Below are 144,179 nucleotides of genomic sequence, written 5' to 3' on the forward strand. Positions count from 1 at the left end.
GGTGCGGCTCCTTCATGTATTACCTCGACTGTACCTCCCCAGCACCCTATACCATGCACTCCAAGACCACCAAAAGCAGCAGGGCGCCCTGCTTCATGCACCCCAAGAGCACCAGGGGCAGCAAGGTGCCCAAAGCCCGCAACACACCTAGTACCACGATGGAGAGCGATCAGAGTGGCTCCCTTACCTCAAGAGGAGACCTTTGATCCGGTTCAGCAGACAAACGCCATCTAGACTCCAAAGGTAGATGTTGCTGCAGCCCCAGACACTACAGTTCCACATCAGGAGGTGCCTTTAGATGCACTAGTACCAGCCGTAGTCACTAGGCCTCACTTTTAGCATCCATGTTGGGGTCACTTCCACTACCAAATTAGGTAGTTTCCATTGATTTTTTGACAAACACACTCCTTCTCCAAGAGCACAAGTTCCTATGCCAAGAAGAAGTAAACTCCTACTAAGGTATAATTTTGGATCTAGTGCTTTTTCCCATTGTTATTGCACATCGTGCCTTGATACCCATTTGAGCTTAGTAGATTACCAATAGGGAGCCACACATTTCCAGTGCCACAACATGACTGTACCTAGTTCTTAGAGGCAATGAACTTGGAAGTAGTAACAAACCCATGTGCATTGCAACGTTCTTGTGTCACCACTCATAACTTCTCTAGATTTTCTCAGAAGCTTCTCTAGAATTCAAAAATGGGCATGAGTGGTGGATAGGGGGTGGGACCAAGTTGGGCAAGGCATTTGGGGGGGCAGATGGAGAGGGTGCCATGTGGCAAGCCCTTCGCTCCACTTAATGAGTTGTTTCTCCCTTTTCTTAAAACGTCATTTTTGGGAGCTTTGTGAAGGTGACACGCGAGAGAGGGAGAGAAAGAGAGAGAGAGAGAGAGAGAGAGAGAGAGAGAGAGAGAGAGAGAGAGAGAGAGAGAACAACGTCAATATATATAGTATATATGTTATTCTTTGGGGCCTCTCAAATTGGGGACCTTCTTGTTGTCCTCCTCATCAATATTTTAATACAATCAGTATCATGTAGTAGAGTCATGATACCAAAATTCATGTACATGAATGAGGAGACTGCAGAGCAGCCAAAACTTCATTAGTGAAAATGAATTGATAGGCCTCACCTCAACACTTCACCTCGATAGGCCTCATCTCAACACTTCAACTCACTAGTGATCTCTACTACATACTATTAATGGAGATGAGAGGATTCAAGAAGAGCTGTTGTTGAGACATAAGTCGAGAAGAGAAAGGCGGTCCCTCTTCAAGAGAAGGTGTTGAGACACATATTGGATGCTCATTAGAGAGAGGGGGAGAAGTAGCTAGCTAGTCTATGGATGCATGAGAGGCTTACGCTTGCATGACACCAAGAGTTACCGTAGCGACATCTTCTCAAGTAGAGATTCGAGTATCAATACCATGCTAGGGATGACTTTTGGATGCAGAACATGCTGTAAAAACTTATTCTCCATCATGTACAGTGGCATGGCAAGGAGGGTGTGAAGCAACATTAAAATCCTCATAAAATACCATAGATAGACCCATTGATATTTCTTCATCACCCACTGAGACTCTATTGGGGTTGCCATCACTTTAGCTTTGTGAGGAGTCTTGGACATTGGTTTTGCATGAAAAGGATCCACTCATTGCATCCCCAAAGGGAGTGATAGGAACCTCATCTTTCATTCGAGGCCTATTGGCACTTCCTACTAAATCCTAGCTAAGGGAGTAATCCTCACAGTCCAACCACTCCTGCTTGATCTCATACACGACATTCAAACTAGCTTCATACAGAGCAAGAGCATTAGCAATAACATCTCATTTTTGCAAGCAGTTGAATGGGGCAAGGAGAGCCATCAATCCTTGGCCATTCTCCTTCTTGACTTTGAGAAGGCCTATGATAGGGATGGACCTTCTTGGAAGGAACTCTAAAATACATGGTCTTATTTGAGCATTGGCTCTTACAAGTTTCTTTTTAGAGCCAGGTTATTGCTCAAGGTAGTGGATGGATCCATTGATCTATCTACCATGGCTATCAACTTGCCCTGGTGTAGGTGATGAATTACTTCGTCCGCTCATAGACACTAGGCTTCATCTTCTCGTGAGCAAGAATGATGAGGGACTTCTTGCAACCAAAAACTGGTGGATGATGCAACTCTATTCCTAGATACCTCCTTATGGAACTTGCAATTCTTTAGAGTGAATTGCCTTAGAGAAGGTGTACTCATTGATTGGCACAAATCAAATGGATTTTCAGCCAATAATGTAGACACAACATAATTGAGGGATAAGCTTGGATTTAGACGGATAGAGAGGGGCACCACTACTAGACATCTCGGATGCTAGGTAGGCATGGGTGTCACCCCATACTTAGTTTGATCTACCCTTGAAGGACCAATCAAGAGGAAGTCATTCTATTGATCCCTTGACTTGGTCTTCAGCACGCTTGTGTTAAATCAAGTTTTATTGGTTTTTACTTGTTTGGTACATCACTTCTTCCTCGTGCCTCTCAGCTACTTGTATTGGCCAACTCAAGGGATGACCATTTTTTGAGTGAAATCTTCCTAGTGTTCAAGGGAAGGAAAAAAAAACTTCCAACTATGTAAAAATATGGCAAAAAGGGATCGGAAGAAAACATAGTTTCACTTAGAAGTATGCAAAGTATTATAGGAATGCCTATTTTATGTAAAAATCTTTACATAAATCTTGGGGATGGTGAATAAAATAATGAAATGGCTTGTGAAGAAACCCACATGTAGAGTATATTTCTCTATGAAAATTCCCTTACATCCTTATAACTTTATTTAATAGGGGTGACATTGAAAACCCTCTCTCAACCTATCTTCATGGAAGGGTTTCTCCAAAGAAACCTCATTGAAGCAAGCCATCCAAGGTAGTTTCACTAGCGAAACCCCTTTGAAGTAGGTCTTCTAAGGTAGTTTTTCTGGTAAAACTACCTCAGACAATGAGCACACATATGGGGTTATACTTTGCAGAATCTTGCATATGTATTTTTAAATCTTGAATGTATTTTATGCAAGTAGATATATAAGCCCAAGTTAATACTTATTTATAGTAATTTCAACTTCTTTAGAAACATATCCATAAACGTCTTGTCATTTATGCTATAAAAACACTAGAAAGCTCTTGTTACATTCGGAGAAGTTTCGACTCAAAAAGGACCTCTTATATCAAGGGCTTAAAAATGTGGATTAATGTGTAGTTCAATCAAGGGCTTTAAAATGTGGATTAATTGTGAGCATTAGAAACATGGAGGACTTTTCCTTTGTCTTGATTCGTGGAGAAACATGGTCCCACTGACACCGACTCCAAAACAACCCAATTTATATGGTAAATCACATGTTTTGAAATTGGATCAATATGATCCATTGGATGATACATGATCTAACGGCCATGGTAAGCTATTTTAATGCAAGTGACTGTCTACGCGAGCAAGGCATAGAAACCATTAGATAAAGAGAAGATCTAATGGTTGAGGAATGGTGTGTGCCATTAGATCGCGCATGTAGATCATATGGTGGGAATTCGACGCTACATGTGGACCATCGATCGAAGTTCCATCCGAGAGTTGTGAGCCGTTTCTAGGTAGTCCACTGCCATGGCGCCGCACGTCGCAACCCACCTAAAGGCCACTCTTGCCACATTTAAAGTGGCGCCTCTCCACCCTTATATCAATGCTTTGATCTAAGGGCTCTTATCAGAAACTCCTTGCGAGCCCTTCGATGAAAAATGATCTAAGGGCCTCCATTCACGCGCATCTTTGATGCATTTGTTCCCTTGGATCAAATCTTTTCTTCCATCTCGACCGTCCAAACAATGCCAAATGAGTTATGACACCCAAAAATCGTAAGAATCTCTCATTTAACACATTCACCACCCTTATTTTAATTTTCCCCCTCAAATTAAGAAGATTACCCTTTTTCCCTAATATTCCCTTAATCCTCTCCTTATGAGGTCCTTTTTGAGTCCAAAATTCTCCTAATGTATTGATATAAAAGTGTTTAATAAGTAATTATATATGTATAATGTTATTACATTGAGAGAGATTGTGAGGGATTTTTCTTAAGAAATTATTTTTCAACACTCTTTTAAGGTAATAACAGGGGTACAAAGGATGTCTATAAACAAGAAAAGTTAAGTTATGTGAAAGTGAATGAGTGACTAATCTTTATATTTTTATAATCAATGGATCTAGTTCTAGTGAAAATAAAAGTGTTAAAATCACGTTTCCGAAAAAAATACCATTTTAAAATCTCTTGAAAAACACGCTCGGATAAACTTGTTCATAGGTTTTCGCTCGTATAAATGACGCATTCGCAAACTCAAAAGGTTGATATGAAACTATCTTAGGACTAGATTTGATAGTAGACATGATACAAGGGCCATAGTGGCTTGTAACACTTTCATCTTGCCTTTGAATGAGGAAGGCCTCAACATCATAGATTCTCACATCATTGCAAAGCCTTGCTAGGCAAGCTGGTTTTTCCAAGCAATGAGGTTTGGCGGGGGGGGAATCACTTTGCTATCTCAGATATACATTCCCTATAGAGATGGTGATTAAGCACAAGATGCATATAAGACTCTCCTCGTCTCCTCTTTTGGTAGCGATCACCAAAACGTGGTGACTCCTCAAGTCATCTCTCACAAAAGCTCCTCCCTTGACCGAAGATGAGAGAGACAAAACACCCATCACGTGGAACAGCCTCTTTGTTGATGACTTAAAACATTTATTGTGGTATTCGTCAGTGGTCCAGATGGAAAGGGACCCACCTGTACTATGAGCACTTGGAGAGCCTTTATGGAGATTCCCTTGCCTAAGTGTCACACCGTCACTCAAGACTTGCAAGACACCCATAGACTCACTTTGTAGATTTACACACACTTATACCCCTTGACTGGCATTAGGGAGATGATCACACTAAAGGTGCACAATTCACTGGCTAGGCATCTTCCCCGGCACAAGGGTTCCTCTACAGGTCATTTGCATCCTCTACGATTGAAGAGGAGAGACATATCTATTTGAGGTTGCAATGGGTTGGAGACTAGTAAGACTGACATAGAAGGAGCCGATTGAGCATGCTACTCTATACGCGATTAGAAAGGTCGGCTTTGACAAGGGTTGGTGGTGGGTAGATGCCCTCGCCCACCATTCTTTGTCATGGGTCATCCTTGCTGCCTTTGGCTTTATGGTGGATGCCCACTCCAGCACGTACTATTGGTTCCTAGAGACCGGACTAGTAGCTCCCACTATCCTTCTACTACAATTATCAAACGAGGCCAGCTTCACAACCTACATTGGACACCCACCCAGAGAGCACATGGAGAGACCTTTGGCATCACCCCTGCCTATGCACACTATTTTTTATGACTTCTTTGAAGATCCTACCAGGTGAGACTATTTTTTGTTGTCTCTTCCAGCATGGTGGATTCATAGTCAACACACGGAGAAAGAATCTTGGAGTAGAACCCTAATGCCTTGCATTGCTAGCACCTGTTCAACATTGCATTTGGGGATGCAGAGAGGCCCAAGCGGTCTAGCAAGGCATTACACACTTGCTTGCAGGATGGGAAGAGACTCATGTTATGTCATTGGGGATATATGGCTTGGCTCACACAATCAAGCCCTCAAATCTTCTTTGAGGGAGCAAATTCAAATGGATCCATTCTCATTGCCAGAGGGTTGCCTTAGCTCATCACTCTAGGCATAGTTTGCACAAACATGAGTCTCCTTCTATAGACTTGGCTTGGGAGAACATGGCCAGTCTTTTGGCATGACACATTTTGGAGATCTAGGTGCACAGAGACCTTAGTCAGGGCTAAATCTTTGCCTCATAGCCACTTTTAGTGATCTAATAGGACATTATACACACCCTCAGTGCTACTTCATGCAGGATTCTCACGCTCCATCCACGTGGTGAGGTAATTGCACTCAAGTTGCAGTTTTAGCATGAGCAACTTGAATTCATTCAGTTGAACCTATCAATTTTGACAGGATAAATATAAAATTTAAACTCTGTCCCTCTTTAATTGCCAAGGTTTTTTACCACCACCGTCTTCCACAAGATCCTAACCAGTCCAGCCATTGATTCATCCCACTACATATTTTCCCTTTGCTACAGCAAGGAAAAAGCCTTCAACTTACGTCAGGGACCCCGTGCCTGAAATCAAATGTGGCCAAGCTATAAGTCTTGCTTTCAAAGGAAATAATATCTTGCAGTCCACAGGAATGTGATACTTGAGCTCTTACAATGTGAGATTATTTTCTGTTCTGGGTTGTAGTCCAACTCATCATGGGCATTTTCTTGGACAGGATTTCTGTCTGGGTGGCTTTTTTCCTGTCTAAATTAAACATACCATGATCCTTTTTCTAGACGTAGCATGGTTAAATTTAACAAAAAGTAACAGACCATATATATGCATCCAGGATCCAGAAGATGGAGCAGTAAGGAGAACAGTAGACTTGAAGTTTAGCATTTGAACAAAACAGCAGCTTATATAGTTCACAATTGTGCCATAAACATCAGATGTCGAGTGTTCTGCATGGTTATCAATTTGAAACGATCACATAGGCATGCATGCAATGTTTTTCTCTGGAAAAAAAACAAGTTTTGTATGTATGTAGTCCATATGAGTATCCCTCTTTTGAATCTCTTTGGAATGTATCTCTTTAGTTACATGAGTGCGTTAAATACTTCATCAGCTCTAGCAGGATGCTCGTGCGATTTGTGTTGGCCAGTATGTCATAACTGGAAATTTGAGAACATAGTGCCTATTGCTTGGATGTGGGCATGGGCTTAGTCTAATACGGTAGAAAGGTCCATAGAGCTCACCATCAAGAAGGACATCAAAGGGCTTGGAAGCATCTAGTGCCTCTACTAATAACCAATTTGATCGGAATGGACTGACCCAATTTGTTATATCATCAAGCACCCTGACCTTTTTCACTGTTCCTTCCAACTCCATGAAGCAAACATCAAGAAAATGACTACAAGGATCACACCCAAGACGCGTCTCGCAAGGCTTTGGGACGTTTATGGCTTGTATTGCCACAAATGAACATGATTTTTTTTGCTCTTCTCCTTCTTTTCCTGTCCAATCAATCGGCCGATAGAATACCAATGCCCGAAGAGAGTAGTTTGATGCCAAAGTCTCCAAAGAATCTTCATCAAGGGAGGGAAGTGGTCTCCTGGGTATACACTGCTGATGAGAGGCTTTTCTCTCATCAGACATTGATACAGAGGCAGCTGGAAGACCCAGCTCTGCCCTTATAAGGAAGGGTATTGTGCAGTGATAATTTTGTGTCCCATCATTGTACCATCCTTCGCAATTGTATATGCTTAACTTAAGAAGGCAAGTTCCTTCAAGAATGTAATTTTCAATTTGTTTTGTGAGAAGCTTGCTTGGGGTTGCATTAGATTTGTATTTATTTTTTGGGATATCATTACCAGGTCGAGTTTCTGAGCTGTCATTTTCCGAATGAAAGGCTGTTAATAATTCATTGTCTCTAGATTGACCTATATGAGGAATCATGGGGAGTCGATCAACAAGTACTCTGTAAATAGTGGTATCATACCACAAGTCTCTTTGAGCTATGTAAGTAGCAAGGGTATTATTTTGTCCTAAAGGTAGTAAATAAAAGAGCATGTCTATTGAATGGCAAGAGCCTGATGATGTTATACCTCCTGCAAGGTGCCCAGAATAGGTCAGACCAACATATCCAGCCAGGATATAATGTAATGTACCATCTCCTCCTCCTATTACCAGTCTCACAACTTCCTTCACTATTAGAGTTGATTCAGAGTTCTTCCCCCCCTTATCTACAGGACTGTTTCCAATAATGTCCATCAGAAGCTCCTCAGCACCTGTGCGAGAGTAACGGGCTAGCATTGGTCCTGGTCGAGCATGAGCCTCAATTACTTTCATAGAAACTGGCCTCCATTTAGGCTCTACTGTCACAATCACAAAGTTGAAGGGCTGGATCCTGCAAATTAGATGAAAGAGAAAAGATGAGGTAAACACAACACTAAAAATGAGACATGAAAAGCAGATGACCACCAGAAAATTTCAAAAGCAATCACCTTGAAAGATTGTCAAAAACATACCTGCTTGCAGAAAGCTTTGTGCAAGGTAGCTCTCTCTTAGGTATTGCATCGGGCAGCTGCCTTGATTCCTTAGCTTGCTCAAGATCTTGCCAAATGCTCAGCATTCCTTTTCTTCGGATCTCAATAGCATCCTTCACTTGCCTCACCTGACTTGCATCATCCATCACCTCTAGTAAAGCATCATAAAGGATTGATATAGTGGAAGCTGGTAGCTGACATAACCAGGAATCTAACCCAGCTTGAGCTTCAAGCTCGAGTTTTTCTTCTCCAGAACTTCCAAGCATCCTCAGGATCAAAAGCAATTTAATTGTTAGGACCTCTTCTGAACTTTCCTTATTAGCACTGCTGCACTGAAGTAGAGATTGAAGTGGGTCACTTCCAGGGCAGGTAACATTCAGCACAATGTAAACATTTCCTCTACGCTCTGAACTCCTTTTTCCTCTTGACCGTTTGGGAGATAGGCGTACATCACTTATCGCAAACCTGTGCCTTAAAGCAAATCCTAAGCAAATCATATCAGCTTAATGAGATTCGATCACTTTCATGCAAACGTGAAATTTAAACAAAAGAGCAAATTAAAAAAGTATGAGAATATATAGAGAATATGTGGTCTTCATCATTGTTGTGGATTGTTGAGATATCAATGAAAGGCTAGGATAAGGTTCTTTTGTAATCTATTAATAAAGATAAAAATGAAGTTAAAAATAAATGAAAGAATCAGAATCAAGCATTATATTATATGCAAGATAGAGGTGGTCTTTCACCAATCCGGAATTCAGGACTGCCTTCTCGCCCTTCACAAGGGTAGATGCCCAGGCTCAGATGGGTTGACACATTCCTTTTTTTATTGCTTTTTGGGACATGGGGAGCGTTTGGGCTATGGTCCTATGCTTGATTCACAAAGAGCCTCATTCAACTTATCCTAGAGGGAGGTTGAAGAAATTTGATCTCCCAATGGAGGGCCATCACTCCCTTCGGAACATTTGATAATATTTTGGCCAAAGCTATCAGTCTATGTTTGCAGCCCATTCTTCTAGATCTTACTCATGATACACAGACAAGCTTTGTGCATGACAATAGCATTTTTGATAATATCTTCTCTTTTTGGGAGGCATCACACTAGGCTATGTAGACCGGGCCAGCGCCTCGCCATTCTACATTTGGATTTAGAGAAAGCTTATGACAAAGTAGATTGGGGGTTTTTGGAGGGTATCCTTCTACGCTTTGGATTTTCATATGATTGGATCGGAGCGGTTGATGGAACAGCAATGGAAACATGAAGAGTACCAATGAAGGAAGAAAAAGAAGTATTATTCATGAGTAGAATTGCCCTTTTGTAGGCAATCAATACAATGCATGTGCCCAAGGAAGAGCACCTTCAAATCCACAAATTTCTCCACTGATCTCTCAATCAGACCCATGAATCTCTCAATCACACCTAATAGAACCTTCTACCACCTAACTTGGTCACACTAACCACCATGTGGTGACATACAAACTCACACTGAACTTGTACCCCTTCGTACAACCCCCATTACATCAATTTGTCCCAACATACCCCCCCACAAATTGATGACTTCATGACTCACTCTGGTTATGTCTCTTGGTTTACAACTGGGAGAATGGACAAATTACAATGACTATACATGGGAAATTCCCATAGGTCTGACAAGGAAATAACTCACACATAAGACTAACAATCATTTAAGGGGACATCCCATGGCCGAGAATCCTTATTGACCACACAAACTTAGAAGATAAATGGTCATCACCCTCACCACCACTTCGTGTATAATTGGTCTTGTAGCTTGGTCTTCTCATTTTTCCATTCAGTTCTCTCCTTCTCCCATTCTTCTTTCTTGGCTTTCTCCTTTCTCCATTCCTCTTGTACCTTCCCACCTTGTTTCCGAATCTCAGCCAGTGTTTTGTCCACATGTGCTTTCTCAGCTAATAGGGCCACATTGGTGGCCTCCAAGCTGTCTATTTTTTCTATCAACATGAGGCAGATTTTATTGAGGCATGTGAGTACTTCTGTAGTGCCTTTGTGAGCTGTCCCTGTAGAGAGGGCTGCCATGGCTGTCTCCAAAGCTAGTTTGCCCCATGTGTCTTCTACTCCCGCTCTTGTAGGCAAGGTGCTTCAATCAAATAGTGCTTTTCTGCCCGTCCTTCACATCCCCATCCCTGTCCCCAGTCTCATTGTAATGTGGCCGGGGCCTTCTTTCCCTTGTTTTTTTGCAGCTTGAGGTCGAGGTGTGGAGGCGCAACGAATGGCGTTGAGGGCATGGGAGCTGTCCGAGGGCTGGCGAAGTGGGCTGAGGGCTGAGGTCTAGTGGTGATGGCAAGGGCTAGCGGGGTGAACTGAGGGGATAGCGGGGTGGAGAGGCAAGCTAAGGCGGAGAGGTAGAGCAAGGCGGGGAGGCAAGGCGAAGGGGGGGACAACAAGAGATGGCGCAATGGCGCAGGCTAGAAAATCATTCATATTGGACTCCTCACACATGCAAGGGTCGACATGGCTCCTCATCTTTTGATGGAGTGACACAAAGAGGAGACATCTGATTAATTTTTGGTCACTTGTTGTGTGGGCATCATCTTCTTGAGGGTGGTTGATACTTCACATGCCAAACTTCACACCACCAAAGAGTGGATATGGGGTCATATTAAGGCAGCCATCAAGGAGGTTGATGTGGACAATGTGGTGTAAGTCATCACTGACAATGGTTGCAATTGCAGGAGAATGGGAAGTCTCCTTGAGGAGAAGTATCCCAAGATAGTATGGACTCCTTGTGCTTCACAATCTCTTGACTTGATGATTGGGGATATTGGAAAGCTGCCTCGGGTGTCTGTCTAGTCAAAAAAGCAATGGAGCTAGTGACTTACATCACTCGTAAGCCAATTGCACTGGCCCTATTTAGAAGGGAGTGCAAGTGGGAGGTTGTGAGACCCTTGAAGACACGCTTTGGCTACATTTTCCTAGTCTTAGCAGGTATGAAGTTTGAATAATGAATTATCATTCAAATTCAATTTATCAAATGATTGAGTTGTTTAAATTTGTTGATAATTGTCTCTTGAAATTTTCTTCTTCACCAAGGGCTCACAAAGGGCTTGATTTCTTATGCTGGCTAAGACCAAAGATAGCCTTCGTCGAATGATGACTAGTTCAGATTGGCTGGATTGGAATTGCCTATTGGATAGAATATAGAGGGGATTGTCTTCGACAATCAATTTTGCCAGGAAGTTCTTTGCACTCAAATGTCCATAGAGCCCTTGTACTTTGTGCTTTGACACTTCGATCACAAGGGTTGTACTATGGGCTTGCTATATGAGTTCATGTTGAAGCTTCGAAAAGTTGCTGGAGGATTGCTCTATCCTCGAGCGGAGGAGGCAAATACTAAAATTACAAGTCTTGTAACTTGCACTTAATACTAACTTCTAAGCCATGATTTCTCTAGCTCCCCCTCCATACTATTCTAGCTCCCCCTTCGCCTAGCCTAGCTCCCCCGCCTAGCCCCTCCGCCCACGCTACACGGCTACCCACACGACGACGCCTCTGTTGCAGCTGTTGCTGTTGCTGCTGCTGCCCCGCTTGACGTTGCTGCTGCTGCTACCCCGGGTGACGCTACTGCTTTGCTCCGCTCATGTCTTTCTGAATTAATCCCACTTGCTTCTTCAAACGTGTAGTGCAAAGAGTCTTAGAACTAGCAGGTTTGAATAAGACTTGTAGACAGCCAGCTTAGATTCGACTAATCAAGCGGCAGAATTGTCATGGAAATCAAGCATGTCAAGCAAGGAGTCTAGTGGAAGAAAAGGGAAAGTGGAAAAGTGGAAACACAAGTGCCAGGGTCGGAACTCTGATACCAATGTAGAAAAGAGGTAGGGACAGATTGGATAAAGGAGAACAAGAGAGTGGAAGGAAGAGAGAATGAGGGGGAGAAGGAAGAAGAAGGAAAAGGAGAGAGGGTTGAAGAGGTGGGCAGGAGCTGGAGAGAGGGGGAGAGAGAGAGATTGGGGAGGAGAGAGAGAGAGTAGGCTGCAAGTAGGAGGAAGGAGGGAGAGTAATTAGGATTAGATGTCGCATCAAAAGTGTACAATGAGTGGTGGAAGGCTGGAAGAGGGAGAGGACGGAGAGTGGGAAATTTGAATTTGAGGGAGAGGAAGAAGAGCAGAAAATTTGAAAACTTTTAGAGTTTTGTTGCCTATATATTGACTCTCACCCCTACCATAACTCAAAGAAGACTCTCCTCCTTCCCCTCCGCCTCCCCCTCCCTTCCCCTTTGCCTTCCTCTTCTCCTTCCTTCCCCTTCACTTTCCTCTCCCTCTCTTTTCCCCTCCCATCTCCCTCTCCCTTCTCCCTCCCCTCTCCTTCCCCTCATCTCCCTCTCCCATCTCCCTCCCCTCCTTCCCTTTGCTTTCCTCTTTCCCTCTCCTCTCCTTTCTTCCTGTTCCCCCTTTTCCTCCAAGGGGACTTATATAGTCCCTCCATTTTTCTCACTAACTCTAGCTAAAGGGCCACTATTTAAGTAGCCCTTTCCCCTCCTTCATTACAAGGTCCCTACACAAGAAGCACAAATACACGTGCCCAGAGGTACACTCCATGAAGTATGCATCCCAAGAGGCATGTACAAAGAATGGGCTACCACTATGCCTTTCATTGAAGATGACAAATAAAGGAGCTTACCAGGAGCTTTACGTTCAAGCATAATTGCACCAAATGTTTCAATGGCATGATGACCAACTGGGTTGGGCCAACACATAAGCCCCCTCACAGGAGTGTCAAGCTGAGAAAGCATTATTTCATCAAGAAAGTCCTGCAATAAGATACACTTAGAATTAAGGAGAGTCAAATGACTCACTTCCATACATTGGATCATAGTTTCTTGTGAAAGAATAAAAAATTTCTGTTGGGTGTTAAAAACGACCGTCTTTGGAATTAAAATCCATTCAAATTGTACACACAAATACCTAACGCATGATGCATGGTGTATACCATGTGCTACTTTCAAAAAATTTAAGCTACCTCGTGCTTCGGAAAAACAAATCAAAAGAAAAAACAAAAACTATTTCGATGCAACTAATGAGACTATATTATGAGGTTTTATGACATATGCAATTGTTAAGAGAAGTTTTCGAGCCTGGCCACTTCAAGGAGCACCCATTCCTACTCTATATTCAAGAACACAAATTGGAGGCTTGTGATTGCTCAAAGTCAAGTAAAGTTCTTTCAGGTCGCACTTTTTGGTCTCCTGCTTTGGGCACTAGGGGGGCAACATGCATTTCAGTTTCACATTCCATTTTTCCCCTTGTGGTCGGGCACGGTATCATTTTACTCTCTGGAGGACGATGGATCATTTTGTTGATTTGGGGGCGCACGGATTGTCTCCTCAACCTTTACGTCCCCAATAATAGAGGGGAATGTTTCCTCTCTAGAAAGAGATTCTATCTTGGGCCCTTATGGCAGATTAATGGATTATTTTAGGGGACTTCAACATGGTGATGTTGCCTTCAAACAAAAAGTGGAGAAGGGAAGGTGACATTCTCTCTTTAGAGAGCGCAAGTTGGGATGCCTTCCTATTCTAGTTCACTGGCAAAGAACGTTTGGGCAAATGATGCTTTTCACACTCTGCCTCATTCATTCCTCTTCTCGTGGCCTGCATATGCTCATCAATGCATAGATTGGCAGATTGTATGTTGATGATTGGGCATTAGGTTCGGTATGCATTGCATCACAGGTTTCCACTTTAGACCACTTTCCGGTGGTTCTTTTGATCTCTAAGCCTTATGTGAGGCACCGCTATGCCAGTATCCGGATTTCAGATGCCTTGTATGCAAAAGAGGGCCTCATAGAGGATGTATTGCAAGTTTTTGTATCTCATTTGTAGGGTGGAGATTTGGTGTTAGTGCTTTCTACCACACTATTGCCAGCATTAGGAGACATGAGATTCTCAGATGGGAGATGGGCCTATGTTGGAAGTTAGCAGCCCTACACAGGCAAGGGCAGAAAAGGAATATAGATGTTTGGATTCAGGAGCACGTTGCTGAGCAAGGGCTCATCAGCAAGTCTTGCTAGATCAAAGAGCAGAGTATGCATTTCATGCATAGGTTTCCTTTTGGATTCAAATGGGAGGAAGAGTCAATAAACATTTTTTCTCTACTCTTGGCCTGAGACATGGTAGAGCAAGTGTTTTACAGCTTATTGACTTAGACATGGTTTTGCACATAGATCTTAATGCCATCATGCATATAATTATAGATTTTTATGCCTCCCTTCTATTAGCAAATCCTGACACACTTGCCAAAAATGACGCCTAACATAAATTTTGGTAGTGTATTCCTGTATTGGTGGAACCATACATGAGAGTCCCACTTGACGCACCATTCACCAACACGGCATTTAGGACTGCACTTCTTACCCTCTACAGGGGCAAAGGCCCGGGTCCAAACGGGCTGACAACTTCCTTTTTTATGCTTTTGGGCGTGATATGATTGGGGACCAAGTTCCCTCAACTCTGCTGGGCATTTACCTGATTCATTCTACAAAGGGTCTCATTCATCTAATTCCAAAGAAAGGTTGCAGAAATTTCATTTCCCAATAGAGGTGCATCACTTGTTTGGGATTCTTTTGTAAGATTTTGGCCGAAGCTATTTGCAACACATTCTTCTAGATCTAATTCATGATACGAAGGTGGGATTTGTGCATGTGGCAGAAGCATTTTTGATAGTATCTTCTCTTTTTGGGAGGCTTTTCATTGGGCCATGCAGATTGCCTAGTGCCTTGCCATTCTACTCCTAGATTTTGAAAAAGCTTATGACAATGTAGATAGGGGTCTTTTGGAAGTACCCTTCTACCCTTTAGATCCGTAGTTGCTTGGATTAGAGGGGTTTCCTCTTTGTACATATCATCCCGTGCTAATCAAGGAAGAAAAGGGAGAGAGGTTTTAGATCTCTCATTCATTTCGCCAAGGATGCCCTCTTGCCCCTTTCTTGTATTTATTTCTGCCTGAAGCAATGAGCATATTTTTGCGAGACTTTCCCTGAGACAAGATAAGTACTTAGTTGATCAGCAAGGACTTGGCATTAGGCACCTACGATAATTCCAAGGTGAGGGAGCCTCATAACCTAGCCATGTAGCAATCAATAAAGTAGACGAGGTCAATTGGAAAGCATCGAGAAACAAGTATGCCAAATAAGATTGGATTAAGAGCATCATAAGATGGAGAGAAACAACTATGCTGAATAAGATTGGAGAAGCATCGAGAAACAAGTATGCCAAATAAGATTGGATCAAGAGCATCATAATATGGAGAGAAAGGTCCCTTGGCAAAGGACCTAGCCTAGACCATATGGTGGAGTGGTTGTCATACACTCCAAGTTGCCGTGTCTAAAGACTGATCATGAACCTCCACCACTCCATGTAAATGAGACACTATTCCGCCAAGCATGCAACTACCTAGAGAACAAGGCTCACTATCAATCCTAACCATCATCAATAAGGAGCAATATGCTACCAAGAAGAATATAAGCACTACAATTGGAGCCATGATAAGTAAATTGCTGTGTAGCTGGCCAAAACCACCCCCCAAGAGGCCAACCTAATCAAGGGGATGTAGGAATCAAGCCAAAGAGAAGGAGAGGAACTAAACATATCAAGGAGACAGTGAAGAAGGATTTGTTTATCTTACAAGAGAATGAATGGGGGTATTATTATACATACACGGAGATGAAGACCCAACAAACACACAAGGAGAGCATAGACAAGAGTCTTGATAGATCTTCTGAGAGAGAGAAGGGACAAGGGACAAAGCTAGTGAAGGGAGAAGAAAAACAGAGGGAAATATGCAAAAGACTTGGATTGCTTTGGACAGAGTGAGGCTAGAAGCCGAGAGCTCATCATTAAACCTATCGTCAAACTCCAGTTTCTTTACGATTGTAGTTGATTCCATAATCCATTTTCTTGAAGTCTAACCATAGGAAATTTTTGTCTTATCTTGCTTCACAAAGATCTAGTCATCCCCCCCCCTCCCCTCGCCTCCCCCCTTTATATGCAACACTTTTCTACTATGTTTTGTGAGACTAAATTTTGCCACAAAAGATTAAGTCCACCCTAATACTTCAAGCCCACAAGTTGCTCAAGGATGACAACATTGAGTTTAAATCCCTACATCATTGCTCAAGGACAACATCATTGACTCTTAAATCCCAACAATACCCTGCAGAAAAACTCTGCGCTTTTTCCTCGGAGGTGAACTAAAATATGTTAAAAATTTTAGGAGTCACAAAAGATAATGCTTGGCAAAGAGACTGACCAGCCCAAGGACCCTCTTATGCTTTCACTCCCGCCCTCATTGAAGTGAGCTTGGCAAGAACTACCTTTCCTTGAGACAAGACTCCAAAAAAATCACCATGAACATAGATGGAGGCATTGACCTCAATATCATGCCTAGAACCACTACGTACAAGCTTGAAATGCCTATCTTATAAGAAAGGAACATATAAGATTTTGAAGAGCTTGGCCTTTGAGACTAGTGCTCTGGATTAAATAACCTACCGCACAGGGGGGCAGCCTTGGTCAACCCACTTCCTAAACATAATTTGGCGATCATGATGGAGCAATGCTTGGCCAACCCAATTTCCCAGCATAATTTTGTGATCATAACATGATTTTTCTTTGTGAGGAGGTCACAAGGGAAAGGAATGTTGATGCATTTGTTGTGTTGCAAGGTCTTTGTTTTGAGAAATCCTTTGAAGCGTGCTAGCACGCCTATCAGAATGGATATCAAGTCCAATGAAAGATAATGTCCTTTTGACTCAGGACCTAATTGAAAGAATAGGAATGTTACCTTGCAAAACTAGCAGTAAAGCAGTAAAATGTATCATAGGAAACTAGAAGTAAAACAGCAAAAACAAGGGATATAAATAGGTTTTGACAGGTTTATGCATGACGAAACAGTAAGCTCTTGTCTACAACCTATGCTAAGTTGCTAGAGCTATCAACATGGTGGAGGCCCCGGTCAACCAAGAGCAAATACCATGGTCAAATCTGTAAGACATATACCTTTGTAAGACTAGCATATATCCAATCGTACAAATTTAGATTTTTTGATGTTCTAAAGTCCCAAAATACTCAGGGGGGTGGTACAAGTCCAGCACCTTCTCCTCGGCCTCGATAGGGGGGTGGTATAGGTCCGGCACTTGCTCCTCGACCTCGACAGGGCGGTCTGCCTCAAGGTGGTGGTACAGCTCCTACTCACCAGAGTACTACTCATCGACTGAGCACTCCTTTGGTACAGCCGCCTTTTGCCTCCGGTGCCTCACGACCTTCAGGGGCACCCGCCGCATACCAGTGGGTTCCGGTTCGTGTGCAGATTCCACCTTCAATTCACGAGGATGCACTAGTGGACTCTGCTTCAGCTCGGGCTGTGCTAGACACTCTCCCCGAGGTAGGAGAGGTCTCCGCGGTCGTGCAGACACAAGGTCATCTTGAGCAGTCTTCACTTCCTCCCTTGGATAGGGGGAAGGGGATGGTTTACACTATTGATCCTCTTCCCTCAGAAGAGATCCTTCGCACTCCGGTGTCTGACCTAATTCACAGGAACTCATTTTCAGCTCTGGCAGATGCTTCAGATTTCCCATAGGAGGAGCAGAAACGGCCTTCAAATGTTGGATTCAGGAGTGCCTTGTTGTGCAGCAAGGACTCATCAATAGACATTGCTTGATCAGAGAGCAGAGTATGCCTTTCATGCACGGGAGTCCTTTTGGATTCAGTTTGGTGGCAAAGTCAATAAACACTTTTTCTCTACTCTTGGCCCTAGACATAGTAGAGAGAGTGTATCCCAGCTTATTGACTCAAATGGGGTTTTACAGATAGATCCAGATGACGTCATGCGCATAGATTCATATTTTTATGCCGCCCTTCTTACTGTAGATCCTGACACACAAGATAGAGAGGATGCTAGATAGGTTATTTGGCAGAGCATCCCTTTGTTGGTGAAACCGGATATGCATGTTTTGCTCGATGCACCTTTCACCAACACAAGAGTTCAGGACTGCACTTTTAGCCCTTCACAAGGGTAAGTGCCCAGGTTTGGATGGCCTCATCCCTTCTTTCTTCATTGCATTTTGGGATATAATTGGAGACTACATTACATCGGCCTTGCAGGGCATTTGGGACTCGGGCGAGATGACCGGGTCGCTTACAGAGGGTCTCATCCACCTTATCCCAAAAGGAGGTTGCAGAAATTTAGTGTCCCAGTGGAGGCCTATCACACTTTTAGGGGCATGTTACAAGATTCTAGCCAAAGCAATCAGCCTTCGATTGCAGCCCCTTCTCCCAGATCTTATTCATGACACTCAAACGGGATTTGTGCATGGCAAAAGCATTTTTTATAACATTTTCTCCTTTTGGGAAGCTTCAGAGTGGGCCATGCAGAGCGGCCCTAGCCATCCTACTCTTGGATTTTGAGGAAAGCTCATGATAGAGTAGATTGGGGTTTTTTGGAGGGCACCCTTCTACATTTTGGCTTTACAGATGCTTGGATCAAAGGTGTTTCCTCTTTGTACAGATCAGCTTTTGGCCAGATATTTATTGGTGGGGCAAGAAGTGAGAGATTTCAGATTTCCAGATCAGTCCGTCAGGGATGCCCCCTCGCTTCTTTTCTTTTTTTGTTTGTGGCTGAAGCTATGAGTATCTATATTAGATCTCGAGCTGACATCTTTGGGCTGAGACTTCCCATCAGAAGGGAAGAGGAGCTACTTGACAGTGAGTTGGCAGATGACATAGCAGTTTACTTGGATGCCACACCACAAACGCTCACTTCTTTCAGGACAACATTGGATTTATTTTACTTGGCGGTGGGGGCACAGATAAATTGGCATAAATCCAATGGCTTTTGGATCAGTGACGAGAACACTCCAGATTGGGGGCTTGACATAGGATTCACTTGGGTTTAGAGGGGTGTGCCTGACTCCAGTCAGGTATTTGGGCTGCCAGTTGGATATTTCTTCCACGCAGTAGCTTGCTCCCGTGTTGGAGAGCATCAAGAGGAAGCTCCTTTTTGGGAGCTCAGCCAAGCTGGATCTTGCGTCTAGAGTTGTGGTGGTCAACCAGGTCCTCTTGGCCATGGCCTGGTTTGTTTGTTCATGCTCGTGCCGTTCTAGGGATTGCATCATTCAGCTCAGGAGACCGATCAAAAATTTTATTTGGAGTGGGCTTGATGGCACAGCAGATGCGTTAGCCAGGGTGGCTTGGGAGACCCTCATCCTTCCTACACAGGAAAGGGGTCTGAATATTATTGATCCAGATGTACAATACTTTGTAAGATGGTGGTGCGCAGACTTATGCCAGGGCAGGAGCCGTGGAAGGCATTTTTTATTAGCAGCATACAGACGTGCACATCTTTTTTAGGAGGAGATTGGATGGGCAGCATTAGGTGGATTTTCACCGCAACACACCTTAGGTCTCCTTTATCCCCTCTCATGGTTGCCATCCTGAAAGCATGGGTTGCTTCAGTGAACACTTCCTCGGAGATTCTGGCTAGCATTTCCTCTTGGCACATCTGAAGAGCCAGATGTACAGAGGCCTTGGATGGCACCCAGATACACCCTTCATAGGTGTTCACGGGTATTTGAACTGACAAGGTTCATACTTTGATAGCCATTTGGGCTAGCATGTAGGGCCCTTCACGGGCAGCCTCTTCTAGGAGGACTGTATTCCTACGAGTTTGGAGGGGTTCTCTCTTTTTCTCGGAGGGTTCTATAGGATTGAGATGGCACTATCAGCCCCAATCCTTTCTTTTTGGCTTTTGAGCTTTTCATGCATTGCATGGTGTATCCCATATGGAGCTTGCTCTAACGGTTTTCTTTAATACTTAATAGAAGTCTCTTTTTGCAAAAAAAAAAAAGAGGAGGAAGAAACCTCTCTGTTAAGAAACGAGGCAGACTTGGAATCTTCAGCACGAAAGACAATGACAAGATCCTACCTTGTCCACCATTGAGTGGTCTCAATGTATGATAAGAGAGACTATGGTGGGGTTGGAGGACACAACAAAGAAAGATATGGAGGATAAGAGAAATAAAAGATTGAACGAGAGGTCGAAGGACAATGATTTCTAGTTTCCTGAGCAATTCAAGCTACTATAGAGCAAAACAAGAGTGTACTAAGTGATGACTAGAAAACAAACAAAGTTATTGAAAGAAGAATCCACCCACCACATGCCCAACCATGATAAACATTAAATCTTTGGTGAAGGTGAAGAAGTTTCATGTGGACTCTGATTGATTATTTTCGTTGGTGGAACATCTATTTCAGTTTTACCCCACATGATTTTGTAGAAGTGTTGGAATCTAAAACCCAATAAAAAAGTTAAGTTTCTTTGTTATTGCAATGGATGCTAGGCCACCTTAAAAAGATACACAAAATCTCTGAGGTGAAAGAGGAAGACCTTGCAAAAGAAGTGGAGGTCGTGGTTGCACATCTATGCTTCATCATTTCCATAACTACGTGTGATAAGCCGCCCACTCTTCACGTGCCAATCAATGATGCCACCCCTACTGTGTTGGCATTTGTGGAAGACACCCATTGTCAATATAATGCCAAAACCCACCATGATTAAGCTTGGATTGACAGTTTATTGATTATGCTAGTCACGGTGGGGGATGTGGTAGGAAAAAAAAGTGTAAGGCCATTCAAACCCTTTTTTATGTGTGCCTCTCATAATTGGTGGAGTCATCTTCCTTGCCAATTTGTTTGCAGGGCATGATTAATAATGAACTTCATGTTGCTAGATTTCCTAACCGCTAGTTTGTTCAATCGGTTCACAATTGTAAAAGAATAGCTTGACGTTGTGTCGAAGGCCGGGGCTCATACTCTTTTGTAAGTATTATTTGAGAGCAAAGGCCATTGATGCAAAAAGCATCCTAATTGATTGAACTACCACATGCAAACTGATCTGCTCCTATGCATGGAAGGAAAATGGACAGAAGCACTCATAAAAGGTTGTAACACACCATGTCAAGCAGCCAAAACAAATAGAAACATACACCTAGAAGGCAATGGGGGAGATCAATGAGCACATCATCTTCAAGGCTTCCACAATCCACAAGTCTCATATAGGGATCACTTCCCCAAATTCTAGCACAAACGAGTTTGTACCTTTAGCCTCCTCTCCTCTCACCAAGACTCTCTTTTGTACATTGTCCCCCTCCCCCTTTTCCCCCTCCCTCTCCCATCTTCATCTCCTTGGTCTCATCCCCTCACTGCCCCCATCACTTCCCCATTGGTTGAGTGTATCCTCCTCCAATCCCATTGGTATCTCCGCCCAAATGGAAGCGAGAGTGTCAGCCTCCGTGCATAAATGGCCCCCAAGGACAAAAGAACATTGCGAACACCATATCCGCCATAGGGTAATGCTGGAAATCACCTCCCAGGCTGACCCTGCAGCTGAAGTAGGCAGGGAATCCTGAGCTGGTACAGGTACCAAAAGCAAATCCTGCGGCTCCATGATGCTGGCCTCTGTGGGACCCCGTCTCTGGCGACGCTGCATGAAGAAACCGTGGTCTCCTGGCTCTGACTCAAAGAGAGTAAAGGCTCCAGATCCTCTCCCCCAAAGGGCAGCGCCCCATGTCATCAGAAAGGACTCGAATGTAACATGTGAGAACAACCTGAAGATACCTGTCCAGACCACTCTAGAGCTGGGGCAGCTCCATAAACAATGCTTGCTAGATTCCTCTGCAAGCTGACAACGCATACACAAGGAGGGTCTACCCATCTGCTGAAGCCAAGTACCCATAGGTATGCCCCTATGTATAGTGAGCCAAAGAAAGTAGGAGACTTTCCTGGCTCTACTGATGCCCCAAAAGTGAGTCCAGTAGCTCATCAAGAGCTCTGCAGTAAGTCCCTGTGCGTGCCAATGCTGGGAGGTAGATGGTAGTCAAGGATTTTGGTTCCTCGACCTTAGGCCGATGCAAGTTACCATGGCTTGTCCTAACCACATCCATGACATTGGCTGTCGGAGGTGCTTATATCCCCGTGCATGTATATGGTTTGAGATCCTGGGACTCCGCATGGACAGATTGCTGCCCTTTCAGTATAGCCTTGAGCCCCCTCTATTCCGCTCACTAATCATGAGGCTAACCAACTTATTGGGAGGATCTCATATAGCTACACACACATAGGACTTGGTTAGCCCTAGTGAGCTTCCTGTGAAGCTCAGCTTCTACAGAACTCATTGTTTACGGATATCACATGAGGGCTTCATCGACCTACCAGGATACACACAGATCCATGTTCCCCCTCCTTGAGTATTTCAATCAAGCCCTTCTACGTTTCCTAACACCGACTACACGTTGAGATTGGATAGGCTAAGGGCAAACCTAGAGAGGGCAGCATATGCACCCTATTTGTGATCTATAGGGGATTGAGCTAGAGGAGCAATTTGCTTCCAGATGCCCTGCATACTATGAGATTCGAGGTCATCACCACTCTCTTTTCAAACATGGATTTGGATAGCCCCTTGGTTCACCCGGATCAGAATTGTGTGTGTGTGTGTGTGTGTGTGTGTGTGTGAGGTGTGGGTGTGTGTGTGTGTGTGTGAGAGAGTGGCTGCATCAACAGTTTTAGAACATGGTGAGAGTGGCTGTCCGTTCCCTCCTTTCACATGCTCAGGAGGACATGGATTTCGCCTGGATCAGTTTTGCCCATCGTTTGCAGGCTGTCATTCAAGATTATGGACGGAGTTACATGGGAACCCTCAGGTTTAAGCTGAAATGGGCTCAATCTCACAAGCAACAAATGGATCTAATCAGCTCTCATAGGCAGCTTACCTCCTCTGAACAGGATTCCTGTGCTTATGCGGTTCACATCATTCATCAAAATGATCTTCGCAAATTAAAGAAGTGGCAAATCCGAGCTCGCATGAAACCCCTTTTAGATAAGGGCTGCTCCTCCAAAGCTTTCTTTAAAAGCCTGCATGCGGATAGGCGTAAGGAGGATATTTGCGGAATCAGGCAAGATGATGGCACCTGGACCACATCCAAATCAGAATTGGAATCGAAATGCTCTAGTCATTTCCAACATCTCTTCTCTCCTCAGCCTGATCATTCAATGCAAGTGAATGCAGCTAGGTCTCAATTTCTGATGCATGTTCAGCCCATATTGTCCCCGGAACGGGCTCATGCACTGGAGCAGCCCTTTATGCTTAATGAACTGGATGATGCTCTCAGTCACTTACGTAAAGGCAGCTCTCTTGGTTGGGATGGATTGACTGTAGAATTCTTCTGTGCATTTGCCCAAAAAAAAGGTTGTGTGAGACAATGGCTAATTGGCGACCCATATCTCTCATGCCAGTCATTTACAAACTCATTGCCAAGATGATTGTTCTCAGGGTTCGATTTATCTTGCAAGCAGGACTTCATCCTAGGCAGTATGGGTTTGTTCCCAGAAGACAGATAGTACTGATAATATCTCCAATGCTTTGCTTGCAATTGAGTATGCCAAATATTCTAAACAAGATGTTCTCATTCTGCAAGTCGACATTGCCAAAGCATTTGATACTGTCCATTGGGATTTTATTTCTCAGACTATGCACAAATTGGGATTTGGCCCTCGGCTAGTCCACATTATTTACTGGCTCTATTCTCATGCCACTGCGCAGTGTTTGCTTGGTGGTGGGTTGTCAAGAGCATGGACTATGACCCACTCAGTGAGACAAGGTTGCCCTCTTAGTTCGTTACTATATGCCATTGCTACTCATCCATTATTGTTGCATATGGACCATCTTACAACTACAGGGCAGCTTCATGGCTTGCAAATTCCAGGGGCACAGCCGTTTCTAGCACAGGCATATGCTGATGATTCATATTTCATGCCCAGGAATTCTCAAACTGACCTCTCTCACTTAATGCATACTCTGAATGATTTTGGCATAGCTGCTGGACTGCATATTAACTTTCAGAAATCCAATCTTTTAGCATTGAAAGAAGCTGATTGGCATGCACTTCTCTGGCCTGGCCACATCCTCCCTTCCCACACTCTTGTGAGGCATCTAGGATATCCCATTGGCTGGAATATTACCCCTCAACAACAGCTGAAATGGGTGCTTCAAAAGATCAACAAGAAGCTGGAATACTGGCATTTGTCCACTTGGCCTCTACATGTTCGACTTCTGATAGTCCAGTCTATCATTATGGCATACGTGCAATTTTATTTGCCTCTTCTTCCTTGATCTTTTAAGCATTTGGCTTCATATATGTCCCAGGCTATGGAGATATTTTGGAAAAGCAAATCTCACAAAAAGGCATTGCGACTTCTTCCCATGCAGGCTGTTTGCTTTTCTAAGACTCATGGGGACCTAAATATTCTCAATCTTCAGTTTCATATGCTGGCAAGAAAGAGCACTATGATTGCTGATTTTTTTCAACAAAAACAGCCATGGGCTATTATGTTAGCAGCTATGTGTGGAAACATGACGTCCCATGCATATGGGCATTGAATTACAGATCACTGGGAAGCAGTCATGACCACATTTCAGGGGAAAATTCCTGGCTGTCCTGTCTCTACTGCTTTTATTCATGATTGGAAGAGAATTCTCTCTTATGCTAAATGGATAGGTGCTTCTTCCAATCATGGTAATTCTTTTCGCTTGGAAAGTATCCATTGGAGCAAGGTGTTTGAATCGCCTCTTGCTTTACAGGCGCCTATCAAAGCATATAATCTTATGAAACTGGGCATAAGATTTATCGGAGATGTTGTGGATCAACATGGTTATGTGCTTTCATTCCCACAAGCTTGCAGGACATTCCCCTTGGGTCTGCATCATCGGCCCATTTGGAGAATACTTACAACTATGTTGTAGCCATTTGTTCCTGTGCCTCCACTGTTTGTACAGGACAGATTGCTGGACTGGAATCTGACTTCCTTATCCCCTGCTACCTGTTCACTTTCGATGCATAATCTGGCCTCCTCGATGGTTTACAGATTTCTTCTTCCCCCGCCATGGATTGATAAGCATGCCAACAATCTTTGGAATTTGGATAGGCCTCTATCTTGGTGGCAATCAAAGCCAAATTGCCGTTGAAACAGAGGCTTTTCTTTTGGAGATGTATAGTGGAAGCTTTTTCCATTGGGGTGAAATTGGCAGCATGTCGCATTGCTTCCTCTTCTTGCCCCCGTTGTTCTTACCACCGTGAGACAGTTCCCCATTTGTTATGGTCTTGTCTGCACTCTCGGTTATTGATCACTCGTGTTTCTCACTTGCTGCGGCTTCGGTTTTCCTCTATCAGATTTGGGAAACTATTCTGGATGTTTGGATGCTTCTCATCCCAGATGTCTCCATTCCTCCTTTTCTTTCACTGGACTCGCTTTTGGGTACTCTGGACTATTTGGACATAGAGATTGCACTCTAGGATTGGACAACAGTTTCCTCAGGCATATGTTTTCTTCAGAATGTCCCTCGAGCAATCTTTACAGGATAGCTATGCTGCGAGGGACTTGGATGCGACTAGCCTTGAAGTGTTTTCTGACTGTTTTTGAGTTCTTCCATTAGGCTCTCTTTTGGAGTCTAATATCATGTACATTGATCTCAAGTTAATAATATAGTTACTGGTTTCACAAAAAAAAAGTGTGTGTGTGTGTGTATGTGTGTGTGTGGGCTCCCCATCAAATCAAATGACTGATGTGAGGACTGAATTTCTTCAATATGTTTTTGAGATAGTGGAAATGGATGATGCTCTTACATTCGAGAGACCTTTTACTTACACAGAACTTGATAATGCATTGTCCCATCCCAACAAATACAAGTTCCCTGGCTGGGATGGTCTTACGGTGGAATTTTATATTTCTTTTTGGGATGATTTGAAAGATGTTCTCTTACAAATGATCAATGTTGCCTGGCAAGAAAATCAATTGCCGCACCTTTGGAAGCATGGCATAATCAAACTTGTGCCTAAAAAAAAATATGTGTGATCATATGTCAGATTGGAGGCCTATTACTTTGATGCCTGTAGTTTACAAACTCATTGCCAAAATGATTGTGTATAGGCTTCATGGGATACTGAATGCGGGTCTTCATCCTCATCAGTATGGGTTTGTGCCCCGAAGACAAATCCATGACAATATCTCCAATGCATTGACTGCAATTGAATATGCTAAGTACTCGAATCAAGATGTGCTCATATTGCAGGTAGATATCACTAAGGCATTTGACACTGTTCAATGGGATTTTATCTCTCAAACCATGACAAAGTTGGGCTTTGGTCCCAAGATAGCAAATGCAATTTATTGGCTTTATTCTGGCTCTACCTCTCAGTGCATTCTTGGGAGTCATCTATCTCGGTCATGGACATTGGGTAGATCAGTCAGACAGGGCTGCCCCCTTAGTGCTCTCTTCTATGCCATTGCGACCCATCCCCTCTTGATGTATCTTGATCATCTTACAAACACAGGACAGATGACTGGTCTTAAAATCCCTAGGGCTGCATCTTTTTTGGCACAGGCATATGCTGATGATTCCTTCTTTATGCCACAGAACTCTCCCCGGGAAGTCTGCATGCTTATGACCACATTATCATTGTATGGATTAGCAGCAAGATTGCATGTCAACTTTGACAAATCCAAATTACTTCCCCTGAAACAATGTGACTGGCATTCTATTCTCTGGCCAGGTCAGGTAGTGCATTCTAAAGATGTAGTCAGGCATTTGGGATATCCTATAGGATGGCATATAACCAGGAAGCAGCAGCTACAATGGATCTTCCAAAGACTTCAACATAAATTGGAATATTGCAAAATTTCTACTTGGCCACTTCATGTCAGGCTCAGAATAGTACAATCTATTGTAATGTCTTATGTTCAATTCTTTCCGCCTTTGCTACATTGCTCCTCTAGGGATATTTCAGCCTTTATGTCTCAAGCTATGGAGCTGTTATGGAGGACAAAAACTGCTGTGAAAGCATTGAGACTGCTGAAGATGGAAATGGTGTGCTCTCCTAGGATGCATGGATGTCTTAATGTTCTCAATATCAGATATCATGTACTTGCAAGGAAGGCGACTATGCTCCACACTTTTTTCCATCAACAACAGCCATGGACTTGTATGATAGCATCCATGTGTGTCAACATGAGGACATCTGCTTATGGCCATTGGACTACTGACCATTGGGAGGTTGTCATTGGGAGATTTGTAGGGAAGATTCCTGGCTGCCCTTTCTCTACAGCTCTGATACTTGACTGGAAACAAGTACTTTCTAAGGTCGAATGGGCTCCTGATAATCGCTCGTCGGGGACAAACTCAATGAGGAAAGAAAGTATTCATTGGAGTGCCATCTTTGACATTCCACTTGCTTTACAGGAACCTGTTCGGGCATATAATCTCATGAAACTGGGAATTAGATACATCAATGATGTGGTAGATAATCAGGGCTATGTCTTATCTTTTCCTCAGGCCACTGCCTCTTATGCATTGGGAATGCATCATAGGTTGATATGGAAGAAAACTGCTGATCTCTTGCGTCCTTTTCTACCTATTTCTCCTGTGGCTAACACAGACAGGCTTATGGATTGGCAATTGCACCCCTTTGCTACATGCTCTCATCCTATTCCTCTGCCTGTTTTGACCTCCATCAAAGCCTACAAGCTTCTTCAGCCTGCCCCATGGATTCATCAATATGCTAATACTCTGTGGCATATCAGGCAGCCCCTTTCTTGGTGGCGGAAGAATCTCCGAATATTATGGAGGTGTAAAATGCCTTTAAAACAAAGACTTTTTCTTTGGAGATGCATGACCGGCACATTGTCAGTGGGAATCACACTTGCCAAACGTCACATTGCACCACATGCTTACGGTGTCAGGCTCCATCAGAGACTGTCCCTCATTTGCTTTGGCACTGCCCGTCTTCTCGGAACCTCCTTGGGAAAATTTCAGATCATCTTCGCCTCCGTTTTCCGAGTCATAGATTTGGGAAACTATTTTGGTTATTTGGCAGATTTAGGAGGTCTTTATCTCAATACTCACTATTTCTCTCATGGGTGAGATATTGGGCTCTTTAGACAATCTGGGATGAGCATAATTTGGCATACTTGGGCCGCTAGTTTCACAAGTCATATGAGTCTTTCAGAGCCTCCTTGCGGCAATCTTTATATGATGGCTGCCATGAGGGTGATATACATGCTTCTTGCATAGAGCTTTTCTTTTTATGCTTCTGATCTTTGGGATACTCTCCATTTTGGAGGCTTCCCATTTTATAAAGTTATGAGAATATAAATACAATGCACTGGATTTTACCCAAAAAAAAAAGTGTGTGTGTGTGTGTGTGGCATATGAATGTTATTAGGGAGTATGGAAACTGGCACATGGCTACATGGAGGAATGAGGTCAAATGGGCAAAAAGGACAGCACAACAATTGACTGAATTTTCACATTAAGGCCTCTCTCTGAATTAGAAAATGATTCCCTCTCACAAGCCCGGAAACTGACTGATAATGATCAGAGGAAATTGCACAAATGGCAGATTAGAGCAAGAATGAAGCCCCTCATGGATAAGGGCTGCTCATCAAAAGCCTTCTTCCAGGGCCTGCATGCTACTCGAAAGAAAAACTCATGTCTAAGGGTAAGGAAGCTAGATGGCTCTTGGACGCACTCTTTCTCTGATCTCCAAGATGAATGCCAATATTACTTCCAGAAATTGTTCTCTACCCCTGGCTCCCCATCAAATCAAATGACTGATGCGAGGACTGAATTTCTTCAATATGTTTCTGAGATAGTGGAAATGGATGATGCTCTTACATTTGAGAGACCTTTTACTGACACAGAACTTGATAATGCATTGTCCCATCTCGGCAAATACAAGTCCCCTGGCTGGGATGGTCTTATGGTGGAATTTTCTATTTCTTTTTGGGATGATTTGAAAGATGTTCTCTTACAAAATCAATGTTGCCTGCCAAGAAAATCAATTGCCGCACCTTTGGAAGCATGGCATAATCAAACTTGTGCCTAAAAAAAATCTGTGTGATCATATGTCAGATTGGAGGCCTATTACTTTGATGCCTGTAGTTTACAAACTCATTGCCAAAATGATTGTGTATAGGCTTCATGGGATACTGAATGCGAGCCTTCATCCTCATCAGTATGGGTTTGTGCCCCGAAGACAAATCCATGACAATATCTCCAATGCATTGACTGCAATTGAATATGCTAAGTACTCGAATCAAGATGTGCTCATATTGCAGGTAGATATCACTAAGGCATTTGACATTGTTCAATGGGATTTTATCTCTCAAACCATGACAAAGTTGGGCTTTGGTCCCAAGATAGCAAATGCAATTTATTGGCTTTATTCTGGCTCTACCTCTCAGTGCATTCTTGGGAGTCATCTATCTCGGTCATGGACATTGGGTAGATCAGTCAGACAGGGCTGCCCCCTTAGTGCTCTCTTCTATGCCATTGCGACCCATCCCCTCTTGATGTATCTTGATCATCTTACAAACACAGGACAGATGACTGGTCTTAAAATCCCTAGGGCTGCATCTTTTTTGGCACAGGCATATGCTGATGATTCCTTCTTTATGCCACAGAACTCTCCCGTGAAGTCCGCATGCTTATGACCACATTATCATTGTATGGATTAGCAGCGGGATTGCATGTCAACTTTGACAAATCCAAATTGCTTCCCCTGAAACAATGTGACTGGCATTCTATTCTCTGGCCAGGTCAGGTAGTGCATTCTAAAGATGTAGTCAGGCATTTGGGATATCCTATAGGATGGCATATAACCACGAAGCAGCAGCTAAAATGGATCTTCCAAAGACTTCAACATAAATTGGAATTTTGGAAAATTTCTACTTGGCCAGTTCATGTTAGGCTCAGAATAGTACAATCTATTGTAATGTCTTGTGTTCAGTTCTTTCTGCCTTTGCTACATTGCTCCTCTAGGGATATTTCAGCCTTTATGTCTCAAGCTATGGAGTTGTTATGGAGGACAAAAACTGCTGTGAAAGCATTGAGACTGTTGAAGATGGAAATGGTGTGCTCTCCTAGGATGCATGGATGTCTTAATGTTCTCAATATCAGATATCATGTACTTGCAAGGAAGGCGACTATGCTCCACACTTTTTTCCGTCAACAACGGCCATGGACTTGTATGATAGCATCCATGTGTGTCAACATGAGGACATTTGCTTATGGCCATTGGACTACTGATCATTGGGAGATTTGTAGGGAAGATTCCTGGCTGCCCTTTCTCTACTGCTCTGATACTGGACTGGAAACAAGTACTTTCTAAGGTCAAATGGGCTCCTGATAATCGCTCGGGGACAAACTCAATGAGGAAAGAAAGTATTCATTGGAGTGCCATCTTTGACATTCCACTTGCTTTACAAGAACCTGTTCGGGCATATAATCTCATGAAATTGGGAATTAGATACATCAATGATGTGGTAGATAATCAGGGCTATGTCTTATCTTTTCCTCAGGCCACTGCCTCTTATGCATTGGGAATGCATCATAGGTTGATATGGAAGAAAATTGCTGATCTCTTGCATCCTTTTCTACCTATTCCTCCTATGGCTGACACAGACAGGCTTATGGATTGGCAATTGCACCCCTCTGCTACATGCTCTCATCCTATTCCTCTGCCTGTTTTGACCTCCATCAAAGCCTACAAGCTTCTTCAGCCTGCCCCATGGATTCATCAATATGCTAATACTCTGTGGCATATCAAGCAGCCCCTTTCTTGGTGGCGGAAGAATCTTCGAATATTATGGAGGTGTAAAATGCCTTTAAAACAAAGACTTTTTCTTTGGAGATGCATGACTGGCACATTGTCAGTGGGAATCACACTTGCCAAACGTCACATTGCACCATCCACATGCTTACGGTGTCAGGCTCCATCAGAGACTATCCCTCATTTGCTTTGGCACTACCCGTCTTCTCGGAACCTCCTTGGGAAAATTTCAGATCATCTTCGCCTCCGTTTTCCGAGTCATAGATTTGGGAAACTTTTTTGGTTATTTGGCAGATTTAGGAGGTCTTTATCTCAATACTCACTATTTCTCTCATGGGTGAGATATTGGGCTCTTTGGACAATCTGGGATGAGCATAATTTGGCATACTTGGGCTGCTAGATTTACAAGTCATATGAATCTTTCAGAGCCTCATTGCGGCAATCTTTATATGATGCCTGCCATGAGGGTGATATACATGCTTCTTGCATAGAGCTTTTCTTTTTATGCTTCTAATCTTTGGGATACTCTCCATTTTGGAGACTTCCCATTTTGTAAAGTTATGAGAATATAAATACAATGCACTGGATTTTACCAAAAAAAAAAGTGTGTGTGGCATATGGATCGCCCACTAAAGTGGTGGAGCAAAAGGCTGCGTCTCCTTTGGCATTACAACGTCCCTCTTCGACAACAGCTTTTTCTTTGGCGAGTCCTGCTTGGCATTTTTCCATCTGGCCAGCTACTTGCACACATACATATTGCTCCGGCTGTTTGTCACAGGTGCTTACACCCCACTGAATCTGTGCTACACATTTTTCGGTTCTGTCCACATACTTGCACCTTCATTGCTCTCATCCGACAAAGGCTTCGAGCGAGAGTTCCTACTGCTACTTTTGGCAAGTTTTTCTGGTTGTTTGGTTTTCATCCACCGAGACAGGGTTTTGATTTATTTTTTATATGGGTATGCTACTGGGCACTATGGACTTTATGGATGGACAGAAATCATAGAGTCTTTGGTGATCCCCTTTTTTCATCCTTTATCTTTTTCAAACGATCTCTGCAGCAATCATTCTATGATTGTGTTCAAACTCGTTTGATTGATCAGGATGTGTATACAGCTTATACTGAGATCCAAATGGTGCATGTATTGCCATGGTCTCCCACAAGGGATTATCAGGCTTTAATCCGACATAGATGCTTGGTCTGGGTTGAAGTTATAGATTTCCCACAATGCATGGCCTCACTCTTGCCTAAAATTGCAGCTTCTTTAGGCAAAGTGGTCTGCCCACCACGGCCTAATGGCAATTCAAATCGATTTTGCATTCTTTGGGATACTGATAATCCCACACCGGACTCTTATTCAGTCACGATGAATAATGTAGACATGGGAAGTGGCTTTTACAAATTGAAATGGGGATTATTTGCAGGGGCTTGTTTTGACTACAAAAAATTTGGACACATGGCTTCACAGTGTCCAATGAATCAACATAAAATGCCTCCTGCTGTTTTACCGGTTCAAATGCCTACCAAGGATGCTCCTACTTCTATTGCAAATAAAAACAAAGGCAGTAGACAGCTTTCTGGAATTCAGGATAAAGGCAAAGCTCCAGTGGTTTCAAATGGGAATGTTTCTTCACATTCACCTCCTGCTATTCAACCCTCGACAAAAGGACAGAAACCTCCAATTGATGGATGGCAAAGCCCAAGAAAAGTTATTTCTGCTAGAAGACTTCCACCCCCTCGTACTTGGAATGGTGCGTCTTCCAATGGAAACACCCCAGAGGTCAATACAGGAATTGGGATCACATGGGCTGCAGTGACAGCTAGCAAAACACTCTTCCATGAAGAAGAGATTGCTGCTCTGCTGTCTACTCCTCAAGTGGATATTTCTTCTCAGGGGAGAAACATTAACCCTGAGATAGAAATGCAGGGTTGACATCATGAAATTTGCTGTTGTACATAGTTGTTATATTACTATAAATATCTGTAAATATGACTGCTCATATCAAATGTTTTACACTCAATGTCCAGGGAATGTGTGACAGTAGGAAATGGAAAGTGTGGCTGTACATCAATAGATTTCAGCCTGACATAGTGGCATTACAAGAACATAACCAACATGTCTATGCAGGAAAGACAGGACACTACTGTGGCTATGACATTTTCTATGCTGGAGAGCACTCTTTCTCAGGGGTGGTCATGTGAAGAGACCCGGAACTACCCAAGAGAGATCCTCATCGAGTGGGGTAGGTGAATCTGTGTGTATCCTGGTGGGTCAATGAAACCCTCCGCTGTGATATGTAAGAAGTGATCTCTGTAGAAGCTAAGCTTCACTAGGAGTTCACTCGGTTCCAACAAGGTCCGAAAAGTGTGTAGCTGTAGTAGATCCTCATGGATAACCTGGTTGACCTCGTGTGATAAGAGGGGAGAGAACGGAGCATCCATGCTATACTAGAAGGGAGGTAGTCTATCCATGTGGAGCCCCAGTCGCTCAAACCATCTCTCCGTGCATACCAGCACCTCTGATCTCCTCCTGCTGCAAGTGCCATAGAAGAGGATAAAGCTATCCATGGTAGCCTGCTACGCCCTGAGGTATAATCCCCATATTCCCTAACTCGGTACAGATATGTGATGACCTGAAATGCAGCATCTAGCTGTAAAGGGGGTGACCCAAACTCAGCCTGAATGATCTGGTGAGGAATGGATGACTTACCACGAATCATCCGTGATAGCATGAGAACCTGTAGCCGCTCCACACGAGTCCACTCTGTATCCGACAAGTCTGGCCCCCAACAAGGACTGCCGTACATCCCCGCTGGGCGAGCCAAGGAGTCAAAAAGCAACCCCTTGGTGCGTGGATCCTGAAAGTGTGAGCGGAAGCACTGCCTCTCTAGCCTGGCCAATGAGGCATACCCTCTACTCAAGCGTGCTTGCATCGCGGGTCTCATAGTGAAGCTCGGTCCGGAGAAGATAACCCCAAGATAAGTGTATGATGAAACTATCTCAACAGATGACCCCGCACATGATGGCTCGAGATGTATTGAAGATCATGACCTTGGTTTTACCCAGGTTGACCCAAAGCCTGTGTGAGAAAATGGAGAAAGTAGCTCTGTAGAAAGGTGGGTGCCTACTTTATGTTACCACAAGGCTGCATTTTGCAAAGTGGTCTTATCATTAAGATGTCTTCAATTTTGTTTTTATGAGCCTTTGTAGTTTTTCATTTTACGCTATTGTCCACAGCTTAGATGCCCTTATAGCACCAAAATTATGATGCTTCTTGGAGTTGGACCTGAGTTATAACTCTAAAATATTGTTCATTGGATATCATATAAGAAAATTTGAAAGCAAAGAAAATACTTGATTCTGATTTTGTTTACTAATGACAGACTCACAATCTTCCATCATCAGTTTGTTTATTGTTCCTTATTGCAATAATAGGATACCATATTTCAGAAGGCTTTAAAGTCCATCCAGAAAATTACATGTAAGAAAAGAAAAGGAGGGATTAACATCATAAATACAAAAAGTTCGATTTTCTGCCTACCAGAGAAAGGAAAGCACGTATCATAAATAGAAGGCACATTATTTGAAGCTCATGGGATGGAGTAATAATCGTGGAAGGGTCTTTTTCTATGAGATCTAGACATTTGTGCAACCCTCTATGCACTGCCATATCTTGCCCGTCTAGCTTTCTCTCTTGAAGCCACAGATATACCCAACCTGCACCTGCATAGCATGAAAAATAAGTGTTTAGTGCCAAGCTTTTTCAGAGGATACCTCCCATCATCCTCTTGTCAATCCCTTACATCAAAGAAAGGTACCCATTCTCGCATTTTGCAAATTTTTCATTGGGAGTTGTACATCAAATCTATGAAAGATACCCATTCTCACAGTTTGTAAATTTCCATTGGAAGTTGTACAATCATATCCCTATGAAAAACAATAGAAGGTTAAAGGCTGCCATTATGAGGTCTAGCAAGTGATCAAACCCTTCAGCCTTGCAATCTGGATGGACCAGCCTGCCTTTTAGACCACATGTTGATACAAACCCACTTCAATTTCTGTGTCATTGAAATTCAAATTTGAAATTCCATAGCTTCACATTTTTATGCCGCCCTTCTTACTGCTGATCTTGAGACACGGGATAGAGAGGATGCTAGACAGGTTATTTGGCAGAGCATCCCTTTGTTGGTGAAACCGGACATGCATGTTTTGCTTGATGCACCTTTCACCAACACAGAGTTCAGGACTGCACTTTCAGCCCTTCACAAGGGCAAGTGCCCAGGTTCGGATGGCCTTACCCCCTCTTTTTTCATTGCATTCTAGGATATGATTGGAGACTACATTACTTCAGCCCTGTAGGGTATTTGGAACTTTGGTGAGATGCCCGGGTCGCTTACAGAAGGTCTCATCCACCTTATCCCGAAAGGAGGTTGCAGAAATCTAGTGTCCCAGTGGAGGCCTATCACACTTCTAGGGACTTGTTACAAAATTCTGGCCAAGGCAATCAGCCTCGATTGCAGCCCCTTCTCCCAGATCTTATTCATGACACTCAGACGGGATTTGTGCATGGCAGAAGCATTTCAAATAACATTTTCTCTTTCTGGGAAGCCTCAAAGTGGGCCATGCAGAGCGCCCAGAATCTAGCCATTCTACTTTTGGATTTTGAGAAAGCTTATGACAGAGTAGATTGGGGTTTTTTGGAGGGCACCCTTCTACGTTTTGGCTTTACTGATGCTTGGATCAGAGGTGTTTCCTCCCTGTAAAAATCAGCCCACAGCCAGGTACTTATTGATGGGGTAAGGGGTGAGAGATTTTAGATTTCCAGATCAGTCCGTCAAGGATGCCCCCTTGCTCCTTTCCTTTTTCTGTTCGTGGCCGAAGCTATGAGTATCTATGTTAGATCTCAAGCTGACATCATTGGACTAAGACTTCCCATTAGAAGGGAAGAGGAGTTACTTGACAGTGAGTTAGCAGATGACACAGCAGTTTACTTGGATGCCACTCCACAAACGCTCACTTCTCTCAGGACAGCATTGGATTTATTTTGCTTGGCGGCGGGGACACAGATAAATTGGCATAAATCCAATGGCTTTTGGATTAGTGATGAGGACACTCCAGTTTGGGGGCTTGACATAGGATTCACTTGGGTTCAGAGGGGTGTGCCTGTCACGTATTTGGGCTGCCAGGTCGGCTTGGATATTTCTTCCATGCAGCAGTTTGCTCCCGTGTTGGAGAGCATCAAGAGGAAGCTCCTTTTTTGGAGCTCAGCCAAGCTGGATCTTGCCTCTAGAGTTGTGGTGGTCAACCAGGTCCTCTTGGCCACGGCCTGGTTTGTTTGTTCTTGCTGGTGCTATTCTAGGGACTGCATCACTCAGCTCAGGAGACCGATCAGAAATTTTCTTTGGAGTGGGCTTGATGGCACAGCAGATATCTTAGCCAGGGTGGCTTGGGAGACCCTCATCCTCCCTACACAGGAAGGGGGTCTCAATATTATTGATCCAGATTTACAGTGCAGAGCTTTACTATGCAAGATGGTGGTGCGGGGACTTATGCCAAGCAGGAACAATGGAAGGCCTTTCTTATTAGGAACATACAAAGGTGCACACCTTATTCAGGAGGAGATTGGATGAGTAGTATTAAGTGGATCTTCACCACAGCACACCTCGGATCACCTTTGTCCCCTCTCATGGTTGCCATTCTGAAAGCATGGGCCAGTTTTAGAAGCACTCTTCGGAGGATTCCTCCTTCCTCTCGTGAAGAGATTGATAGGCAACCCATCATGTGGAATGACAGTATTTTAGATGATCATGGTAGACCACTTGGTGCTTCACTCTACATGCAGTGGTCCACGTGGGAGAGGGGACCTGCATCATCTTTGGGGTCTTGGAAAGCTTTCTGCAGGCTTCCAGAGGAGACCAAGTCTCAGTTGACAGGACATCTCAGAGAAAGTGCAAGGAGGATCTTGCAGATTGAGGCAGCCCTTCCAAAGGAGTGGGTAGACACAGATGATATGCCACTCACTTGCTCCACTTGGGCATGTACTTTTACGAGAGGTGGTGTTCCGCTTCAGGTTTTGGCCTTTCGAGATGCATAGGAGGATGCTTTAGTTTTTACTGTGAAGAATGGTGGCAGATTGCTCAGATCCACAGAGGACATCTTGCTTGAGTCTGCTTTTCAGCCTATCAGGGTTGTAGGTCTTTTGGTATAGGGATCAGGTTCAGAGTGGTTCCTTGACCCAGACCCTCGGCTACTCTCCACCGGGTCTTGGAGGCTTTGGCTCTACAGGGGAGTTCCCATTAGGTATTTGCAGTGGGACCCTAGAGAGTGGGAGTGGATTGACGCAGGGCATCAAGAGAAGAGCATCCCCTTCTTCCGTTACATGATCAGTAATGCCAGGAGATTTCAGCTCAGTAGTAGAGGTTGGAGACCTTCCAGAGTTCCTCATTGGGAGACAATTGATATCACTGCGGATCTGCAAAGGTGCTTTTGGAGGAGACTCTGTAAATCCCACAGGAATAGAAAGATCACTCTCTTCTTTTGGCTTTCTATCCATGGTGGGATTGCACTGAACCTTTGGAGATCGAAGTTCGGAGCCGACCCTACTTGCCCTCGTTACCTCTCTGCTTCGGAGACTATTCAGCATTGTTTATGGGATTGCAGACAGGCGAGGATGATTTGGATGGGGATAGCCAGGATTTTCAGTCACTTTGCCCTTTCCCAATTCTTTATGATATGGGGCTCAGTGGCTTGGTTTTCTCTTACAGGGTCTCAGGTATTCTATGAGAGACTTGACTCCTCTCGGGCCTTTTTGGTTCGACGTCATCAGATAGAGTCCTATTTGTTGGATGTGATACCACACCTTCCTTTTACAGATGTACATGCCTCTGTGGATACTTCTTGGGAGATTTTAGCGAGCATAGCATCCTGGCATATCTGGAGAGCCAGATGCACAAAGGCTATGGAGGGTACTCAGGTTCATCCCTCGCACACTTTGGCTAGTATCTGGACAGACACCGTACATACTTTGATGGCCGTATGGATGAGTATACAGGGAGACTCCCGTGCAGCCTCAGCTAGGAGGGAATGGAAGGATTCTCCTTTCTTCTCTGAGACTCCTACAGGGTTGAGGTGGCACTTTCAGCCTCAGCCTTGGTTGTTTTCCACCTCACTTTGAGGGGTTTTTATTTATCCTCATGATTTCATGATGTTGTATTTCCGCTCAGAGCTTGGTCTAGCGAGTTTCTTTCTTACTTAATAGAAGTCTCTTTTTTGTTTTTTTAAAAAAAATTGAAATTCCACCACACCTCTTCCACATTATGGATGCCATCCTGAAAGCTTGAGAAAGCTTTACGAATTCCCTTCAGAGGATCCCTTCCTTCTCATATGAAGAGGATGATGTCATGTGGAATGATTTGATTCTTGATGAGCATGGCAAACCTTAGGTGTTTCTGGTTACATGCAATGGTCTAGATGGGAAAGAGGTCCCACTTCCACTGTGGGCTCTTGGAAGGCTTTCAAAACCTTATTTAAGGAGGAGGAGAATTGAGCAGGTCCTTAGAAAGGGGGGACAGCACAATCGCGTAAGATGGTGGGGTTTTTTTTAAAGGATAGGCATAAGCCTTTTGCTCTTCACCTACGTCCTAGAAACAACCAAACAGCCTTACCTTCCCACTACCGACATAGAAACTCCATCAACCTTTTATCCCTCAATTGTTCTTCATTTCCACCTGAAGTTCTCCCTTCCTAATCTTAAGCTTTCACTCTGAGGTTGCAAACTTCTCTCTCTTGTATGACCTCATGCTTCCACACTCAAATTACAACTTCTCTGGGACCAATCTGCCTGTCCAAGCAAAGCCACCAAAAATTTCACACAAATTTTTTATTTTCCAATACTCGAAATACAGGCACGGGTGAAAGAAGGAAAAGCGAATCAAAACTCCAAAACTGAACCGCCTTTTGATTGCATTCAAAGATCCGTGTACTCAACAAACATCTTTTCCCAAGCCAAGAGGTTGTTTAACATAAACCTCTTTCAACAAGTCTCCATTATGAAAAGCTGTTTTTATATCCAACTGATGAACATTCCAATCACAATGTGTAGCCATAGCAATAACTGATCTGATAGTGGTCATCCTGGAAGTAGGAGCAAATGTCTCGTCATAATCAATGCCCTTCTTCTGAGTAGCCTTTTGCAACCAACCGTGCCTTGTAGCTGTCAATGGACCCATCTGACTTTCTTTTTACTTTGAAAACCCATTTGGTACTGTGACATGAAGTTGGGGGTAATAAACTTCACGCACCTCTTCACTTCCTGCTGCTTTCGAACTGACTGCCAAAGATATTTATCATTGATAATGGGACATTAGAAAGAAGCTTTTATGCCAAGATACCACACCATACTTTCCTCCCTCAGATGAGAATGAAGATGGTAACATCCCAAGTGATGCTGTAATCAAGCATAGTCTCAGCGAGCCGGTCTGCGCCAAAGAGAAGAGCGATACATTGTTGAAAGAAGATCTTGCGGCTCAACATGACATGAACTGATATATATCGAGGAGTTTGAAGGGGCTGATTGGGTCGGATGGGTAGATTCCAAGGAAACATTGCACCTCCTTCATAGACACTTTTATACTTAGCTCAAAACACTCTACAAACTGTCATTAGACACAGAGGCCTATAACTTTCAGTAGAGACATGATATCAGAGATTCAATCACACAAAGAGATGCGCCTTGACATGGGCTTCGCGCTGATATAAGTTTCATTGAAAACAGACAGACGATTGAAGAGATATGGATAGTTTACTGGAAGGGGGTAAAAACTGTCATGAAAACAGACTGTCAGACACAGAGACTCATAACATTTTGCAGCAGTATCTGATTCAAGATCTAAGCACCTAGAGACATGCGACTTAAAGAGAGCTTCCCGCTGATATATGTTTCATAAGAAACAGAGAAGCGGCCAAAAAGTTATGGACAGTTTACTAGACGGGGGTAAAAACTGTCATGAAAACAGACTGTCAGACACATAGAATCCTAACTTTTTGCAGCAGTATCTGATTCAAGATCTGATCACATACAAACATGCATCTTAAAGAGAGCTTCGCGCTGATATAAATTTCATTACAATTGGACTACTGAGCAGAAAGTTATGAGCAAAACACTAACAGGGGGTCAAACTATCATGAAAACTGCCCTCCACCCAAGCTAATTTCGCCTGAGCAGGATGCTCCCTCAAGACTCCACCTTCATCAATGATCCACCCCTCATGGATTTCGCCTAGAAGAGGGTAAGAAGCTTGCATGGTGGCTCGGGAAACAGATGGACCATGTGTGCACAATAAGCAGCCGAATAGAAAGAACTTTTAAGGCTTTGAAAGAAAGAAAAGGGAAGAGACACTCAAGAGAGAGAGAACCTGAAGTGACCTTCGTTACAAATGGAGTGAGAATCCACTCCAACAACACTACAAACACAAGGGAGAAGAAGAGGTTTCATACATACAAGAGGGGGCGGAAGCTCCAAGACTACTCATAGAGAGAGAATAAACTAGAGAGAGATGGACTCAAGAGTCTACATAAGAGAATATCTACAAGAGGGAGAGAAGGCTCATGGAAGAGGCTTGGGGAGACTAGAGCTACAGCAACATGAGGCCTAATGGTGGAAGAGATTGATGAACAAGGGAGAGGAGGGCTCCTTTTATAGAGATTTTGTTACCCTCCTTCACCCATTTACAATTGCTGCGTGTAGATTCCTTTCCCCATCAATCACATAAGCACATATGTCACTATCCATGTCCTTTTTGGCTACTCTTGCCATGTGTCCCATCATAAGATGCTCAAGACTCTTAAAATATTAAGAAAGTCAAGAGTCTCCTCACATGGAGCCCATAGGGACCCTCTCTTTTTCACATGTCCACATCCTCCTTATTCCACATAGGAGTTCTAGAAGGATTCCTTTTGACTTCACACTCCTCCACATGCCTTCCACATGCTTGGTATGTGGCCTCTCTTATATTATTGGAACACATGGACATGAGCCCACCTCTTTATATGACTCACTCTTCCTATTTTCTAAAAAACTCCATAATATTCCATACACGAATAACTCTCACCCCATACCAAGGTATTTATAATTCATACCTATGGTATTTACAATGAGCCATTCCACTCATCCTCTCCATCCCATACAATATCATAGAAAATAGAAATAAGTGAGAGCCGCTAGGCTATCACTTTGATACTCAAACTCTTATCAAACATAGAGAAAAACAATACCAATGCCAAATTAAAAATATCAATTTTTGGCATCACAGTACCTATGACATTCTTTCCTGGTGGCAAATCCACAAGATTCCAAGTCTTATTTTTCTCAATGGACTGCAACTCATCTTGCATGGCATTCATCCAATGCACATTGTCCTTAGCTTCTTCAAAAGTATCAGGCTCTTCCTCATCAAGAAGAGTACCTGCATAAGCTCTTTCAATAGAAAGAGCCCCCTCTTCGTGCCTTGCCGCACTATGAATTCTGCCCGACAAAGGAGCATCAAGCTTACTCTCCCTGAGAGTTTGGAGCAGCCAATTGGGAACAGATTTGGCTGCATGTATTTCTGTAATCTCTTGCTTGACAACATCTTTCACTGCCTATGGAGGAACTAAATCAGCCCGTGGCTGAATCGGGGCATGTGGAACATAAGGAGCTTGCTGCAAATTCTGATTTTCAGCAGGAATGTCAGATGCAGAATCCAAGGCAATGGGTATTAACCCCTCAAAAACAGCATTTGATGTAGAGGAAGCTGGTACATTAAATTCAGCTTGTGTATGTGTTAAATTTTTTGAGAAGATTACATCTCTGCTGACAAAAATCTTGCGTGAAGCAGGATTGTAGAGACGATAACCTTTGCTCTCTGCACTATACCCAACAAATAAGCATTTAAGTGCCTTGTCTGACAGCTTATGTCGAAACTCAACAGGCACATGGGCATATGCAACACATCCAAAGACACAAAAATGTTCCACTGAAGGTTTTCTCCTATGCCAAACTTCATAAGGAGTCTTTGTTTTCTAGGCCCTAGTGGGAAAACATAGTTGCCACACATGAGACCCTCAAGCCAAAACCTGTGAGGCAACTTTTTGCTTGTGAGCATGCATCTATCCATCTCCATAAGAGTTATATTCTTCCCCTTAGCTTTGTTGAGGGGTAAGCCCCATTGTAAGTTGATGTGTGATGCCTTTCTCTTTCAAATAAGCCATAAATTCATGAGACATATACTCCCCCCCTCTATCTGTGCATAGGCATGTTTCATTCTCAACCTTGGCCACAAAGTCTTGAAAATGCTTAAACATATCTGATTTTTTCTTTAAACCATAGACCCGAGTGTAGTTTGAGCAGTCATCAATAAATGTGACATAATAGAGATAACCACCCAATGTAAGAGTCCTCATGGGACCATAGACATCACTATGAACGAGCTGTAATTTTCGAACAGCTCATACTGCACCATCCTTCTTGAAGGGAAACCTGTGCATCTTCCCAAGTATGCACCCTTCACACGCATGAGGGGCAGGTGACTCTAAAGGAGGCAAAGCATCAACCATAGAATGTTTTTGAAGTGTCATCAAGCTGCCATAACTCATATGCCCACATCTAGCATGCCATAACTCCGCATTCTGCATAGCAGCGTGGGAGAAGAAACTGCAAGTGCATCATCTAATCTTTTGTCCTGCACCTTGAGCTTGTTCTCTACCCCTTTCTTGACCTTGTTGAGGAGGAGTGGCAGATGCAACCACATTCTCTGGCCGTGTCTCATTCCCATTGACATAATCCCGTAAGTGTTTGCCAACTAAGATATTGCAAACCATAAAACTGCATAAGGAGTAGTTGGTACCATCCAACTTATCCTCCTGTGTGAGGACTCCAAACACTTCATTGGGATTGTTCTCAGCCATAACTACAAAAGAAAATGCAGCAAATACCAACCAAAATTCCCTTCCTGGGAATTAAGGTGCACAACACAAATCCCTTCCGGGATATTGATGCAAACTGCCCACTGCTCTTACAGCTGCTGCCTGCAAGTTAGTACCCGTATTCTGCGCATCATTCTCTTGGAGCTGCTCTGCTGATTTTATAGTTTCTGTCCTTCTGCTGTCTGCCATGAAGAAGTTCTAGACCTACTCCAGCTCATGAATTACTTATGAAGGTGATCTTTCCATAGTTACACTGGCATTTCTACTCTTTTCCAGCCATGGAGTCTTCCAAATCAACTACCATTTCGTTCGAGAAGTTTTCTTGTAAGAACTTCCCTACATGGCAAACAAATATGCGTCTTGTACTTATGAAAGATGAAGTGTGGCATGTTGTTAGTGGCAAGGAGAAAAAGCCACAATCACACGAGTGGTGTGTGGCTTCCTAGCAAGCCTACTATGAAGCCAGGAGGGGATGTATTGTGGAAGCCTTTCTATTGGCTTTGATGGGTCTCTCTATCAAGCCTGGCCAACTTTCAGGATATTGGTGCATTTCCCAAGACCGATTTGTCGGGTCAAGTAGCCATGCTTCACTTGAGCCTCTGAGCTACTTGGGGTACACAGAGCAGTAGACTCCATCATTGTCATGTTCCGTTCTTAGCTTCATTCCAATAGTCCCTCACCTTTCCTTCATAGGGGGATGTTAGAATATGAAGTCAAAGTGAGTGTATTTGTGTGTCCTAGGTCCCTAGGAATTATTTTATAGTCTAGTGAGTCCTAGACAGTGCCACGTGTCATATGGAAGATTATCCCATATGCATTGTGACTTTCTAGAGTCTAGAGGCTCACACTATATAGTGTTGTACTTGTCTTGAGTCTTTTCATATTAGTCAACATCAAGCTATCTACATGTGAGTATTTTGATTCATTGCTATTGCCTACTTCCATTTGAGTTCATTTCCATTATGCTTGCAATCTTTCCTTTCCGTTCCTAGAGATAGCTTGCTACATGTTCCTTCAGAAAGCACTATAGCAGTTGCACCCTCTAAAGGATTCTCACTGCTAAGCAGGTTTAAGGACAAACATTGCGATGAAATAGCATTTCCTACTATCTTTTATGGACATGCCAGGCAATATATGATTCCACCGTGTACATCATACCAAAGCATAGCACAATGTGAAGCTAACAAATAAGGACAGAAGGTTTGCATTATGCATCAGGCACAATTCACAAGTAGAAGCACATAGGGCTTTGTCCTTTTTTCCAAAAAAGAGACTTCTCTTAAGTATTAAAGAAAACCGTTAGAGCAAGCTCCATACGGGAATACGGGATACACCATGCGATGCATGAAAAGCTCAAGAGCTAAAAAGAAAGGATTGGGGCTGATAGTGCCATCTCAATCCGGTAGCAACCTCGGAGAAAAAGGGAGAACCCCTCCAAACTCGAAGAAATACAGTCCTCCTAGAAGAGGCTGCCTGTGAAGGGCCCTACATGTTAGCCCATATGGCTATCAAAGTGTGAACTGTGTCACTCCAAATACCCGTGAACACCTGTGATGGGTGTATCTGGGTGCCATCCAAGGCCTCTGTGCATCTGTCTCTCCAAATGTGCCAAGAGGAAATGCTAGCCAAAATCTCCCAAGAGGTGTCCACTAAAACATGTGAAGCTCTGAAAGGAAAATGTGGTATCTCCTGAAGAGAGCAGGGCTCTATCAGTTGTTGGCGGATCAAGAGTGCCCAAGAAGAAGGCTCACCCTCATAAAACACATGGGGCCCAGTAAGGGATAACCATGCGACTGAGCCCCAAGTCATGAAGAAAGGGGAAGTATGAAAAATGCTGAGATCCGAGCAACTCCTTTCCAAACAATCCTCGCTTTATTGCAGTGCCAAAGGCAATGTCGCACTCACTCCTCTGCAAAATGATAACGAGGTCAAGTAAGATCAGCCCCAAATCGTGATCTCCACAGGTTCACTGCAATCCCTCCATGAATAGAAAGCCAAAAGAAAAGAGTGATCTTTCTATTTCTGAGGGATTTCCAGAGCCTCCTCCATAAATTCCTATGCAAATCTGCCGTGATAAAGAAGCTATCCCAATGGGGGGCTCTAGAGGGAACCCAACCTCTACTGCTCAGCTGAAATCTCCTGGCATTACCAACCGTGAAATGAAAGAAGGAAATCCCTCTCTCTCGATGCCCATGATCTATCCACTCCCACTCTCCTGGGTCCCACTACAAGCACCTGATAGGTGCACCTCCATATAACCACAACCTCCAGGATCCTAGGGCCAAGAGCAGAGGGTCGGGGTCCAAGTACCACTGCAAACCCGCTCCATGGTCCACAAAACCAGCAATCTTGACAGGCTGAAAGGCAACCTCTAGAAGAATATCATTCGTGGATCTAGAGAGTATACCTCCATCCCCAACGTCAAAGACCAGAGCATATTCCCCGAGACCTCGAAGAGCGATCATCTGTAGAGGAACTGCTATCCTTGAAAAAGCTCCCATCTAAGTGGTGGAAGTAATAGGCGTCTCAACTGTCCATTCCACTGGGATGGTTGCATCTATCTGCTGAATCTTGCGTGCTACCCCTCTGAGGTGACTCACGGAGTGTAGCCTCTGATCCTTAGGTAGCCTGATAAAAGCCTTCCAAGTGCCTACTGTGTAGGCGGGGCCTCTCTCCCATCCAGACCACTGCATATAATGGGAAGTGCCCAGAGGTCTGCCATGCTTATTAAGTATACTATCGTTCCAAATGATCGGCTGCCTATCAATCTCTTCAAGGATAGAGGGCGGAACCCTTCGAAGAGTGTTCCTGAAGCTCCCCCAAGCTTTTAGGATGGCAGTCATGAGAGGAGAGGCAGGAGACCTGAGAGGGGCGGAAGTAAAAATCCAGCGAGGGCCATCTCCTAAGGTAGGTGTGCAAGCCTGAATGCGTCCAAAAAAGAAATCCTTCCAAGGTTCCTGCCCAGGCATGAGTCCCCTCACCACCACCTTACAAAGCAATGCCCTGCACTGCAAGTCCGGGTCAATGATATTAAGGCCCCCTTCCCATGTAGGGAGAATAATGGTCTCCTAGGCCACCCTCGCTACAACATCTGCCGTGCCATCAAGTCCACTCCATAAAAAATTCCTGACTGGTCTAATTAGCTGAGTGATGCAATCCCTAGACCAGCACCAACAAGACCACACAAACCAGGGGGTGGCCAACAGAACCTGGTTCACTACCACAACTCTAGAGGCAAGGTCGAGTTTGGCTGAGCTCCAAAAAAGGAGCTTTTTCCTTATACTTTCTAGTACTGGGGCAAACTACTGTGCTGGAGAGATGCCCAATCCTACCTGTCATCCCAAATATCTGACAGGAACACCCCTCTGAATCCAAGAAAAGCCAATGTCAACTCCCTAGCCTGGAGTGTCCTCATCACTGATCCAAAAGCCAAAGAATTTATGCCAATTAATGTATGCCCCTGCAGCAGAGCAAAAAATATCCAAGGCTGTTCGGAAAGAATCAAGTGACTGCGAAGAGGCCTCGATAAAAATAGCAGTGTCATCAGCCAACTCATAGTCGAGAAGCTCCTGCTCCTTTCTCAAGGGCAATCTCAACCCATAAAGCTCAGCCTGATATCTAAGGAAGATACTCATAGCTTCTGCCACAAAGAGAAAGAGGAAGGGGGCTAAAGGACATCCTTGACGAACTGATCTAGAAATCTAAAACCTGTCACCCCTTACCCCTCCAATCAAAACCTGGCTGTGGGCTGATCTGTAAAGGGAGGCCACCCGTCTAATCCATGCATTTGAAAATCCAAACCGTAGAAGAGTGCCCTCAAGAAAACCCCAATCTACTCTGTCATAGGCTTTCTCAAAGTCCAGGAGTAGAACTGCCAGCCTCTGCCCACTCTGTGGCTTCCCAAAAGGAAAAAATATTATCAAATATGCTCCTGCCATGCACAAAGCCTATCTAAGTATCATGGATGAGGTTTGGAAGAAGGGGCTGCAACCGGATGCTGATTGCCTTGGCCAGGATTTTGTACAGAGTGCCCAAAAGAGTGATGGGTCTCCAATGGGATACAAAATTCCTGTTGCCACCTTTCGGGATAAGGTGTATGAGTCCCTCGGTCAATGAGTCAGGCATCTCACCCGAGTCCCAAATGCCCTGCAGGGCTGAAGTAATATGATCATCTATCATATCCCAAAAGGCTGTAAAAAAAGGAGTAAGACCATCGGAACCAGGGCATTTGCCCTTATGAAGGGCGGGGAAAGCATTCTTGAACTCTGTGTTGGTAAAGCGTGCATCAAGTGAGCATATCATCTCTGGTGTGACCAACATAGGTAAACTCTACCAAATCTCATCTCTAGCCATATCTCTGGCTTATGTGTTAGGATCTGCGGAAAGAAGGGAGGCATAGAAAGTTGACGTATCTGGATGAGACTGCAAAACACTGTCAGAGTCAATAAGCTGCCTAACACTCTCTCTACTATGTCTGGGACCAAGTGTAGAGAAAAAGTGTTTATTGACTCTCCCTCCCATGGGCTTTGTCCTTTAGACCCACATAGTCATGCAAATCACCCTCATCAATGACCTTGACATTAAATACCTTTAACCATATACATGAAGCACAATATATATTATTTACAATTGTTGATCCTCTAAAGGGGAAAAATTGCCGATGGACCCTTCCGAGGTCATGTTACTTTTGCTTGAGCATAACACACTAGGGAGCCTATTCACCTTTGGATCATGTCATTTTCTACGATTGCACAATCTTCAAAGCCAATGACTAGCTCGCATCTATAGATCATGTGGTTAAACAAATACTATCATCAATATGGATACGAATGCGTAAAGGACAGCTAAGAGGATGCGTTGTGCACAAAAGATGCTACAGCTGACACAAACATTGAAAATCTACTACAATCAAATATCCGATATAGGGATTTTGTGTGCTTGTGAACATCCATGGACTATAAGAACAAGCTAAAGAAGAACCTCTTTGCCATGTTGCAACAGCTTGGTGCACCTACATTCTTCATAACACTATCTCCAGCTGAAAGACTCTGGGCACCTTTAATAGAATGCTTACACTACTTGAGAGATCCAAATAACATAAGTACAGAAGAATGAACATCTTTGGAAATTAGAGATTTGATTAGATCCGACCCATTTATGACAGCGTGATACTATGTGCATAGATTCCGAGCTTTAAAGAACCTTCTAGTGAAAGATAAGGGAATAATTGGCAGCGTGGAGAATTACTTCTTTGTGACTGAATTTCAAAAAAGAGAAAGCCAACATGACCATGGCTTACTGTGGATTCATGGAGCGCCTTCACTTCAACATTTGACGAGACGGAAGATATCATCAAGTTCATAGACAAATACATTACAACTGACAGTAGTTCGCTTGATGTGTGTGATATTGAAATCCAAAAGCATAGACACAGAAGAACATGTTTCAAGAAGAAGCGATGCCGATTTGGATTCCCTAGACCACCAATGTGAGAAACGAAGTTGCTCACACCACTAGATAACAATGAAGACAACGAAAGACATGCTACAAATGCAAAGCATGTCCTGGAGACACTACACCAACCTAACATTGATAAGTTAGACTTTATTGGTTTCTTGCATTGCCTAGCACTAACAAAGAAACAACACATACTTGATGTACAATAACACAACCAAGTATATATTGAGAAGGGATCCAAAAGACAAATACACAAACAACTTCAACGCTAAGATATCTAAACTATGGGTTGCTAATACTGACATACAATTCATTTTGAATCGTCATGGGGCAGCAACATATTGTACATCATACATGGCAAACGTGGATAGAGAAACTACAAAAGCTGTCAATGAAGCCTTGAACCAGTCAATCAAATCCAAGGCACCAGCAAATGAAAGAGTTTGAAAAATGGGCAACACAATCATAAACACACAGCACATAAGTTCACAGCAAGCAGTGTACCTCACACTTTTGCTACCACGAACTAGCAGCACCAGAGAATTTACATACGTCTAATCAAGTGTCATGGATGAGCGCACTCTTTTGCTGAAACGTAAAAGAAAACTACAAGAAATGGACCCACAAAGCAAGGATATTTTCTTCGATGACTACATAACTAAGTACCTCAAAAGAACACCGAAACTTGACGACATTTGTCTAGCAGAATATACATCCGAGTTTACCAGCATGGGAAACAAAAGAAAAAGAAGAAAAAAACAGAAAACATTGTGCTTCATATCACTTGGCATGATATGCGCGTTGCTAACAATGAAACAATTGACAAAAACTACAACAACTTTAACAAAACAATAACACCGATTAATGAAAATGAAAGAAGCAACCACAACACTGGCAGCTCTGATACCTCTGTTGATACAAGCCATAGAGGAGAGCAATTCGACTTAGGAACTGAGATGCAAGCCACATCAAAACGTACAAACTTACATACACAAGCTCCCAAAACATATGAGAGGATGTCAAATAAATAATATCACCCCATCACAAAGATTCATTCTTTTCCTATCTAATAATGCTGGAACGGGGAAAACATTCACATTGCTTCTTCTCGTACAAGCGCTTCTATGATACTAATAGCCCTAAAGCATTGCTTATAGCATACACCCGAAAAGCCACATACAATATTGGAGGATGTACTATACACTCAGCTTTACATTTGCCATTGTTCGCATCAACTTATACTGCATTGAACCAGAGAAATTGCAAGCACTATCAACACTATATTCGGGGTTAGAAGTATTAGTCATCAATGAAATTTCCCTGGTAGTGCAGAGTACATTTCTAGCAATAGATATGCGAATGCGCAAAATCAAACACAACCATTTGGAGCCGTTTGGAGGGGTAGATGTTGTGCAATGTGGAGACTTAAGCCAAGCCAGTCCAACTAAAGATAGTTGGATTTTCTCAACAAAGAATTCTGCATTCACATCAACATCACTCTAGAAAGATCACGTTCAATACTATGCTCCTGTTGCAGCTAGCGCATCTACGCGTCGCAGACAGATCACGAATCGCGACTGTTCTCTGAGTTCTTGCGTCCTTTGGTGCATCTACGCGTCGCGGACAGATCGCGATTGTTTTCTTGGGTTCCTGCATCTTCTGGCGCACCTGCGCATCGCGGACAGACTTTTCGGGCTCCTGCAAAAGATCTCGCACCCCTATCCTCTTCCTCTTCTCTCGCACCCCTATCCTCTTCCTCTTCTCCTTCTCTTTCTCTTCTCTTCTCTTCCCTTCCCTTCCCTTCTCTTCTCTTCTCTTCTCCTCTCCTCTCCTCTCTTTTTATTAAGGAGTGGGAATTGAATCCAAGACCTCCCCATTCACAAAAGGAAGACTTACCAATGGGCCAACAAATAGGAAGTGATGAAAGTGTAAAGATATTGCTTATATGGTGAAATCTCATGAACTGTAACTCTCTAACAGTAGGGAGTTTCCTCTTGTTGTAAAAAGCAAAAGTACTTCATTTCATGTGCTCTATTCATATCTGATACTAGATCGTAGATTCTGAACTTTTTCAAGTTCACTCTTTGGATGCACGCCACACGAGGAGGGTGGATATTTATGTCACTTCTTGATGAGTTAAAGGATTTGGTGCTTGGTCCTCCGCTCATTACGGCTACCGATTGACGAGATCTCTTTCTTGATCTTCATGTCGATCTTCAACAACTGATTGTACAATGCATTGTTTAAGGAGACGACGGGTGGGATGATACACCGTGGATGATTCAAGGTGAAGAATTAGTAATACATTGGAAGGACTTTGATTTCAATTCTACTCATTGTGCAGTGATCGAGCTACTTGCTGCATCGGAGGTAATTAAAAGGGTGACATTCTTCGAAGGGTGGGATGCTCCCCAAGCTTGGGAGAGATTTGGCGCATCTGCTTATTAATTCCTGTGGATAAGCCCGTCTTGAATGATTTTTTTTCGATCTCATTACAAAGGTTTCTAGGGCTTGGCTATGGTTGGTAATGTTTCGACCAAGGAATCCCTACCTAATCAACCTTTTGTACCTCATTTTGAGCTTCAAGTTGTAATTTTTTTTAATCTAAAGATAAACTATCAACAAAGGATTGCAAGTTTATTTGGTGTTGAACGTCTTGCTCAAGTATTGAATTCTTCCCACCCTCTCCTTCTACCTATCTTAGACTACCGAGAAACTTGGGATGTCCGGATTTTAGTCTTGGTGTGATGACATCTTGGCTCCTCCAATTTGACGGTGCATACAAACCTTCGACCAAGGTTGCTAGTGTGGGTGTGAAGCTCACTTCACCAGGGGGTGAGGTGTATTATTATAGCAAGTCTGCACCAGTAAGTACTTGCAACCAAACTGAGTACTCGACACTCATTTTGGGGCTACAAAAGGTGCAAGAACATCGCATCAAGCAACTTGAGGTACAAGGAGATTCTCAACTTGTGTGCGAACAAGTTAGTGGAAGGTGCGGAGCGAAGGCTTGGTTCCACGACATCAATAAGCATTGGAACTTTGCCAACAATTTGAAGAGGTAAAAATTCAGCATATCCCTCGAGCTCAAAATATAGTTGTTGATATCTTGGCACGTGAAGCTTGTATTTCAATCACACATGAACCGAGTGGGAGCACCATCCCAACAAAGCCGCAAGCCACGAAGGAGGGTGATCATGTGTAAGGAATGCAAAGGTTGTGGTCATCATGAAACTTGGACATATTTGATACGAGTTTACCGACTTCGGAAGATCATCAGAAAGGTCCTTAAGGACATTGCTCAAAAGAAGGATGCCAGACCGCACACCCCTTGAAGAAATAGCATGGCGATTACAAGAATTGAAAGAAGCTGAAGGTGATGTGCAAGCTCTCCAACTGTTGACATTTGTCATGGCATTCTTGTTTGCCTTGACGAACAACCTCATGCAGCGCCGTGTCTCTAATCCTCGCTTGTAAAGATGGATGCGATATCATGAGGGTTGGTCCTTTTAAGATTATCTACGAGCTATTCTATGCTGAAGATTCTTCATGTGTAGTATTTCACAATACACGAGTCACACCCTACCCTGCCTATGTGTGCTTTGTGGATGTATCTTCACCTAATTTTCAGTTCAAGCTACCTCTTTCCATTGTTTACCAATAGATAAGCCTCATTTCGACTCTCTCTTTTCCATTTTTCAAGCATGGCTGACATTCCCATGTTCTGTGGACGGGTTGAAGAAAATCCAAATAAGTATCTTGTGGCCTTCAAGCGCCGTTGTGTTTCTCTCAACTTTCTTACTAAAGATAGATGACTGTTGGTTCTTCCCACATTTTAAGAGGGTTTGACTCAAGTGTGATATGAGAAGCAGGCCGACGACGTTCGTCAAAGCTAGCCAAGGTTAATAGCAGCAACGATTGAGTATTTCGGCAAAGAAGAGAAGCCAGAGAATGTGTACCTGCAGGTGGCAAACTTGAAGCAGTCAGAAGGTGAGACGACGCGTCGATATGTGGATCGAGCGGCTGTGCTCCTGGACCGTTTAATTGCCACGCAGGAGGACAATGCCATATTTCGAGCTGGAATGACTTAGCATGTGTTGGGCTACCTTGTAGCAGGAGCAAGTGGCAGGAGCAAGTGACGAATTCTGCCTCAAGCTCAAATGGGAGAATCCAGAAACTATGGTGCTAGCACATGATATTGCTCAAAAGTTTGATAAAGTTCAGTCTGACCCCGCTTCAAAGAAGATGATTGTCCCTCCGCACCCCCCTCAATTCTTGCAGCAGGCTAAAGACGCAGAAACTGATAAGTTTTACAGTCGCAAAGACGGAGAACTACGAGCAGAAGATACACAGATTGGAGGCGCAGAAGCAAAGCACCGCACACGGAAGGTGCTACAGAACTAGACCCAGCCCTAGGAGTAACGAATTTTACACCACTAGCAGTGGAGATTTCGATCCTAGCAGCCACACCAATTCTATTAACTAGAAAAGAATTCAATGCATGAGGCTAGACGCTAGGCATGGCGATGCTCGAGGGCCATGGAGGAAAACAGAATGTGAGGGAAGAAGCGTTAACATAGGTGGGGAAAAAAGATTAAGAGGGGTGGGAATGAAGAGAGGGACTATGGCACAAGGGGGAAGGAAGAGGGAGAAGAGGAGCATGTACATGATGGGAGGTGGAATGTAGAGATGGAGACATTAAGGGAAGAGAGTCATGCTTTATTGGAAAGATGGGAGGGGAAATCAAAGTAATAGCTAGGTGGCTTTACAAGAATGAGCATGTTCCATCAAGGAATAGCCCCCTCCTTTTATAGCTAAGAGAGGGGGTCTCTCCCAATAAATGCATCCTCCCACATGCATGGTGTGTGTGGAAGAGTGTCCCATGTGGCTAGGCGGTTACGCACTCTCAATTATGTGTGACAATCCGTTGCCCCATTTTTCCATATACATCAATCCCCATATCCCAAGTCAAGCATTCTATAGTGTGAACAGGATTCTATGGATAGTTGTACCATAGGACATGTACACAGCAAGACCACATCTTTGCAGTATTGCAGTGAAGTTGGAGATCAGTGGATTGCAATGAACCTGTGGAGATCCAAGTTCGGGGCTGACCCTACTTGTCCTCGATGGCACACAGACAGTTGAGTCAGTTCAACATTGCCTCTAGGAGTGCAGACAAGCGAAGACGATCTGGAAGGGTGTTGCTAGGATTCTTTGCATATTTCATAGAGCACCCTTCTTCATGACTTGGGGATCAGTGGCATGATTATCTCTTACTGGCCCTCAGGTGTTTTCCGAGGGACATGACTCAGACTCATCCTTCATTATACGACGACACTATGGAGCCATGTTCTCTCCAGGATGTTCCCTTCACTCCTTTCAGAGCTCCTCATGCCTCGGTAGACATATCTTGGGAGATTCTGACTAGCATTGCAGCTTGGCATTTTTGGAGGGTCCGATGATATGGAGGTGATGGAGGGTTCACAGGTTCACCCTCCCAATCTATGGCCATATGGGCAAGCATGCAGGGATCCTCCAGAGCAGCTACAGCTAGGAGAGATACTTTGTTCGGAGTTTGGAGAGGATCTCCGTTCTTCTCTAAGTCTTCTTCAGGGTTAAGGTGGCATTTTCAGCCTCCACCTTGGATATTTGTTAGCTCCTTTTGAGCTATTTTTTCTCTCATGCATGACATGATGTACTCCCGCATTTGAGCTGAGCTTGCTCTTGCAGCTTTCATTCATACTCAATGAAGTAATAATTTTGAAAAAAAAAATTGGAGATCTATTACATTTTACCACGGATCTCACCACCCTTTGCTTCGAGGGAGGGTTGGTTGGGGTATTTTGGACTCTACAGCGTGAACAAGGTCCTGGCTAGTGTGTTAGTGTGGAAGGGGTTTTGGTTTTGCGACTTGTTTGATATATAGTGTGGTGGCGGGAAAGAGTTCTCCATGAGTTGTCTGGTGGGTGTAAGTGCCTCACACAAACAAAGCTGGCACTCAAAACAAAACAAAAGACAAGGCTACCATTTGCCTATAAATTGAGGCTTGTACTTTGCTATTTACACAATCCAAGTAGTGTTGCTTCCATTTCTCAGTCTAGCTGACGACGCGGACGTGAGCGAGAGCCAGAGCCACGACAGCTGTGCCAGCGGACAGATTCACACATCCGGGTCCATGACATCTCGTCTCTGCTCTCTGCCTGCCCCACCGGGGTTACCGTTGCCCTCATCCACAGGGCCACCCGCCGCCCCCGACGACCGAGCTCGACTAGGCCGCGTGACGTCAAAGGCCAATCATCTATCGCAGGGTTTTTTCCGGCCTCCCATTTGACGGCCCCTCTATGATTGGTCTCTGATGATCACCACCTGCACATATATATTGTATCTCCCCCCTCTGTCCCATTTTTGGTGCCCCCCCCTTCTTTTTTGTATCATCTGGAGGTAGACACATATTACCTCTTTTTTGTAGAAACGGTTGGCTGGCCCATTTTGAGACCGCCACCGTTATGCTCATTGTATCAATTATCTTTAGTCTCATAGACCTTCCGGTCTCCCGAAGACTTTAATAAACTTTCTTTCTTTCTTTCTCTCTCTCTCTCTCCATATGAAGTTAACACTCAAAATGGTGGGCCATGCATAATGACCACAATATTGCTACTTCTTTTAGACTCTGAGAAAGCCTAGACAGACTGGATTGGAGCTATACAGTGTTGGAACTGTCATTGACCCACCTGCTAACTCCCACATGAGGACAAGGTGTGAACGTACAATAGGAGGGAGACATACCTGGACAGATAAATTGCACACAGTTTGCAACAGGTTTAAAGAATTGGTTCAACATGAAACATGGGATGGAACAACCACAATGGCACATGGCATGCCTGCGTGGCACAAGGCAAGAGAACAACAGTCCAACTGTACTGACAGGGCCTATTTATAGGCCTGGTAGTAGGTGCCTACGGAACAGCAGCAGCAGTTTCCAGAATGTACAGAAGAAGTCAGGTCAGATACACAGGATCAGACCTAGTCTGTGATTGTGTATGAAAAGTCGGCTAGTTCTAGCAGACTGGGTCAGCTATTTTGTGGTTCTAGGCTCCCTTCGTACCTATAAATAGAATACTATTTATGGTCTTTTCGATAGCTACTGAAGACTCTAAAGGCCCCGCAGATTATGTAGAGTATGGCAGAAATTCTCTTCTATAAATCTCAACAGGAGCAGCCATCCTTGACTATTATTTTGCCCAACATCTATGGCTGGATAGACTTGGCTCATCCTTGAGCAGTCTTCCCACGATTAGTGGGTTAATATACTGAGTTCTCTTTCTTCTCTAGATGCCGTAATATTTGTGTGAGTTTAAGTGATTGAGTATTGCTGTTTCTGAGGGATATATATATTGTTAGGGAATGACGTCAAGATGAGTCAGTTTGGTGTATTCTAGTGAGTTCTAGTCTAGTGTTTCCTATGGATGCCACGTGTCACATTGGGAGTTATCCCATATGCATTGGTGTTCATATGTGTATGTGTGCTCTATATAAGAGCTGTACTTGTGTAGTGTCAAACCAATCAAAGATCAAGCCTACAAGCTCTTTGGTCTACATGTGAGTAGTTTCATTTTGTTCATTGCTCTTGCTATTTCATTTCCATTTCATTATGTCTCTCTTTGAGTATTATTCTCTCTTCCTAGACTACCCTCTCTCTCTCTTCCCTCTCCACCATGAACCTTCATGTGGTAATCAAAGCCTCCTTTCCTACCTTTCCCTTCTCCATGCTCAATCTAGAGGATGAGGGAAGCCCGCAAGTGGAAGCCATCCTCTCCTCCATGATTGAGCTGCCTTCCACTCCTTTCTCCCCATCTTGTTCTCTTCTCCTACCTTAGCCTCACCTTCGGAAGATATGGAGCTTGGTTTTTTGCCCACAAAGGAGCAACTTGGTCACCATTCCTGTGGGCATTAGTGGGCGTCTTTGTAGAGGAAAAATACAGCTCGTTTTTTGCTAAAAAACAGCCCGTTTTTTGCTCAAAAACAGTTCTTTTTTGTTGCTTTGGGTGTGTTTTTGTGAAGGAAATAGTTGCTTACTGTTGTGGAGATGTTTCTACTATTGGTCGCCCTTAAAACGACCTCATTTGAAGCCTGTTTTTTAAGAAACGACCTACTTGAAGAGAGATGCTGCTACATTGACCATTGGCATCATTATGTGCGCCCAAACTTGCTGCTAATTTGCGTACAAACTGCCCATCTACTGCGTCATTCGCAGCTGCCCTTTGCCCTCGATTGAAGTACCATTTGCAGCTGTCTACTGCCTCGCTTTGGTGCCCCCGATTTGCTGTTCCATCTGCCACTTCTGCCCATGGGATTTCTACTTGTGGAAGCTACTAGTCCATCGCTTCACTACCTCAGATTGATTTGATACCATGGAGCCTCGTCCTCGTGAAGAAGTCATACCATCTAAGAAGAAAGCATTGGCTCGTATCAGTATGAGGTTGGATAACAAATTACTTCGTCACTTTGACTCCACTACTTCAGCCACGTAAATCTAAGCCAAGTTCGAGAAACTTTACGCCACATCTACTGAGCCTGACCGACGAGCTTTATCTATTGTTTTGCATGATCTATCTGAAATAATAGATAAAGGTTAGGAATATTTGGGTACTCTGCCTTGGGTTGTTTCCCAAAAATGAATGGAATAAATTAAGAGTGTTGAGTCAATAAGGTTCTCTGCCTTGGATAGTCCTCCTAAAATTATGTATTCATTTGTTTATTTTCTTGTGTATGACTCTGTGTCCCTCACAAGTCCCTGGAGCCAAGAGGGGGATGTACTGTGGAAGCCATGCATTGGCTTTGATAGGTCTATTTATCAGGCCTGGCATTTGAGTTCTAGGATGTGGGTGCATTGGTCACCTAGACCTTTGAATTTGTCATACATCCACGCATGATGAGCCTTTGAGCCATGCTAAGTGAGCCTCTGAGTCTATATACCATGCTCACTAGCCTCTGAGCCATGCTCACTTTCCTCTGAGATAGCATGGGAGCCATGTCTAGTTCTAGGCTGTCATTGCACAGTTTAATGACCATCCGTGTCATGTTTTGTTCTTGGTTTCATTCCAGTAGTCACTCACCTTTCCTCCATGGGAGGGTGTTTCAAAATGGAGTCAAGATGAGTCAGTTTGGTGTGTTCTAGTGAGTTCTAGTGTGAGTTCTAGTCGAATGAATTGAGAAGCGCTCTCATCAGACAAAGGCTTCGACAGCGATTTCCTACTGTTACTTTTGGCAGATTTTTCTGGTTGTTTGGCTTTCATCCACAGAGACAGGGTTTTGATTTATTTTTTGTATGGGTGCGCTATTGGACTCTATGGACTTTATGGATGGACAAAAATCATAGAGTCTTTGGTGATCCACTATTTTCATCTTTTCTTTTTTTCAAACGATCTCTACAACAATCATTCTATGATTGTTTTCAGACTCGTTTGATTGATCAGGATGTGTATACAGCTTATACTGAGATCTTCAATTGAGTAGTAGTTACTTCGTTTTTTGAAGTAACTATGAATGTAATTATTCTACAGCAATAAAAGATTTCTTCCCACAAAAAAAAAAAAAGTGAGTTCTAGTCTAGTGTGTCCTATGGATACCACGTGTCACATTGGGAGCTATCCCATATGCATTGGTGTTCATATGTGTGTGTGCGCTCTAGATAAGAGCTATACTTGTGTAGTGTCAAATCAATCAAGTATCAAGCCTACAAGCACTTTGGTCTACATGTGAGCACTTTCATTTTGTTCATTGCTCTTGCTTCATTTCATTATGTCTCTCTTTGAGTATCATTATCTCTTTCCCAAGCCTACCCTCTCTCTCTCTCCCTCTCCACCATATATATATACCCGTTTCAATAAGATGATTTCTATGTTTAGTATGAAAGGATGATCCCCCCCCCTTAAGCCTTTTATATCCTTGTCATGGCTACTTGAATAATCACGGATGCCAACAAAGAGAATGGATGTGAAGTTTGCCTTTCTAAATGGTGAGTTTCAAGAAGTGTATGTTGAGCGGTCGGAAGGATTCTAGCATTCAGGAGATGAAAAGAAGGTATCCAGAGTTCCTAGGGCATTGTACGGGGTGAAACAAGCCCCGAGGGCATGGCACTAGAGGATAGATGATAACTTCCATGAGATAGGATTATCTCGTAGTCCATTTGATCCTAACCTGTGTCTTTTCACAAAAGGAGGTAAACCCATGATGGTAATCCTTTATGTAGATGATATAATTATCATAGGTGATCACAAAAGAAAGATCCAGGAGTCAAAGGACTCTTGATGCAAGAGTTTGAAATGACAGATTTAGGGCATTTTCATTTGTCAAGAGGCATTGAAAAGGTTTCAGATGCAAGATTGCAAAAAATCACCAACGCAATGGAGGTCTGAGCAATGAAAACACGCCTTAGCCGATTGATGCATCAGTCTACCACAGAATGGTTGGTAGTTTGTTGTACCTAACTAATATCAGGCATGACATAGCTTTTGCAATTGGAGTGCTATGTCAATTCTCATCCAAACCAAGGGAGGATCTCATGAAGGAGCTACCTCAGAGGCACGACCAGCTAATGGGATCATGTATCGCTCTAGGAATGAGCTTGGAGGATTATGTGATTCAAATTTTGGAATACACGAAGCAACCTACAGTTATGCTGTCTGCCATGGACGCAGAATACAGGGCAGCTCGTTTAGCAGCATGCGAGTCCGTTTGGCTCAGATGGATACTGGAGGACATAGAAGTTGAGGAGGTGGTGACAGTGATCATGTACGACAAATTGAGTTGCATAACGAGTGTAAAGAACCCGGTATTCCATGCTTGTACAAAGCATATTGAGGTTTAGTATCACTTCATTTGAGAGTTGATCGTGGAGCTGCTTTACTGCCCAACAGAGATGACATCTCCAATGTTTTTACCAAGGCTCTTCCCACAGATCAGTTGGATCATCTCATTAGCTACACGGCATTGGCCTACAGTTGAGTCATGGAGAGGGGGTGGTGGAAGTGTCATGACCTGCTCGTGAGCCCCCACATGAGGACACAGGGTCAGGGCACTCTAGGAGGGAGGCATACCTAGATAGATAATTGCAATAGTTTACAACAGGCTTGGAGAACTATTTGCTGGAACAGCCTTGATGACACGTGGCATGCCTGTGTGGCACAGGGCAGGAGAAACATCAATACAACTGTACTGCCAGGGCCTACTTATATGCCTAGCAGTAGGCACCTACAGCAGCAGCACTTTCAACAGTTGAGTCGTGGAGAGGGGGTGTTGGAAGTGTCACTGGCCCGCTCGTGAGCCCCCACATGATTAGGACACGGGGTCAGGTCACTCTAGGAGGGAGGTATACCTAGATAGATAATTGCGATAGTTTACAACAGGCTTGGAGAACTATTTGCTGGAACAGCCTCAATGACACGTGGCATGTCTGTGTGGCACAGGGCAGGAGAAATATCAATACAACTGTACTGCCAGGGCCTACTTATATGCTTACCAGTAGGCACCTACAGCAGCAGAACTTTCAAGACTATAAACGGAGCAGTCTGGTCAGTTTTCAGGTCAGGTACACAGCAGCAAACCTGGTCTAAGTCTGCAAGGAAAGTCGGGTATTTCCAGCAGACTGGGTCGGCTACTTTGGGCAGGTTCCAGGCTCCCTTCTTATGTAAATAGGCGACTATTTATGGTCATTTTGAAGCAGCAACAGAAGCCTTTGAAGGCTCCACAGATTGTATAGTGTGGCAAAATATTCTCTCCTGTAGAGCAGCCATCCTTGACTGCTTTTTTGCCCAGCATCTGGTTGGATGTACTTGGCTCACCCTTGAGCAGTTTTCCCACGATTAGTGGATGAATATACTGAGTTCTCCTTCTTCTCTACATGCTGTAATATCCGTGTGATTTTCAGTGAGTGAATGCTGCTGTTTCTGACGGAGATCAGTGAGCATCTAGAGTTTATTCCGCTGTGCTGCCCAAACAGTCCCTAAATGTAACATTTATAGGAAGGTACTTTGCTCCATCTTGGCTTTTCCAATTCCTGGGTCAAAGGGACCATTGAACACTTCTTTTTTCCAAAGTTATACCTATGACCGTGCAAGATAAATGTAAACCACTATTTCTATTTCCCCTCTCTTGAAGATCACGGGAGTAGCACCATTCATCACCACCCAGCCAAATCTCACTCAGGCTAACAAGCAGACAGAGATCTACGTTCAATTTTTTCCACGTGAATCATCTTCTTCTCTTCTCTCACTAGCCTCAGCAAGCCCCAATTCCCTAGATAGATCTAGATGCCACATGTCATCACTATAGGGCCTTCCTAATGCAACATTTCACCCCTCTCTTGAGATGCATTAAATTCCTTGCCCCTAGGCACATCTTTGCACTAGGCCCTTGGTCTTAGATCTACCTAGTCTGGTGCTATCAGCCCTCACCTAGGACCTTGACATTAAATCCCTCCCGATCATTTACATGAAGTGCAAACACATATATTACAGAGATAGATCCTTTAAGGGAAATGTCGACTGATTCTTCCGAGGTCATGCTACCTCGGCTAGAGCGTAACATTCCTTCCCTCTTCAGACATCAGCGTCCTCGATGATAAAATCTGGGAACACTCTCCGCAACTGATATACGGATTCCCATGTAGCTTCGGATAGAGGCTGACCATGCCATGCAACCAACACCGTGGGTATCTTTCGATTTCGTATTTGCATTGTTCCTCGGTCCAGGACTCTTGTTGGTTTGCGCCTTGCAATATCCTCTATCTCCTGAAACAAAACCACACCTTCGATTAGTGAGTCACCTGTATGTAAAAATTTCTTTAACCGTGAAACATGAAAAACCGGGTGCACCTTACACCCCTGGTGGCAATTCTAATTTATAGGCTACACTGCCTATTCTCTTTAGAATTAACCACGGCCCACAGTATCGAGGTGATAACTTAGCACACTCTCCTGAAGTCAACGACTTCGAGTGCAAAGGAACTTTGAGAAAAACTTTTTCTCCTTCCTTAAATGCCCTTATAGACCGGTTTTCATCCGCATACACCTTGGCTCTATCCATAGCCTGGCGGATATTAGCTCTCGCAAGTGCTAGCATCTCCCGCATCTGAACTACAAAGTTCGCGGCACTAGGCACTTTCTGAGGTACCCCAACTATAGTTGGATTAGTTGGTCTATAACCATAGTTCAGCTCAAACGGACTGAACCCGGTAGATGAATGTTTTCTATCATTGTAGGCAAACTCCAACAATGGCAACCACTTGTTCCATGTATGTTGCCTCAATGACACATATGCCCTCAGCATATCCTCTAAAGTCTCGTTGACTCTCTCCGTCTGACCATCCGTCTCAGGATGATCCCCACTACTCATTCCCAACTCAGTCCTTAGTGTCTCAAATACCACTGTCCAAAAATGACCGGTAAATCTGACATCTCGGTCTGACACTATGGATCTAGGCAATCCATGTAGACGAAATATATGTCTAATGAACAGATCCGCCACTTGCGGGGCACTAACAGACTCTCTAGTCGGAATGAAGTGAGCCATCTTGGTTAGACGATCAACCACCACAAGGATAGAATCATACCCTCCTTGCGTCGTAGGCAGTCCTACAATAAAGTCCATGGAAATGCTCTCCCACTTACTTAGTGGTATTTCCAAGGGCTGTAAAAGTCCGGGTGGCTTCACCCGCTCGGCCTTACTTACCTGACACGAGAAACACCGTGTCACATATTCATGAATATGCTTTTTCATCTTTGGCCAAAAGAAATCTCGCTTCACGAGATCATATGTCTTCTCGACTCCTGGATGTCCCGCACACGGTCTGTCATGGCATTGTCGAATGACTCTCTGCCTGAGATCATTCTGACCAGGTACTACAACCTTGCCATTTCTAACTAGCATACCATCCCTTATGGTATATCTTGCATAAGTTTGGCCTTTTCTGGATGCCAGGTCATCCTTTTCATTTTCCCCGGGTTTTAACACATGCCACAAGCTCTGGACAAACTCGTCCACTCTTTTAGTTTCTCTTATCTCGGTCATTAGAGCACTCTCTAATACCGTGAAACTCAGGTTGTGCATAATGCGAGACAACGCATCAGCAACCTTATTGTCTTTTCCTCTTCGGTACCAAATCGTTAGATTAAACTCCTGCATGAGCTCTGCCCACCTAGCTTGGCGGCCCCTCAAGTCAGGCTGTTTACAAAAATGTTTCAGAGTATCATGATCTACATCCACATAAAACTCTGAACCATACAAATAATGCCTCCATGTTTTCAAAGCATGGATAACAGCATACAACTCCAATTCATGAGTTGGCCAATTCCTTTGAGAGGGAGAAAGCTTCTTGCTCTCAAAGGCTACAGGCCTTCCCTCTTGAAGGAGGACTGCTCCTACCGCAATGCCACTTGCATCGGTTTCTAGGAACAACGGTTTCTGGGGATCAACTATTTTTAACACCGGTCCTGAGACCACAGCTTGTTTTATGGTGTTAAAACTTTCTTGTTGATTCTGTCCCCAAATAAAAGGTACTTAATTTGAGGTCAGATCAGTCAATGGCGATACTATTCCGGAATATCCTTTGATATGTCTTCTATAAAATTGGACAAATCCCAAGAATGATCGCAACGCGGTCAAACTCTTGAGGGATTGGCCAAGTTAGTATTGCAGCCACTTTCTTCGGATCCATTTCTACCCCCTGTGGAGTAATTATGAACCCTAAATATTCAAGCCTAACCATACATATTATAGTTTTCTTCTTATTCACATAAAGACTGGCTTTCCTCAAAGTACTGAACACTATTCTTAAGTGTTCACGATGCTCAGTAACACTTTTACTGAATATCAAGATATCGTCAATAAAATGTACTACGAACTTTCCGATATACGGACATAGTAAATCGTTCATAAGCATGACGAAGGTCGCTGGAGCATTGGTAAGTCCGAAGGGCATTACCAAAAACTCATAATGACCAAACCTGCTTCTGAAAGCGGTTTTATGCACATCCTCGGCTCTAATCCGGATTTGATGGTAGCCGCACTTAAGATCTATCTTGCTGAAAATCACGGCTCCATGTAATGCATCTAGCAAATCATCAATCCGAGCCATCGCATACCTGTGCTTAACAATGATATTATTCAATGCTCTGTAATCTATACAGAGGCAAAACGTATCATCCTTTTTCTTCTTTAATATCACTGGCGAAGCAAAAGGTGAAAAACTTGGTTGAATCTGTCCCAACTTGAGGTATTCTTCCAGTTGTCTACGCACCTTCGCCTCTTCAATAAAGCTCATTCTATAGGGAGGTCTATTTACAAGTTCTGCTCCCGGGATCAGTTCAATCTTATGTTGAACTTTCCGCTCTGGAGGTAACCCATAAGGTAGTTCATCCCTAAAGCATTCAGAGGACTCCTCTGTTATAAGATTAGCCAGCTTGGCCATCTCACCACTTTGCGTAACATCAGTGCTAGCCGAAGAATCATCAACCGGCTCTACCGATGCTGTGCAAAGGAATAAAAACTCTACTTGAGCCTTTCTGATTTCCATCACGGAAACCAACGGTCCCTGAGGTATATCTTTTTCACCTCGGAAGACATAAAGCACATCATTCATCTTGAATTGATATACGTGCTTTTTCCAATCAATGGCTGGATTCTTCCCAGAATGCCACGCCATACCCAGGGCTATATCTGCATGAGCAAGCTTGGTCATTTCAAAATCCAGCTTCTCAGCATAGTCCTGAATCTGAAGCTCCAACTGGGTAACCCTTTGGTCCCATACTTCAGTTGAACTTCCATCTGCCATTCTGACGGTATACGCATAGTCATATGGACTTGTCTTTAATTTCAGCCTCTTCACGAGCTTGGAGTTAATCACATTGTGAGTTGATTCCGAGTCAAACAACACAATGACATCATGACTGGCCACTTGCCCTTTCATTTTAATTAACTCCGTATCATTAAAGGCCGTATACCCCGTTGCTGCGGGCTTAGATAGGATGTTATCAGGTGCACTCGTCACTAACTTAGCAACAGATACACATAACAAACAAGGTACTAACCTATGAGAAGGTCCCGCCAGTTGCATCTGCATATGTTCCGCATTGGGACTCTCCTGCATTTCCACGTTGCATTCAGATATTATCATATTAGCCGTGCGACGGTCTTTATTCAATGGACAATCCTTCCACTAATGTCGCTGAAGGCAGCCGAAGCACAATCCTTCTTTTCTAGCTTTCTCTTTTTGTTCAGGGGTCAACGAGGACTTTGACCAAGCCCGGGCTGCCATTGGAGTTATTTTCCTTTTCACCCCAACGGTGGTACTTGTTTTTATTGGTCCCTTAACCGGCTTCACCTGCTTGGTTTGGCCACTTGGCTGCGAGACACTTGTCTTTGAAATCCATTTCCTCTGAACTCCCCCTTTTTTCGGGTACTCATACTGAGTCCCTGCCTGCACAAATCCACCAGATCTGCCCCTGGCATCCTCATAGTTCAGGGCTACTGCAATAGATTCATCTAATGTAGTCACATATTTAGCCCGAACTTCCATTTTGATTTTGTCATTCAGTCCATAAATATAGTCTTTAACTGAACCGACATAGGGAGAGGGTCTGTTATTTTCATGACACATTCCCTGAATTTGTCGGTGTACTCTGCCACCGACAGACTCCTCTGACGAAGATTTCTATAAGCATCCCAAGCTCGGGACTCTTCATCAGGTGGGAGAAAGTGTTTCTTAAATTCAGCTTTAAACCCTTCCCAGGTGGTAGGAGCAACTTAATCCTCCTGTTGCTTTATCCACCATCTATCCGCTGCCTCAATAAACAGGTGTGTGACCTCACGGATTTTCTTTAGATCAGATCTAATTTCACAAATGGCGAAGGCTTCTTCCCACTTGTGTAACCAAACCCCGATCACATCAGAGCTGCGCTCGGTCATCCGACCAGCGTACTTCTCCGGTCTATAATTAGCGATATTGGGCACTTTGACCCTTGCGCGCTCTAATGAATGTATACTGGGCTCTGGCTCTGCTGGAGCTTTGCCCTTATCAATTCTCGACGGTCTAGCCGACAAGGCTTGTACCATTTCCCTAATCTCATTTTAACCAGCATTCACTTGAAGCTGCTGGTCCATAATCTGCTGTAAAGAATCTTCTAATATCGAAATCCTACCGATCAAAGTAGGTGCTACATGATGTGACATCTGTTGTGTAGACTGCACTCTAGACTCACTAGGATTCACCCTCGAATTCTGCCCTTCTGCCTCCATAGGTTCACTTTTTTTTTAAAAATAAGTCTTTTCTAAAACCCAAATAAAAGATATATATATACTCTTCTTTTCTGTTATGCTTTCCTGGTTTGTTTTCTTCTTTCTCCTGCACACTAAACCCCCAAAATATACGATATTTTGAACGTTCCTTTTCACAATGTAGGAATAACAGGACTATATATATAAAACTGTATCGAAAAAAGGTGCTTCCTGATTTCTCCTCGTTAAAGATACCAACGCCCGATGTAGCTCCGATGCAAACAGAGCGCTAGCTAGCGGGATATCCTTCTCTTATTTCGTTGAGTATTTCGGACCACATGGTCTCCCGCCTCCGAACTGTTGCTGTCCGTCGTCACGGCAACCCTCTAGTTCCAGCCACAATTCAGAAGCCCCGTCTGCTCTTCTTTCCCGTCGACTGTCGAACCACCACGCTATCCCAAGCTCAACAGTTCGTTAATTTAAGTCCTTCGTAGACCACGGGTAGTCAACCTGCGCTGCGTCACCTCTGACACCGTGACGAATTCCCGCTCTATCATTCCAGCTACGCTCCAGGCTCATTATCAATCACATAATTAATCGAATGCCTCGCCTTACGGGAGCGCCATCGATCACGGCATCGTCAGCCACTTTGGATCTCCCTTGACGCTGGTCTGTAATTATGCAGCCTTTAGACTCGTCTACCCTTTTCAAGGCCCTACGCTCCTCTTGGCGTAGGCCAATTATCCGTCAGCATCTCACGGGCTTCCTGTCGATCTGGTCAACCACCAAGTACCGCTATCGAAGGATCACCCAGGAACCTTCCGCTCCAACTTCACCGCCTACGTGCCCCGCTATTATGCTCTACGACCTGCTGGTGTAGGCCCGCGCCAATCAGTTTGACGCTCACGTCCCAACGAGTTCTACCCTTACCTTACGCTCTGATACCAAAATGTAAAGCACTATTTCTATTTCCCCTCTCTTGAAGATCACGGGAGTAGCACCATTCATCACCACCCAGCCAAATCTCACTCAGGCTAACAAGCAGACAGAGATCTACGTTCAATTTTTTCCACGTGAATCATCTTCTTCTCTTCTCTCACTAGCCTCAGCAAGCCCCAATTCCCTAGATAGATCTAGATGCCACATGTCATCACTATAGGGCCTTCCTAATGCAACATTTCACCCCTCTCTTGGGATGCATTAAATTCCTTGCCCCTAGGCACATCTTTGCACTAGGCCCTTGGTCTTAGATCTACCTAGTCTGGTGCTATCAGCCCTCACCTAGGACCTTGACATTAAATCCCTCCCGATCATTTACATGAAGCGCAAACACATATATTACAGAGATAGATCCTTTAAGGGAAATGTCGACTGATTCTTCCGAGGTCATGCTACCTCGGCTAGAGCGTAACAATAAATGGGAATGATGCATCTGCATACACACAAATATGTGCATCATTAAACAAAATAAAGGGACCAAATACAGTTTAAAAAATTATTCAATTTACCTCTTTCAAATATCATGAACAATGGCAGATAATTTACCAATAATGTGGTTATTCAAAGATGATATGCGGCTGGACATACAAGCTGCACAATGCCCCACCATAGTTGGGATCAATTTTCTATGGCCATGTTGATTAAGGCTCAAAATATGCAAAACCTGACATCATGGTCAAACGGGTGTAGGTTGAGAGCTGTGTATACATAAAATCATAGTTTGTGCATGTATAAAAGGAACAAAAAACAACTTTAAAATAACGAATAAAAGACTGGAATTTTGAATGCCAAAACTCTTGTGTATTGAAAAGAAAACTTTGGTTACACAAATATGCATCCCCTCAACCAAAAAACCAAAGGCTAACACAACAGCATGAAAAGACTTTCCATGGTGGACATTTTTCCTCTATGATAGTCATAGTAATCTATAAGATAATACACCATTAAACTGAAAGGAGTAAGTAGCGAGTAGACATCCATGCAGAAAATGTTATCATTCCACGCAATCCATTGGTGGAGAAGATAATCTTTTGACTCCAAGTTGCCCGAAAAGTTTGCGGTCAAACTTGGGCCAAGATGATGTCCTGGTTTTATAGTCCTTCTAAAGTAAAAATAACAATTTCCCACATGGACATAAAATCTCAAACCTATCGATTATTATGGCCTCCAAGTAGCTAGGTTACATAAATTTTACATACATAAAAACTCTCTAATTCAAAAATCAAAGATTCCCATACAGAAGGGGTATTTTTATCATCTCAAAACTTATAGAAAGTGTGTATATCAGTTACAAAGATCTATAGATATGGGGTTTCTTACCTTGAACGAACATGCTATACCAGGGTTCTGCATAATGAACGTCTTGGGTGTTCATCAACCGATTGTGAGGCTGCTGAGCACTAGGAAGCCATGCTATAGGGTGAAGGCTTGTTTGTCATATTGAAAATATTTAGACGAGCAGCAATCTCTAGAGGATTGTAGGAAGCAACAGTAGGATCCGTGTCTCAATCGCAGGGTGTTTCTTGCAGCAACCCATCATATACCTTTTTTCTTATAGCAACTTCTGCTACCATAGGCCATCTCTGGTTAGCCTAGTCAGTTGAGTAGGTCACCACCTTGCTGGGAAATGGGGGCTATTGCTAGCTTTAGAATATGGACAGCTAGATTCACCAAGCCTCTGTGCTTCGAATTCTGTAAAGATGAGAAAACGAAGTCCTCTGTCTATCTGTCGTTTGCACCCATGTTTGGTAGCTACATAAAAAGAAGATTTTCCATATTATACTGATGGAATGCAATTGTTACGATAAGGTCCTAGCCCAAATAATTGAAGCCTTTATTTCACAAGCTGGCAATTAAATTTTTTCTAAGAAACCAAGTCCTAACACAGAGCTGAACACCTTAGCCTATAGTCCCTACCAAGTTTTGATCTTTTCTGATGAACACTAGGGCCTATAAACACTAAGGAAAACAAGAAGAATGATAAGAAATAACTCGACTCTTCGGAAATGAAATCTCCATTTCAATACAATGCATGATCACTTCTTGGTCACTTCTCCAAGACTCCTCGTATGCGTAGTATTGTCCTATGCCATATGGCGCTCTCCACAAGGCCCCCCAAAAATGCCATACAATACTACCCATATAGAGTTTTCCCCAGCATTAAATCATTCACCGATTTGCGAATATTTAAAGAAGAGGGTGAAGGAGCATGCTTCCCTCCATATAGCATGGATCCACAAAAGTGCTTGGACATGCCCGTCAGCTACCATGAAAAGATGCGGGTTGCAAACACAACCCCCTCCATGTACAGAATAGACAAATGATCATGAAAACATCATCTTTCTCCAGATAACATCAGATGAAAAGTATTCTCTCATGTCAATATATGTAGCAATATATGTATAGCAATGGGATGCTCTAGATGAAAAGTATTCTCTCATGTCAATATATGTATAGCAATGGGATGCTCTAGAAGCCATGTTCACGCTAAGTCGTATACACATCCTCTGTTAGCCTCTTGATACTATGGGAATATTATTCTGGTCCACATAATGAGTATCTACCAACCTTCTCCCTCCTTATGCCTTGAAAAAGCAAGCAACTTAGTTCACGTTGGGACTAACATACAGTTAGCCTTCCTTCCGTGCTTTCCTAATTATCTCATGGGTTTATAACCTTCCCATTGCATTTAATAGATCTCCCCCTCTCCTTATCTCTTTGTGCATTCAGCTCTGTAAATGGTAATGGGGTAGGGGACTCCGCATGATGAAAGAGTGCATAGTGGATGTAACTGCCCAAATGGACTGCGAATCTTTGATGCACTATGTTACTTCGTAGCGCACAACTCATAACTATGGTAACTTCACTCTAAGCCTTTCTTTATAGGCTTTTTCTTGGTTAAGTATGTTCCCCTCTTGCTAAGTTTTTGGGTAACTCTCTCGGAGCTTTGCTTGTTTCCTCACAATCACATGGCCTCTCAAGACCATCTGTGATGATCTTGTGGAACCAACCTCGTGCCTTTATTTGCTCTGCTATCTGTTTTGGCCTTGTCGTCTCGGTGAACATCTCCCCCCCAATTTTTCTCTTAGTGTAGCTATTGTCTACGTCAACATCAGCATTGCCTCCTCCCCTAACATTGTCACAGTACCATCGGCTCAGCAAACTAGCTTGGATTCTCTTTTCTGATTCCAAAATAAGCAAGAATGCTTGCTTCTTCTTTCTCTCTATCTGTCTCCTTGTAGTGTAATAACTCTGATATGTTGGATAACTGATGTCAAGCTTATAGAATCTTGCAGACCCTAGTCTCTATTAATAATGTAAGTCCCATACGAATCAAAGCCTGAACTGTCAGTGACTTACAGCGCATATTATGTGTGCATATTATGTGACTTATAGCGCATATTATGTGTGCATTGCAAGCCGAGATCACTCCATTCAAAGTTACAAGCTCATAATACAAGCTGGACATGATCCACCATCAGGTATCTTGCACTCTTGGATTTGGAGACTTGTATGAATTTTGTGTTCTAGGTTTGATTTATTTGTGTCTATTTCTGGCTAGAGGGATCTGCTAGAACAAGCAAAAAGCAGGAAACTCTGCTGTGAATACTCACCCAGGATGGGGCTGAGTGATAAAAAGGCATCAATTGAGGTTCATACCACCCACAAGGCGTGCACTTAGTCCACTTCCTTGATGGGAGTCTTTGTTTCTACTGTGCATGCCCATCTCCAAAGATTGATGTGCTAAAAAATGACTAGGCATGGAATGCATCATGTAACAGATGGTGTGTAATGATTGTGCCTATTCCTATAGCAATGAAATATATATTTGCATTTATTTATTTATTTCATGAAAATCAACTTCTATTTAAATATGAAAGAAGCAGCCAAGAGAAGAAAATCAAGGCAGAGATACATCATGTGGAGCGTGAAAAACCCATGGTAAAATGCCACTTTAAAAAAAAAAGATAAGAACCAAGATTGAGGCCTGAAATGCAATGTCATTCCTATGATGGTACAAGAAAAGAAAGAAAAACCTCTCCACTCTCTAAGGAAAATCATCCTTCTCGCCTGACCTAGAAGTGTTAAAGTAATATGGAGAGTCAAAAACACAGAGACATGGCTGAGGCAACACTTTAACTTGATTGATTGTGATAGCAAATACAATGCCTCATTTATAAATAGAGGATGTGTTATCTTTCCCACATGCATACATCACTGACGACGTCAGTGAGAGAATATCACTGACATCATAGATGATGTCACACATAAATCAAACCGAACATATCCAATCCCAAAGGTGAAGTGACCCTTCAAACTCACACAAGTCACAAACTAAAACCCCTTTCACACTAGCTAGAACTATGTTCACACAGTAGACTCAGAAATACCCCGACAGACCCCACCTCGGAGAAAAGGGTAGTGAACCTATGGTAAAATATAACCAATCTCCCACTTCGCTGCAAAACCACAAAGAGGCGGTCTCACTGAATGCGTGTCCCGTGCCATAGCAATCCCCTCAATCAGCTTGCGACCAATAACTGAGACCAGTAGAGTGTCACCCCCCATGACTCCTAACTTGGGTACCCAATTTCTCAAGAGCCTTTATAGAACGAAGACTACCACACAAAAGACACAACCACAATCATATTGGGTAGAGTCTCAGAGGATTCTTCACCATCCAGTTACAAGATACTAGAAGAGAGAGGTAAACATATGAAAGCCTTTATAATGGAGAAAGGACATCAGCATTGGTACCAATGAATAACCCAGGTTGTCCAGAATTTTTGGGGTGTTATTGCTAGGGTGCTGACGGGTTGAAATAGACCTTGGTAGCATGGTGCCTGGTAGGATCATCTAGGCCGTCCTTGGATTTTGAGGGGCATAGCTGGATGCCTCATGTTCATGCCAAGATTTTTCAAGAATGCTGGCAGGGTTGTGATCGAGAATGGTGGTTTTATAGACTATTGGTGTCACCTAGATGGTACCTGTGTTCAAGGATGGTTTGATTGTAAAGGCCTGGGCCCGGGAGTATTGAGCAACAGAAGAAATTCGCTGTTTGGAGAATGGCAGCCACCACAGACGTTTTTTCTTCAATTGCTTGCAGGTGGAAGTTCGCCCATACTAGAGGAGTTTCCAGCTTAGAGGGTTTGGGCAATGGTCGTTTGTAGGTGGAGAACCAAGCTCTCAAAGATTTTGGGAAGAAAGAGGAAAATGGAGAAGAAGAAGATGAAGAAGAAGATGATGATGTGGCAGAAATGGGCTCAAGGGGGATCAAATGGCTCTGATACCATGTTGGAAGGCTGAAAGGAAAGCAAAGAGTGGACACAAACTCAGAATACTTGCATTACTTGCTTGCTTGCTTGTAGAATGAAGAAGAGTGAGGTCCTTAAGTAGGCACCTCATACATGCTCACTGACATCACTGATGACTTCAGAGCTCCACAATCATCTCCTCAATCTGCTCCTAGATTCTCTCAATCATCCTATGTGGCTCTCTACCACCTAACTGTGCTTGTGGGCACCTAACTGTGCCTCTAGCACTCACACATAGAAACATAAGGTGTGCCTAAGGCATACACCTTGAGATATCCCAACACACCCTCTGTCTGACCCGACTCGCGTCTTCAGCGAATTCAACCATGTTGAAGTCACCGCCAAGAATCCAGGTGTCTGCCTGAGGAAGGGACTCTCTAAGCTGTCTCCAAAAAGCACGTCTGTGAGCTGGATCCGTGGGAGCATACACATTAAGAACACCAACTGCTGTGTTCTCAATATGAAGAATAACATAGCATGCTCTGCTCTCCACTAGTGTACCCTCTTGGGTGATCTCTGAGGCCCACCTAGCTGAAACTGAAATGCAAACTCCTCCCCTCGTGCCATCCGATGGGCTCCAATAAGTCCGGCTCTGTCCTCTGAGTAAGGATCTGCATCTGTCAATCCTGTCCTGGGAGAGCTTATCCTCCTGGATAAGCACAATGTCTGGAGGGGACCCTAAGGAAATAAACCGAAGGGAGTCCCTAAGCAACTGCAATCTAGGAATTCCCAATCTACGACCATCCGCATCTGAGGTAAATCTGCGGCCGTTCAATCCTCTCACATTCCAAGAAATGATGGACAACCTAGACATCGGATGGAATTGAGGGTGTGCCAGTGGCAACGGCATAAAACTCTCTCTTTGACGGCACAATCCAAAGTCGGTCTTTGATCAAACTCCAAATCTGTCCCAACTCATGTAAAATGGCTCCATCCAAGGGAATAGTACTCTGGCGCGAACCAAGGAGCTGAAAGTCAAACCAACCAGCACTCCTGGGCAAATCACAGTCTCTCTGAATCTCAAAGAACAGAAACAGAAAGGCCCTACCACCGAAGCCAGGTCGAAGAGTCCTAGGGCAAGAATGAATCTGCGAGCCGACAAAACGGTGAACCGATGAAAACTGAGTCATGCTCATAAGCTGTCTAGCAATCTCACTGTCAAGTAACTCAACTGACCAGCTTTCGCTCCCCCGAGATCGAAAGCTACCAGCGGAGAAACGAAGAACATGCCTCTCTCAAGAGAGAGTAGCTGATCCCAAGTACTCCTCTACCTCCTCTGACCGTTGGCAAAACACCGGTAGAAGTTCCAATCGAGTGAGGGAGTCTGTGATAACCCCTCGAGCCATAAAGGGCCAAAACTCAACGGGTAGATCTCTGTCAACCATCCTGGGGTCAGGTCTAGGAGTTTGAAGAGCTAAAAAGGGCTGAGCCGTCCTGACTCTGCTCCTGGAATAGGTGAGAGGGAGAGGAAGAATCTACGACGAGGTGCCTGTCCGCATGGGTGACTGAAACTCTCGCTCGATCTCATCTACTAGGATCTCCCAATCCTCACGCTTGTCTAGGTACTGAGCAAAATCTATGACCGCACTCGCAAAAGATCTAGATATACCAGGAGTGAAAAGCTGCGAGGACGAGGCTATGCTGGGAGGGGTGTCCAAAAGGACGCTCCGCATAGCAACAAAGGAAGGTACCGTGCGACGGGGCTGTGAAAGGGGTCTCGAGGGAACCTCGTACAGGCGCATGAGATCTTGGGACGGGCTCTGACTTTGACCTGTGTCATAAAATACCACTCTCTCGACGGGTTGATGGGGAGAGGCATCCATCACCGTAACTGCAGCCTGAGCAGTCTCCTGCTGAAAAACTGTCTCCGTAACCAATATCTGAACCTTCGGGGTAGTGGTGTCTAGAGTCATCAAATCCTGAACTACTGTCTCCTGCTCAGTGAGAAGACCTGCGTGTGGATGGTCCTCTGCATCTCCCCTTTCCGAGGTCTCCTACACATGTAACTCGACACCCTGATCTACCGTCTCCTGCACAGTGTCAAGACCTGCCTGCAGATGGTCTTCTACAACTCCCCTTTCCGGGGTCTCTTGCACAAGTGACTCGACTCCCTGAGCGACCGTCTCCTGCACCGTGTCAAGACCTGCCTGCGGATGGTCCTGTGAGGGTTTGGAGAGAGAGAGAGAGAGAGCAAGAGAGAGTGAGCTTGAGAGCTGAGTTGCAATAGAAGAGTCTAAAAGAGTACAACTGAAAGAGTGAGAGATAAGGTTTTGTCCTAGTGACAAAACCTTAATAGTCACTAACCATAGTTAGTGAACTAACTACGGTTAGGGGAAAAAACCTCTTAAAGAGGGAAAAGTGCCCCTAACTAGCTTATTAAATGACATTGGTCACTGCTGAATTATATCTATAATTCTAACACCCCCCTGCAGTGCCAATGTCATGTACAAGGCTGATAAATCACCAAACGGATATAAGTTCAGGGCACTGCGAAATGTCTCGTCGCTACTGCACTCCTCTCTGCCCACGTGGCATCTCTATGTCCCGTAATATGCTGCTGGTATACCTCCAATATGTCCTCCTCATTTGGGGACTCAAGGGTGGGGAGGTGACCTATGTAATGCCAACACCCCCTCTTACTGACTCACCGTGGGCCAACACCTACACACTCTGATGCTGCTCCATTAGCTCCCACTTAGAAGCTCTCAGGAACAAGTCAAAGATGTCCTTGCTCACCGGTCTTTGAAGCCACAACTGCCTGCTCTGCCATTGCCTGAGCCCTCTTAGGAGTAGATGGGCGACCTCAAGACGAAGATTTTGAGCTATTTTTTAGGTCATTTGGTTCAGTAACGAGGGAGAAATCGTCAAAACTCAGTTTCAGACTGTAGCAACTCTCCCGGGCAAAAGTGCGTACCATTTCGTCCAACCTCTGTGCTGGACCTTCTCTGATATATGAGCTTTCTTTTGCTTCAGAAAGCCCTTTTTTCCTTGCTTTGAAGAGTGAGCTACAAGCCCTCCAAGTTCAGCTTTTCATTTTTGACAGTTTTGGACAAGTTTTTGAAGATGATGCTACATAAAATGCTACTCTAGCATTTCTGGTTTTTTGAAGCTTTCAATAACTTCAGTACAAGTGTGGCTTCAGTTTTGTTTTGAATTGCTAGACCTGGTTTTGATTGGAAAGTATTCATTTTAGCCACTTCTATGAAGCATGTAAGTGAAAGCATCATTGTTTGAAATTTGGTCACAAGACTTTGCTACATTAAATGCTTATATTTTGAAGCATTTCAGTTGTTATTCTAAGCCCTGTAAGAGAGAAGACACTACCCAATACTTGGGTTAGAGCCTCTCATGGCTTGCTTATGCAAAATATGTGAAAAGCCAAAACATAAAGCAATGTCTTGTTATGCTACAAAGGATGAAAATGTCAACCTGACTTCCTTGTTGAAGATTGCCAAAACAATGGTTGCCAAAAAGGAAGCAACTACAAAGCCAGAGATCTACCCTCTCATGGCACTTTTATTTGACTCCAAGTATAAGAAAAAGATGAAGGTCAGATACCTAAGATATGCTTCTCTACACAACTATGGAGATGACAAGATAATTGTTCTCTTGAAGGATATGATTTTCAGATCCACTTGTTCTATCATAGTACCATCTTATAAGGCACTAGACACTGCCCATGTGCACTGCCCATGTGGTAAGACCTTGCCTTGACATGGATATTTTGCCTCCACAAGATGAGGCATCCCATGAAGATTATGCATTTTAAATCATCTCTATGTATGCTCCAGATCTCTCTTTTTATGTCAAGGTACTCAGCCTGGATAGTCCTCCAAAATGAATGAAAATAAACTATTGTGTTTTGTGTGTTTTGTAAACACCTCTGGTCACCTTATGATGTAGGCCATGTGTATGTTTTGTTCCATGGTACCTCCTGCAGACATTGTGTGCATGTACATGCAGGGGAGATAACCATTGGAAGGTCTTTCTGTATCCCTTTTTTGTTTACCTTACACCCAAGGGAACCCTTGCTAGCATGAGAACCTAGCCATAGATTAATCCTTGACAACCATGAGATGGCATGAGAAACTATGAGACTAGATGTATCCTTGACATAGCCTGAGGCATTTCCTTGAGGGGGGGTTTGTTGGGATATCTCAAGGTGTATGCCCCTCAGGCACACCTTATGTTTCTATGTGTGAGTGCTAGAGGCACAGTTAGGTGCCCACAAGCACAGTTAGGTGGTGGAGAGCCACATAGGATGATTGAGAGAATCTAGGAGTAGATTGAGGAGATGATTGTGGAGCTCTGAAGTCATCAGTGATGTCAGTGAGCATGTATGAGGTGCCTACTTAAGGACCTCACTCTTCTTCATTCTACAAGCAAGCAAGCAAGTAATGCAAGTATTCTGAGTTTGTGTCCACTCTTTGCTTTCCTTTCAGCCTTCCAACAGGGTGGCCTTTCCAATAGGGAGAGAGTGGACTGGGATAGTTTTGTTTTGCATGCTGGACTTCATGATGCTGCTCGATAGGACGACTTTCGTCAATTGGTAGACAGTCTTCAGTTGGGTTTTCCATGGCTCTCTTTCTTTGGTCAGACTCGACAAGTTTTATATTGGCCATTGGGGTCACACCAGAGGAGGACAGATTGGGATCCACCCGGGTTATGTTTTATCTGACCATGCTCCAGTCCTATTACAGATTCTTCCTACCTCTCGATTGGAGAGCACAAGCTTTGTCAGAGTTCTGGACTTTGTTTTTCAGGATACAGAGTTCGTGGAATGGTTGAGAGAGACTTGGTTGTCAGTGGATACTCTTGTGGATCAGGGCTGGTTGTTGTGGGTAGAGAGGGCTTTGGCTAGAGTCAGCATGGCCTGCCAGTTGAGGGCAAAAGAGAAGAAGGAAAAGCTCAGAATCAGAGATCGGAATGCAAGAGCGGAGGTATCCAGACTTCAGAGATTGATTCAGAGTTTTCCTCATTCTCTTTTCATTAGAGGGCAACTTTTGGAGGCTCAGGAGAGACTAGAGGAGATTCAGGGTAGGAGGGCCCAGTTCAGGTTTTACTCTCAGCAGACTTTCTGGATTCAGAAGGGGGATAGATGTTCTAGAGAATTCTTCAGGGAAGTGGGTCACAGATACTCTTCGGACAGTCTTCGTAGACTTGTTGATGAGGCCGGGTCTCTTCAGACGGACCCTCACCGTCTTGTTGAGACACTTCTGATTTTTACTCCACTCTTTACACCGCCGATCCAGTCACCGAGGAGATGATCAGAGCCAGAGAGGAGATTTGGAGCCATGTCCCCCTCATGGTCTCAGACAGGATGAGCCATGTTTTGGATAGCCCACTATCACTCTTGGAGATCATGGATGCGTTACATGAGCTGCCCAGAGATGTTGAGATATCGAGCTCCACTCGCGATATGCCAAGGTGATCGTTGTGCATTTATGTCACCAACTTGTTAGCTGCAGATGCGGTTGGTACACCGCCCAGAGATGTTGAGATATCGAGCTCCACTCGCGATATGCCAGGGTGATCGTTGTGCATTTATGTCACCGACTTGTTAGCTGCAGATGCGGTTGGTACACCGCCCATAAATAATAGCTAGATGACAGCTAATCTTATGTACTCTAGTTCGTGGCTCAGTTAGTATGCCACCTTAGTTAGCTGAGTTTGGTTTGAGACCCACATATAGGGTTCTTCTATTTCTTTGTACTAGAGTTCTTTTAGCTTTCACAACTAAGAAGAGGAAAACTGTTTTCAACCTCCACCTTTATGTGTATTCCCCCATTGTGTATGTGAGAAAGCCACAAGTGAGACTCCTTCCTTCTCTCCCACTATTTTCACATGGTATCAGAGCCTTGTTCGTGGTAAGGAGCTCAAGAAAGCAAACCAAGTTCACGGTGTCCTGGTAAGAGGACCAGTGTTGCTTTCCTTTTCCGAGTTTGGGAGCAAATCTCTGCAGGTAGCACAGCCGGAAAGTGCAAGAGTGCATAGTCTCACGTTGAGATGCCCTTCGCGGTGTGGCGAGAGGGCAACATATGCTGCGGGAATGGGCAAAGCCCTTGGTGAATTTATTTTTCTGATTCGATGCCATTTCAGGGCCCGTTTTGGAGGCAGAAGTTCTCCGCAAGCACTGAGAAAAAGGCCTTGTTTTTGCTGTGCGACCACTGCTCTGCAAGTCGGTGAAAAGTTGCCGCAGAAATTGCATCGTATGCCTGTGCGCAGAGATATTGGGAGTTACAGAATCATCCCTGTTGCCTGTTCATGCAAATCGTCACTAGGAAGTGACTATGTGGTCAAATACCACTTTCGTCAGTTTTGCAGATTTGCCTGTGTGAGGCAGAAGCTATGTTTTTTGCAGTGACAGGATTTTTTGCAGTGTTATGTAATGGCGTCTGATTCTCTTTCATAGATTGTCACTGAAAAGCTTGACAAGAACAACTTCCAAGCATGGAAGTTTAGAATGACGAATTTCCTTATGGAAAAAGGCTATTGGGAGTTCATTACAGGAAATGAAGAAGAACCAGTTCTTCCTAATGTTCCCAATCAACAGGAAATGCAGGCATTTAAAGGATGGCATGAGAGAGCCAGAAAAGTTATGTATTGGCTGTCTATCAGTATTTTGGATTCTATGATTGTGCATATTCAGGATGCAAGTACGCCAAAGGAGGCATGGGATACTTTGGCAAAAATGTACAGCACAAATATGCAAGCCAGGAAAATGTAGCTCAAGCAGGAGTTGCATAATGTGCAGAGAGAAAATATGAGCATCAATGACTACCACATGAAGGTGAAGAAAATTGCAGATGCACTTGCTTCCATTGGGTCACCAGTGGAAGATGATGATCTAGTTTCTGTGACCTTGAATGGTCTAGGAAAGGATTATGCACAGTTCCGGACATCCATTGCCGTCCGTGAAAAATTTCCTGATTTTGAGAAGTTGTTTGCTCTTCTAATTTCTGAAGAGCAGAGAAATGGTGGTGCATCTTCTTCAGGAGGAACTTCAAAAGAAACTGTCCTTCTACTCAAATGCTGGAAGAGGTAGAGGCAGAGGTAGAGGAGGCCGATATGGAGGCCGTGGTAGAAATCAGAATATGCAGCAAACTCAAGAAAACCAGTCCTTTGGAGGAGGACGTGGTAACTCTAGAGGTAGGGGGAGCCAAAGACGTCGTGGTGGATGGCAGAGAGGCCAAAATGCAAACAACAATATTGAATGCTACTATTGTGGTAAAATGGGTCATATGGCTAAAGACTGCTACAAAAAGCATAATGACATTATGAATGGAAAATTGCAGCAAGGCAAATATGCATCTTCTAGTAGACAGGGTGATGACAGAAATGAGCATCTATTTATGGTGCAGCACGTGACCAATTCTGTGACAAGTGTAGAAGAAAGAAATGATGTGTGGTATGTTGACTCAGGTGCATCAAACCACATGACAGGTCATGCAGAATGGATGTAGGATGCAAGGAAAATAGAAAGACTAGGATCTGTGGAGACTCGTGATGATACTGCACATATTGTGCAGATTGGTAAAATTCCTTTGTCTATGCAGGATGGGAAAAAGAAATATCTGTTTGATGTATTTCATGTCCCAAATATCACCAAGAACCTGGTTTCTGTTGGTCAAATTATTGAGCAGGGCTTGCAGGTCAGATTTAATCCTCATGGATGCTTTGTTGAGGATATGAAAAATAATGGTCGCTTGATAGCAAAAGGAAAGAAGAAGGGCAGGATGTTTACGTTGGATGCGGACATGCCTGAATTGAGTGCAGCAATGTTTGCACATGGGACCGGTGTTGTTGCAGATATTGATATCTGGCATAAACGCATTGGTCATGTTAATGTACAGTGACTTAAATCAATGCAGGCCCAAAATATTGTTGCAGGATTGCCTAAATTCAAGGTTACAGAAATGCATAAGGTATGTAAAGCCTGTCAATTTGGAAAACAGGCAAGGAAACCATTTCCTAGGCATGTCCAAGAGAGCAATAAGCCATTGGAATTAATCCACTCTGATGTGTGGACTACTACAACAGAAAAGTTTGGGTGCATTTTATGAAAAAGAAAAGTGAAGTGTTTGGGCATTTCAAATCTTTTAAAGCTATGGTTGAAAAAGAAACAGGACTGCAAATAAAATGCCTAAGGTCAGATGGAGGGGAAGAGTACCTTTCAAATGAGTTTGCAAGGTTCTTGCAGGAGCATGGCATAAAGTGACAATATTCATGCAGTCATACCCCACAGCAAAATGGACTTGCAGAAATGAAAAACAGGCATATTGGAGAGGTATCTCGGACCATGCTAAATGAAAAAGACCTACCAGATTATTATTGGGCTGAAGCAGTTGCTACAGCAGTTTACATAACGAACAGGACTCCCACTGCAGCAATACATGGCATGACGCCAGAGGAGATGTATACTGGTAGGAAACCAGATATTTCTCATTTGAAAATTTTTGGTTGCATTGCCTATGTTCATGTGGCAGATGAGTTGAGGTCGAAGTTGGATCCAAAAGCTGAGAAGTGCGTCTTTATTGGTTATTCTCTGCAGCAAAAAGAGTATAGATGCTACAACCCTTCTACTCGTAAGTTTACAGTGAGTAGAGATGTTGTTTTTGATGAGATGAGCAAATGGTATAAACTAGTAAATGTGATTGATGATATAGATGCACAAAATGGTAATGCTGCATAGAATTCACAGCATCAATCACAAAATATTAGTGGACCTGCAGTCTCCTCTAGCAGTGGTTCACATACTTCGCCATGGACAGGTACATTGAGATTAGGAGAATCTCCTCAAAGCAATGCAGATAGTGGTACGCATGTATCACGAAAAGGAAAAGAGAAGGTAGATCAGCCCATGTTTGATGTGAATGCAGGTCACTCTTATGTGGATGGTGAATCTAGTGGCTTAGAACAAAGCATTGATGATGAGTTGGGTATTCCTTCTGTTGTTACACCTGGAGTAAGGAAGACCAGGGATGTTTTGAGAGCACCTGGTAGTGAGCCTATTTTGCGCAGGTCTACCAGAGTCAAGTATCATGTGGATAGGCTGAAATATGATGGATTTACAGCCATTCACTATGCCTATATGGTCAAAGTGATACAGGAACCAGAACCCACTCCTTTTGAGCAAGCCATGGGAAAAGAAAAATGGGAGAAAGCCATGGATGAAGAAATGGATGCCTTGGAAGCAAATGCTACATGGGAATTGGTGCCTTTGCCTAAAGACAAGAATGCAATTGGCTGTAAGTGGGTTTATAAGGTCAAGCACAATGTAGATGGTTCTGTGAACAGATACAAAGCAAGATTAGTTGTCAAGGGGTATGCACAGACATATGGCGTTGATTATGAAGAAACATTCAGTCCGGTTGCAAGGATGGCAACCGTAAGAGCAGTCATTGCTATGGCTGCATCAAAGGGATGGTCTTTACATCAGATGGATGTAAAGAATGCCTTCTTGCACGGTGATTTGCAAGAAGAGGTCTTTATGGAGCAGCCACCAGGTTATGTTCATGCTGTTCATCCTGAGTTTGTTTGTAGGTTGAAGAAAGCCTTGTATGGCTTGAAGCAAGCACCTAGAGCATGGTTAGACAAGATAGAATAGTATCTTGTCACTATTGGCTTTCAGATTTCCAAGGCAGATTTCTCACTTTATGTGAGAAAAACAGAGAAAGGTATTATGCTGCTTGTCATTTATGTTGATGATTTGATCATCACAGGTGATAGTGATGAAGATATCCTTCATGTGAAAATGCTATTGAAGCAAAAATTTGAGATGAAGGATTTGGGAGAGCTGCCTTATTTCTTGGGCATTGAGGTGATTAGATCACTAAGTGGGATATAGCTCTTGCAGAGGCAGTATGGATTGGACATGCTGCCCAAATATGGGATGACACGCTGTAAGCCTATTTCAGTTCCTTTGGAGCAGAATGTGAAGCTGAGCGCAGATGCAGGTGAGCTTTTGGAAGACCCTACTATGTACAGACGCATAGTAGGAAGTTTGATTTATATGACTATTACCAGGCCAGATTTGAGCTATGCTGTTGGATTGGTAAGTCAGTTTATGCAGGCTCCAAGGAAACCGCATTTGGATGCGGCTAGACGCATATTTAGGTATGTGAAGTCCACATTGCAGTATGGACTATTTTATGAGGCTGGGGTTCAGATGTAGTTGCATGGATACACTGATGCTGATTGGGCTGGTAGTATTTCTGATAGACGATCTACCAATGGATATGTGTTCTCTTTTGGAAGTGTTGCAGTCACTTGGAGCAGCAAGAAACAGCCTACAGTTTCCTTGTCGAGCACAGAGGCTGAGTACAGAGGTGCAGCAATGGCTGCATGTGAGGTAGCTTGGTTGCATAAGCTACTTTATGATATGCATCAGTCTATAGATGGGCCAGTTGTCATTTATTGTGACAACATGAGCAGTATACACTTGGCAAATAACCCAGTCTATCATGCTAGAACAAAGCACATTGAGGTGCATTATCACTATGTGCATGAGAAGGTTTTACTAGGTCTTATTGATCTAGTTTATGTCAGCACAGAGGATCAGGTAGCTGATATATTCACGAAGGCATTGGGCGCAGAGAAGCTGCGCAAGTTCATAGACCTGCTTGGTGTGCGAGAATTGGGATTGAGCTCGAGGGGGAGTGTTGAGATATCGAGCTGCACTCACGATATGCCAGGGTGACCGTTGTGCATTTATGTCACCGACTTGTTAGCTGCAGATGCAGTTGGTACACCACCCATGAATAATAGCTGGATGACAGCTATCCTTATGTACTCTAGTTCGTGGCTCAGTTAGTATGCCACCTTAGTTAGCTGAGTTTGGTTTGAGACCCACATATAGGGTTCTTCTATTTCTTTGTACTAGAGTTCTTTTAGCTTTCACAACTAAGAAGAGGAAAATTGTTTTCAGCCTCCACCTTTGTGTGTATTCTCCCATTGTGTATGTGAGAAAGCTGCAAGTGAGACTCCTTCCTTCTCCCCCACTATCTTCACAAGAGATAGATGCCCGGGGGAGGACGGTTTGTCGCCACTTCTTTTTAGATCTCTTTGGGATACGATTGGGCCTCATCTACTCTCAACCTTTTCAGAGGCTCTTGATACAGGATCTTTGGGCGAGACATTATGCAGAGGTTTGATTTGTCTCATTCCGAAAGGGGGAGACAAGACAGTCCTTCGTAATTGGAGACCCATTACACTTTTAGGCACAGCCTACAAGATCCTAGCGAAGACCTTGGCTCTTCGCCTAAAGCCTATGCTGCCAGATATCATCAGAGCTACTCAGACAGGATTTGTTCAAGATCGGAGTATCTTGGATAACATCTTTACTTTTTGGGAGGCCACTCACTGTGCGAAGGAGAGTCAGCAAGAGATTGCAGTTCTTCTCCTTGATTTTGAGAAGGCTTATGATAGGGTGGACTGGGGTTTCTTGGAGGGCACTATGAGGAGGCTAGGCTTTAGTGATAGATGGATTTCTTGGGTCTCCTCACTTTACTCCCACTCTTCTAGCAGGATGGTGGTCTGTGGAGGCAGAGGACCGGCTTTTCAGCTATCCAAATCGGTATGACAGGGATGCCCGCTTGTACCTTACCTTTTCCTTTTCGTAGCGGAGGCTATGGGATACTTTATGCAGGCTACCAGTCATGGCACTTTGGGCCTCCATCTGCCTATCCGGCAGGAGCAGGAGCTTCTGGACACTGAGTTTGCTGACAACACCGCACTAATAGTCAGAGGAGATGCATTTAGTCTTGCTACTGCTGCGGATTCAATTGACAAGTTCTGCCCAGCCTCAGGAGGACTTGTCAATTGGAACAAATCAAAAGGCATCTGGACACGAGCTCAGCAAGATACCCCAGCATGGGGAGGAGACAGAGGCTTTGTATGGATTCCCAGAGGCACCTCCACGAGATATCTAGGCTTTCAAGTTGGCATTGAGGTGTCCCCAACGCAACAGTTTACCCCAGTTCTTCAGAGCATCCAGAGAAAGCTAGCCTACTGGAGCACAGCTAGACTTTCTTTGGCCGGAAGAGCGCTGGTACTCAACCAGGTTCTACTAGAGACTGTGGTACATTGCGTCATGTTGGTGCTTTCATGCTGACTCGATCCGTAAGGTGAGGAGATTGCTCCGGAACTTCCTGTGGAGTGGTGGTGATGGTTTTGCGGACACTAGGGCCAGGGTTTCATGGGATACTATCACTTTACCCGCCTCGCAGGGAGGACTTGGAGTTCTTGATCCTGAGTTGCAGAGCAGAGCCCTTTTAGTCAAACTTCTTGTTAGAGGTTTGACTCTAGGAGATCAGCCGTGGAAGCAGTTCCTACTGCATGGGATTCACCAGTGCACCCCCAGCGCAGCAGGCCAGTGGGGGCAGGTAGAGTCAGTTGGATCTTCCTGACGGACCAGCATTCTCAGCCTTCCTCACCACTTGTGAAAAGGCTTATTCAGATATGGGATCTTTTCCGACAACACCTCATCAGAGCAGTTCCCTCCTCCAAAGAGGAAATTGCCCGACAGCCACTATATCATAACCCCTTGGTTCGGTATCAGGGATCTTCCCCTGGTACAGAACTTAGGACTCCCTTGGCCACATGGCATGCTCAGGGGGTTGTAACAGTTGGAGATTGGTTCAGGGGAGGTGTGGAGATGTCAGAGGAGGAGATCAAAGATAGGCACGGGCCACTTGGACAGATTGCTGCCACTAGATTACTGATCATGAGAGCTATTCCTCAAGGGTGGAGGGATATGCTTACAGATTCAGCCTATGTTCATCCCATCTCTACTTGGCCAGGTTGTTTTAGTGAGGCTGGGCTATGCATTGGAGTTCGTTTAGGACCGGCACCGTTTACTTATTTTGAGACAGACTCCTCTCACAGATTGTATCCCACTCAGTTGACAGGAGCTCCTTTGGCAGAGAGTCAAGGTCATTGGTTGCCTTGGTAAGAAATGGGCCACAGATCCTTCCAGGTTGACCATTGCAGAGGATCCTAGATGGAGACTTTGGATTTTTCAGGGTCGACCTCTTGCGGAGCTTGACTAGGACCCAGGTGAGTGGGCATGGCCTGCTCCGGTGGCAAGTGCTCATCCTCTTTCTTTTTTTTAGTACTCGACGAGGGCAGGTTACAGGCTTCAGCAGAGAGACTCTCATCATCTACCATCTGCCTCACAGCACTGGCATGCACAGGGACTTACTGCAAAGCTCTTGCTGAGCTACTGGACTCACTTTTGGGGCATCAGTAGAGCCAGGAAAGTCTCCTACTTTCTTTGGCTCGCTATTCATAGGGGTATACCTGTGGGTACTTGGCTTCAGCAGATGGGTAGACCCTCCTTGTGTACCTGTTTGCAGCTGGCAGAGGAATCTAGTAAGCATTGTTTATGGAGCTGCCCCAGCTCTAGAGTGGTTTGGACAAGTATCTTCAGGATGTTTCTCATATGTTACATCCGAGTCCTTTCTGATGACATGGGGCGCTGCCCTATGGGGGAGAGGATTTGGGGCCTTTGCCCTCTATGAGTCAGAGCCAGGAGACCGCGGTTTCTCCATGCAGTATCGCCAGAGACGGGGTCGCACAGATGTTAGCATCATGGAGCCGCAGGACTTACTTTTGGTACCAGTACCAGCTCAGGATTCCAGGCCTACTTCACCCACAGGGTCAGCCTGGGAGGTGATTTCTAGTATTATCCTATGGCGGATATGGTGTTCGCAATGTTCTTTTGTCCTTGGGGGCCATTTATGCACGGAGGCTGACACTCTTGCTTCCATTTGGGCGGAGGTTATCTTCACTCTCAGGAGTCAGTGGGAGCGGTGTACATGCACCTCTTTGGCAGCTTGTGGGAGACTTTTATCCTTCATGAGGACATGGGACTGCTCATTATTTTTTCATTTGACCCCTTTTGGGATGTCGTGGCATTTTAGACCACCTCCATGGCTTTTTAGCCACATTGTTGAGGCTAGGGATAGAGTACTTTCTCTCCCACCTGTTGTATGATTCATTTTTCACTTTAAAAAAAATTCCTAGGCTCTTATTGCATGCCAAGCTGCCTCAGTCTCTGGACTTTCCATTCCTTCTTCCTGGCCACTCTGACGGCATCCTCAAGACTATCCAGATTCTTCAATTCCACTTTCAATCTGAGTGTAGGCTTTAGGCCAGCTATGAAACGATTACGCTTGATCATTTGAGGTGGTACTTCTAGAACAAGAGCTTCACACCATAAACTCCATAACCTCCCAAACTGGATTAGATACTAATTCACATCTTGCTCTTCCTCCTACCTCATTTTGCACAGCTCTTTCCAAACTTCATTAGGGCTTTTGGCTTGTGCAAACCATGCAAGGAAAGCTGTTCTCACCACTGTATACTCCAGATTTCGCTGCTGAGGATGAGCAGTCCTGAAGGTAGCAACCTGAGTCTGTAACCATGCTTTTGCATCTCCCTGTAAACAATAATTCAAGATTTGAAACAAAATCTCAGGGGTTGCCCTATCTTTCATAAGTGCTGTAAATTCCATCTTTTCCAGGAACCTTACTGCATTCTCATACGGCATCCCCCAGTACTCTGGGAAGTCCTGTGCCATCCTCACAATCCTTCAACTACCACACCCTAGCCTATCTCAATCACAACAAAACTGGGAAGCAACAAAGCAAACACACTGCTGAAGAAGCTCACTTTGCATCCGAAGGGCATTCTTTTTCCTGTGGGCAAGCACTTTCAGAGCTCTCTGCACTCTGGCTCAGAGTCGAATCACACGTAGCTGGACTTCAATGCATCTCTGCTCTTTCAGTCTTGTAAACTGAAGTGAACTCCTCCGTGCAGGCACCAAAAAGATGATTGCAAAAAAGATAGAGCACTATACTGCCTTTATAACCACTCCAACCTCTTCCATATACTCACCCCTTCCCCAAACACTAGACACCATAGAGTCCCTCAACCCTGGAAGTCTTCATCCTAGACAAGCTTCAAGCAAAACACATCATCCAAAAGAGGTTCTATTGGTGGCAATGGCAGATTAATCCACTCAGAGTATAAGATTTCTACATGTACATCATTACCAAATTCAATGCTCTGCACAGACGGGCCCAATTCCAAGATCAAGTATATGAATATACAGTTTCCTGTCTTTAGTATTTATATCCACTCATCAAACTCAACATCAGTACAAAGACTCATCCAAAGAATTTCTTCTGGGAGGTCTTCCATTGCTGGTAACACAACACCCTGCCACTCTTCATCATCTACATACAACAGTAGGTGCCACACACCTTGTGCTTTAGAGTTGAGGATTTCTCATCGGGCTCAGGAGGAATGGCAGGAAAACTCAGCCCGCCGCAGCTCCGTGTCCTGAAACTCAAGATGAGCACTCTCCAATCTATCACTAAGCCACTGAGACACTAGGTCCTGCTCCTTGAGCCTCTCGATGGAGGTGAGGTCTCTCCTCAAAGCCCACTTGCGCTCCTGAAGGGTCCTCCTTCGCCTGAGGGTGTGAGCCTATAGCTCCACGCTGCTCCTCTGAATCACATCGGCAACCCACGCAGCCCAGCCCTCACTCGGTGCCATCTCTGAGTGCTCCCAGATCTCTGCCATAACCTGCTGAATCTCCTTGTCCTGCAAGAGGTCCTCTGGAATGCAAACCCCCTTCTGGGGGCGACCTCGACGGGGTTAATCCAAGTGAAGTACCACTAGAGAGTGGTCGGACATCGTGGTACCTGCCAGAATCCCAATAGCGCCACCTCTGTGTAATGCCCAGTCCCCAACATAGAAGCGGTCTAATCTCTTGAGCAATCCATCGTGTCTCCTCTATCCAAAGGAGAAGAGAAGGCTGCCAAGAGTCCTACTGAACTCTGGCTCTCTCCATGGGTCTCTGCCACTGATCATTAAAATGATTTGCTTCCAGGTACTACCCCCTCTGTGCCTTGCTTCCAAACTACGCAATATAGTCAGCCAAATAATGAGGGGAGCCATGGCAGGATGAGCCTACTGTCCCCCCATGAGGATGCATTGGGGTACCCAGATGTTCTAGGTCATGATGCTTACAACAATATCGTCCTTGGTGAAAGCAAGGTAGTGGAGTGACCTCATGAATCTGTCATTGCTGCAAATGGTCTCCGCAATCCCCAACTAGGTAGGGGATACATCTCTACGAAGGAGGCATGTCATCCCTCCATCAGTGAGGCTACTACCCCCCACATAAATACTAGTCGGATACATTGCACTTTGCAAAAATCCCCTACGTTGAAAGTGAAATCCATTAGTGGGGGATTTGTTTGCTGATCTCATGCCATGCAACAGTGACAAGTACCATCGCTACTCATCAGCTCTAGGCAGGGTCCAAATGGGGAGACTACCATGTGCAATCAGCTAGAAGAAGAACACAATCTTCTATGGCTAGAGGCTGGTCTAGCACTGTGCCCAAACCCCTCCCTCTTCTTCTCCTCTTCTCCCGCCTCTCCCACCCTCCTTCCTCCTCTTCATTCCTTCCTCCTCCTCCTCTCCCTCCTTCCTCTCCTCCCCTCTACTTTCCTTGCCGCCCTCTCCTTCTCTCTCCTCCGTCTTTCCGCCTCGCCTCGCCTCATCGTTCTTTCTTTTCCTTTTTCATTTGCCTCCCTGTAGCGGGAGCATTGGTGTTTGTTATGGTGAAAGAAAATCTTGGTGGCGACCTTTGGTCTGGTTAGAGGCGCTCTATGGTAGCACCCTCAACTCTCATAGCCGTCAAGGTTCTTCTTTCCCCAGCTGACAAGCAATAGGTATAGCAGGTAGTTCAATCCCCAGGACAAGGCGCTTGTGGGTAGAATTGTGGGCCTCACGCCTACACGGAGACAGGTGCAAGAGTGGATCCAGGCGAGCTTGACATTAGAGGGCGACCACATCCAGGCGAGCTCTATGGTAGCACCCTCAACTCTCATAGCCGTCAAGGTTCTTCTTTCCCCAGCTGACAAGCAATAGGTATAGCAGGTAGTTCAATCCCCAGGACAAGGCGCTTGTGGGTAGAATTGTGGGCCTCACGCCTACACGGAGACAGGTGCAAGAGTGGATCCAGGCGAGCTTGACATTAGAGGGCGACCACATCCAGGAGGTCACCATCTATGGACGAGGTGTTTTCCTCATCTAGCTGAGATCCCCTGACACCGCCTCGACACTTGTTGAGCAAAGCCCCATACTCCTTGGCCCGCACCTTGTCTACCTCTTTCCTTGGTATCATGGGTTCACAGTGGAGGACATGGACATGACACACCATGTTCCATGGTTTCCAGTTACAGTCCGTTTCCCAGGGCTCCCCAAGGAGTATTGAGCCATCCTTCCTTCCATTGGTCGGGCATTTGGCACGGTGCTTGAGTCCTCGCTAGAGACGACCTCCATTCTAGCAGATGATGTAGTCCCTAGGATCAGACTGGTGGTGGAGAGCCCGGAGTCCCTCCCAGAGTTGATCCTTCTCGAGACTCTAGAAGGGGGCACACTTCGCAAGAGGGTAGAGATCTCCGAGTTACCAGGCCAGTGTCTTCGATGCAGATAGATGGGTCACCTCGCCAGAGATTGCCCCCGTGGCCTCCCTCATGCGCCTCCTCCCCCTCCTCCACAGAGTAGGCAGAGTCAACATGTTCGAGTTCAGTGCCCTCTCAGGCAGGAGCAGCAGGAGTCTCAGACCCCATGGGTTACCCCCTCAGAAAGAAACTGGTCACAGGTTAAAAAGAAAAAGAAAATAAGCAAGCAAGCCCGCAAATGTTGCAGGCATAGGGCCAACCGCAGGGAGAGGGATAGGGTTGACCGAGAGGCCTCAAAAGAGGAATAGCAGGAGCCTCCCCCAGCAGCGGGGGCCTCTGTCCATCCAGCCGATCCTCTAGCTTCGAAAGTCCAGCCTCCACACCCACCCTTGCAGCAGCAGAGAGCCCCAGGAGCTCTAGAGGTGGCGTTGGCGGAAGCCGCAGTCGCTAGTCCGACGAGGGCTGTGGAGGAGCCGATCCAAAGCCCCAGCGAGCCTGATCAGCAAGGGGGGCCTGAGGTCGCCCTTTTCCCTCCTCCTCCCCCTCCCCCTCCCCCTCCTCCTCTTCACTTCCCCCTCCCCCTCTAGGGTTCCCCCCGCGCCCCCCCCCCCCCTCAACCCCCCCTCCGATGGTCACTCTCACCACCCACTCTCCTCCCTCTGTCCCCCGCGTCCCGACCTCTCCCTTGCCCGCCACTCCCCTCTCTGTTTCAGTAGCAGCTTCTTCCGCTTTGACACCCCTGCCATCAGGCAAGGGAACGACGACGCCCCCTTCTGCTTCCTCATCGCAACAGCAAGTCCGCTTGGAGAGGGATCCTGAGGGACGAGGCTCGTCCTCCCGGCCAGCAGCTCCCAACCTCTAGCCTAGGTGTCCCTTACCGTAGAACTTCTGGAGGTTAGGACCCTGGAACTATCTGGAGATTCCGGACTCATACTCTCTACCATTGGAGATCATGCTCATGGTCCTTCAGCCCCGAAAGGGGGGTTTGATCAGTGCAATGGGATCTCAGACACCGTTTGGAGATTTTCGTTTGCCTCCACAGGGTTGGAGAAGTGGTCCTCGGAGGTGTTTGATGCTATTTTGGGTAATCATCTTATGCTCATGATGGACGAGTGGATGGGACCACAGGGACTAGATCTTTGGTACGCCTATGGCACGGAGGTGAACTTTCAGCTGAGCTTCACATGCGAGGAGCCGGTGTGTGGTTTAGCGACGGGAGTTATCGGATTGCCGATGGAGGCAAGGGTGGAGCAGGCACACTTCTAGCCCCTCCAGACGTGTGCGGAGTTGTTCGGGGTGGAAGCATCCTTCATGATGAAGTGGGCATGGAAGATCGGTATTGAGCCGGTATCCATCCTAGTATGACGCCGCACAAACACAGACTACTCCCCATCCAAACCCTTGGAAAAATCACACAAGTCAGTTTATCTAGGACAGGCACCCACCCACAGGAGAGCCTTGTTCCCGACTCCCTCGTCCTCATGAGCTGGACCATAGTGACTTGGAACGTATACGAGCTCCACAACCGTGTTTGTAGCCAGCCGTAGTACCTGTTGCTCCGGTAGGAGTTGCAGAGGGCAGTGGTAGGGCGTGCAGTGGACATCCTTATGATTCAGGAGCACATGTTTTCAGCAGCAGACATCACACGACGCCATCACCTTCTTCTAGGGAGAGGTCCAGAGGAGTGGTCTCCTGCAGTAGGACGGAGCAGAGGGGTCTGCATCTCAATCTCACACACCTTGGCTCCAGAGGTCTACGATCAGGGCGAGCTCATTCCAGGATGAGCAGTTTGGATGGGAGTTTGGACGGGAGAGTCCAGGATTGGAATCCTGAACATGTATGCCCCAGCGTGTAGACAACATCGCCTGGCCTTTTGGAGGAGGCTGTCAGAGTGTCTTCCAGATGTTGACTCCTGGATTGTTGGAGGGGACTTCAACAACCTGGAGTTTGGGGAAGACAAGGAGGGTGGCGCCTCGTTCTCTGAGATGCCGAGCACTTTGTTTGCAAGGCTCAGCCTGTCTATATTTTCACAGATTGAGCAACTTTTTGATTGTATAGCCCACCACACCAATTAGCACCTGCACCTGGGTTACCATTGACAGTGAGCCTGGACCCAGAGAAGCTGCAAGGCAGCCAAGGCTTTCTCCTCCTATCAGTGCCTCAAGGAAAGCTGATTCTTTTGTATTCATCAAAGCATTTGATATACAGTACTTTGTCGGCCGCAGGATACCTATTTGCTTCCTTGTGCTTTCATTCGCATACTAATGCATTTCCTCCTACACATCCTTCCAGCCTAATTTGCTTCCTTGTTTTTTCAATTCTTCCAGCCTATTTGTTTCCTTGTGCTCTCATTCTCATACTAATGGATTTGCTCCTCAACAGAACCTTCTCTGAATTCTTCAAACACATATCTAATCCTTCCATTCAATTCAGAGGAGACAAACTAAAGGATGCATTACAAGAGGGCATTTTTAAGTGAGGGAGCAACACAAAGAGCAACAACTTATATTATTTTGATAACCTTTTATTTTTGAAAGTACTAGAAGCAAAAAACGATATTCCGTACATTTTGCATGTAAGAAAAGTTATTCACAATCAACTTTATCCATGAACGAGAGATCATAGATTAACTCACAGTTTCATGCCATGTCTGATTAATCCTGTCATGAGCATTCCTATTCATCATCTGGAGTATGTGCATTGTACTTTCCTTGGACAAATCTAGATCATGATAGAGCGCTAAGAGTAAGATTGTGTTTAATAAGGCACTTTTCATCGTGGTCTTGAAATCTGTACAGCTATGGTAAAGGATGCCAAAAATGAAAACAGAGAAATCTAAAGCCTCTCTCAGTGAGTCTCTATCTTCTGAGGCATACCATACTCTCCTTCTCACTTGCCTTCAGCATTATTTTGGCATCAGAACTGATTGGAAAGGTACCATTGTCTTCATCAATGCATGATGTAATCTTAAACTAAAGATAAAGCTTCTTGATTTTGCAGCAATAAATCCATCTCCTATTGAAGCAAACCAAGACTAAAGAAGTCAGACTGGGAACAAAGACTTAAAAACTCCTGGCTGAAGTGAAACCTCATCATTGTTCAATGATTCTATCAGTAATTTATAATCTACTCTCCCCACCTGCTCCCTTATCTCCCCTACCTCACCAACTTTCTTGATTGTACCTCCTCAGTCGTCTGCCTGTAGTCCTCCTACCCAGGCCAGCAGGCCACCTCCCTCCCACCACTTTATTGATTGTGTATATTCCCCTTTCCTTTGTACTCTCCTATTCCTTATCCTATAATGAAATCCTTTCCAGCCTGCTTCATCAAAGCTACCTTCAAGTGCAGCTTGACTGCCAACTTCCTGCCCCTTCAGCATCATTAAACCTTGACCTGACATGTTAACTACCTTCTCTATTTCCTACTGCAGATCACGGGAGTAGCACCGATATTATTCCACCCAGCCTTTCTTGCTGAAACGTGAGAGCTAACAGAGAATTCAAATTCAAAACATACGTGAAAGCTCATTCTCACCTCTCACTAGCTTCAACAAGCCCCATCTCCCTAGATGGATCTAGATGCCACATGTCATCATTATAGGGCCTTACTAATGGAACATTTCACCCCTCTCTTGAGATGCTTTGATTTCCTTTGCCCCTAGGCACATTTCTTGCATTAGACCCTTAGCCTTAGATCCACCTAGTCTGGTGCTATCAACCCTCACCTAGGACCTTGACATTAATTCCCTCCTGATCATTTACATGAAGCGCAAACAAATATATTACAAATATAGATCCTTTAAGGGAAATGTCGACTGATTCTTCCGAGGTCATGCTACCTCGACTAGAGCATAACATTCCTTCCCTCTTCAGACATCAGCGTCCTCGATGATAAAGTCTGGGAACACTCTCCGCAACTGGTATATGGATTCCCAAGTAGCTTCGGATAGAGGCTGACCATGCCATGCAACCAACACCGTGGGTATCTTCCGATTTCGTATTTGCATTGTTCCTCGGTCCAGGATTCTTGTTGGTTCACGCCTCGCATTATCCTCTATCTCCTGAAACAAAACCACACCTTCGATTAGTGAGTCACCTGTATGTAAAAATTTCTTTAAGCGTGAAACATGAAAAACCAGGTGCACCTTACACCCATGTGGCAATTCTAATTTATAGGCTACCTTGCCTATTCTCTTTAGAATTAACCACGGCCCACAGTATCGAGGTGATAACTTAGCACACTCTCCTGAAGTTCACGACTTCGAGTGTGAAGGAACTCTGACAAAAACTTTTTCTCCTTTCTTAAATACTCTTATAGACCGGTTTTCATCCGCATACACCTTGGCTCTATCCATAGCCTGGCGGATATTAGCTCTCGCAAGTGTTAGCATCTCCCGCATCTGAACTACAAAGTTTGCGGCACTAGGCACTTTCTGAGGTATTCCAACTATAGTTGGATTTGCTGGTCTACAACCATAGTTTAGCTCAAACGGACTGAACCCGGTAGAGGAATGTTTTCTATCATTGTAGGCAAACTCTAACAATGGCAACCACTTGTCCCATGTATGTTGCCTCAATGACACATATGCTCTCAGCATATCCTCTAAAGTTTGGTTGACTCTCTCCGTCTGACCATCCGTCTCAGGATGATCCCCACTACTCATTCCCAACTCAGTCCTTAGTGTCTCAAATACCGCTGTCCAAAAATGACCAATAAATCTAACATCTCTGTCTGACACTATGGATCTAGGTAATCCATGCAGACGAAATATATGTCTAATAAACAAATCCGCCACTTGCGGGGCACTAACAGACTCCCTAGTCGGAATGAAGTGAGTCATCTTGGTTAGTTGATCAACCACCACAAGGATAGAATCATACCCTCCTGGTGTCGTAGGCAGCCCTACAATAAAGTCCATGGAAATGCTCTCCCACTTACTCAGTGGTATTTCCAAGGGCTGTAAAAGTCCGGGTGGCTTCACCCGCTTGGCCTTACTTACCTGACACGAGAAACACCGTGTCACATATTCATGAATATGCTTTTTCATCTTTGGCCAAAAGAAATCTCGCTTCACCAGATCATATGTCTTTTCGACCCCTGGATGTCCCGCACATGGGCTATCATGGCACTGTCGAATGACTCTCTGCCTAAGATCATTCTGACTAGGTACTACTACTTTGCCATTTCTTTTCAGCATACCATCCCTTATGGTATATCTTGCATAAGTTTGGCCTTTTCTAGATGCCAGGTCATCCTTTGCTTTTTCCCCGGGTTTTAACATATGAGCCTTAGGCCATAGACTCTGGACAAACTCGTCCACCTTTTGAGTTTCTCTAATCTCGGTCATTAGAGCACTCTCTAATACCGTGAAACTCATATTGTGCATAATGCGAGACAACGCATCAGTAACCTTATTATCCTTCCCTCTTCGGTACCAAATCGTTAAATTAAACTCCTGCATGAGCTCTACCTACCTAGCTTGCAGCCCCTCAAGTCAGGCTATTAACAAAAATGTTTCAGAGTATCATGATCCACATCCACATAAAACTCTGAACCATACAAATAATGCCTCCATGTTTTCAAAGCATGGATAATAGCATACAACTCTAATTCATGAGTTGGCCAATTCCTTTGAGAGGGAGAAAGCTTCTTGCTTTCAAAGGCTACTGGCCTTCCCTCTTGAAGGAGAATTGCTCCTGCTGCAATGCCACTTGCATCGGTTTCCAGGAACAACGGTTTTTGGGGATCAACTATTTTTAACACCGGTCCTGTGACCACAGCTTGTTTTATGCTTTCAAAACTTTCTTGTTGATTCTGTCCCCATATAAAAGGTACTTCACCTGAGGTCAGATCAGTCAATGGCGATACTATTTTGGAATACCCTTTGATATGCTTCTATAAAATTGGACAAATCTCAAGAATGATCGCAACGCGGTCAGACTCTGAGGGATTGGCCAAGTCAGTATCGCAGCCACTTTCTTCGAACCCCTCTGGAGTAATTATGAATTTTAAATATCCAAGCCTAACCATACACAATATTCTTTTTATCTACATAAAGACTGGCTTTCCTCAAAGTACTGAACACTCTTCTTAAGTGTTCACGATGCTCAGTCATACTTTTACTGAACACTAGAATATCGTCAATAAAATGTACTACAAACTTTCCGATATACGGACGTAGTAAATCGTTCATAAGCATGACGAATGTCGCTGGAGCATTGGTAAGTCCGAAGGGCATTACCAAAAACTCATAATGACCAAACCTGCTTCTGAAAGCGGTTTTATGCACATCCTCGGCTCTAATCCGGATCTGATGATAGCCACACTTAAGATTTATCTTGCTGAAAATCACCGCTCCATGTAATGCATCTAGCAAATCATCAATTCAAGACATCGGATACCTGTGCTTAACAGTGATATTATTCAATGCTCTGTAATCTATACAGAGGCAAAACGTATCATCCTTTTTCTTCTTTAATATCACTGGCGAAGCAAAAGGTGAGAAACTTGGTTGAATCTGCCCCAACTTGAGGTATTCTTCCAGTTGTCTACGCACCTCCGCCTCTTCAGTAAAACTCATTCTATAGGGAGGTCTATTTACAGGTTTTGCCCCCGGGATCAGCTCAATTTTATGCTGAACATTCCGCTCTGGAGGTAACCCATAAGGTAACTCATCCCTAAAACATTCAGAGAACTCCTCTGTTATAAGATTAGCCAGCTTGGCCATCTCATTATTTTACGTAACATCAGTGCTAGCCGAAGAATCATCAACCGGCTCTACCGATATTGTGCAAAGGAATAAAAACTCTTCTTGAGCTTTTCGGATTTCCATCACAGAAACCAACAGTCCCTGAGGTACATCTTTTTCACCTCGCAAGACATAAAGCACATCATTCATCTTGAATTGATATACGTGCTTTTTCCAATCAATGGCTGGATTCTTCCTAGAATGCCACGCCATACCCAGGGCTATATCTGCATGAGCAAGCTTGGTCATTTCAAAATCAAGCTTCTCAGCATAGTCCTGAATACGAAGCTCCAACTGGGTAACCCTTTGGTCCCATACTTCAGTTGAACTTCCATTTGCCATCCTGACTGTATACGCCATTGTGAGTGGACGCTGAGTCAAACAACACAATGACATCATGATTGGCCACTTGCCCTTTCATTTGATTTAACTCCGTATCATTAAAGACTGTATACCCCGTTGTTGCGGGCTTAGATAGGATGTTATCAGGTGCACTCGTTACTAGCTTAGCAACAGACACACATAACAAACAAGGTACTGACCTCTGAGAAGATCCCGCTAGTTGAATCTGCATCTCTTCCGCTCTGGGACTTCTCTCCATTTCCACGTCGCATTCTAAGACTACCATCTCAGCCATCCGACGATCCTTATTCCGTGGACAATCCTTCCACTGATGAGGTTGAAGGCAACTAAAACACAAGCCTTCTCTCCTCGCCTTTTCTCTTTGCTCTGGGTTTAAGGGAGACTTAGACTAAGCTCGGGCTACCATTAGTGTTACTTTCCTCTTCACTCCAATGGTGGTACTTGATCTAGGAGTTTCAGCTGGTTTCGCCTGCTTGGCTTGACCACTCGGCTAAGAACCACTCCCTTTACTAATCCATTTCTTTTCAAACCCAGATTTCTTCTGGTACCCATACTAGGTTCCGACATGTGCAAACCCACTTGGCCTGCTGTCCTTGGCATCCTGATAGTTTAGGGCTATGGCTATTGCATCATCTAACGTGTTCGCGTACTTAGCCCGAACTTCCATTTTTATCCGATCATTCAATCCAAATATGAAATCTTTCACTTGGATTGATTGAGGCAGGGGTTCATCGACCTTCATTACGCTCTCTCGAAACTTATCAGTGTATTCTGCCACTGACAAATTTCTTTGACGAAGGTTCCTATATTGATCCCAAGCTCGGGATGCTTCGTCAGGAGGTAAGAAGTGTTTCCTGAATTCTCTTTTAAACCCCTCCCAGGTAGTGGATGCTATACCATCTTTTTGTTGCTTAATCCACCACCGATCCACTGCCTCACTAAACATGTGGGTGGCCTTGCGGATCTTCTTAATGTCATTCTGATTTCACAAATGGCGAACGCCTCGTCCCATTTGTGTAACCAGGTCTCAATGACATCAGAACTACGGTCATTCATCCGACTAGAATACCTTTCCGGCCTGTAATTGGCAATATTTGGTACTTTAGCCTTCCTAGGCTCGACCGTATGGACACTAGACTCCGGTTCCATTGGAGCCTTTCCTTTCTCCTCTCGAGAAGGTCTGGCAGACATACTATGTATTGCTCTTCTAAGTTCAGACTGCCCTGCATTTGTATGTAACTGTTGCGCTAATAATTGCTGCAAGGCATCCTCAAGTAATGCAATCCTACTAGATAAGGTGTGAGCTCCTGGGCGCGACACCTGCTGGGTCAACCGGACTCCTGACTCACCAGGGTCCCTCCTGGAAGCCCCTTCTTCTGCTTCCATTTAGTTCAATGGGTGTTTTGTTTTGTTTTGTTTTTTTTTTTTAACACCGCTAGAACACTGTATTTACAAACTGACACAATTCAGTGTACTGACACTCTGACACAATTCCCTATACTAGGGAATACTTGCAATCCCAGATTCACACTAACTAGGCATTTGATACAAGCATATATCCCAAATCCCGCTTTTCTATCCATGGAGGGATTGCAGTGAACCTTTGGAGGTCCAAGTTCAGAGCCGACCCTACATGCCCTCGATGCCTTTCTGCTTCGGAGTCTATTCAACATTGCTTATGGGATTGCAGACAGGCGAGGATGATTTGGATGGGGGTAGCCAGGATTTTCAGTCACTTTGCCCATTCCCCATTTTTTATGACATGGGGCTCGGTGGCTTGGCTTTCTCTTACAGGACCTCAGGTTTTCTATGAGGGAGTTGACTCCTCTCGGGCCATTTCGGTTCGACGTCATCGGATTGAGTCCTGTTCGTCGGATGTGGTACCACACCTTCCTTTTACAGCTGTACATGCCTCTGTGGATACTTCTTGGGAGATTCTAGCGAGCATAGCATCCTGGCATATCTGGAGAGCCAGATGCACAGAGGCTTTGGAGGGTACTCAGGTTCATCCCTCGCACACATTGGCTAGTATCTGGACAGACATCTGGACAGACATCGTACATACTTTGATGGCCATATGGACGGGTATGCAGGGGGACTCCCATGCAGCCTCAGCTAGGAGGGCTTCTTTCTTCAGGGAATGGAAGGATTCTCCTTTCTTCTCTGAAACTACTACAGGGTTGAAGTGGCACTTTCAGCCTCAGCCTTGGTTGTTTTCCACCTCACTCTGAGGGGGTTTTTAATTTATCCTCATGATTTCATGATGTATTCCGCTTTGAGCTTGCTCTCGCGGGTTTTTTCTCTTACTTAATAGAAGTCTTTTTCTTGGAAAAAAATCCCCGCTTTTCCCTATACTAGGGAAATTCCTGCAAGTCAACTCAGACTGAAATACACAGGCATAGTCTCAAGCATAATCTGTCCCTGCTACAGCATCAAACCTTCATGCAGACTAATTATTAACAAAACCTCTTCATGCAAGCAAAGCATCAACAAAACTAAATTAGGAAAGGCCAAAGAAAGCTCCCTGGTCAATCACTCCTGTCTCAGCTCCACAAACTCGAATCCCCGAAGCCTGCAGCCTCCACGTACTGCTTGCTCGCAAATGATACGCTCCTCTATCTGGAATCCGTCTCCGCTGCGTGGCCTTAAAAGGCTATGACTGTGAGTGCGTTGGAAAACAGGTTAAAATTTACTATGAGCCAGAGAACGTAGGCGCAGGATTTACGACAGAACAGACATTGATCGTCTGGTTTTTTTTAAAAAATAGTCTCACAGGTCTTCCGTAACCTCCGTAATCTCTGCCTACACGACCTTGGAGGCTCTGACTGTAAGTGCGCCAAAATGTAGTCAGCCACGTAACATATCATACGAGCCCCTGTTAGGCCCGAGCAGATACTACGAACAGTGCGGGAGGACCACCACGTCGTTCATCGTCACGGGCAGCAACCCCTCCCAATTTCGTCGATCACGTATCGATTCGCAAGTCTCCCGTAATACGAGCTCCTGTTAAGCCAACGTGGGAGCACCACCGAACAGATACGTCGTCACCCTTGTTACACACCTCTTCTATCTACAGGCAAATCCACGACCAGTGCTTCATACACGACTTCCTAGTTTGGAGATGCTTTCGACTTCATTACGATTCAACAAAGAATAGACCGTTCGTAGCTCTCGTCACAGCTCACGAACCCCTCCCCGTTCCGTTAGATCACGTTGCAAGAGAGCTCAACTGACGCTCACGATGCACTTCTCATATCATTAGATCAAAATTCGTCCATCGCTTCATCTCTTCCTGGAGCTCTGATCTTCCGTCACCCAGATACTCTCTCTCATCTAGCCTTTTGGCTCTGATACCAATTGTTAACTACCTTCTCTATTTCCTACTGTAGATCATGGGAGTAGCACCGATATTGTTCCACCCAGCCTTTCTTGCTGAAACGTGAGAGCTAACAGAGAATTCGAATTCAAAACATACGTGAAAGCTCATTCTCACCTCTCACTAGCTTCAACAAGCCCCATCTCCCTAGATGGATCTAGATGCCACATGTCATCATTATAGGGCCTTACTAATGCAACATTTCACCCCTCTCTTGGGATGCTTTAATTTCCTTTGCCCCTAGGCACATTTCTTGCATTAGACCCTTAGCCTTAAATCCACCTAGTCTGGTGCTATCAACCCTCACCTAGGACCTAGACATTAATTCCCTCCCGATCATTTACATGAAGCGCAAACAAATATATTACAAATATAGATCCTTTAAGGGAAATGTCGACTGATTCTTCCGAGGTCATGCTACCTCGGCTAGAGCGTAACATGACACTTCTTTCCTTCCTCTATGGTCATTTTAGCTATGGTCGATTACTAGGTTTTCCTCTTGTCTCCTGTTCTGTTTCTTGAGTTTTTTCCATTTATGTGATTTGTTTATGATTTCCCTTCTTTAGGATGCTTTATGGTCTTCTGTTTCTTTCCTTCGCCTTTCTTTTTTACTGTTGCTTTAATCCTTCATCCTCATTTTCCATCCTATATGAGGAGGAAGCTTCGAGAGAGTGAAGAATAGTGGTGGGGAGGCAAGATGGAGAAAGAAAAATGACATGAATACTCCAAAGTGAAGGTAGCTATCCATCACCAAGATTCATTTAGTACAAGAGGTACGGCCTTAGGATGCCACTCATCACTTAATCACGCACGCATGTATCGGTTTTTATCAAAAGGCTGGAATACACAACAACAATGTACTCGCATGCTCAAATCTTAGAAATTTGAGTTTATTGGAGCAAGAGATATTGTGCTTTTAATGGGAAATCAAATCATGACATTGCTACTTCTTTACTTCAAAATTTCAAACACAATTACTAATATGTATGAACATCCTAAATTCTTGAATGCAGAGTATAGGATACTGAATGATGGTTCTTTAGGTGGAGGAAGTCGGAAAGCCCTCTCTAGTGCAGGAGAGCCGGGTAGATAATCTGAACTGCGGTCAGTTGAATGATATACGAGACCAAATGCCCATGACCTTCTAGAGATTTTCCTTTTTGAAATTCCTTCTCCTTCTTCGCTTTCTATGTCGAGTTCATTCAATCTCTTTAGTAAAACCTCCAAGAAACGCGTTGCAAGGTCGATTTGGGTCATCTGATTCCAAAAATTAAAATATTTTGCCTCTGAAAAAGTTGGAGGGGGAGGTTGAAACTTGACCGCTGCTTTTTGTGTCTTAACAAATCCGAGAGCTTTAGTTGATCTGGTTGGGAATTCTACACAAAAAGACAAGTAATTGATTAAAGAATGTTCCTGTATCCAAGGACTTGACCTTAGAATTTGACAAACTTAATTTTTATTTCCTTCATCTGGAAAAAAACATTTTACCAATTGTCAAGCTAATCCACAAAATCCCTGTCGATTAGGGAGCCCGTATTAGCCAACTTACTTCTAGGTCCAACGAGTTCGTCATTGTATGTGCCTTTTATCACATTGTTGATGTCCTTTTGGAGTTCTTTATCCTGTTGCCTTGTCTTTCCATGTGCCCAAAAAAATGCAAACGCCTGCAGATCTAGTGCAATTATTGTCATGCACTTTGGAAGCTACATGGGATTCTTTTATAAAAGCTTTTGGAAAGTCTCTCTCTCTCTCTCTCTCTCTCTCTCTCTCTCTCTCTCTCTCTCTCTCTCTCTCTCTGTGAGGGGGGCAGGTCGCGCACATAGCAGCAGGGGAGGGGGGCGGGTCGCGGCGGCTCCAAGGTCAAGTAGCGGGGAGGGGGCAGATCCAGGGAGCAGTTCGCAGCCTAGGGGGGGGCAAAAACAGCCCACTCTCAGCCCCAAGCTTAGTCTGAGGTGTTAGAGACAGCAAAGGGGCCCCCAAAATACTCATAGGCTGCCATGGAACTCTCAAAGGCTTCTATGGAGAAGAAATCTGCTATCTCAGCTCCTACCTCGACGCCTACAAAGAAGAAACTCTCCTTTGCTGCCATTACTGGTTTTGCCCCGACTCCCTCTCCTTATGATTTGAACTCTCAAAGGAAACACAGAAAACTCACAGGCTTGAACCTACAGGAACAAGTTTACTATCTACAACAAGAACTCAGATAGTCGACTCGCCTCTCTGGAGATGAAAGCTTTCAATATGGAAAACAAAGGAAAACAGGAAATCATACAAGAAGTATTACAGATACAAAGTGAAGCAGCGCTCGAACCAAAGCTGGTAATCAAAGTCCAGGACTTAGTTAGCACTCAAGTTAAATCAGTAAAACAGGAAATTACAGCAAAAATGGACAACAAAATCAACACATGGCCCATGGGATGTTTATGAAGAAGTACAAGAATAGGAGAAAAGGACCAGCAGCATCCAGATTCTATGCATAGGAGGATTACCCGTGGGCTGGCAGGATGGGAGCATGGCTGAAAAGCTGGAACATATCACAGAAGCAATTCCCCAGATTGAATGGGACTCAAAAGATATGGTTGGTGTCCTCCAACAAGGGACACAAGCCCAACTAGTTTTGAAGGACAAGTTAGCAAGAAGAAAAATTCTCAAGCAAACCAACAAGTTGACAGGCACCAAGATATGGATTTCAGAGGAGCTCACCCTGACTCAGCTCAAGATGAAAGCCACAAGATTAGCCAAAGTGAAGGAAGCTCGCAAAGAAGGTAAATGGGCTGTTTACAGAGATGGGAAAGCACTTATTAGAGACTTCAAATCCAAACCCAAAGACGCTCAGTCTTAAACTGATGTAATGAAGGCCACTTTCTCAAACATAGAATTAGAATCTAGATGTGTGCTATAATAACTTTGAGCTGAGATGCCATGTGCACTCCTCGACCCTTTGCTGTATCTAGATGTTGTAAGTCATCTTTTTTGGTGTGTGCTTTGTCCCCTAGACCCGGCCGAGGACGTTAATGTCTCTCTCTCTCTCTCTCCTCTCTCTCTCCTACCCAGACCAACGATGTTTGGCAGGTTTCATTCATGAGGTACTCAGACACCGCGAGAGGATACTTTGAGCACGGAGACACAAGCAGACTTGACTATGTTGTATTTAGGACTTAGTACTACCATTCTGCATTCTTTGCATTTTGCATTTTGCATTGGTGTGGATGCTCGTTTAGTAGCTCCACTACCACAGCTCATTGTACCGGGTTTTTCACAGTCTCATAGACCCATCGGTCTTCCGAAGACTTTAATAAACTTTCTTTCTTTCTTTCTTTCTTTCTCTTTCTTTCTTTTTCTCTATCCTTGAGCTTCCACCCTGGCCATGGGCGCCTAGACTTCTCTCATGCATTAGATCTAATAAGATAAAATTATGTTGTATTCATTGTGGGTGATGATGCCCAATTAGAGGCTTCACCCTTTCAGCTCATCGTAATAGGCTTCTTTTAGTCTCATAGATGCCTCCCTAATCACGTCTGTTGACGCCCATCCTCTTCTATTCACGCCCGTTCACGCATCTCCATTCAAGCCCATCCTCTCCGTCCAAAACAATCAAGAAAGACAAGTACCAAATCAAGAAATTGCGGAAGACGAGACCCAAACAGCAAATCCACAAATGCAACACTGAAAAAAAACAAAAGGAAAGGGAAGAATCACCAGCATGCTTGAAGATCACCCAAGGCAGTAAACATGTGAGGAATCTCTTTATTTCTACGCTTTTACAGTTCTGCAAACAAACAGGGAAAAATAGTGATCTTGCACAATGCCTACACGAGCATGTGTAGAGGACATTTGGGGGAAACAAGCATAGGCCCACCACTCTTGTCACTTGTTTACCACACAGAATGTGTGGGCTTTGCACTCCGTTGACTACACAACCGAAAAGCACAGGATCATGAGGGTCTACAGACTGCTGAGCACTTTGCGCATGGGCAGGAGGTCTTAGCTCCGGTCCTAGCACACATGTTCAACCAGGCTGTTTGTCTTCCCACCCACTTGGAGCACCACCACTGTAGTACCGATACACAAAGCTAGTGACCCTATGGAGACTGGGAATTACCGCACCCTCATGATTGGTCATACTCTCGCCAAGATCTATGAATCGGTTCTAGATAGGGAGATAAGCAGTCATACAGAGCCTCGGGGGCCACGGGCACTAGGACAGGCAGGATTCCGAAGGCAGCATTCTACCTTAGATCACATATTCACTCTGAGAGCTATCATTGAGGAGGCAAGATCCAGACACCAGAAAGTCTACACATGCTTTGTAGACTTTTGAAAGGCCTTTGGCACGGTCTTGCACCCCCGCATGATTAGGAGACTATCCCAGAGACGCTGATTTGGGGTGTGGTGAGCTTATATGAGTCAGTTAGAGGCAAAGTACGTGCCACAGGCAGTCTATTAGACTAGGTCGAGAGCACGATTGGAGTGAAACAGGGCTGTCCACTCTCATCGACCCTCTTCGGACTCTACATTGATGAGATCACATCTTTCATAGATCACCTAGGAGGCGGGGCTCCTATTAGGTGACCTCGTGATACAGATATTGATATATGCTGAGCGGCCCCTCGTAGCGCAGCCTTGTTCATGGGATCGTCTTCCCTTCGTCGCCTCGCCATGCAAACTCATTGCAGAGCCCCTCCCTCTCTACCTCTCTCTCACGATCTCTCTGGCTAACACATGGTAGATAACGTTACTTCTTGGTTAAGTGAAACTAACCCTAGGTGCTCTCACAGGTTGACACATGTCACCTAGTTATTTGGAGATAAGGTTCGGTTCAAGAAACTATGGTTTGGTTAGTGAGACTACGGTGCCATGTGGTAGATTGCCTTATCCACACGTCACATCACCTGACACGTGGCACCTCTGCCACATCATCACTGCCACCTCACTTGACAAGTGGGAGTGCTAGCTCACAGTGCCACCTCAACATATGCTTCAGAGACACACCCCTTGTCAAGCATACACTGCATGTGACCACCAAGTGCCACATCATCAGTGCATCCACATCATCATTTTGGGACCTCTTGTGCTCAAAATTTTGCCACTCTTCCACGGGCCATATCTTTTTATCCATGTGCAATTTGGAGGCGCCCCAAAAAGCGAAATTGCTCGCGCTCTACGCACCTCACATCATATTTTACATTTGGGATTCCTCCTTTGCAGTATTTTTCATCATCACCCCTCTTGATCAGATTGCATCCTCTCCAAACCTAGCACAAACTATAGAGATAGTTATCCCTTCGTAGAGTTAGTATCCCTTCGACTCTGTAGTATATCCAAGAAAAAAACACTTGAGTGACTTAATATCAAGTTTAGTCATACGTGCATCGGGAACATGAGCATAAGAAAGAGAGCCAAATACTCTCAATAGAGAGGTTAGTTCTTGTGAATGCCTCTTCTCGTGTAATGTTTTGCAATGAAGCAGTGGGGACTCCTATTCATCACGTACACAACTGTGTCACATGCCTCCGCCCAATACCGTCTTGGAAAATTCTTCTCATCAAGCATGCATCTAGATGACTCTGCAATCACCGTGTTTTTTTATTCACCACCCCATTTTGCCAAGGGGTATATCTGCATGTGAACTAATGTGTGATGCCATGCTATTTGCAAAAGGCATCGACCTCTATGGACTTGTATTCACCTCCATTGTCACAACGGAGGACCTTTAGGTATTTGTTAGTCTGCTTCTCTACGAAGGCTTTGAAGTCTTTGAAAGTGTTGAATGCATCCGACTTCTGTTTCAGGAAGTAGATCCAAGTCTTTCGTGAGTAATCATCGATGAAGGTCATGAAGTACAAGGCCTTGATAAGAGACAGTATAAAAGTTGGACCCCGTAGATCTGAATTCATGATCTGAAGGACGTATGTACTTCAAGTCGAAGATGTTGGAAAGGGCTATATGTTGCTTTCCCATGCAACAAGCCTCACATGCATCTGTGTCACAGGAGGTATGGTCACCTCAACTTTAGAAGCCTTGGATCCTTCAAAAAGACAAGCATGGTATAAGGGCTTTCATAGTTGTGCTTTCAACAAGATGTATGTGAGGCTTGTTGCATGGGAAAGCAACACAGACAGCCCTTTCCAACATCTTCAACTCAAAGTACCGACGTCCTTCAGATCGTGCATTCACAGCTATGGGGTCTAACTTCTATACTGTCTCTTGGCAAGGCCTTGTACTTCATGACCTTCATCGATGATTACTCACAAAAGACTTGGATCTACTTCCTGAAATAGAAGTTCGATGCATTCAACACTTTCAAAGGATTCAAAGCCTTGATAGAGAAGCAGGCTAACAAATACCTAAAGGTCCTCCATTGTGACAATGGAGGTGAATACAAGTCCACAAAGTTCAATGCCTTTTGCAAACTTCATGGCATCGCACGTCAATTCACATGCAAATATACCCCTCGGCAAAATGGGGTTGGTGAACAAAAGAACAGGGTGATTGCAGAGTCGTCTAGATGCATGCTTGATGAGAAAAAATTTTCAAGACAGTATTGGGCCGAGGCATGTGGCACAGCTGTGTACATGATGAACGAAAGTCCCACTACTTCATCGCAAAATATTACACCAAAAGAGGCATTCAAAGGAACTAAGTCCTCTATTGTTTACTTGAGAGTATTTGGCTCTCTTTCTTATGCTCATGTCCGGGATGCACTTAGGACTAAACTTGATGTTAAGTCAATCAAGTGTGTTTTTCTTGGATATACTGCAATGTCGAAGGGATACTCACTCTATGATCCTTCAAGCAGAAGTTGATTATATCCAGGGATGTTATCACTAAGGCTTCATCATGCTTTGACAGTCCGACTACAATTTCTACTCCGCCTCCGCCAGCAACACTAATGATACATCAGATTTCTTTGCTTGCAGAGTCATATAGTATGCAGTCCACAGTGACCACTCAGAGTAAAGGTAAAGAAAAGGTTCTTGACATAGTGGATACAGCAACTACCATGGTCAACACCGAGATTCCAGAGAGTTCCAATTCCAATCTCAGAAGATCTGCTCGTGATCGAAAGACACTTGCGAGGTGGACCTACAAGAGCAATTATGCATTCATGGCCTAAGTGATGGAATTTGATAAGCCGACCTCCTTCAAAGATGAAGTGCAAGTCCATGAGTGGTGGCAACATGCAATGGATGAAGAGTACAATGCTCTTCTAAAAAACCAGAATTGGACCTTGACAAATCTTCCTGCAGAGAAGAAGCCCATAGGATGCAAATGGGTTTACAAAGTCAACCTCAACTCAACTGGTGAGGTTGACAGATACAAGGCCAAGAGTATAATACACATTACAAGGAGACCTTTGCACCACTTGCAAAGATGACTACCATCAGGACAGTCATAGCTCTTGCAGCTCACCTTGATTGGCCCATCCACTGGATGGATGTGAAGAATGCCTTCCTCGATGGTTTTTTGGATGAGAAAATCTACATGGTACAGCCTCCAGGATATGTTATTAGCGGGATGAAACACAAGGTCTGCAAGTTGCAGAAATCACTTTATGGTTTGAAACAGGCTCCTCGTGCATCGAATACAAGGACTCGTCGTCACCTTCTAACATCTGGTTTTCAACCATCAAATTCAGATCCATCTCTTTACATCAGAAAGACTACAAAAGACATCCTTCTTGTAGTGCTTTATGTTGATGACTTGATCATCACCGGCTCCTATGGACATCTCATCTTAGAAACAAAGAGTCAACTCACCTGAGAGTTTGACATGAAGGATATGGGAGGACTCCATGATTTTCTTGGTATAGAAATATAAAGAGATGACACAAGGATTACACTTTCTTAAGGAAAGTGTTGGAGTAGCATGGTGACAAGATAGAGGCAACAAGATGAACAATGAAGCTTGTTTATTCATTGAGAGTGTCATTATATAGACACTGGATACATCCATAGATTACATCATATGTGAGCTCAATAGTGAGTATCTAGATCCACAATTATCTCCACCATGAATCTCTCAATCACACACCACAACACATCATTAGTCACACCTAACTCAGGCACACCTACTTCATTTTTTTTTTTTTTTTGAATCTTTGAATCATTATATTACAAAAAAGCTATTACAAAAAAGGGAAGCTGAAATACATGAAGAGAAAATCTCACTGTAGGAGGAATATACATCATGAGTAATAGAATCAGATTGCAAGCAATCGAAAAGAGATTGCAAGCAATCGAAAAGCGATCGCTACAAAGAGTATCTAAAGAAAGAGAAACTGGAGAAAATGGGATCACCATATGATTGCGATCCTTCCATAGAGTCTAGAGTGCCCAGTATCGAACCCAAACAAAAAACAAATCAAACTCCTATCTAAGAGGATGCACACCAAAGAGCCAGAAGAACTTTCCAAAGGCAATCTGAGGAAACCGAGCTCTCAAACGCTGCCCAAGAAAGTCCAAAAAATGACGAGAGTGGGAACAATGCCAAAATGTGAGGTACAGTCTCCTGTAGAGCCAGACATATGTGACAAATAGATGAAGCAATATGTCGATGTGCTAATAGTTGTCCATGAGGAAGAACACCCATCAAAGTTCTCCACAAGAAAACCTATTGTCGGAGAGAAATTTTGGAATGCAAAATCTCTCTTAGTCTCTTCCGCCACCACTATGCAGAATGATCAAGATGCCAAAGATGATTGGCCCGGTGAGAGACATATGGTGGAGGAAGCAATCTTTTATAAAGCGAAGAGACAGTAATGTGTGAGAACTTCAGAGGACGGCATGAAGACTGTGCCGAAGAAATTGTCCAGTCCTCAAGATGATCCTGTAAACACAATGGAGGAATCGGTTGAAGAGGCTGAAGTATATAGTAATAGTATGCCATAGAGGACAATGATGCATCCCAAGTCCAAATTTTGCAGCAGCTAAAGGAAAAGAGAGAGGAGATCCATCATCTTGAATAACATCAGCAACTGAATGAATGCCCTTCAAACTCAGAAAATAAGATCGACAAGGCTCCTGCAAAGCCAAGGGGAGGGCAAAGACTCTGGACCAATGAATGCTTTCAGCTCTGAGAGAATTGCCCTGCAAGGAATCCCTGCCATGCCATTCCAAATGAGACAATATATGCTTCCAATCCATCAAGAGATGGGAAATCAAAGGACAGCCACGAATCTTTCCTATCACAGAACCAAAAAGAAAGTCCCAATGTGTAAGCTGCCAATGCCCAAAAGCTAGAGTTTCAAGCTGTAAAAGCAAAAGGCGAATCATGGCAGCCCAAGGTTGAGAATCTTGTAAAAACTACAGCATCAGTTTCCCTTTATGAGCAAGAATATGCAAATGAATATTTAACATATTTAAACCCCCATGCATCTTTGGAGAACAAAGATGCTGCACTGAAAGCAAACACAAACTCTTTTTGCCATGTCGAGAAGACCAGAAGACTTCTAGTACATCCGACATAAAAGAGGCAAGATCAGCCTTGTTGAACATAATGAGAGGCAGATAAAACTGAAGCCATGAGAATGGATTGGACAATTTGAAGGCGAACATGAAGAGGCCAAGTTGCCAATTTCTAGTACTCAAGCTTTTTCTTAAGGGATGCAAGAATCCAATCAGACTGTTGACGAGGCGTAAGCGTCCAGCTCAAAAGGATGACCAAGATGTCAAACCATTTGAGTTGGTGGAATAATTTTCCCAAGCCACAAAAGAGAACGCCATTCCTTGGAATGCAAGGGCAACAATCTGGATTTCTGAAAATTTACATGAAGATCAGCAGCCAAGCCATATAAAGATAAAGCCCGCACCAATGCAGAAAGATTCTGAGGAGTAAAAAAAGAATCATCTGCATAAGCCTGAGCAACCAAAGGTTTACTGCCTTGAATTTCCAAACCATGAAGTTGATCAGTGGCGATAAGATGATCCATGTATTGAAGCATGGGATGCAAGGCTATGGCATATGAGAGAGCACGAGGTGGACAGCCTTGACACACCGAGCAACGAAGATCCACGCTTCATAAATATCACATGAAAGAATGCAAGCAGCTTGGCTGTCACTGTAAAGGCAATAGATAATCTGCTGCAATTTGTGCCCAAAACCCAAAGCATACATTGTTTGAGAAATGAAGTCCCATTGAATGGTGTCAAAAGCCTTGGCAATATCAACTTGCAGTAAAAGAACATCCTGTTCAGTATATTTGGCATACTCAATCCCAACATATACATTTGCAATATTGTCGGTAATATGCCTTCGAGGAATAAACCCATATTGTGCAAGATGTAAACCTTCATGCAGGTATCCTTTAATGCGATCAACAACCATTTTGGTGATAATTTTATAAATGACAGGCATAAGAGTAATGGGCCTCCAATCAACCAATGATTCACAAATCTACTTTTTGGGGAGAAGCTTGACAAGCCCCTTTTTCCAAGAAACTGGCATTTGCTGTTTTTCCCAAGCATAATTAATCATACACAGCAAAGTAGGTTTGAGAACATCCCACTATGCAAGAAAAAATTCAACCGTGAACCCATCCCATACTGGAGATTTCCAATTACCATAGGATCGTACAGCGGCAGTCAGCTCTATCTCAGTAAAAGGACATTCAAGCTCAAGTGCCTGAGAAGGGGAAACAATGGGAGAAACATGTTGCAGCAATCGATTCCGGGCTGCCAATACTTCCAGGGAAAGAGGATCAGCAATGCCAAAATGCCTAGAGAAATGATGAACACAAGCTGTAGCAAGCTGAGCACGAGAAGAAGTCCAAGTCCCATCAGGCAAAAGAGTGCGACAAATATTTGCAGCCCGCCTCTTGTGATGTAAGCCTTAAAAAAGCTCTTGGATGAACAACCTTTGTCTACATGCCCGCGTCTCCCATTTTGCAATTTTTCTATGATCATTACTTTGCAAACAATGTCTCTGTCAAACACTAATTTCTAACTACAGACAAATCACAGGAATAGCACCATATCTTTCCGCCCAGCCAACCTTGCTGAAGCATGAGAGCTGACAGAGAATTCGAATTACAAAAAACATATGTGAACAGTTCATTCTCTTCTCTCTCTAGCTTCAACAAGCCCCATCTCCCTAGATGGATCTAGATGCCACATGTTATCATCATAGGGCCTTCCTAATGCAACATTTCACCCCTCTCTTGGGATGCTTTAATATCCTTTGCCCCTAGGCACATTCCTTGCATTAGGCCCTTAGCCTTAGATCCACCTAGTCTGGTGCTATCAACCCTCACTTAGGACCTTGACATCAATTCCCTCCCGACCATTTACATGAAGCGCAAACAAATAATTACAAACATAGATCCTTTAAGGGAAATGTCGACTGATTCTTCCGAGGTCACGCTACCTCGGCTAGAGCGTAACATTCCTTCCCTCTTCAGACATCAGCGTCCTCGATGATAAAGTCTGGGAACACTCTCTGCAACTGGTACACAGATTCCCAGGTAGCTTCGGATAGAGGCTGACCATGCCATGCAACCAACATCGTGGGTGTCTTCCGATTTCGTATTTGCATTGTTCCTCGGTCCAGGATTCTTGTTGGTTTGCGCCTCGCATTATCCCCTATCTCCTGAAACAAAACCACACCTTCGATTAGTGAGTCACCTATATGTAAAAATTTCTTTAAGCGCGAAACATGAAAAACCGGGTGCACCTTACACCCCTGTGGCAATTCTAATTTATAGGGTACCTTGCCTATTCTCCTTAGAATTAACCACGGCCCACAGTATCGAGGCGATAACTTAGCACACTCTCGTGAAGTTAATGACTTCGAGTGCGAAGAAACTCTGAGAAAAACTTTTTCTCCTAGACTGATGCATATCATAAAGTAGCTTATGCAACCAAGCTACCTTACATGCAGCCATTGTTGCACCCCTATACTCAGCCTCTGTGCTTGACAAGGCAACTGTAGGCTGTTTCTTGCTGCTCCACGTGACTGCAGCACTCCCACAAGAGAACACATATCCACTGGTAGATCGTCTATCAAAAATACTACCAGCCCAATCAGCATCAGTGTATCCATGCAACTGTATCTGAACCCCCCAAAGGAACTGAAATAGGCTTATAGCCTGTCATCCCATATTTAGACAGCATGTCCAATCCATACTGTCTCTGCAAGAGCCGTATTCCACTTGGTGATCTAATCGCCTCAATGCCCAAGAAATAACGCAGCTCTCCCAAATCCTTCATCTCAAACTTCTGCTTCAATAGCATTTTCACATGAAGGATATCTTCATCACTATCACCTGTGATGATCAAATCATCAACATAAATGACAAGCAGCATAATACCTTTCTCTGTTTTTCTCACATAAAGTGAGAAATTTGCCTTGGAAATCTGAAAGCCAATAGTGACAAGATACTGTCCTATCTTGTCAGACCATGCTCTAGGTGCTTGCTTCAAGCCATACAATGCTTTCTTCAACCTGCAAACAAACTCAGGATGAACAACATGAACATAACCTGGTGGCTGCTCCATAAAGACCTCTTCTTGCAAATCACCATGCAAGAAGGCATTCTTTACATCCATCTGATGTAAAGACCATCCCTTGATGCAACCATAGCAATGACTGCTCTTACGGTTGCCATCCTTGCAACTGGGCTGAATGTTTCTTCATAATCAATGCCATATGTCTGTGCATACCCCTTGACAACTAATCTTGCCTTGTATATGTTCACAGAACTATTTGCATTGTGCTTCACCTTATAAACCCACTTACAGCCAATTGCATTCTTGTCTTTAAGCAAAGGCACCGATTCCCATGTAGCATTTGCTTCCAAGGCATCCATTTCTTCATCCATGGCTTTCTCCCATTTTTCTTTTCCCATGGCTTGCTCAAAAGAAGTGGGTTCTTTTTCTTGTATCACTTTGACCATATAGGCATAGTGAATGGCTGTAAATCCATCATATTTCAGCCTATCCATAGGATACCTAGCTCTGGTAGACTTGCATAAAATAGACTCACTTCCAGGTGCTCTCAAAACATCCCTGGTCTTCCTTACTCCAAGTGTAACAACAGAAGGAATATCCAACTCATCATCAATGCTCTGTTCTGAGCCACTCGATTCACCATCCACATAAGAGTGACCTGCATTCACATCAAACATGGGCTGATCTACCTTCTCTTTTCCTTTTCGTGATACCTGCATACCACTATCTGCATTGCTTTGAGGAGATTCTCCTGACCTCAATCTGCCTGTCCATGGCAAAGTACGTGAACCACTGCTAGAGGACACTGCAGGTCCACTAATATTTTGTGATTGCTGCTGTGAATTCTGTGCAGCATTACCATTTTGTGCATCTACATCATCAATCACATTTATTGATTTATACCAGCTGCTCATCTCATAAAAAATAACATCTCTGCTCACTGTAAACTTACGAGTAGAAGGGTTATAGCATCTATACCCTTTCTGCTGCAGAGAATAACCAATAAAGATGCACTTCTCAACTTTTGGATCCAACTTGGACCTCAACTCATCTGGCACATGAACATAGGCAATGCAACAAAAATTTTTCAAATGAGAAATATCTGGTTTCCTACCAGTATACATCTCATCTGGCGTCATGCCATGTATTGCTGCAGTGGGAGTCCTGTGTTCATTACGTAAACTGCTGTAGCAACTGCTTTAGCCCAATAATAATCTGGTAGGTCTTTTTCATTTAGCATGGCTCGAGATACCTCTCCAATATGCCTGTTTTTTCTTTCTGCAAGTCCATTTTGCTGTGGGGTATGACTACATGAATATTGCTGCTTTATGCCATGCCCCTGTAGAAACCTTACAAACTCATTTGAGAGGTACTCTCCCCCTCCATTTGACCTTAGGAATTTTATTTGCAGGCCTGTTTCTTTTTCAACCATAGCTTTAAAAGCTTTGAAATGCCCAAACACTTTACTTTTCTTTTTCATAAAATGCATCCAAACTTTTCTGCTGTAGTCATCAATAAAAGTGACAAAATAATAATAGCCTCCAATAGATGCAGCTTTAGTAGTCCACACATCAGAGTGGATTAATTCCAATGGCTTCTTACTCTCTTGAACATGTCTAGGAAATGGTTTCCTTGCCTGTTTTCCAAATTGACAGGCTTCACATACCTTATGCATTTCTGCAACCTTGAATTTAGGCAATCCTGCAACAATATTTTGGGCCTGCATTGATTTAAGTCGCTGTACATTAACATGAAATGTGTTTATGCCAGAAATCAATATCTGCAACTACACCGGTCCCATGTGCAAACATTGCTGCACTCAATTCAGGCATATCCGCATCCAATGTAAACATCCTGTCCTTCTTCTTTCCTTTTGCTATCAAGCGACCGTTATTTTTCATATCCTCAACAAAGCATCCATGAGGATTAAATCTGACCTGCAAGCCCTGCTCAACCATTTGACCAACAGAAACCAGGTTCTTGGTGATATTCGGGACATGAAATACATCAGACAGGTATTTCTTTTTCCCATCCTGCATAGACAAAGGAATTTTACCAATCTGCACGATATGATGTGCAGTATCATCACCAGTCTCCACAAATCCTGGTCTTTCCATTTTCCTTGCATCCTGCATCCATTCTGCATGACCTGTCATGTGGTTTGACGCACCTGAGTCAACATACCACACATCATTACTTTCTTCTGCACTTGTCACAGAATTGGTCATGTGCTGCACCATAAACAAATGCTGCATCCATTCTGCATGACCTGTCATGTGGTTTGACGCACCTGAGTCAACATACCACACATCATTACTTTCTTCTGCACTTGTCACAGAATTGGTCATGTGCTGCACCATAAACAAATGCTCATTTCTGTCATCACCCTGTCTACTAGAGGATGCATAATTGCCTTGCTGCAATTTTTCATTCATAATGTCATTCTGCTTTTCGTAGCAGTCTTTAGCCATATGACCCATTTTACCACAATAGTAGCATTCAACATTGCTGTTTGCATTTTGGCCTCTCTGCCATCCACCACGACCTCTTTGGCTCCCCCTGCCTCTAGAGTTAGGGCCTTAGCACATGGATGGGACTAGCATGGGTTTAGGATGGGAATCTTTTTGTCATCATTACTCCCATCCTACACCAAGTGGTCTAGGATGGATTTAGAATGGGAGTAGCTACTTTTTCTCCCATCCTAGACCATGGCCTCTAGACCCTGGCAACCAAAATGGGTTCCTCTTTTTTAAGGATTCAAAAACATGCAAGGATGACATGTATCCTTGTCCCCAAGTGGTCCCCACCTCCTAAACACATGAAATGATGCCATGTGTTCTCTTCCTCCTAAACCCATCCCTATTTCTTTTTTTGTTAGCACATGGTGAGATGAGAATAGGATAGAAATATGCATGGGACCACTTGGGACCACCTTTTCCCATTCCCATCCTATTTCTTCCCATGTGTTAAGCCCCTTACCACGTCCTCCTCCAAAGGACTGGTTTTCTTGAGTCGCTGCATATTCTGATTTCTACCACGGCCTCCAGATCGGCCTCCTCTACCTCTGCCTCTACCTCTTCCAGCATTTGAGTAGAAGATAGTTTCTTTTGAAGTTCCTCTTGAAGAAGATGCACCACCATTTCTCTGCTCTTCAAAAATTAGAAGAGCAAACAACTCCTCAAAATCAGGAAATTTTTCACGGACGGCAATGGATGTCCGGAACTGTGCATAATCCTTTCCTAGACTATTTAAGGTCACAGAAACTAGATCATCATCTTCCATTGGCGATCCAATGGAAGCAAGTGCATTTGCAATTTTCTTCACCTTCATGTGGTAGTCATTGATGCTCATATTTTCTCTCTGCACATTGTGCAACTCCTGCTTAAGCTGCATTTTCCTGGCTTGCGTATTTGGGCTGTACATTTTTGCCAAAGTATCCCATGCCTCCTTTGGCGTACTTGCATCCTGAATATGCACAATCATAGAATCTGAAATACTGATAGACAGCCAGTCCATAACTTTTCTAGCTCTCTCATGCCATCCTTTAAATGCCTACATTTCCTGTTGATTGGGAACATTAGGAAGAACTGGTTCTTCTTCATTTCCTGTAATGAACTCCCAATAGCTATTTCCCATAAGGAAATTCGTCATTCTAAACTTCCATGCTTGGAAGTTGTTCTTGTTAAGCTGTTCAGTGACAATCTGTGAAAGAGAATCATACGCCGTTACAAAACACTACAAAGTATTCTGTCACTGCAAAAAACACAGCTTCTGCCTCACACGGGCAAATCTGCAAAACTGACGAAAGTGGCATTTGACCACACAGTCACTTCCTAGTGACGATTTTGCATCAACAGGCAATAAGGATGATTCTGTAACTCCCAGTATCTCTGCGCACAGGCATACGATGCAATTTCTGCGGCAACTTTTCACCGACCTGCAGAGCAGTGGTCGCACAGCAAAAACATGACCTTTTTCTCAGTGCTTGCGAAGAACTTCCGCCTCCAAAACGGGCCCCGAAATGGCATCGAATCAGAAAAATAAACTCACCAAGGGCTTTGCCCACTCCCGTAGCATATGTTGCCCTCTCGCCACACCGCGAAGGGCGTCTCAATCTGAGACAATGCACTCTTGCACTTTTCAGCTGTGCTACCTGCAGAGATTTGCTCCCAAACTCGAAAAAGGAAAGCAACACTGGTCCTCTTACCAAGACACCACGAACTTGGTTTGCTTTCTTGAGCTCCTTACCATGAACCAGGCTCTAATACCATGTCAAGATAGTGGGAGAGAAGGAAGGAGTCTCACTTGTGGCTTTCTCACATACACAATGGGGGAATACACACAAAGGTGGAGGCTGAAAACAGTTTTCCTCTTCTTAGTTATGAAAGCAAAAAGAACTCTTGTACAAAGAAATAGAAGAACCCTATATGTGGGTCTCAAACCAAACTCAGCTAACTAAGGTGGCATACTAACTGAGCCACAAACTAGAGTACATAAGGATAGTAGTCATCCAGCTATTATTCATGGGCGGTGTACCAACCGCATCTGCAACTAACAAGTCGGTGACATAAATGCACAATGGTCACCCTGGCATATCACGAGTGGAGCTCGATATCTCAACATCCCTTGCTGGTCAATTACCTGTTAGTTGTGCACCGCCTCAGCTTCTAGCATGCCAGTCGACATATCTCTAAGAGAGCATGTCCTTAACCGAATCTGCCCGCTATCCTACTCAATCTGTTGGTTGAAACACACTGCCAGGACGATGCCCTTGCTTGAAACCTGCTCGACATTGTGCTTCAGTACAAAAGCTCGTTATTTCCCAATTTGTTAGTTGCCGATATAATGTAGGGGGAGCACATCTACAGTTGCATCGCCGTTAAGAAAATCACACCACCTTCTTTGCTGATTGATAACAATCCTGCTGCCACCACCTCTTGAAGCATAGCTCTCAGTTGCACAAGCTGGTTCCTGCTGTACGTTGCCACACTTTGCTGGGGTTTAACTCTGTAGCTGTGCTTTCATTTTCCTGCTTAGAGGCCATCTCGTGGTCTCCTCTCTCTGCCCTGACCATTTTCAGGTGCAGCACAGGCAGACATTAGAACATTTCAGGAGGTTGCCTGACTCTCCTTTGCTGGCCGACCAGATTTAGGTATTCCCTATGTGGCACCGCCATCTTTTTCCCTTACACCTATACAACCAAATCTTGGTGAAGAATCTATGCAGGTCAAACTTTTGACTGGACGTTGAGTACATTTGGGCTAAACAATGATCTATAGCAAACTGTGTGTTGTTAATGGAGAGTTGTTGTCATTCTGTTTAAATACAGCTTGGTCAATTACCTTTATAGGCATTTGACTGTATTTTGCTGCAAATTCTCTTAGAGGCAATCCTGATAAGAATTGGCTCTATTTCTGCCCTAAATTAGGTACATTTGCGCTTTGAAGTTTGGAGCTTTTCTTCTATTCAGTTTCTGCTTTAGGCCTTCGTGCCTCAAGGTTGTTTTTCAGGTGCAGACAGTTGTTTGAATCAGAGATTTGCACTCAGTTCTTGTGCAGTCACTTGATTTGGTCACAGATTTGGGATTTGGTTGCACATTTGTGTAATTAAGATGGCAAACAGTGCTCTATTTGGAAGGCATGCAGCTGAAGATAAACCTGATGGTACTAATTGCCCCACGTGGGCCTACATGATGAGTCATGTACTAGTGGCCAGGAACATTGTTACAGGTGTTGACACTAGACCTCCTTTTGCGGTAACTGCAATTGTATCTGCAATCACTTCAGGAGGTGGCAATGCTTCTATTTCTTCATCTTCCAGCACTTTTGCTCCTCCACCTCCCCCATTGGATCAGGCTAAATATGGCAGGGACTGTGAAAAAAGGCATAATTCCTCAAACAAGTCATGCAAAACATCTAAAGATGCTTGGGACACATTAGCCGCTTGTACCAAAGCAAGAGTTGCATTTTTGAGAAAGCAGTCGGATGCCTTGAAGATGGATAAGGAAGAAAGCATGGATGCATACTTGACTAAGGTCAAAGATTTAATGGAGCAGTTGACTAACATTGATGAGAGGTTGGTGGTTGCAACTACATTGAGGTTGGTTGCTATTGGAAATCCCTCCAACCACTACAGTTTTGACCGGCTGGTCACTTTGCTATTGAAGGACAAGCACACTTGTGCAAACAGGACTGCTCCTATTAATGGTGATCAAGCATTTGATATCCATCACAAGGGCAAAAGAAAAACAACAAAGACATAGGAAACCCAAAAGCAATGCTGGCAGCACAGTTGCTACCAAAAGAAAAAGAAGACATGCAATTACTGCAGAAAACCTAGACGTGATATTTCTCAATGCAGAAAGTGTATTGAATTTTGCTCAGCATGATTGAGCTTTTGTTGTCACATGCCAAAATAATCCTTCTATTCATAATTCGTGCATGGCCGTCATTGATGCATCCAATACTTGGTACTTCGATAATGGTGCTTCTAAACACATCGCTTCATGCAAGAAGTTGTTTTTGTCTTTTCCAAGGGGGGTACAGTGACTTGTGCCAATAATGCTTCTTATGCAGTCAAAAGAATTGGACGAATTGAAATCACTTCAATTTTTGGTGATCCAGTCACTCTCCAAGATGTTATGTATGTCCTATGCATTAAAAAAGAACCTTATCTCTATTTCTGCTATTGCTACCTCTAGGTATCGTGTTCTTTTTTATGGTTATCAGGGTGTTGTTTATGACTTTAGAAGCGGCAATACCATTGTCATTACTGGAACATTGAATAGAAGTATTTATAGACTTGACGCCTATGAGAGACAAATTTAGGCACTTGTAGTGGATGTAGGCACTCACTTATGTTGAGCGATTCAGGCATTTAAATTATGGCAGTTTGGCCAAATTACTTTCACAAGGTATGGTTGTTGATCTTCCTAAGTTGCATGCATTATCAAAACATGTTTATGAGGGATGCTTACTTGAAAAGATGCATTGGTCTCCCAAAGATGGAAGTGTGGGTGCAGCCTACAAGTTGCATCTAGTACACAGTGATGCATGTGGTCGAATGCGGATAGCTTCAATTGGAGGATATCTATACTTTGTTACTTTTGTTGACGATTTATCCTTTGAATCCAAGTCCAATGTCTTTCCATGCTTCAAAGAATTTCAAATCGGCTTTAGATTTTGATCAACCTGTGGATGCTCAAATTCAGCCACTAGTGATTGATTCGCAGCCATAGCAACATGCTGATTTTCACCTTAATTCTCCACAACTTGATCAGGCCATCGCTGAACAAGCAGTGACTGAAGAGAGAACTATTATAAGGCAGAATAAAACAGTCCCTAGATGGCTATTGGATACCTTGAAGGACAGCAAGCAAGCAAGCTCAACCTTTTCTTGCCTGGACTAGAGCAGCTTCTCGTCAAAAGCAAGGACACTTATTGGAGCTCTTTGATGCTAAAGCTAACAATGAGGAACTACTGTGTCACAATGATGCCTTTGACAGTAAGGATTGGATGGGTATGCAATCGGAATTGGATTCAATTCATCACAATGACACTTGGGAGTTGTGCGATTTGCTTCAAGGCAGGCTATAGGCACCAAGTGGGTGTACAAACTCAAAAGAATCACTACAAGGCCCACCTTGTTGCCACAACAACGGGGCATTGATTTTGAGGACACTTTTGCACCCACTTCAAGCATTACTACTATCAGGTGTTTCATAGCCATCATCATTCATAACTGCATCAACTAGACATCAAAACCACATTACTTCATGGAGACTTGCATGAGGTATGTCACTCAGCCTCCTGGTTTTGAGGGTAAAGGATCTGAAGATAAGGTATGCCACTTACATAATGTACTTTATGGCTTGAAGCAAGCACCCTAGGGCTTGCTATGCCAAGATACATGCTCGAACATCCCAACAGAGAGTATACTTTGCAAGCATGTTGCAAGCATGATGCAAATTTGCCAATTTTAATCTGTGTTGATGATATGATCTAGATTGCACCGTCTACTCAGCATATTGCAGCTTTTACGACTAATTTGCAGACATCATTTGAAATGAAAGATTTGGACCAGCTTCATTATTATGTTGGCATTCCTTTTGCTCATGTGGAGGGGTGCACTATGATGAGTCAGTCTGAGTACTTGGACAGCTCTTACACCATTCTCAATTTGAGGACTGCAAACCAATTTACACTCCCTTGGAACCTGGTTTCTTTTACTCTTCGGAAGATGCAAGTGAGCCTTTTGATGTCACTCTTTATCAGTTGCCAATTGGATCTTTGCTTATAGAGAAACGAACAGTGTTGTTGTAGGCAAATTCCATGAAAGGAAGAGATTGTTCCCATGTGGCTTTCTCCTCACTGTTTGAGGATAAAAAAGAAGAAGAGAACTTTAGGGTAATGCCAAGATTTTCAAATACTTGTGAATCATGATCATGGTCAGAAATAATATGGGAAGGAAGTCCTAATGTACAAAGATGTATTTGATAGGTCGTCACGTTGCAGCAGGTCCTTTGAGAGTTTTCCACAACGAATCAAATGGGCTTGTTTGAGGAATCTTTCAATAACAACCCAAATCTGATAATTTCCCTGAGATGTTCGCAAAATTCTGTAAATAAAATCCATGGGGATGGAATCCCACAAAGATGGTATAGGAAGACGCAGAGAATATCTGAGGTCTTTCGTCTATTGAGCTTAACCTTCTGATAGATGAGTCATTCTTCCACATACATATGCACATCCCAACGAAGAGTCGGCAAAATAATTACTCGATGTTCTACATAGGGTGGCCCATGGCATTCTTTCAATACTCTCTCTAGGAGAGGGTGGGTAAACGAATAATTTTCCATTAGTATATACCCTTCCAAGATGACTACTGAGAATGCCCCTTCCCTTGGAGAGAGGTCCATATAATGGAAAAATGAGCATCGTTTTCATATGAAATTTCATGGCTGTTAGGTCGTTTATACAAACTCTGCTAGAGTAGTGCTTCCTCTCACACAGAACAATTGCATGTGGCTAAGGCTCCCATGTTGACATCAGGACTGGGTGGACAGCAACAAAAAAGAGCCTAAAGTCCTCTATAGTTTTACATCGGGAATTATGGAACCTTGAAAATAACAGTTGCTCATCCATGTCCAAATTTTATTTGGTTTGGCTGCTGGATGAGAACGAAAACATAGGGATGTGGCACGTGAGCAAAGGTATCACATGATAGGCAGAAAAAATCATAATCCCTTTCACACAGGTGTTATTTGAGCTCACTCGGAATATGAATACCAAAACGTATAAATGCAATGCCTATTGATTGGGAACAGCGTGGACATGCTACAATATGATGGTTCAGCAGAGAGTCACCAAAACTGTCCTTTATAAAGCCACTAGGAGTCTCAGAGATTGAATAAAGTTACCATTATACGACAACTATCAATATATTCGTCCAATGTTTTCGCAACGCATAATAGATTTCCACATCTAATGCTACGTCCGTACCAAATTGGAACTCGTTTCTGCAAAAATCGGCAAAAGCCTTACACTGTCAATCTTCTATAATTCACAAGAAAGACTCTAGTGCATTTTTTAAGTCTTCAAATCATATATTGCTGTATGTGCATGACTCTAAGCTTGCATGGCATTAGTACATTTTTAAATCTTCAAACCACAGCTCTATTGCCGTATTCAAATGCGTGCTCAGGAACTTAGACCCACAAATATGCATATTCAGTCCTGCTTCCGGCGGCTCTTTTCCATGTTCGCCCATTTATATAATCAACTGTCCAGTTATAGATAACGTCCAACTATACAGATCCACAACGGTCCGTTACGACGCTCAGAAATTTAGTAGCACTTCGTACTCCTTGAGAAAATAAGAAAGACTCTGACACACACCGATCGCTATACGAGCCCAGCAATAAACACCATATCATTTTCATGATGTCTTTCTCAGAAAACGCCCGTGATCTCGGGACAGTTAGCTTCCCATTTGCAGGTCTGCGTTGGCTCGCTTCCTCGAAGAGTTTTAGCATGTTGACACTTCGTGTTGATGCATTTCACGGGGATGTGGATAGCTCTGGAACCAGCACCGTATTTGTAGTTGGGCATTGGAATCTCGAGGGAATTCAAGGTCGCTTGTACGAGTTCCCAACGTCTTACGGGCGTCCTGTACGTCCCTGTCGAAATTCCAGGGCCCAAAAGAAATTTCCGGACGAATGTTCAACAGAGCTAGCGGTCTTCAAGCTCCATTCCCGTCATGGTTTCTCCGTCATTGCATTTCTCTGGAGCTTGAATCAGCCGAAGCAGCGCCAAGATACAACGAAGAGGATGATGAGGCCAAATAGCAAAGCCCAAAGAAGAGCAGAAGAGGACACCAGGACCTTTTCACACCAGATCCCTCCGTGTGAAGATACTTTATCCCCGAGTTGTAAATTCTCGCGATCGGCGCCACATCCACCGTCGATCGGCATTCTCTTCCGACGTTCGCCCCCACCTCCCGTAAAGTTGGCGGATGAATCTCCACCGTCCGATCAACCATTTTAACCTAACAGCTGCTCCATGCAGTAGAGGATTTCGGTGACACGTAGCGAGGTACATGTGACACACGGAGCGTCGAGGGTCAGACAATGGTTGAACAATGGCAACACGATGATGACATTGTGGCATCAGAGCGCAATTCGAGGAAGGCCCTCCACGTGGCGCATGAATTGTTGTCGCACTTTTCGAGCAAACGGTGCTCTCTTCACCATTGGGCAGCACTTTCCTCCCAAGAAACTGCATTGCACACATGTTGAACAAGCACCTATCTTCTCAATCCCTTCATGCTACCTCTCCACCCCAATAATTATTCATAGGTAGGCCTTAGTGAAGGTTCTACTTTGAGATGCCAAAACTAATTTGAGCATTTTTTCTATGTGTTTTTTTTGCAAATTCCGAGATTGGTTCATGTGTTGACTTTAGAGCATCTCTTTCAAATTTGGGGCTATTTTTTTGGAGGTGCATTCATTCCAATTGTTTTAAATATTCCTCTCTCTCCTCTTCCATCTCTCTCTCTCTCTCTCTCTCAATTTGGGCAGGCCCATCAAATACTATTCACCTCCCCCCCCCCTCTCTCTCTCTCTTCTTCTTCTTCTCTCTCTCTTGGCAAGCCACATGAATGACATTCATCTTGTTATATTGGCATCTAAAAGTTGTGGGTGGCTGCTCGATTTCTGCAATTTTCATCTTCTTCTCCTACATGTTACCAACAGTTGTGTGTTCACTTTCAAAAGCCTAGAAAATGCTCTTTCATCATGAAAAGGCAGGGACTGCTATCACATCAAGATGCTACCTAATAATCCAGGCGTCCAATGATCCCTTGCAAAAGCCTTTGAATCCTTTGAATCACTTTTTCTATAAGAGAGTATCGCTAAGCCTCTCTCCATTTTCTTTTCCCATAAAATGCCTCTAGAAAGCCTTTCATTCATATCTTCCCCACAACCAACAATAGGTAGTCATCTTCCTTGGACCACTAACTAGTGTGCTCCTTGAATATTGTGTATTCAAATTCCTCCCCTAATGCAACGGCCCCTCCAAGCAACCCCCTCCTTTTACCCCTCTCATACTAGTGTACTACACCAACGATACTCCTAATTCCCTATCATATCCACAACCTTGACCAATAGTACCCCTCTAATATGTCACAAAAATCATTGAAAAATAAGATTGATCCACACTATGTAGACTAATCATTTCCTTGGACTCCTTGATGGTGGATGGATGTTCATGGACAAGGAAGAGGCCTTTACTTCCTCCTTAGTCTCTTTTGTAGGGCTTGTTGAGAGTTGTGGTGCCATGAGCACATAATTAGAGCCTAAGGTATGGTATAGGAAAGAATCAAAGTAGCCACCCTAGGATGTGGACTACATGATGTGGAGATGTGGATTGAGGATATCCACAACTAAAGATGTGGATCAAAGGATCCCACATGGTTTGACTATTCTAAAGGCTCTCTCTATATAAGAAGCTTATCATGTATTGTTGATCATATACATTGCAATAGATTGAGTGTTTGCTACCCTATGTCTCTCTCGTGGTGCTTTGATCCTCATTGATCCCTCACTTTCACATGGTATCAAAGCATGGTTGTACCTTTAGTTAAGGCGCCATCCTTCATAAAAAGAGATTGAGAGTTTATCCTCGAGTGATCCATCGAGAGGAATTCCCCTTCATTTTTAGTTCATCTCTTTTGAGTGTTTGGGAGAGCTCTTTGTGTAACGGAGAGAGAAAAATCCATCCTATTCTCCTTCCTATTTTCGAGAGATATAGAAAGGTTTGTGAGGGAGATAGTCGAGAGAGAGAGATAGATTTCTCTTCATTACAATACATGAGAGATGAAAGCTAGCTCTTCTCGTTCTTTAGTGAAAGAGAGCAAGCTTCAACGCCAATGCTCCATTCTTCTCCATTGACCCCGAACAACAAGCAAAACAGTAGCTTCCATAGGATGCACCGATAAAAGCTTCAACAACAGCTACACAATGGCAACAAGCATCGACCTTGACATAGCCACGATCCGCAAGAGATACCAGCCTTTATCTTCGAATGCCAGGAGCCTGCTCACGAGCTTCAACCATATAGCCACTCGGTTGTGACTCCTAGCCCACAATAGCCACTCTGCATCGACTCTTACTACTTCAAAGCTCGGCACCAACCTTCAACAACCTCACTCCAAAGGTAGCCTTCAGCCATAGCATTCCAACCTCTATGACACAGCATCGCTACACACTGGCTATTCCTTGAATGGCTTCGGACTAGCTAGGTTCATCCATATCAATGTGTTCCCAACATAACAGCCCACTATCATCGAATCCTTTGAGGGTTCGTGAGGACGAAAACTTGCATCCAAGCCAATTTTACGGTAAAGGATGTGTTACTGAGCCTTATAAACGACGACCACTCAACCCACACGAGACAGCTCCATCCGACTCCAACACGGCTGACAAAGAGCAACTCTTAGCTCGAAGCTCCAACATCAGCAGCACGTCTCCAACGATGCTCAGCCTGACGGCACTAACAACAACTACATAACGAAGCGCCTCTCCAGCTCATCTCTAGGCTCCACCACCTCTTCACTCAAAAGCAATGACTTGAGCTCATCTCAACCTTCTCATCTCAGTCGTGACGATTAGTTCGTCTCCATCGCATGTAGTTGATGAAGAGACGCAAGGCTCCCACCACCAAGAAGCAACCTTCTTTATGCTAAGGTTCTCATCTGACACATGGCATTTCGATGTCACTACCCGACATGTGGCAAAATTGAAGTTTACTATGGTTGGGAGTATTAACCTTGGTTAAGTGTATGGTTAAGCTAACTCACTGTCAAGTCAACCCACTAAGCCATGGTTAGTTAAATGCCACATCACCATAGTGCCACCTAAGCACACAGTACCTTGCTAAGCAGTAGTTTGTAAGCAACATGTGACTCTCTGTGCCACCTCATCATTCCCCCTCTTCTCCACAAAATCTTCGGCAAGGCTTAACTCTCAATCCAGAAAGAATTTGCACACGCTCCAAAGAGGAAAAATAACCGGTTTTTTGAGCTCTATGTGCCTGTCAACTTATATTTTCTGTATGCAATTAGACACTACCATATTTGAAAGTATCTTCAATTGGTAAGACCTTTGCAATGGCAATACGCACCCCAACTGTTGAGAAGTTCACTGGGGAAGGATTTCACACGTGGTCTACACAAATGAGGTATCTCCTGATGCATCAAAAGCTTTGGAAGACTGTAAAAGAAGAAATACCCACTGCACAAAATGATGCTTGGAAGGGAAAAGATGAAGCAACACTATCACTCATTGGTTTGCATTTGGGTCCAAACATAATTCATCATATAGACTCCAAGGATCATGCCAAGGATGCATGGGATGAGTTGAACACAGTGTTTGGTGCAAAAGCCAAAAACCAAGAAATCCATCTTAAGATTTAATTCTATGGTATGCACATGGGCTTCAATGAATCCATGGCACAATTTGTCAACAAAATCAAAAGCAGAGTACAGTGCACCTGGCAACCACTTTGAAGAATTTGATATATCCAAAGTTTGAGGAATGTGTATTCTCTCTTCTTGAAAAAGAAAGAGAGTTGAAGGCATTGACATCGACATCAACATCTACATCAACACACAACAGCCATAATGAAGAACAAGCACTGCTCAGTAAAACATCAACGAAGTGCTACCATTGCGGAAGGATGGGTCACTATCAAAGTGACTACAGATTGAAGAACAAACCAAAGTGTCACCATTGCAAGAAGCTGGGACACAAGGAAGAAGATTGCAGATTGAAGAACGAGCAAGTCAACTACACAGCATTGTCATCAAGCCATGAACCACAGCCTAAACCCTAAACCCTAAACCTTGCCTATATTTGTAAATCAAACCTGACCTCTGAGAATAGCCATGTAAGCATCCAGGGGAGGATTTGATCTTGTAACTCACATCTGACCACCTTGCAGTAGCCAAAGGATTATGGCACCAAGGGGAGGTGTTGAGAGTTGTGGTGCCATGAGCACATAATTAGAGGCTAAGGTATGGTATAAGAAAGAATCAAAGTAGCCACTCTAGGATGTGGATTGAGGATATCCACAAGGAGAGATGTGGATCAGAGGATCCCACATGGTTTGACTATGCTAAAGGCTCTTTCTATATAAGAAGCCTATCATGTATTGTTGATCATATACATTGCAATAGATTGAGTGTTTGCTACCCTATGTCTCTCTTGTGGTGCTTTGATCCTCCTTGATCCCTCACTTTCACAGGGCTTTGATTCATAATCTTCATTCAAAAGAGAAAATATGATTAATTGACCAAAACAATATTGAGAATATTGAAAATTTTATAGGAATTGGGGGTACAATCTTAAAGGCGAGTAAAGTATAGTTGTTGTCGTCTTAATGACCAAAACATTATCGAGAACAGTGAAACTTTTATAAGAATCGGGTGTACAACAATCTTTGTTGGCATGTTGGAAACACTAGATGATGGTTGGGTGGAATGGAAAGTATATTATGATGGGCTACCTGGGCTATTAATTTATAGCCCCTATCATGAGTTGGATTGATGCTCAATTGGTGGCCAAGCTTAGATGGCTGAATAAACTACTACCTCCTATTAATGAAGGGGTTGGAGGCTCTCTCCCATTCCCCCACCTAGACCCCTAAATGGTTCGTTATCTTGAACCCTAGCTAACACTCATACCTTTGACCCATTAAGCCACACTCAACCTCTATCTAGAGTATAAACTAGGACTGTATCAAGAATCCGTGCTACTCAGTGCCTTCTCCTCATAAAGGGGGCCTTACAAAGGGCTAGCCAGTAGGCACATAGTTACACAAGAGTGAAGCATCAATTTCTAATAGTTAACAACCCTCTCTCTTTGATAAATAAAATCAAAGATGAGTGGATGGCCATCATAACAATTATGAGTGGGTTAATAGTATCCAAGATTTGGAGGTTATGGTAGATATGAGCCATGTAGTGCATTACCATACCTAGAGTTTAAGAGGCATGTCACCATTCATGGATGGTGACATCATGTAATAATGGCATATTACCATATCTAATGTTTAAGAGGCACATCACCATTTGTGGATGAAGAAACCAAATGGTTGAATTTTGTTTAGATCTAGTCTTATGCATACATATGTAACATTGAGGATCTAGTTGCTATTATCTACCTAAATGCCTTTAGACAAGCTTGAGTAGGATGATACAAGACTTGTTATGAAGCATCATGGGTTTACCTGATTGCTTACATGCTTGAAGTAAATCCTAGATTATATGCATAGAAATACGTATTATGGTGGCTGATGGGATCTTATAATACTAGAGTTACTAAGGTAACAATTGCAACTTGCCCATGGACATCCAAATCTACCTCTAGAAAATTTTTTGGATGCACTCCCTTTGGGAGCTCATTTACTATTGGGCTTAGTTGGGTCCTCATGCCAATTCATCCAATGAGCTTGTTGAGGCCACCAAGAACTTTAGTGAGTTGCTTAGTGAGGGTGGTTTTGAGAGGGTCTACAAGGGATGGATCTCCCCTCCCAAGTCCACCACCTTGATGATTGTCGTTCTTAAGGTTCTCAAGCTTAATAGCCCCATTGCTCGAGAGGGAAAGCGACAATTTTGAGTTGAGGTTGGCACCCTTGGGAAGATCCACTACATACACTTGCTCTAGCTCTTAGGGTTTTGCATGCAACTCGGCACTAGAATTCTCGTGTTCGAGTACATGCCCAATAGATCACTCGACAAGTTCTTAGCTCGATCACCAGTGACTACTACAACTACCCCATCCCCTCCCTGGGACACTTGCTGTCTGATTGCTCTTGGCACCGCTCGAGGCATTTGTTACCTCCATCACCATTGCCACCGTTGCATCCTCCATGGTGAGATCAAGCCCCAAAATATCCTCCTTGATCACCTCTTCTCTCCCAAGGTTGCTGACTTCGGCCTTGCTCACCCCTTTCACCTACTTTGTGTGCTCTACATTGTGAGCGTTGCATTGTAATCCATAAATATAGTCATGTCTTTAGAGCTCTCCTATTACCAAGATAATTATCCATGCTATGTATAGACATGGAATTAAATAAACTCCTAGGCCTCCTCATCTACATGTTTCAAAAATACAAATTTGAGGAGTCATTACAATCACTAAGATGTCCATTCAAAAATACAAAAACTTCTCTCTAAGGACTAAATGCTGTCATGATCATAAATGACTTTTTCAAAGGTGAATTATGAGCAACATGGAGAAATCTAGAACCTGCTAAAAGTGATAAGGATATTATGAATATGTGCATATTAAGATAGTGCAAAATATTATATCAAAAGAGTGGTGGAGGGGTTGTTGAAGCTAGAGATGAACTACAAAAGGATCACTTAGAATTGGGGGTAGATGAGAACGTTGGTTGAGTATTTCCATGTGTTCAAGAGACCTCCAAGAGACTCTATAAAAAAGAGTGGTGGAGGAATTGTTGAAGCTAGAGATGTAAACAAAGCATCACTAAGAACTGGGGATAGATGAGAATGTTGGTTGAGTATTCCCATGTGTTCAAAAGAGAGTGCCTGAAAAATAACCATAAAAAATTACGCATTCCATGAACATGATTTAATCATAACTTGTACAAGCTCTTACTTATGATTTTTGCTATGATTTAGTCTTAGTTAAATGCTTGAAAATGATATCTTCTAGATTACAAATGGGGGAATCTTGCCGCATATATAGTCCACATTCACCCATATGGAAAGTTACTATTTAGACATAAGAGAAATCCTATTAGTAATTTATATGAGTTGAAAGGCAATACATGTTGCCAGACCTCTACTAATGAAACCCATGAAAGGGAAGTTTTGATACGGAGAAATTGTACTTAAGAGTATAAAATAATGAAATAAGGGCATTGTAATAGGGTAGTAAAATTGAAAGGTGAGATATGTTTAGAAGAATAAGGAAACATGCAAAAAGATAGGATAGGCCTGTAGTATGCACCCAAAAAATTAGTGAGAACCAAATTAGAAAATCGTGTGGTGCATGGGTAAAGATAAAAAAGGAAAGGACATGAGTAAAAGAGAGGAAGAGGTCATGTATCCTATTTAATGGAAAGGCCCATAGTTTGTGCAAATAAGAATCACGATTTAGGTCATAAAAATAAATTATGATTTAGAAATCCTATTAGAGTAAATTATTTGAGTTGAAAGGCAATACATGTTGACCCAGACATCTACTAATGAAACCCATGAAAGGGAAATTTTGATGAGGAGAAATTGTACTTAAGAGCATAAAATAATGAAATGAGGACATTGTAATAGTGTAGTAAAATGGAAAAGCGAGATATGTTCTAGAAGAATAAGAAGACATGCAAAAAGATAGGATAGGCTTGTAGTATGCACCCAAAAAATTAGTGGGAACCAAGTTAGAAAATCATGTGGTGCATGGGTAAAGACAAAAAATAAAAGGACATGAGTAAAAGAGAGGAAGAGGACATGAGTACAAGACAAAAAAGGTATGAGTAAAAGAGAGGAAGAGGTCATGTATCCTATTTTATGGAAAGGTCCATAGTTTGTACAAATAAGAATCATGATTTAGGCTTTAAAAATAAATATAAGCATTTGTACTACCTTATGGAGTTTTCTCTCCATCATGGAGAGGTCTTGTTCAATAGAATATTTCCCCTTCAACATTTTGTGTACTTAATCTCCATTATCTCCATATTTTTTAATACGTAGTGTCAGATCTAGCTAGCTTCATGGAGAGCGCTATCTATGTTTAAAAAGCTCCATTTTATTTTTGTTGAATTGACACAAATCCTATTCCATTTTAGAAAGCTCCATTTTTATTTTCATTGAATTGGGAAAATTCCCATTTAGAAATTGATTCTTCTACCCTATCGTTCCATTATCCCATTGTATTTAGGGATGACTGGATATATTAATTGAGGAAGCATCATCATCACAACTTATATTCTAAAAATGTAGTTGATAGAGCCTTAATGAAGACAAAGACACGAGGCACAACATTAAAACAACTTAGATAGTCGAATGTAATCACATGTTTGTGAGTTGTAACGATTGTCATTGATAGAAGAGATAGCCTATAGTCCATAGTCAACAAAGTATTTGATGAAATTGTAAATAGCCTATGTGGTAATAGCACAAGTCTTGTAATAATGAAAATCAACAAACTAAAAAAAGTCACCATCAGCTATACAAAAAGTCCATATCATGTAATCAAATTGAGTGTGGGAGCATGCATATCATGTAATCATGCATACCATTAGCTAACAAAAATATCATGTAATCAAATTGAGTGTGGGAGCATACACTTATATGTTAGGAAAAGAGGGGATTGATCCTTTTTATAATAGTTTCAAAGGATAAGTAGCTTAAAGATAGGCGTCATATATATGATTAAAGTGTGTAAAGCCACTTGACGAATGATTTATTAGTTAAGAGATTTACTATGATATGTTATAGGAATTAATAATGGCAAGGTGGCACCATGCACATGTTCCAACCCATGCTTATTCTCCACCTAGCATAAATATTTACAAAGGTGATTCACTGTGCATCATCCAAGTCAAAAGGAGCTCCAAGTCAGTAGTCTTGTCACTGGACAAATAAGGCCCATGTGTTAGCCATGCACATGTTCCAACCTAGGATTATTATTCACCTAGCATAGATGTTTATTACAAAGATGGCATAGAATGCATTTACATCAAAAGGACCCTTGTTAGTGTGTCACATCAAAGGATTCGATGGCTTTAGTGCCACGTGGCATGGATGTCTAAAAAAGAGAGGTCTCTATCAAGCTACACACCAACAAGAATTTACTCCCATTCCACTTCTCCTCCCTCGTGAGCTCCTAGAGCCTCCTCCCTCTTGAGAGGTGTCTTTTCTCCCTCTTTCCTCCTCCACTATTGCCCTTTCTCTCTAGGCTCCATCTCTACAACCATCTCCACCTCTATGTCATGATGCACCTCTATGTGCCTTGTATGGGCATGGAAAATAAGGTTTCTATTGGAGTATATGCTCCTCAAAATTTGAGAATGAATGGGAGTGTTGAACAAGTTCAATTCTGATAAGACCCTTTAGAATTATAGCCCCATAAGCTACTTTTTTTTTGCAATAGAAAATGATCATTTATGTTCATTTTATGTATTAAATCATTACAACATTATCCAAATAAAAAAGATGACACCCAAAGGTTGTGAAGTACAGTATAGTTGACCAAAAAAGACACGACTTATAAAGGTAGTTGTCTTGTTAAAACTTGCCATAGGCATGCTTCAATCTTTATTGTTGTAATTGCCATTACTTTAGGTCAAATGTAATATCTTGGTTAGTATAAAAGAATTCCATCTATACATTGTATTGCCAATGTAGAGTACTCTCCATTTGTACTCCATTTGTACTCCATATTGCCAATCTAGCTAGAAGTACTCTCTTTAAGTATAGACAAATTCCATGTGTACCCAATCTAGAAGTGCCTACATCTAAGTGCTAAGGGGATACTGCTATCACGTACACTGTCTTCACAATGAATGAATAGTGATGGCTACACCTATTGAAGCTTAATGTTATTGAATTTCCTCTTGAACTACCCTCATATCCTAGTAAGACAAAGAGAAAGTTCAAAGCTAGCATCAGTACAGACATCATTATATTGAAGCTAGTCCATAGAAAGCCCCTAGAAAACCATAATGACCATGACACATAAGCACATGTAGTAGTTCATTTTTCCCCCATAATACCCCAATGATCTATTGGCAAGCATCTCCTATTAAGCATGCATCCCAACTACACTATTTATTGTTTTATGCTTTACCATCTTCCATGATATCCCAATGTCCAAATTTATTGCTATACAATCATCCACATGGTTGAGATAGGCCATTGCAGAGGAGAAATTGGTGTATGTTCTTGAAGGACCAACCACCACGATGGAGGGTGTGGTCCATTGTGCTAGTTTTAATTACATGCTCAGACGAATGTGATGATGAATTGATAGGTACAATAAATTAGCTTGGAATATGCAAGTGTGAGATGTCCAGAGAATGTAGACCACAAAGTGAGATTTTGGTGCAGGCTGATAAATGTACATCACCGCTTTCCAAACATTACCCATGATTACCAAAGCACATGATTTTAACAAAAATATCAATGCTTTTTGGCAAACTCACATATACAAAAATTGAGGTGAGGTGAGGAGAATGAGACAATATGTAAAATAGTTTTGCTAATATCAATGATGGGCTAAGGTTGAATTACATGTTGTGATGATGAATCAAATGAGCACCACTACAAGTGATTGACCCTTTTTTGATGCTTTTATTGATGGAATTTACACTAGACTTTTTCTTAAAACTTTGGTGAAACATGGATATTCTTGTCATATTAGCGTAAAAAAGAAAACCGATATTTATGGCTAATTCTTTTGGATAGAAAAACATAAAAACATTTGTCGAAATTCTAGAGTAAGTCTTAATGTTAATTGTGGCATGGCTTTTGAGGTTAATTTCCACATTGGTAGTCTGCAGATCTGTATTAATATTTTTTTAAAATAGGATTTTTGATGCTGGTAAATCTTCCAGAGAGCATTTGGACGGTTTCAACAAAATTTTTGATGCTGGTAAAACCTCGAGAGCGCATTTTGACGAGAATATCAACACTATGTTTTTTTTCATTTTTTTGTTCGGCAGATTAGGGCTCCATTATCCTGATTTTCTCAATATATATATTTGGATTACATTGTTTTTGGCCATTTGTGTTTGTATTGCATTGTTTGTATTACATACGTTGTGAGTACAAAATTGATCATATCTATACAAAAGAATCTATAGCTACTTCTTATCCCTCTACTCATAATCCTCATCATTGTTTTTTGAGTCCTTGTTCTTTCCATAGCCACTATATTTCTCTTCGTCATCATCGCCCCCTCCATATGCACCTCCACTTGGTCCTCCAGCCTACTGTGCCTTGTTCAAGATTTCATTCATATCTCTGGGCTATTCAAGAAGAACATGTATTAGAGGTTAGTATATCATGTACTTGTTCAATTCAAGAGTTTATGAAAAATAGAAATATCTGTTTTGAAGAGATTACATCGACAAAGGAGGTGAACTTTCCCCAATTTTCAATCCTTTTGAACATTGCCTCTATACCATGTTGGAACACATACCCATATTCCTCATCCATACAGGAACTTCCCATTTTGATAGAGTAATACAAGAATACATGTTAGTTCAAATGATTTAGATGCTCCAACAAACATACTAAAAGAAAGAAAATAGTAGTGAGCTTCGGAAAGCTTCAAGGAAGTTATGCCTTCCTCCTTCCTTCCTAGCTATAGCTACCCCCAATTGTTGGTGGCATTTTTTGGGCTTGTCCTTCATCTCCTTCTTGGGTTTCTTCCAATCATCATTATGAGCCCAAGACATCTTGCTTGCACCTTTCTCAAGGCCTTGGGGATTTGATCTTTTCTAGATTAGAGAAGGTCAAAGAGGAGGCCTCCTCTTCTCTCCATCTCCTCCTCGCAACAACAATGTAAAAGCTATTCCCACAAAATTTCATGCTATAAAATATTCTTGAATACAAAGAGGCAGATATAAGACATCATGAAACCACCCATGAAACATTTTGAAATCTAATGACCATCCCAAACATATGCAAAGGAGGCAAATAAGGAAAAGTAATGTTAAACCAATTTGTCAATGTCATTGATGTGAAATATCTCTTAAAAAAGAGATGATAATGTCCTTTAAAAAATAGATAAATCTAGCATTGCTATTAAATTACCAACTATCATTGCTATCACTACCACTATAACTCTCATCCTCATCACTTGGAGGGTCATTCTCGACACCCTCTTTTATGTCTCCGTGGATCCAAATTGGACTCTTTATAGATAATGTATCCTTAATTCATGAAGTCATTAATATTGTTCAAAATATCTTTTATAGGGGTTGACTTGGGCATATCATGTGTCTTTCAATCTCTACATAGGGTGGTGTAGTCTTTCAAATTAATTTTTGTATGCTTCCAAGTTTTTTTCTCAAATCATATTTGGAGTGGGTCCAATGGTGTCCTCCCACAATCACATTGAAGTCTATCCAAATCTTATCTTGTTTGAGTTTCTTTGGAACATGAGATAAGTAGGAATTGATGTTTTGTATAATTGGCACATTGGTAACAAGGGCCAAAATAAAGAAAGACTTGTAAGAGTTTAGAAGCTCCATCAATCTGAAGTAAAAATATCACAACAATAAGGGTAGATAAGAGAATTTATGAAGAATGGGGCTAAAAGAAGATAGAAAAGAGGAAACAAAGAAGAGGCAAATGTAGATGAGCAACATTCCTTTATAAAATAAGGGGGATGGGGAATGGAGGGTTGAGCTTATTTAGGGGATTGAGGAATGAGTCTATGAAGCAGAGGGGCTGAAAGAAGTCAGAAAAGAGGAGATAAAGAAGAGGCAACCTTAGAAACAAGGAAATTTAGAGGAGAGAGAGAAGAGAGATGGGGGATGCAGGGCTGAATTGGTTGAAGGGGATGGAGGGATGGATTTATGAAGTGAAGGACAGATGATGAGGGAGGATGAAGGGGTTTGCAAGAGAGGGGTTGAAAGATTGGTTTATAGGATAAGGGTTGCAAGAAGGACTTCATAAAAGAGGAGAAGTATATGTAGAAGAGAAATATTCCAAACTATTGAAAGAAGCGAGATGGGGGGATGGAGGGCTTGAGGCCTTCCTTTAGGGTGCACATGCTTTTTTAAAATACACACAGTGCTGATGGATCTTCAGTAGGGTAAGCAAAGATCAATGTCTCCATGTCTTGTAAGGGGAAACAATTTGGTGTGACTCTAGGAAACTATGGGAGAAAGAAGAAATCCAATGGGCATGATACTTTGGACATTCCTTAAACTTACTTAGGTTAAACCCATTGGAGCCACACACATTTGTTAGAAGCACACCGATGCATATTTTTCAACACTCATGCTTGATGCGTGGTTGAAAACAAGGAAATATGCATTCCAACCATGCAAATGAGAATTTATGGATATGATAATTTACACAGGCCTTGAAGCTATTGATGCATATTTTTCAACACTTACGCATGATGCGTGGTTAAAAACAAAGGAAATATGCATTGTAGCCTATGTGCATGTCTTTGATGGGTATGATACTTTGCACACAATTTAAACTAAGTATGTTTAAGGTGTGTACAAATTATCATAGCCATCAATCTCCATTTGCATGATGCATGGTTAAAAACAAGGAGCTATGCATATATTACGATATTCAAGGCTCAATATTCATTCCTATCCCATCCCCTCTTTTTTTGTCCATCCTCTTGGCCTCCTCCTTGACTCTGTCTTTGCAACCTTTTGTCCTTGAGCTCATCCTCCTCTTTGCCAAAGACTTGCAACCTTCATTCCTGGAAATTGGCCTCCTATCTACCCAAGGCTCGCAACCTTCTGACCTAGAACTCGTGATCGATCTCCTCTCTACCTCCGGCTTGCAACCTTCCTTCCTTGAACTCGGCATACTCTCTACCCAAGTCTTGCAACATTATTTCCTCAAACTTAGCCTCCTCTCACTCCTTTCACACACCTTGAAATAGGCTTGTGCGAGAGCAAGGCCGAATCAGAATGTTGAGAGTTGTGGTGCCCTGAGCACATAGATTAAAGGCTTAGGTATGGTATAGGAAAGATTCAGAGTAGCCACCCTAAGATGTGGACTACATGATGTGAAGATGTGGATTGAGGATATCCACAAGGAGAGATGTGGATGAGAGGATCCCACATGGCTGACTATTCAAAGGGCACTCTCTATATAAGAGGCCTATCACGTATTGTTGAGTACAAGAGAAGAAATGCACATTCACTCAAGATTCTATTTATGAGTCCAAGCTAATCTATCTTGGAACCTAATTGACTCGAGGTACATGTCATGAGCACTTCGTCATGTCTCCACATAGGTTTCATCCACCTTAGAGCGCTCCATCGATCCTGAGGCACAAATATTTTGTCATGGTATCAGAGCTTAGGTCTAATCTCTTAGATAGTTATAGGCATGAATTAGGAGTTCATGAGTTGTTTAGGTTAGTTTTAGTTTTAGTTTTAGATTGAGAGTTCTCTTCTACCTAGAGAAATTTCCCCCATGCATTTCCATTCATTGAGAGATATTCTTTGAGCGAGAGAGAAAGAGAGAGTTCTTTGAGTGCTTTCATAGAGAGAGAGATTTTGCTCTCATATCCTCTTCTAAGAGAGACGTATTTAGTCTACAAAAGAGAGAGAGATATGGACTCCACAACTCAAGCTAGCCTTGCATAGACAAAGCCTCAACAATGAGTAGCGATGACCTCCCAACCCATGTGACTATAAAAACGTCCACCAACATAATCTTCAATGACTCCTTAAGCTTGATGGCCAACGGCCTCGTGCATCTTAGCATTCTTAAAGTGTAGCAGATCGGCCACCAAGATGCAACTCCAAGGTGACCAGAGGCTAAGTAACTTAGCCGACATCTCCAACCTACAATGACTACACAGCTCCTAGTGCCTTGCTATGAGCAATGCCTAGCCTCTAAGCTCCTCCAACTGACGGTTGCATGCAACTCTTCATCAATGCTCCATTGATACTCTAGCCACGGGCCAACCTTCCACATCGACTGTTCCCAAGCAAATCCCACAAAGTAGTATCTAGCAAGCTTCTCTGTTAGAGTGACCGCCTACCTACTGCCCACGGTTGCTACAAACAACCTCAACGATTACTACTTGTAGATGTAAGCCGGAGCAGGGAAGGCACCTATGCTACTCAGCCCACATCACCATCGCCAGCAAGCTCCAAGCCTTGCCATCATCAAACGACCTCTCCAACGACAGTAATCCACCTCCCAAGCCAAGCCAAGCTCCAATGATTGTGGATCTATAGCTGCGCCGTCTGCATCACCTACATAGCCTCCTATGATGACCAGCCTCTCCTAAAGGCTCTTGCAATGACTACCAACCCTGAGGTGCTATGCTCAAACGACCAATCCATAGCAGCAAACCTCAGTAGCCCATCCATTACCAACAACCTCCTCCACGAAGTACTTAGTGGGGTTGAAGATGCTGCTTTCAGCAATGGGGGCAGGGATAGCGGAGCGATGATTCAGTGGGAGAATGCACAGTGCCTTGCCAAGCATCACATCGAGCAAGAAGAAGATGCAGCAGAGGACATGTCCGATGACTTTTTTGAGGGGATGCCCACAACCAGACGGGGAGATAAGGATAGGCTTGGTTAGTGAGGCTTGGTCAGTAATTGGCCAAGTGGAAATGCCACATGGTAGATAGGTGTAGTTAAGTGAAGTTTATGGTTAGGTTCAGCCGCTTGTACCATGGTAAAGGTAATGTAACCTTGGGCTAACCTATTTAATGGGTCATAAGATTGCCACATGGCATAGGACCACCTCAACACAGTAACCTCTTGCTAAGCACAGTCATGCAAGTAGCATATGAACTCTTGTGCCACATCATCAAGGCCCCCTCTTCTTCACAGAAACTTCGACAAGCCGTAACTTGCAATCTAGGAGGAATTTGGACACGCTCCAAAAAGGAAAAGTGATTGCCTTTTTGAGCTCTACGTGCTTGTCAAGTTAAAATCATTGTTAGCAATTAGACACTGCCATTGAAGCAAAATAAAGCTCATGGTAAGACCTTTGCAACAAATGACAAATCAAAGCATGAATGTACACATCATTGTCATAAGCATGCCAAAAGCATAAGTGTATGAGATGACCATAGCACAAAGCATGGCATCCACACATGAAGCATTAAGGCACATGGAAGAACAAAGCATCATGCATGAAGCTACACTAAGCAAAGAAGCAAACGCATTGTCATCAAGCCATGACAGGAACAACATGTATTGAGAAACAAAAAAAACCTTGCCTATACTTTGTAAATCAAACCTGACCACCTAAGAGTAGCTATGAAAGCACCCAAGGGAGGTATTGACATGTAAAAACCACACTTGACCATCTTAAGTAGCAATGCATGCACTAAGGGGAGGTGATGGAATGTAACTCACATCTGAACACCTTACAGTAGCCAAAGGATCATGGCACCAAGGGGAGGTGTTAAGAGTTGTGGTGCCATGAGCACATAGATTAAACGTTGAGGTATGGTATAGGAAAGAATCAAAGTAGCCACCCTAAGATGTGGACTACATGATGTGAAGATGTGGATTGAGGATATCCACAAGGAGAGATGTGGATGAGAGGATCCCACATGGTTGACTATTCAAAGGGCACTCTCTATATAAGAGGCCTATCATGTATTATTGAGCTGCAAGGTCATTATCTCCAGAGATGTAATCTTTGATGAGGAATCAGAATGGAAAACCTCACCTACACAGGAGATAGAAGCATCAACTTCATAGTCATCTACAGAACAGGTTGATGAAGAAGAGCAAGAATTGCCAGCAATACCACAAGCAAAGCCACAGTAGCGCAGACGGTCTACTAGGGAAAGTAGACCTCCAGCCAGATTGACATATGCTCAGAAAGGCAAAGCAATTCAGGTGGAAATCACCAACTATGCTCTTATGACTACCATCATGGCTACAAAAGAGCCAGTGTACTTCGAAGACGCAGTACACAAGCCACAATGGCAAACTGCTATGAATGAAGAAATGGGTATAAGCATAATACTTAGGAATTATGCAACCTCCTACCAGGAAAGAGAGCCATAGCAAACAAATGGGTATACAAAGTAAAGTATAATCCAGATGGCAGTATTCAAAGATACAAAGCCAGATTAGTTACAAAAGGATTTGCACAACAATATGGTCAGGACTATGATGAGACTTATGCTCCAGTAGCAAAGATGGATTCCATACGATTCTTAATATCACTAGCAACACTTAGCAAATGGAATGTGTATCAGCTCAATGTCAAGAATGCATTTCTCAATGGTTACCTAGACGAGGAAGTCTACATGTTAGGTTATGTTGAACTAGGAAAATAGAATAAGATTTGCCATCTCAAGAAGAGTCTCTATGGCTTAAAAGAAGCACCCAGAAGTTAGTACAGCAGAATCGACAAGTATTTTGCTGATTTGGGATACATGAGGTTCAATGCAGATCATACTCTCTACTACAAAGTTCAAGGGGAAGACATTACTATTGCACTTTTCCCATATAAGTTGGCAATGCCTCATATATACAAATTGAATAACCATAAACTTTTTTTATTAATCCTTATTTGAGTTGCCCCTTGGAAATACCTTGTAGAAAATGGCTCTTAAATACCTTTCCTAATATGTACATGTATGAGCTCCCTTTGTATTCCTTCACATATAAGCTCCCTTTGAACATAGAATCATTTTCTTGATATCTTTACGTACAATTGTAATATAGTTTACATAGTTAAGAGAGAGAGAGAGAGAGAGAGAGAGAGAGAGAGAGAGGTAATAACCAAACAATAAGCCAAAGGGATAGTAAGAAAATCAATAGCGAAATACTGATATGTAGACATTGACATTTAGATAGCTAAGAAACATTTTTTTTTCAAGGTCCCTACTTGGGAAAGTATCGCACATTTCATGACAAGTCATATGTGTTTCGGAGGGAGTATCATGATGTCTTACACTATTATACATGTACTTATGCCTAGGAAAATGGAGTCTACTTTATTTTTTGGTGCCAACTCTTTAAAAAATGGGTATAAATCACACCAAAATATTTGCTAGGGCTTAGAAGCTATTAGAAAGCTATTTAGAATGCTATTGTCACTACGGAAAACAAACTAGTTTAATGCAACAAGTGAGAGAGACAATACTAAAGAAACATCGGAGTGTGCATCTAAGCTACAATTGGGATGCAGCATTTCTATTTCCCAAGGGAGGGAAAAAAAAGCAAACTAGATCAATGCTAGAAGCGAGAGACAAAGAAATCTACACAAAGAAATCTGCACTATGCTACCTTTAAGCGAAAACTAAGGTAATACATTTGTTGTTACGCAAAAGGAACCCTCACAACGAACTTGTTTGAGGAGAAACTTTGAATTTAAAGAAAGAAGCAGATTATCAAATCAAACGTCGTGCATACACCTATTACACAAACTCCGGCCAACAAAGTCTTCATCCAATCAATTGGAAGATGAAGCGTGCTGATGCGAGGAAAAAGAGAACAACGTTGGTTCAGAAGTATGTCGATCTTCGACGCTGAGTTACGCAAGTCTGTTCTGTTCAGATACCTCAGTTAAATCACCTCCAAATGCATCTCCGTTAGAGCCTCCTCGCAAAGAGTCCGCCTCACTCCGGCCATTCACATAAGTTGTATCACTAGATATATCCAGGAACGTTTCCGCGGGCTGAGAGTTTTCTAAGCAACTCCGCGCATTGCCTCCTGTACAACTCATCGCTTTCTTCAACCGGTCCTGCTATGAAATTTTCCACCGCAGCCCGGGGCTCGGGGGTCGCAGATGCAGTGCCCATCTCAGCCACAGGGATACCGGAGGCGGTCGTCTTGCTAGCGCCAGACTGCGGATTCCTTCGCTTCTTGAACGGCGAGGCGATGAGAACGCGGATCTTTGAGTGCAGTCGAAAACTCCATCCGGTCTGCGCTTTGGGGCCAGGCAGTCTAGGAGCACCATAAGGGTCTTCTTGTGTGACTTCAGCAATAGGGGACATCTCCTCCTGGCCGAGCTGGACTTTGCTATACTTCCTGCTGGAGAAGAAAGGCATTTTGTGAGACTGGGAGGCAGGGAGCGCCATGGTGGGAGGGATTCCAAGAGATGGGTATGTCGAGAGAGAGAGAGGAAGAAGAGGAGACCATCATTTGCGGTGTGGCAATCACCCTCATAAGCTCTAATTTCAACGTATCTACTGCAGCTTGTGTGACCAGTTCAACGGTTTCATTCTTTCGAGGCATGAGGCAGGGACTCATTAGTTCTTGTTGACTTCGTCCTCCCTCATCTCTGTCATCTCTCCAAGACTCGCTCTCCGATGGGGTCCCTTTCTTACCAGCCTCTTATTTGCAAACACTTGTACATATGATAACAAATATTTTAAGAGATTTAGAGTCGTGTTCTCGTTGATAGCTATGGCAGCATGGTTTGACCAATATTACAATAACATACAATCTCAATATACATACATCTTTCTAAGAGGAGGAATGAACGAAAACCCCCCATGAAGACTTAGGGGAAGAAAAGGAGAGGAGAGCCTTTAAGGAGGTGGAGTAAATGAGGAGTGGAGCCCCTTGTCATACATTTAATGGACCCTATGTATGTATTTCAAAATAAGACACTTGGACTCCAAACATTGTGGCACTATCAAGATATGACTACTATGGATACAAATGATGCTCTTTTCTCTCACCTAGATATATGTAAAATGTAGTCTTTTCAACAAGAAGGGTTTTTAAAATGGCATAATTCACATAGATTTATTTAAAAAATTAAACTTCGTCGTTAAAAATAGATATATAATAAAGGGTTTTAATCACCCCTTGAACATGTGGTATGTTGCGATTTTAATACAATGACTGAGCTCAAAGATTATGATAGCTTATGCTTATAAGAAATGCATAGTAATATGTGATAATTGAAAATAGTAATAAAGGATATATTATTCAAAACCTACAAGACTAAACTAGACATGTATACTAATCCATTTATGAAGGTATTTTTCACTTTAAAACCTGTGAAAAATTTGTGAATAACTTGTCAAGCCAAACTCATAACAAATTGGATGCTTGCCATGTAAGCAAAGCACCATGCTAAGAGTCACACTACCATGTCAGGAAAAAGTGCCATGTCATGTACATACCACATCATACTACTCTAAGCTACCACATCAATAAAAATATTTATAATTGGTATACATACTAATGGCTCCTCTAGCAAAAAAAATTTAATCTCATATACAGGTATCAAAATAGGATGAAACTTGTTGCTCTAGACAAGAAAAAACCCCATATAGAATCCCTAAATACATTCAAACATAGATTACAAGTGAGCATTGAGGACAACTTCATGATAACTTGTAGCACCTATACAAAATTCATAATGCATTCAGTCATAGATCACAAGTGAGTATTTGGTACAAATTTAACTCCCACATCAAAAGGCAATGTAGGTCTTCTAAAATAAGAAGCTTCAACGACAATGCTATAACAGGGCAATACACCACAAGGTTGGATGCTCATAAAAATCTATAGATGTAGAACGAAATCTAACGGCAAATGAGGATGGAAACAACCAATGGCGACTTCACTAATGGCATGCAACAACTTCAAGCAACATCCACCATGTGAATCTTTTTTCATTGTGCTGGTTGGGCACTTCTCTTGCCTTGCTAAATAGGGTTATCATGGATCATGCTTCATCATGTGGAATAACTTGATTTCATGATCCCTTGTTTAACTAAGCAATACATATGGATATACAACAACAAGCTCTCCCATAGTTGTTCCTTCACTAGTGGGCAATAGGGATGCAAGTTGCCTTGCTATATGTGCCTCTTAGTGTGGCATAGATACATTCTTTGGGAACTTAGTGATAGAAAGTCTTTTTTTTTTTCCCAAGAAAGAGACGTCTATTAAGTAAGAGAACAACCCACAAGAGCAAGCTCAAAGCGGAATACATCATGAAACCATGAGGATAAATAAACCCCTTAAAATGAGGGGAAAACAACCAAGGCTGAGGCTGAAAGTGCCACCTCAACCCTGTAAGAGTCTCGGAGAAGAAAGGAGAATCCTTTTATTCCCTAGAGAACAAAGCCCTCCTAGCTGAGGCTGCACGGGAGTCTCCTTGCATACTCGTCCATACGGCCATCAAAGTATGTATGGTATCTATCCAGATACTAGCCAATGTGTGTGAGGGATGAACCTGAGTTTCCTCCAATGCCTCTGTGCATCTGGCTCTCTAGATATGCCAGGCTGCTATGCTTGCCAGTATCTCCCAAGAGGTATCCACAGAGGCATGTACAGCATCCCAAGAGGTACCACATCTAAAGAACATGACTTAACCTGATGACGTCGATTGAAATGGCCCAACAAGAGTCATGTCTCTCATAAAAGACCTGAGGCCCAGTAAGAGAAAGCCAAGCCACTGAGCCCCATGTCATAAAGAATGGGGAGTGGACAAAGTGACTGAAAATTCTGGCTACCCCCATCCAAATCATCCTTGCCTGTTTGCAATCCCATAAGCAATGCTAAATCATCTCCAAAGTAGAGAGGCAATGAGGGCAAGTAGGGTCAGCTCCAAATCTAGATCTCAAAAGGTTCACTGCAATCCCTCCATGGATAGAAAGCCAAAAGAAAAGAGCAATCTTTCTATTCCTGTGGGATTTCCAGAGTCTCCTCCAGAAGCACCTCTGCAAATCCGCAGTGA

General features: G+C 43.4%; 3 protein-coding genes across 3 annotated transcripts; all 3 read right to left on the reverse strand.

Moving 5' to 3' along the window:
* Positions 1-6,694: 6,694 nt before the first annotated feature.
* LOC147888659 (uncharacterized) lies at positions 6,695-12,871 on the reverse strand. The gene is made up of 3 exons (XM_087393049.1): positions 12,805-12,871; positions 8,130-8,631; positions 6,695-8,008 (listed from the first exon to the last, which is right to left on the reverse strand). Exons 1-3 carry the CDS (start codon positions 12,824-12,826, stop codon positions 6,730-6,732), a joined length of 1,803 nt encoding a protein of 600 aa, XP_087249175.1. The 5' UTR covers positions 12,827-12,871; the 3' UTR covers positions 6,695-6,729.
* A 21,351-nt stretch (positions 12,872-34,222) lies between these two features.
* On the reverse strand, positions 34,223-104,921 carry LOC147888660 (uncharacterized). The gene is made up of 7 exons (XM_087392340.1): positions 104,907-104,921; positions 101,366-101,480; positions 100,842-101,192; positions 91,965-92,119; positions 67,078-67,195; positions 34,379-34,560; positions 34,223-34,291 (listed from the first exon to the last, which is right to left on the reverse strand). Exons 1-7 carry the CDS (start codon positions 104,919-104,921, stop codon positions 34,223-34,225), a joined length of 1,005 nt encoding a protein of 334 aa, XP_087248466.1.
* Positions 104,922-140,853: 35,932 nt separating this feature from the next.
* On the reverse strand, positions 140,854-141,697 carry LOC147888661 (uncharacterized). Its single transcript, XM_087392996.1, has one exon. It carries the CDS (start codon positions 141,556-141,558, stop codon positions 141,127-141,129), a length of 432 nt encoding a protein of 143 aa, XP_087249122.1. The 5' UTR covers positions 141,559-141,697; the 3' UTR covers positions 140,854-141,126.
* Positions 141,698-144,179: the final 2,482 nt, after the last annotated feature.

Source organism: Dipteris shenzhenensis, chromosome 21 (genome assembly GCF_047967505.1).
Source record: "Dipteris shenzhenensis isolate YYH24624 ecotype China chromosome 21, Dip_SZ_1.0, whole genome shotgun sequence".
Lineage (NCBI taxonomy): Eukaryota > Viridiplantae > Streptophyta > Polypodiopsida > Gleicheniales > Dipteridaceae > Dipteris > Dipteris shenzhenensis.

What these genes read in the sequence shown, in the direction of transcription:
- LOC147888661 (XM_087392996.1), bottom strand. Translation starts at nt 141,558, where the DNA reads ATGGCGCTCCCTGCCTCCCAGTCTCACAAAATGCCTTTCTTCTCCAGC.
- LOC147888660 (XM_087392340.1), bottom strand. An exon ending in CGAACTCGTTGGACCTAGAA is followed by an intron (nt 101,193 to 101,365) that starts GTAAGTTGGCTA and finishes CTTTTTGTGTAG; the next exon opens with AATTCCCAACCAGATCAACT. An exon ending in ATCAGACATGGCATGAAACT is followed by an intron (nt 67,196 to 91,964) that starts GTGAGTTAATCT and finishes CCATGATGTCAG; the next exon opens with GTTTTGCATATTTTGAGCCT.
- LOC147888659 (XM_087393049.1), bottom strand. Translation starts at nt 12,826, where the DNA reads ATGCTTGAACGTAAAGCTCCTG. An exon ending in GCTTGAACGTAAAGCTCCTG is followed by an intron (nt 8,632 to 12,804) that starts GTAAGCTCCTTT and finishes TGATTTGCTTAG; the next exon opens with GATTTGCTTTAAGGCACAGG. An exon ending in ACAAAGCTTTCTGCAAGCAG is followed by an intron (nt 8,009 to 8,129) that starts GTATGTTTTTGA and finishes TCTAATTTGCAG; the next exon opens with GATCCAGCCCTTCAACTTTG.